Genomic DNA, 102,742 nt, shown 5'->3' with positions numbered 1-102,742 from the left:
TCTCAACCTTGTGCCGCTCCCGTCCTCCTAATCAGCATTTAATTCACTCAGCACAGCCCGACTCCAGTAACTTCAGAGCTGCCTTCAAGAAAGAAACAGAAAAAGAAATCAGCATTAGCATTTGACACCTACTGTAAGTCACTGTTATTTATGCACGTCCATCTGACACTGCGGTTGACGAGCATACTCTCTGGCTGACCAGATGCATGTCCAGGTGGCCTGATAAACAAAGCATATCAGAGACGCTAATCCAAACACGGTGTTTGGATAGTTGTGGGATGAGAGGCGTGCGCGAGCACTGACCGCCTCTCACTGGCCGACGGCAAGCCAATGACGGAGCTGCTTTGCCCTCGTGCTTTTTGGGGGAAAAAAAAAAGACCGGACCCCCTGACGGGGCCCCCAGAATGCTGCTGCTACAGTATTACATGCGGCTCTGATACCTTGCTGTGAAAGTGTCTCCTCCTGTTTGCTTTCTTATGGTTGGAACACTTTGTACTTAGTCCCGGGCCAAACATAAGCACGAATTGTGTCACTAAGTAATGATCACATGTCCTCTGTTGTTGTTGGATGTTAGTCAGTAGCACTACGACGTGCTCCTGGACGTTGACCAACAGGATGACAGAGTTACGATGTCAGTTGTGACCAATGGCAGCACAGAGACTCTGCATGTGCCAAAGTAACAAGTGTCTACAGAGAGCGAGAGAATAATTTACCTCAAGTTCTCTTTATGCAACCTCTCCTCAAGAACCAACGCAGAACGTATTATACACATAGCTTCGGATCTTTTGTTTACATCGTCTTTCTGGATGTCGTGCAGCCTCTGTCCGTCGATCTCGTGCGGCTGTATCCCACGCGGCGTAACATACAGACATACAGACATATTACCTGGAACGGCACCAGTACCTGCCTCTTTGACGTGTCGTCACCATGTCAAAGTTAAAAAACAAACATGTTTGGCGAGAAATAGTGGAGGCACTTTAGCAAGCCAGTGAGTAGTGATTGACAACTCCTTGCCCTGCCCCCCCCCGATGACACGTGAACGATGATCGGTTGGGGTCATACTTGGAAGTGTTGCCCATCCCCCAAATAAGACACGGCAAGAATCTGTGCCGTTGTGAAAGACGATAACATTGTGCAGTCTGATCCCGGCATTCCACCACCGTGTTTCTACAGCAGCCGGATTGGAACGGGCATTCCGTGTTTTTGAATCAGGAGCCTCCTGAACAAACATAAAGTGCCATGCGTCATAGTGAGCAACTTTCAAGGACGGACCTGGGCCGCCCCGCGACCTCTCCCGACAGAGAGTCTGGAATGTTTATTTTTCCTGTCCCCACAGTGGCTGTGTGACCATTTGGAATTCCATAGTTTTGGTTGTTTTCAGAATGAACCCAATAAATGCCCCGCCTACTAAGAACAGCCCTGCATCACCACTCGCAGAATCAAGAGAGAGCTGTGAATCTGTTTTTTCAAGGTGTCAGCTTTGCAACAATAGTCACCTTTAACCCAAAGACTTCGGTTTCCCAGACGCTACCTGGTGGGTCAAGGGAAGAACGTGAGATAGCGCGGTATCTGATCGTCTTAGGAAGCTCCAACTTATACTCTAGATCAATGAAATAATTTGGATATGGCCATCATCGTGTTGACCTGACGTGAGGGCGTGACCATAGGGAGAGTTTACATTATTTCTGTAGTTTCCTTGGGAAAGGGATGGAGGAATCCTCCATTTACTGCACTGTCTCCATTTAAATGTCACTAATTCTTACACACTAGACCTGTAAAGCAATTATTAACCCTGCGCTGTATAAGACTGTGGGAAACTGAGCGACCTTGGTGAAAGTTTGCACTCTCGCTGTGACTACTTTCTCAAGTTACTGATTCGTTAAACTAAAGAAGTATCAAAGGACAGGAAAATAAGGGAAGGGCATTTTTTTTTAAAAAGTGGAGTAGGTCGGGTTTTTATCCGTTTGATTTTCACTTTTTTGATTTTTGCCATCAAAGGTCTCCGTGTTCTCCGCCAGCGCACGACCAAATCTTCGAGCTGAGGGACAGTCACTCCTCTTCACACCACCACAATCCGGAGAGAACAAGAACATGCAACAAATTCACCGTGACTAATTCCCTCTGTGAGTAATCTAACATGCTGTCAATCATTACTCACACAGCCAGCACTGTCTCTGCTCTCATTGGTCCGACTGCTGCCGTGCTCTGCGCTTCTTCAAAGCAAGAATCCCGTGACTTCCATACTGAGGCAAAAAGGACACAACCGTTTTCAGTGTGTGTGTGTGTGTGTGTGTTCAGGAGAGGAAGAAAGGGCAGCATTTATTATGGAGTTGTCCTTGTCACCACGGGTCACAGCCAAAGACTGGGTCAACCTGCTTTCATGCGTCCATGTTCAGGGTCGATAAACAAACACAAGTGCGAGAACAAGGCTGCATCACACACACACGTGCGCGCGGTGTGTTTTTGAAGTTATGATTCCTGGACAGTGATGCAACAACAAGTTGCTGTGAGCCAGTCACAGGTGGAAACATCCACACAGCTCCCAACGTCCACCACGTGTTCAATTAAACGCTGATTGTCTCCCTTTTTTCAGTTAAAGTTCATTTTTTTCATGTTTTAAGATGCACAATCATGTCACCACTGTTTTAGCTTCGCCCTCACTGGCTCCTGTTTCGTTTTAGAGCTGATTTTAAGGTTTTATTCCTCACTTTTAGGGCTCTACATGGTCTCTGTCCAACATACAACCCTGTCTCTTTAATACCATATGCTCTGATGTGAACTTAAATGTCCTCAGGCAGAGCCTTTTGAGATGTTCCAGCTGCACAGCTGACAACTCAAGGAGCACTTTACCCAAGACTCTGGAAAGACCTCCCTGAGAAGATCAGGTCAGTGGATCCCTGAATTTAATTTTCTTACACTGTATTAGTTTTATTGACCAAATTCTTTGAAATTTGACTTGTAAAAGTGAAAACTTTATTTATTCTGCTGGTTAACCTGTTGATTAATGGTGAAGCACTAGTACTATTATTACATTTGTGGTCACATCAGCTGAGTTGGTACCAACCTCCAGATTATTACAACATTCGTGGAGATCAGTGGCACTTAATTTCTTTGGATTATATTTGTTGAGCCCTCTAGAGTTAGAAAGCTATAAAACTGCATCCGCACACCACATATTATGTCGTGTACAACGGTTTTGTGGTGAGTCATTGGATTAGTTTTGTCTCAATACTAATTATTTTTAGATAAATATCCTAAAGAAAGAGAGAACACACTGATACTGTTGTAGTGTGTGTGTGTGTGCGTGTGTAAGAAAGTCATGGTGGTTGCACAGAAACAGCCCCAGAGGCCTGAGAGGGGAAGGAGAAAGCCCCGGTTACTGAGTAACCCAGAGCAGCAGTCCCATGCTCACCTTTCCCCTAATAGCCCTTCACCTTCAGAACCACGTGAAGTGGGCCTGTATGCTGACTCCCCACAGTGTGCACTCGAACACACACTCAAACACACACACACACACACCAAGAAAGCTTAGCCGGTGAAGGAGAGTCACGGCACACACATACACACACAAGAGCGTTAAGTGGAATTTTCCCTTTGACAGCAGGAAAAAAAGCAAAGTAGCAGGAGGAATATGTGTGACTGGCCAGTCCTAAACACTTAAAGCTGTGGTCAGTGAGTCACTTTAGTTCAAATCTGTGTTAAATCGTGATCCCCGCTCGAGCCCAGAGTCTCTCAGACTCAGAGCTGTGACACTGAATCGGTCGGGAGGCAGGTGGTCCTCTCCGCTCGTGAGGTTTCACCAAACACACTCATGAGGTGACGAGAACTAAAGAGAAGGGAGGTACGCATGAAAAGACAGCTTTCACAGCCCACAGCACAGAACTTCTGTCACCCTTCCATTGTTTGGTCCATGAAATGTCAGAAAATGTCGATCTGTTGTTTCCAAACGTCAACATGATGATGTTCTCAGATGTCTTCTTTTCTTCATAAACAGAAATGAATCAGTTTAAGGATTTCTTTGTTATGTGGAGGAAAGAAACCAGAAAATATTCACAATTAAGAAGCTGAAAAATCAGAAATCATGTTTTTTTTTTTTGCTCCATACAACAAAGAAATCATTGCAACTGATTAATATCAATTTATGGACAAAAGGGTGAATGAAATCTCCATACTGTGGGCACCTGTAGCCTAAAATAAGAACCAGATTTTGATTTATCTAGCAGGCGTACAGTAGCGTCAGCGTCTTCACGTCCTCTGATTGGACTGTATCCGTAGCTCCTTGGACAAGAGAAAATAGTTTTTTTCTGAACATATTTATTGCGATGTGACATGGGTTTCCTCAACCCACAATCAAAAACTGAGACGCACAGCTCATCTTTACAATAGTGTGGTTGAGGAAAGAAAAGAGGATGGATTTTGGTGAGTAAAATGCGTTTTGTTATCATTTTATTAGGTTTATTGATGTTTTTTGATGTGTGTCACAGTGAGACTTGTTGAATTGTTGCTACGTGGGTTTGTTGCTTTAATAAACACTTTTATTCTCACTACACCTGCGATGCAACGATTTGTTATACTGCATTTCTGCATCATACTGATGGTTTCTGTAGCCATAACGATGCTATTAAGAGGCTCAGGCAGGACGCCACTGAAGGCAGAGATTAATTGATTAGATTAAGAGATGCAGCCCTAACTTATATTTACATATATATATATATATATATATATATATAGTGCTTTTTCTTGACTTTGTGACTGATTTTCTAACTGTGAAGATGTGACTTGTACTTACAGGCCTCAGTGAAGCCACTGAGGCAGAGTGAGTTTTCAGAGACTTATGACTTAAGTAGAACCTGACTGAACTTTATGGAGCATAAACTACAGTTTGGAATGAGAAGTGTGTGTGTGTGTGTGTGTGTCAGCACAAAGCCACTCCTTCCCATTGTAGCAGCTGAATGAGTGAGCTGTCAATGGAAAGTGTGAGTCACTGGATCTACAACTCACAACAATAATATTTAGCATGAGCAGGGAACTCGGAGCAGCCCGAGGAAGGTAGATGGGTGATTAGTGGCTTTATACGCAGACGGGGAGTGGCAGTGACAAAACTGCTCGCCTGACATCATTAATCCATCCCAGCCCACACACTCTCTCCATGACAGACTGGTGAGGGAGGAACGGGCTTAAAGCTTCAGTCCACGGTGACGAGCAGAACCGGAGCGATCCAGATCGGCCGCACTGAAACCTTTTCGCACGTTCCCTCATCACATGGGTGTGACGGCGAGCGTTAAACGCCCTGTCTCCAAAAAAAGAAAAAGGAAAAAAAGAAGTGTGCTTTCCCACACTGTAGAGTGCCTTCTTCTGCGTCACTACAAAAATATGTAAATATTTTGCACCAGTCAAGGGTTTTGTGTTTCATCAGTTTGGCCAGCAGCTCTGACAAAGGAGTTCTTCACTGTTTTTATGGAAAACTGGACGAAAACTGTCAAACAGTACGGTGAAAATGAGAAGCTTGAACCGCGAACTCCGTCACGTGACTCGGCTAAAAGAGCTTTGAGCAGCTGTCCGATTTTAACAAATTACAAAACATTTTCCACATCCATTATTTCTAAGGATTTGTTGAAAAGCCCAAACAGTCTGCGTTGGAAGGAGCAACAAAGTCTCAAGGACGACCGATGATTCAGACATGGGTGTCGCATTCGAGGAAACGTCCTGTTTCTGCCCAGAAACAGAACATTATTCATACACACTTGACATTTTGATTAGATTTGTATGTGTTCTGGTTTATTTTTCAGGGGAAAAACAAAGTAAACGTGAAGACAAAAGAACTTATAAATGTAGAATCAACGTATTAAAGCTTAGTTACACAAATAAACACATGATAAATTATAGTTTTTACATGTTTACATTTTGGCCAGAAATCAGTAAGTGTCTCTGTTATCTGAAACATTCTTTAACTGCCATTTGTTAATCCTCACCTCACTACTACAGACGTGCAAAAGTCCAGATATCAACAATTGTCTTCATAACAATTAGGTTCATATTCATACTGTGTTGTTTGTTCTTTTCTGGCAACAATACTGCAATTTATACTTATACTAAATTTGTCTCCTTCTACTTTCAGGTCAAAGAAACGGGGAGGAGCGCCAAGTCCAACTCCAGTCCGACTAAGCAGGAGTAATCGGACTATGAATCGCATTATCCAGGTATGTTAGTCCGGCTAAGACTAGCTGGATTTTAGTCGGACTAACGTGTTTACATGACATTACATTAAGAAAATCAAATTATTGTCTTAGTCCGACTGAAATCAGACTTTTAACATGCATGAGTGTAGTAATGTTGTCCATATTATACATGACGAGAGACTGTGACATATGTCGTTAAGTCATTTTTATAGTTGATGTACCATCAAAATGATCTTGTACTTGAAGGTCAAAGGTCTTTCACAGATTTTCAGGAAACGTTGTTGAAGAATTGGGATCCGAGCCAAGAACATTTGCTGCACGTCCAGGAATTGAAGTGTTGTGGTAGTTTGTAAATAGGTGTGTCATATTTACCCACAAACCCATGAACTAATTGGCAGTCTTCCAAATGTTGACCCCACGCTCCTTCCTTCCTTGAGAGTTCAAATACAGTAACAAGCATCAAGTCACTCAGACTGTCTGTAATTCCTCGTATTGGGGGTCTTTCTAGGCTTTTATGTCAGATAAACACTCGTAGTATTTAAGCCTGGTACACAGCGCATTCAGTTACTATTGAAATGTACTCATCGGCCCGTGAATCACGACTGTGTCCAAGCTGAAGCTCAAGTTCGTGATGTTGACTCAGAAAATGAATCATGGAACCTGCAGAGAGTCCAGATCATCTGAGCAGCTGTCCCAACAAGCCGGGGGCCGGGGCCAGATCGGGCCCTGTTTTTACTGAGGAGGGGGGGCAGAGAGAGAGAGAGAGAGAGAGAGAGATCTGAAAGCTTTCCACATAATCATGGAAGCAAATCTGTGCTGGGAAAACAAGCGTTTGGTATTTAACCTGAACACGGAGAAGCAAAGAAAGAGTGTTATTTTGGAATGACTGGCACGGCGGGTAAACTCTCCAGTCATTTCCTCCCATTCAAACGCTGAAAGGTCTTGACTTTCTCTTAAGTGATGTCTTGGCCGCGACGTATGAACTGATCAAGAGGTAGGAAACCGCGTTTGACCCGAAATAGGAAATCGTGGCAGGAAGTAAGATAAAAAATTTAAGAATGGGGGTGATCGGGCTCTCGGAGAACACTCTTCCACGTGTCAAACGTGCATGATTTATGTGGATTTTTTTTCAACATCTGTAAGAACATGCCAAATTATTGAAAGGATCCTTTCAAAGGCCCCATTTTTAAATCAGTGCTAATGTGAGAAAGGAACTCGGGCCCTTTTGTGATTTTTTTTTGCTGAAATGTTGCACAAAAAAATCCAGAAATTGACATTTGGAGCCCAGAAGCTGGTTTCTAATTAAAATTTCTTTTTGTGCAAGATGAAAGAAAAAAGTTGTTTGGAAGGTATGAATTATGGTTGTCGTGGAAACAGTGTGTGATTTTAGCTTGCCGCTCTCATACGTGGGTGGTCCAAACATGTGAGTCAGTGAAGCAGACCGCTCGGATTGCATCTGCTGTCACGATATGAGAGAGATCGTGAACTCCATCTTTGAGTCTTTTTTTTTATATTTTAATCCCTGACGAGCGGCCATATGGTCCATCCTCGTCTCCGCTTGGTGCAAACCCTCAAACTGTGCCGTCTCGTCCAGGTCAAAGATGGAGAGTCAACTGAATGGGGAGCAGGAAAATGCTGCGTTATGCAATCACAATAGGTAATAAATGGGACCATCGTCAGTGTGTATTTTGGAACTAAACTGCTCTTTAAAAGAAGAGGAGTTCTGCACAACGGCAGCGACGTCAGGAAAATCGCTTTCGTATTTGTTTCTTTGGTGATTTACTTCTTTTATTTTTGTTTTTTGGGATTCTCCCAACACGTGTGCTGTCAGCACAAGTGTCATTTTGTGATTCATTAGTGGGCGATGGTGGATGAGTGGTCGCACGAGTCGTCTTTCAATTAAGTGTTCGACTCTTGCTAGTCTACATTCTGATGTAGGAGACACTTAAAGACACTTAACCACAAGCGGTGTAAGCTCCTGACGGCTGTGTCGGCACTGTGTGAGTGATTATTTGGAAGATGTTTGATAGGAAAAGCGTAATGGCAGAGCCAGAGTGTTAAGTAGCTTTGATTGGTCATCAAGCCTCGAGAAGTGCTACATAAATGCAGACCTTTTACTGTAATTGTCTCATTTATTCAACAACTGATTATTTTTTTCTGTTGTTAAATTCTGACCCACTGGTCACCTTATTGGGTTAGGGTTAGGGTTAGACCTGATAAAGTGACACCTGGTGTTGTTCTTTTGTTGCCTCACAGCAAGAAGGCCCCATGTTCTCCTCATGTGTACGTGGTTCTCTCCAGGTTCCCCAGCTTCCTCCCACAGTCAAAAGACATGTAGATTGGCGATTAGGTGAACTGAACACTCTAAATTTACTGTCTGTGTCATTTCCCTGTGATGGTCTGGTGACACCCTATGTCAGCTGGGAGTCACTCCCACTCAATGCCCCCTGTGACCTTCATGTGGAGGAAAAAGATGTAGAAAATGGATGGAAAATGGTCTTAAAATGAGTGCTTCAGACCATTAACTGATTGGGAAAAGGTTCAAAAATCAAGTGAGAGGTTGAGGCTCATTTTCCCATAGACATCCAGTCAAATGCAGCTCTTTATTTGCAACCAGCAGATTTGCCACCTGGTGGCTATTCAGTATATTTTTACCTCCACATTGGGGTCATTGGAGGAACCAAAACTGAAGTGTCCAATCTTTTAGTACTATCTATCATTTAAAGCTAATTAAATGACCTTCTTCCTCATTCTGATACTCAGTTTGAACTTCAGCAGGTCGTCTTGACCATGTCTACATGTTTGAATGCACTGAGTTGCTGCTATGTGATTGGCTAATTAGATATTCGCAGTTGAACAGGTATACCTAAAAAAGCGACAGGTGAATCTGGTGCAGATCCTGTCCAACCTGTTGTTACATTTTCAATCTTCCAATGAAAGGGTTTACACGTACAGATTGAGTTTCAAATCTCCATCAAGAAAATCCCTTGGTTGAAAGAATGTGGTGATAATAAGAACCCGTTGGCAGGACTCCTACTCACCTTCCTTCTTCCCTGTAGACGGTGAAAAAGTCTGGGCCACTGATGAGCTCAGGGAGTCAAAGAGGCAGCGAGACCTTCCACCTGCTCCCTGGCTCAGGCTCCTATGGGAACCGGTCAGGATCTCACCTTGCATGCAGAGATTTGCCCCAGGAGATGCCAGCTACGGAAGACCGTGTCCAGACTTGCCAGCTTACATTCAGTCTGACTCCCACTGCTGTACAGGTCAGGCCTGTTTTCCTCCCGTCTAGCCCCGAGCCCTTGTATAAGATAATTAGCCAACTTTCAAGGATGAGTATAACATTGGATTAAGTGTAACCACCTGAGCCACCATCACCTCCCGCCTCGCCGTGTGTGACTTTGTGTGTGAAATGATCACGGCGGTGTGGAATCAGTCATAATCTGCTGCTTTTACAGTTTCCGTTTCTGCTTTTTTTCTCTCACATTTAACTCTCTAATCAATCTGTACGGTTTATTTAAAACGCATATAAATCAATGTATATATGATTTAGCTTTTACAAGAAATTCCCAGCTTTTAGGTCAAAACCTCACAACTCTTCAGAATATAACAAAAGTAGATGAACAATACTCAGGCTTACTGATATTTGAGCCCTTGATAAGGATAATTATAACCTTTTATTATTTACTTAGCTTAAGGGCTAAGTAAGTCAATAACTCTTTGTCACTTAAGCCCAAAAAAAATCCCCATAACATGGATTTATGACATTTTTCTCCCTTTAAAGGACCAGTGTGTAACATTTAGGAGACTTTATTGACAGAAATGGAAAACACTTCCTCATAAGTGTGTTTGTAAAAGTGTAGAATTGCGTCATCAGCTGATATACAACTCAATGACATGCTGTCTGATAATTATGTGAAGGCACCATAGTTTCCTGACACACTTCCTGAGAAAAGGGAGAGGTGAACCGAGGAGTCCACTGTTTACTGCAATCTGCAGTCTCACCATTAGATGTCGCTCATTCTTACACACAGGACCTATTCTCTTGTTACACATCTAAGTAACATTATTTGTTTTGTTTAATACAGGCTCTGTCAAGCACAACTATCAGACCTGACTGAGGGAGCATCTGTGTGTATACAGCAGCAGCGCACAGGTGGGTGGAGACAAGAAGCATCCATCCTGTCAAAACGAGTTGTAGAATTCACTTTGTTTCTTTGTGTTTTCAGTCAGACTTCAACGTATTTGCAATCGCACAATGTTTCTGTTGCTTCCGTCTGTTTTAACATGATACAAATCACTTCCTGTGTGCAGGACGCTAATGTTGCCGGCGCGAGACGAGAGCTAAACATCACTATTCTGAGAACTACAGAGAGAAGTGTTTGAAAGTGTTGAAAGTAACATTGACATGTGTTTATATTTAAAAGTTGCACACTACAGTTTTAACATTAAAAACAATCCATTTGTTACATAAAGCTGATGATTTTATTTGTAGTTGCCGGGGACAGATAAATGGATTTAAGATAGCACATCCATTTGCTGTCACCATTAGTACATAGAACACTCACTGAATAACCACTTAAGACCAACAAGCTATAAATCATCCTCCACATGCCTCTCTGGATTCTGTCTGTCATTGCATGCAATCACAAGCCTCCCACACTCTCACCTGATGCTGCATTAGTGTGCTGCAGGTCCCCCGGAGGCCTCGGGCCTCTGGGGGACTAATAATGTCTGTCATGCGTGCTGCAATGGCCCCGCAAATGCAAATGCAAAAAAAAAGGTTAGAAGCGTTATTAGCGAGCAGCTGTGACGGATCCCTGCAAGAGTGTGGCTGCGTTACACCAGGCCTGTGGGCATCAGCTGGGAAAACAAGCTGAGACTGATAACAGATCAGGCCCACATTCCATCCCGGGCTGTGCAGAGGGACAAAGCCGACCACCACTTCTCTCTCTCTCTGTCTCAAACACGCAGCAGCAGCAGCAGCGAGCGTGGGAGTGAAGGTGAGGTCTGAGGAGGTGCAAGGTTGGCGGTGTTTCACAGAACTCCTCTGGCTTTGACACGTATCTCGTGTCACGTCTAGGTTGCATGTGAATGCCTCCGTGAGAGGGGCAAAACACAAACATAAATCTCAGTGGCTTCGTTTTGGTATCACTTTTGGGCCTGTCTGTTTTTAATAATGTGAGGAATCGCCGGGGCGGTGTTAAGGCCCAGGTGCTGACAGGCGTCCCGCCGCGCCGAGCAGACTCTCCGCGTCCATGCTGCGCCGGCCTGGCTGGGCCCTGCTGGACGGCTGAGTGCAGGTTGCCCAGCAGGCTGTGTTGTCTCAGCCTTCAGCCAGGGATGATGGATAGAGCTGGAAATGCTCCCAGAGAGGGGGTGAGCACATGTGTGACAAGACGTGGCAGGTGGTGAGCGCTGACTTGACAGCAATTAAATGTACAAATCTTTGATTAAGCTCATGGGAAGGCAGTCATTAGCAACAGTGAATCGGTTCTCCCACAACACTTAACACACATGCACGGCCTCTCTGTCTCTCACAAACACACACACACACACACACACACACAGAATACAGTACAGTCAATGTTACGATGTTCAATTGCAGTGAAAATCTAAATTGACATGACTAAAGTAATGTCTTCAAAAGGGGAATTATTTTAACCGCAGGTTGTAAAACTGTACAAGGATCCAAGGGTCTCCATTAAGTCCCCTAAAAGGACTGAAATGAAAGCACCACGACTCAGCCATCACAGCACTTTGGGCAGAAATGGTACATAAATGGCAATACATGCACTCCACAATGCCTTTTAAAATGTTCTGTGTGTGGGGGTCTCTCACAGAACTGTAATTATGTCTCATTCCAAATCATTTCCATCATGGCATCAGCAGCCTGCTTTAGTAGAACACTGGTGAATTTAGAATAAAAGTAAATGCACAGCTTATTTTGCTCAAATCACTCGGCAACAGTCTGTGAACAGTGAGGGCCGTCGGCCTGTTTTATATGATGAAGAAACAAATACATAATGTTATACTCCTCTTTGGGTTTGTATCACATAGTATTTATAGTATAGTATAAGTACTGTAAAGAAGGGTAGTGTAATTTTGTATAGTATAGTAGAGTGAGTATAGTATACTATAGTATATACAGTGGAGTACATTATAGTATAGTGCGTTTTTGTATAGTATAGTAGAGTAGAATATAGTAGAATACAATATCACATATTGTAGTTTTGTGTAGTATAGAGTAGAGCAAAGTATAGTATAGAGTATTGTATTGTACTGTACTTTTGTAAAGTAGAGTACACTATAGAGTAGTGTAATGTAGTTTTGTAGATTACAGTATAGTAGAGTAGATTTTAGTATTGTACAGTAGAGTACAATACAGTAGAGTACAGTACATTAGAATACAGTAACGATAGTACAGTGCAATAGAGTAGTAAATTGCACTATAGTAAAGTAGATTGCAATACAGTAAAGTACTATACAGTACATTAGAGTATAATACTGTAGATTACAGTACATTAGAGTATATCCAGTATATCCAGTATATCCAGTATGTCAGTGTTTGAGATGAGGAAAAGCTTTCACAGTAACTTTATCCACCTCCTAATAAATTCCCCCTTGGATTTTGTTTCCTTGTGGGACTCGTTGCCTTCGTCTCCTCCGCTCGCTAATGAGGGCTCGGTCATTTCCTACATCCATATCCACACCATGTATCTCACTGTCTACATCCCATAATCCCATTGTCTAGGAAACAGAGGAATGCTTACAGCATTACACCTGACGAGCCTCCACTGACTTTGATCCGCTCTCCGTGGCGACGCAGCATCACTGCGCACACATTACAGCAGGAGTTAGAACTTCCCACCTCTGTTCATCTCAACTTTAATGGAAACAGAAGGTCATTTAGTTTTTTTTTCTGACCCAACATCACCTACAGCTGATTGATGTTGTATAAAGAAGTGGTTTAAACACCCGTATGTCTCACATTAGGACAAAGAAGCTCATCTTCTGTGTTGCTCTGCTGCTTTCATGGGAATCTGTCACCGTGGAGATGTGGAGGTGTTCCCTCCCTGCCACAGCCAAGAGAGACAGCACTATAAACCCCGCCCCCCCCCCCCCCCCCCCCCCCATTACACCAGTGAATCTATGTGAGGATGAGTTCATAATCACACTGTTTAATCTAAACACTGTTTTAGCACAAGACCTCCTCCTGATTTAAAATAGGAACTTGCAGAACTCTAAAGTAACACTAGGCAAGGCAAGTTTACTTGTGTCGCATGAGTCGTACACAAGGCAACTCAGAATGTTTTACAAAGCTACAGATCACGTAATAAAAGCAATACATTAAAATTACACGAAAAAACAACATTAAAATTAAAATAGACATTAAAATCAAAAGAGTTTGCCAGTAAAAGTGCACTCAAAAAACAGGAATGAACTGATAACTTAAAAAAAGCTGTTGTTTTCAGAGTCTACAATAATAATTTATATAATAATAATGTAAAATAATTAATAATTAAAAATAATTAATTAATAATTAAAAAATAATGTATTAATTGTTTAAAAGGTATTGAGAGTTTAAAAGGGTTAAAAATGTTCAAAGATGTAAAGTGAGGAAAATAAATAGATAAAGGTCATAAAATGGTTTAAAAAAGTAATGTGATAAATAAGAGTCAAATAGAAGTAATTTTAATATGTAAAAAAACCTAATCTAATCTTTCCTATAAGAAGCAGCAAATGTAAAATAAATGAATAAATAAACTTTGTTATGTTGTTATTTAAAACATATGCATAAATCTTAACTAAAAAAAAATTCTGCTGCCAATTAGTTTAGGTCCCCAAAAAATCTCTCACGGCCAATCTGAGGGTATCGGCCCAGTGTTTGGGAACCACAGCTCTACATGTTTTATTCAATTTTTTCCAGCGGCAGTGTTTTATCTAAAAACATGAGGTAAAAGAAGCCAGAGCCGAGCAGATATCATGACGTTGAGATGAAATGTGTTCCCGATTGTTTATTTTTCATGATCCATTTGGTTTAATGGAGTCAGGATGTTGCTCCGAGGCCGTGTCGCGCTATCATATTGAGACAGTTCATGTCATCAACAGCATTTCCTGGGTTTTTGTTTTATTTCCACCCATGTTTTCCTGCTCCTCCCCTCTTCTAAGAATACGCTGCCAGGCCTAATCACAGGAACCGACCCAGGCTGGAGGTGCATGCCTTTGCACATGGCAGCACAAATTAAAATGTCTCCCGCCGCCCGCCTCTCTAATTCCCTGGCACTGTGCCGTGGCCTGTCCCACGAATTACAACCAGGCCTCTCCATATGGTGCAGCCAGCGTGAGGCAGAGCGGCTTATTGACACCAGCTCCTCCCTGAACTCTCCGTGTCAATAACAGAGCAGCTCACAACACATTGTATGGCCGTGCAGCCACGGAGCACTAACTCTATTTCATGTTATTAGGAGCAAAGAGTAGAAAGGCTACTAAGGGGATTTTTTTTTTCTTGTCCCATTAAACTTAAAGAGTCAATACCACAAGCCACGTTTTGTATAGAGAAGAAAAAAAACCCAGAATTTATCCAATTCTGGCTCATTTAATCCACCAAGAGCTGCACAGTATGATTCTTGGGCAAAGGCTCTGCAGGTCATTTGCCAGTTTGGGCTGAAAACAAAGAGACTGGACTGTTTCCAGAGTGCACTTTGGCTTTTTAATCCCACATTTATTGTCCTGCTCACAGTTTCAAGGGGTGGCTACCTTTCAGGTTTTTTCGTAGTACTTTTGGAGTACTTTTCATACTGATAAAAGTGAAAAAAAATGGAAAATTGAGAATAGGCCAGTCTAAATTATGATAAATGAAATGATAGACATCGTGAAGACAGGCGATCGGACAATTCGCCGAGTCTGAGTTTACAGGAGAAAATGGATTTATTGGCCGTGTACATCTGACTCTGCCTCCGTAGGTGGCGCTATATCTCTCTACAGTGGGGAGGACATTTTGGTGCATGCGCTGAACACCAAGCCAAGTCTGACTAAGTGTGTACATGCAGGAGTAATCAGACTATGAATCACATTATCCAGATATGTTAGTCCGACTAAGGCTAGCTCGATTCAAGTTGGACTAACCTGTTTACAAGACATTAACCAAATCAAATTTTTGTCTTAGTCCGACTTTAACTGTGCATGTAAACGCATGAAAGAGTTGCCACCTTTCAGGTTTTTTGTAGTATTTTTCAAGTACTTTTCATACTGATAAAATACACACCATGCTCCCCCCCCCCCCCCCCCCCCCCCCCCCCACACACACACACACACAGAGACACATTCACACTCCTCAATTTGTACAACTACACCATAATAAGGTGACAATTAATCATACATGAGAGCAATTTATGAATTGAAACACTAGGTTATAGATAACAAAAAAACTGGATGCTCCGTTTTTTTGTTTTTTTATGCATGTTAACCCCCTCAAAAATGACCACAAAGCCACGTAATAATGATTGAATATTGAACATTGAAAATTAACAGATTGAATATGTCAATTAATTACAATAACAATTGAATGAAAATAAAGCATAAAATCAGGCTGAGAAACGATAGAAATCCAATTAAATGTCAGATTTAAATGGTATGTATTCCATCAACACTCACAGTATTGTTATCATCATTATTAATAATATTATTATTGTTATTATTATTATGACCTACTTCAGCCACTGGAAAATGACACATAAATGACACACAGCGTTATTTTTTATAGTTTCCCTTGTTATTCAAAACAGGAATTCCCCACTTTGATTAAGTTATTTGTTTTGAAGCTGGTTCGGCCAAATTGGGAGCATCCGTGGGGTGTTGCCATGGCGACGGTGCAGAGTTGGCGGCAACACTTGTTTTATAACTGCAGCAGAGGCAGGTACTGGACATAATGATGTTTAAGTGTCAGTGTAAAATAAACAGATAGAATCAACAGATGTGTTAAATAAGGAAGTAAAAAGATCACACGCCGTCTGATTACTACGACTCTGAGGAGCGTATATTAATAGATTTAGTTGTAAAACATTTCAGTTTGAGAGCATTTTTCAGTCACAAGGCATAAACACATTTCTTTATAGCCTCCTAATCCATATAAATCCTTCAGGAATAAAAGCTTAGACCATAAATTGCAGCATGAAAGAAGTGAGTGGAGGTTACATGGTGGGAGTTTAAGCTTTGATAATTGATAACTTGAAATAAAAGTGTTAACCACAACAAAGCAGAGGTTTAAAAAACTTCACAAAAATGGTTACTTACAGATGAAAATAGAATTTATGCTATAAATTTGAAAAAAAGGCGGGTTATGGTTAGCGTTTCCTTTGCTTTGTTCTCTTTGTTTATTTCCCCCCACTTCTCTTATGTTTGCAGATGATGGCGTTGGTGCTCAGAGTGCTATGGCTTCCTCTGTTTGCTGTTTGGAACACAGGTACGTTGGCATATTCTGCCTATTTTAAGCTTGCATTGATAAAAATCAAGTCAAATTCCTGAGTAAGAGTAGTGAGGAAGAATCCTGATGCCGAGCCAAGACCCGCAAAAACAAAACCAAAACCCTCTACAATCGGCGAGGCGATTATCAGACGGCAAATCTTTGATCTCAACAGAAATTGGACGACTCCCGCGGATGGAACTGCTTCCACATGCAGCTCAGTGCCAGACTCTTTTCCCAAACACACACACATGTTGCTTTGTTGGGATCCGTGTTTGTCTCACGGTACCGGGTTGTTGTTGAGGGTGTTGTTTTCAAATGTCCTGCTGGTACCTGGTTCTCGCCAACGCGTACCCTGGATGCAGATGATTTGGCCGAGCCTCAGGTAACCGATATGTTCCTGGATGACACGTAAACAAGCGTGAAACACCTCCCGACACACAGAGGCGACGACACAGGATCTAATACACTAATGAATAATTTCATCCCCCTGGTTGAATGACCTACAGCTGCAGCAGGATACCTTTCCCCTGCCATTGATGAGTAACACCTCAACACTCACGACTTACGGCAAGCTACAGCCAACCTGTAATGAATACTAACAAGTGTGTCAGTTTGCTGTGCACATACAACGGAAGTAAACTCTGAGTCAGAGTGATATTTTCATAGCAACAAACTAAAAAAAATTGCAGTTTAAAATCTATACCCTATGAAATGGAAAACCCCTTCACGGAGGCACTGTATCTCTCTATGTATCTCTGTTTCCTGTTGACCTTTACTTCACAGAAAATGGTCGTGAGATGGATCAGTACATACATGTTAATCGGAATTAAAAATTAGATGGAGCATGGCTCCTGTGGTTACTGTGTTGTCTGAAGAAAGACACAGCTGTAATTTGAACGTTGTCTCCTTCTTCTTCCAAGACTGGGGAGAACGCCCAGTCCGACTCCAGTCCGACTCCAGTCCGACTAAGCGTATACATGCAGGAGTAATCGGACTATGCATCACATTATCCAGGTATGTTAGTCTGACGAAGACTAACTTGATTTTAACGTGTTTTAAGTATGACGTGATGTTAAGAAAACCAAATCAAATTTTTGTCTTAGTCCGACTAAAATTGGACTTTTGACTGTGCATGTAAACACACTGAATAAAATGCAACAGCTACGCAGCTGTGACGTCATCACAATTAGTTAACGTAAGGGTGGTGATAAATAACAGCAGGTATTCTGTCATTAGGGGTAGGGTTACCAAGCTACACTATACCAAGAACATCCTCAGATTAGGAGGTGGTTCATTTTTTAGAAGGAGAAATGTGTTTTGACATAATTAAAAGCCTCAAATTAAAGGCAAATTCAATGTAAAACCATAGGTGCTATATAAAAATTGACATACACTTCTACTGGTTTTGAACGTGAAAGAAGTAGGACTAAAAAAGCAGTTAGCCACCAGGGGGCGTCTCCGCTGACTGCAAAAAAAAAACTAAAAAACAGCTTGAATGTAAATCTATGGGAAAATCATTAATCATTTTCCTGTGGAGTAAATTGTCTCAATCACTACTTTCAGGTCTTCATCATGATGTCCACTTTGAAAATAATGGTCCCGTCCATCCATCCATCTATCTACCGCTTAATCCCCAAGCCCAGCTGACATGGATTGATAGGTGGGTTACACCCTGGACAGGTTGTGAGTCCCTCACAGGGTCACACATAGAGACAAAAATTCATCCACTCTCACATTATGGTCAATTTAGAGTGTCCAATTTGCCTAATCCCCAAATGTGCATGTTTTTGGGCTGTGGGAGGAAACTGGAGAAGCACCACTCCACCAACAAAGGTCCCATTTAGAGTCAAATAAAAGCATGACTGCGCGGACACCCGTGTGATTGACAGTTGGTATCGTCCAATAGGAGCCGGGGTTGCTGGTGACATCGGTGAATTTCCAGGTCAAAAACTAAATCTTGTGACATTAGATCTGAAGTTCCTTTTGAAACCAGAAACTATTGTTATATACAGTTTAAAATACAGTGCACACACACACACACACACACATGCACCCAGTATAAGCCAGTGTGGCCCCGGTCTGATGCTCTGCAGCTAAATGAGCCGTTCAGCAAATGTTAACATGAACACCTCTCTTTCAACGGGAAGCCAGACAAACCACAACACCATAGTTGTCGGGTCTTAAAAATACCCCGGGGGCGGCAGCGCCCGTCCACAAAAGAGGGGCAGACGATCTGTGTGGGTGTATTATGGGGTATGAAGTTAAACATGCAAATGAACAGAGGCTACTCCAGAACAAGCCGCAGCAACGCACAGTACAGGAACTGCACTGTCTGTGTTTTTGTTTGAGTCTGTGACTCTGTGGCCGTGTGCGGCGGCAGGTTGCGAGTTCACCGCTGGATTGATGAACGCAAGAGAAGTTTTTCTTTTGTTTTCTCTTGTGAGACAAAACCACATTGAGAAATAGAGATTTTAAAAAGGCAATCGCTGCGTCTGTGAATCCCGACTATTCAAAGCTCTTTTTTGCCTTTGTGTCCGAAAGGTGCTACACAAATAAACCTGCCTCAGCTTACTTTTCTTTCAGCTGGCGTTCATGTTTTTTTCCCCCTCTCCCTCCATCTTTCCCTCTTTGTTCTCTTGTAATTTTACCATAGAGACTCCAGTGTTTACATCCTGTGTGCCTTTCAAGAAGACTTTGTTTATTCTTGAGAGTGCCGGTGTGTGACTCTCTTACTATCATTCTGGAGGAAATGCCATGAGTCGCGTGCCAGTCGCAGCTAACCACAAAGCCGAGCTGGGTGGAGAGGGGGCATTTTTCATGTAAATCATGGAATATGACTGTGGCTGAGCTTTTTTTTTTTTTTTTTCGCCCAGGCTGAGTGAGTGAACAGCCATAAATAGAGTCCCATCGCATGCCATGTAGTAACAGCTCAGAGCAACACAAAGGCAGACTGTAGTAACCATTGCCTGTGGTACAGCGCAGGGAAAAAGGGCTCCGATTGTTTCTGTGTGTTGCAGATTTCGGGTCACAAGACATGACCAGGCTGTCAGATCCAGCCCGTGAAGCATCAGCCTTTTCAGTCTGTTTCGAAATGCTTCACATTCCCTGAATTTTCACTTCAAGTGTGCGTAAAGTCAGAAAAAAAAAAGTGCTCTCTTCCGCAGGCGCGCGGGCGGGAATGTAATTCTGCCAAAGGGGTTTTGTTTTGTATACAGCCAAGGTTCTCAAAATGTGGTACGTGTCCCACCAGTGGTACGCCAGATTTCTGTGGTGGCACTTGGAGGAAAATCTTCCATTTTAATATATATTAATTAATAATAATTAGAGTCACCTTATCTCTTGTTCTATCTTAATCCAATTTCACCATTGAAGTGTGTGAAGTATATGTGAGGAAGAGGAGGATGATGAGAAGGCAAATGATCTTATTGCTCAGAAAACCAATCCAATTCAACTTTATTTATTTATAAAGCACTTTAAAAACAACAACAACAGCTGAAACAAAGTGACGTACATCAGCGATAAATAAAGCAAATAAAACATAAAAACGTAAAGCCCAACGGACCTAACAGTAAAATACGATACAATAATACAAAAACAAAAAACTGTTGAAAATAAACAACATACAATGAAACTATAAAAAAGATAAAACCAATGTCTCACACCATGGTTCTACAGGGTTGCCGGTTTGAATCCCGAAACAGCCACAGGGAGCCACAACATCCAGTGCACTTTTAGTGCCAGTCCAAGGCCTGGATAAATGGGCAGGGTTGCGTCAGGAAGGAGGCCATACGGAGTAAAAACTCTCTGCCAAATCAAATATGCAGACCACTGAAAAGCCCTATAAAGGGAGAGGCCGTGCTTTTACTCGACTCCTCCCTGCACTGGAGAGTTTTGACAGTAACTATGACAGAAAACTGCAGACATGAAAAGCCCACTTGAGATGTCAGGGAAGCAGCAGCGGCGGCATCTTTGACACACTTTGGTCTTCACAAAAAAAAAGACTCTGCTCTGTCTGGCTTCATTTCCCAAGAATGCTTACTTCACATGACATAAACGACGCTCCCAGGGATATATATATATATACAGTGTATATATATATATATATATATACATATATACATACAGTATATATATCAATGTTATACATCTGGTGCAGTGATAGATAGTAAAACAATGTCAAAGGTGGTTAACAAGGGGCGAGGAGAATGTGACAGTACAAAGGCTGCAGGGAGCAGAGAGTGATGTGGAATGTAACAAACCGAGAAGTTAAAGTCATACGATGCTAATCGGTTCCAGCGAAGAATAAATGACAGAAGGAGAATTGGTCAGCAGCATGGTCAGAGAGACACGGTCAAGATTAAACAGAGAGAGAGAGAGGGACGGAAAAAAAGAGAAACAATCACATCTGTGTGTGTGTGTGTGTGTTCTGCCTGTTGGGTGTCTTATCGGCGCAGCTACAGAGGTCAAGTCAGGACACAATTCACAACCCCAGGCTGGGCTCACTCCTCTCAACTTACTCAACAGTTGGGCTACATCTGTTTCTCTTTTACTCGCTCTATCTCTCAGCATCTCTCTCTCTCTCCTGAAATGTGGTGCTGCACACTGACGTCTGTTGGCCCCCAGTGTGAGGCTTCTTTGGAGGAGCCATGACGTGATGTGGATCAGTAGAACGTAAAAAAAAAAAGGGATCATCTGATCAGTGGCATCTGCAGGCTTTCATGGGACAGGAAGTGTGACGGGGGCCGACATATGTTTAGTTTTACGGTTTATTTATCCACAAGTTCACTTGACATTAAAACTAAGTCAACCGCAGGAGCACTCAGGGCCAACCAGAGGGTCACGGGGGGCTCGTCAGAGGAGCAACAAAAAGTGGCTTTAAACTACGGCGGGTTCTTGTGATGGTGGACCGGAGTGGTTTAAGGCCAACCAACGGGGGGATTTAGACCAACAACAAGGGGGGGTACTTCAACATAATAACAACCACAAGAACACATTGGTCAACCACAGGGACACTTGTCAAACCAAAGGGGTATTTGACCAAGTGGCCCAGTGAAGCAGCACATTTAAGTAGATGGAGAGCAGATGGAGCTGAAGCAGCAAATATTAATATTTGGGCTTACCAGAGCATTTTTAGACAACCAGAGATGAAGTTAATCTGGACCTACTTGGGCCCACCTGAGAACTACTTCAAAATGCCATCACTCCAGTTGTGGCGTCCAAAATAACACTTGGTCTCGGGCCTGAAACATCACCTGGTGGTTTTAGAACCTTAACAATGGAGAAGCATTGTTAAGGTTTAGCCACGCTTTAGTGTGGACGGGCAAAAATGGAGAACTTTGGAACACGATTTTGCAGTTACCCTCAGTTTCTGTTGTCAGTAGTTTTCCATAGTTTGTAAGTTGTAATAGTTTCTGAAACTATAACCGTGTTTTCACTGAGTGGAACAGTTCACTTCAGTTTGGTTTGGTACGCTACGTATTTTTTTGTGTTGCCTATAGGAATTGTCGCAAAATAACCAGTCCTAAATGTTCCATTTCCGGAAACCCTTCCCTTGGTGTACCAGAGTAAAATGGTACGGTGTGGGTGGAGCTCCACCGGCTCCACCCATGCAGTCAGCTGATTGGCCAACAGAAAAACGGAACTCCCTTGCAACCAGTATTTCTTCTACAAAACCTTGACGTCACGTTGAGACTATGTCCTCTATGGTTGTCTGTTGTGTCGTTGTTTGTTGTTGTTGTTTGTTGTTTTTATCTGAAAAAAAGAATGTATGTAATGTAACATACAGACAAACCAGTTTAAATCAGGCAATATCAACATGTGACATGACGGCAGGGTCAGCTGCGCCCGGTGTCCACCCATGGGTTCTGTCATCCACATCGGCACTTCACTAGTTACAAGCCCCAATGCTGGGTGTCTTTTGAGCCCAAAGTCTCTGTGAGACTTATTTGTGCTGCCAAGAGAGCGCTGGGGGACGTCTGACACACACACACACACACACACACACACACACACACATGTTGTCATAGATCACCTTTGGGGATCTAACTCCAACCTAACCTACCTTATCTTCCTTTCCTACAGACTACAGTACCTTAACCTCACCCTACGTTAAATCTCCGATTTTACCCAGTTAGAGAGACGGAGACCAACCTTTCTTTTTTTCTCCACTATTTCTCCAACCTGACCTGAACTGACTTTTTGTTATTGAGGCAGAAACACACACACACACACACACACACAGTCTTGCGTGTTAGCTGAACAGGATAAAGTGCAGTATATAAGTCTCAAAATGCAATTTAGGTTCAATTTAATCTTAAACTTTTGGGGGTTTTTTCATTGCAGTGTCAATTCAAGTCAATTTAAATCAACAATTCAAACCTCTATCTAGACAAACCCTTTGAAGTTACTTGTAAGGCAAGAGAGTAATGGTGTTATTCTGGGGGTTATTTCGGAGCACACTGATCCATTTTATAGTACAAGCCCACAATCCTGACTTTCCCCTCAGAATACTGACTTTAAAAATCCTGACTTTTTCTCAGATTTCTGACAAAAAAAACTTTTTTCTTCTTTTTTTTTGAGAAACTTTATACATATATATATATATATATATATATATATATTCATATATATATATTTGACTATATTCTCAGAATTCATTCCTTTTTTTTTCTTTCTTTCAGATTTTCTATTTACATGTGGCCCTAATACTCTTCTGTAGAGGAAGGTGCGACAGCGGCTCAGGAGGTAGAGATGGTTCGAGTCCTGTCTCTGAACACAATGAACGTGAGTTATAGAGTAAAACACTTTGAATGGTCTTTCACAACTGAGCGGGGTCGGGTCGTGGAGCCACCACGATTGTCCTTTTGGTCCCTAGAGCGAGGCCACCAGTACTTTGTTAGTGTCAGAGAATCACAAATGTAGACCACACCCAGAAAAGGCTTGCCGCCGGTGTCTGTCCAGGTGGAAGTCTGCTGTGTGGCTAGTGGGAACACAAAATGTGAAAATGTGTCTTCTTCCTCTTGTTATTGCGGACACGGCTCCACAGCTTGTGTTCGCTGGCTCCCTTCAAAACAAATGCACGTGGTCAGGAGAGGGGAAGGAAGGATTGGAGGGAGTGTCGAGTGTGAGCTGTGAGATTTAACGACAGTGAGTGGATGAATGTTAACGGTCCTGGTGTAACAATATGTACTCCAAAACTGCAGGGGGAGCTCTGTAGAGGAAGAAGTTCCCAAAGTTCCCGCTTACACAGACAAGCACATTGTACAGTAAATCAGGGGGGTTACCAAAGGCTGGGTCGGGACCCACAGATGGGTCACGGGAGATCTTGTTTGGGTCCCCAAAGTGATTTTGTCAGTTAAGATGGACCTGTGTATGTTTTAAATAACGTGCATAAAGGAAATGATTTGTTTACAAATTCTAAATGGCGTAAATGAGTCACTACATTATGCGTTATTTGTTGCTCTTGTCATGATTTATATTGTAATTTGGGTCTAGATAAAAAAAAGGTTTGGGAAACACTGCAGTACATGGACAAGCACCATGTGAGAGTCTTTGAAAAGACCTGTCCCACATCTTGAGAAGCCTCCCTTCTTTCTTTGTGTGCGTGTGTGATAATTTCACCCACTTCAGCAATATCCAGTTCAAACGAGGGGCACACAGACAGACACACACACAGACACACACACACACACAAACTCAGTGGATGGAAAGACGAGTTTGCAGCAAAGAATGTGAACTCCATGGCCCTGCTTCTCTGTCCTCACGCTGCATCTGTGTCCTGATACGGACCCAGCCGTCTAACCGCATTTTACCTCCTTTCACCCAGGGGAACATAAGGATCGCATATGCGTTTGGCAACAGTCCACACCCACATTCCTGTGCTGTGTGCTCACAAGCGCCCCCACCCCCTCCACCACCCTCCTCACCACCATCCAACCCCTCTCTCTCTCTCTCTCTATCCCACTTCGCTCTGACACCAAAACCTTGGCCTACATTGCTGAGCACTGTAAAGAAATGCAAACACTCGTTCTCTTCTCTCTGGACACTGAAGAGTGTATCAGCGCATGAAGTGAGACGTCGCTGTGACAAAGTGAATGTGACGGCGTTTACGTAGACATCCCCGACATTCGATTATCGGCGGTCACTGGAGGAGGAAGAGGCGGAACTTCCAGAGAAGCCTTTCTTAGAAAGAGTTTGTGTCGGTGGCTTTGTTTCTCGTGCGTGTAGATTATGCATGGACGTACGAGTCAGAGGCAAAGACAGGGAGGCGGTGCAGTATGCAGTTTGCAGTTTTGCAGTTTGCAGTCTGGGGTGACTGAGTTCAGTGGTAGGGGGTGTATGGTGCGGAATGTGGCTGTAAGGAAAAGCCAGGAGGAATCATTATAGGGAAGAAATGAGACGCCAGAAACTGGGAGTCTAAGCACACGAGCCGAGAACGTTCAACTTTTCTTCTTTTTTTTCTTTGTAATACAACAATACAAGCGTGTGCACATGGATTAAATCTCCTCTTCTGTGATCCTTTATCCTCACAGGTTTTAAGCACAGAGGCAGAATGCATGTGCTTGAATTTTGGAACAAATATAGTTTCTTTGACAAACGTAGGACACAAGATCGTAGACCTTGAATGTACAGGATTCAATACAGATTTAATGTTTTCACAGCACGTTTTACCTTCCGTGTATTTGTATTTGCATCCACGCCAGTGTCTCCCCAAACTATTAACGTCAACCAAATCATAAAATGAACTGTGATAAAGAGCTCATTTACAGCCACATCTGTAAGAAAACATATACTTGGTTTTATGCATAGTATTTCAAACATTTACACATACATACATTTTTATTTACTTTTGGGAAAAGTCCTGCAAAGTTGTCTTCAGGGACCTCAAAAAAATGCGAGGGGCCCCGACCCAGTCTTTGGGAATCACTGCTACTGGAACTGTCAGCTGTCTTATTAGCTGAGACAGAAATGGGTCAAAGACGGTGTGAGGACACAACTGCAGGGAGACACAATCAGATTAGAGCGGGATACATGTACATGGACAGAAATAATCGGACTATTCTGGAGTCAGGGTTGTTGTGGTCCAATGTCGCGGGGGTTCTATCTACTGACACCATGTTACCTCTGGTAATATGGAAGAAAGAAAGAGTTCTGTGTGTAGATTAGATGAAAGCATATGAATTGGAGTGACTGACGACAACTTGACGACACTTTGAGTGATTGTTACGACTAGAAAAGCAACTACAGCCCTTAATTCTTTAGCTACTTTATCTCGTCAGCACAGTTTTTCCTCCATATTTACATTTGAATCAAGTTGCCCACTCTGTGTTCATAAATACAGTCTAAGATCTCACTCCTTGTATCAACAGATTTAATCCTGAACTTCATACTTTAATCTCTTCCACAGAAACATGGTTACATTTATAAATTGTTTCTCTTTCGTTTGTCAAATACTTTTTTGATAAGATTGTCTTGACTATGTGTAGGTTCTACACATGTCTAGGTTTAATGTTTTAATGTAAGTTTCAATTCAATTCAAGATTTTTTCTTTTTTCTCAGAATTCTGAATTTAATCTCAGAATTTGGACTTTAATCTCAGGAATTGTTTAATGCAATTTTTTGGCCCTTATACTCCTCCGTACAGACCTTTACTCTTAAAAGATATTTCTTATTACCTTTGTTATAGTCTATATTTATATTATCTTATTGTATATTGACTTAAATCCTCCTCTGCCACTGGCTGTTTCGTTGAATTTAAATATGTAATGACATTTAAGGTTTCTGCTCCTACTTGAGCGACGCACCCTCGGTAAATTGCCACGGGAAAAATAAACAACTCCTTATATGGATGTCCTGGGGGCGTGTGTTTACAGGTCACATCTTCAGGCTTTAATGTGTTCATAAAAATGAGCCAAATTTCACAAATTCAATCTGATTTTAAAACATTTTGAGTACCTTTTGCTTGGGTGAGTTTATATCATTGGGGAAAAAAACAAAAATAATAAATTCATGAGATTGCCTATAGGTTGTGCTGAAAAAGCATGTAAGACGCTCTACATTGCAGATTTTTATAGCCTCTGTATATACGTTTACACATTTTTCTAGTTTATAAAAGTTATTTTCTGTTCTATATGCTTTATCTTAACCATAATATCCACTTCTTCACCCTCTGAAAGACAGACGTGACACAGCTGTAACACAGAAAGTACATTTATTCAGGTCTTAATACATTAATATTGAACAAGTTACATATTTGTATTGATTGCAAATCACACAGCATCATTCCAAATTATTCCTGCATAAGTTAAATGTAACAGATTTTGTATTTTAAAATATGTATTGTTGTTTTTTTTTTCTTCCCCGTGTTACGAGGAGCACTTTATTAAAAAAACGTAAGTAAAAGTGCAATATGTTTCCATTCATAAAATTACAAAAAAATTGGTCCAGAATCTGCTTTTTTTCTCCGAGCAGGAATTCCTCCGACAGACTAAATATGTATTTTTTTTTCATTTTAAAAATGCAATATATCTGATCTTTTTTTTTTTCCTTTTTCTTTCAATAATCGATGCTATTTTCTAGAAACGGTAGCTAAATACAAGAAGTACGACATCGTCAGTTTACAAAAGCTTAGCCTATCAATCACTGCATCATCTAGTTTCTAAATAAACTTCATTTATTTTCTTTTTATTTTCTTTTATTATTATTCCCCACCATAGAACTATTCTGGAACATAGAGTTTTGACAACGACGACAACACCATAATATCTCACAGCGCTATGTTACAATAAAATATCTCTGTCATAAGTTGAAAATGAAAAAAAAGACAAAATATAACAACAGCAACATAAAATTAAGGAATACAATGCATAGATTTTATTTATTTTTTTTTTTTTTTTAAATGTAGAGATATAATTTACTTAGTACAGCTCTTTTTTGTTTACTTTATCGCATGAACCCTGTGACACTGACTACATGGATCCATTACAGTTTATCCTGACTTAAGTGACCGGCACAAATATATATATATATATATATATATATTTATAATTCTTGAAAATATCACATGATAAAAATGCTAAATATATCACTTTTAACTTCAAAAGGCAAATTTTGGCTATAGTACATTACATTATGGCATGTTTGGGTAAGAAAAGAAGGCAACACCTGGCACCAGAGCCAAACAGCAGCGTCTTTATCGGCTTCTCTGCGGAGCCTTTTTTTTTTTCTCTTTTGTTGAAATGTTAAGAATTCCATGTTATTCTTCGTAAACCTGCCCGCTCCCAGGCTTTTTTTTCTTTCTTCTTCAAACCCTTTTGTCAGTGCAGTGACAGATCATGTGTTATTCCTGCTGCTGCTGCTGCTGCTGCTGTCGAGTATGCAAGGTTGTCTTTTCAGGCAAAAACACAAAAGGCGTGTGATAGAGCTTTTCTCCCCCGCGATTGGTTTGGAGGTGAATTCCACTGCACGCTCCCTCCCAGTTCTTGACGACACATGACCTGACACACACACACACACACACGTGGTTTCTGTACAAATCAATCCATAAAACGCAATAAAAGGCAGTCTTTAGTAAGTTTTCCTGCTCTAAGCCATTTGGTATTTTTCTTTTTTCAGCCACCGACACCCAAGTCGACTTCATGTTCACGTTGTACACCTGCGATGAGATGAGTCGCCGACTGGCTGACGACGTGTCGGGAGAAGCGAGTGAGGGGGAAATGCAAATGTACAAGCGAGATAAGATACTTAACACTTAGCGTAGCGCCTTTTTCCAGGGGAGGGAGAAACGTATGATAAAATAAAAAAGACGTTTGGAGCCTTTTACACGTGACCGTTACAAAGACAGGTAACAGAGGTAGAGTGAAAGTGGAGTCTTGGTGAGCGAGGTGAAGCCGGCGTCAGAAGGGAATCGTGCTGAACTCGTTAAAATCAGTTTTTTTTTGGCGACAAATGAGGAGGAAAATGAACCACGGTGGGACGACGACAACTCAAAGTGTCTTCAGCGAGATCTCCAAGTGAAAACAAAACAGTAGCACTGAGAATTCTCTCGCTCTACTTCTTTTTTTCTACGACCTGCCGTGACACGCAACATTCACAAAGCGTTGGGATGGGGGGCCGGGGGCCGGGGGGGGGCAGGGGGACCTAACAATAACACTCGACAGTCTTCTTGTGGAAAAAAAATAAAGAATTCACTGTGCTTCTCTTCAAGGATTTGAGTATCTTCTGGACCATAGTCATCAACAATATATATATATATACATATGTATATATATATATATATATTTAAAAAACAACAACACAACAACCTTCAAGCCTGCAGTCAATATCTAGTTAGGCACAATTAATAGGCCTCTGTGGTATTAAGGTTCAGAGTGACAGACGACTCTTCTTTAAGGTCCGAGTGCCAGTTTTAGCACCGGCGTAATAATAACAATAATCTATCGTCACCTCCAAATAATTTAGGCGTCAAAATAAAATCTAGTAGTAAAAACACCTACTGCATCGTTTTTAATATACATTCTTAATATATATGTATATATATATACATGTATATGTATATATATATATATTACATACAAGAGATCAGATTTTACAGCCTGATTGAGAAGGATTCGCCGAGTCTGACGGAATCTGCTCCAGTTTTTCTCTGCGTCTGTGAACTAGCTCGCTCCTGCTCCTGCTCCTGCTGCTGCCTCAAATTTTTGCTTCAATTCTGTAAACACTATTTACAGTCTTTAAAAAATACACTACCGACCTGATTTTACAAACTATACCATGACTTTGTATTTATATTTATATATATATATATGTATATATATATGTACATTCAGGCAATGACAAAGTGAGTTTTCTTTGTTTTGTTTTTTTTTTCCATGTAACATCGTCCGAGAATCCCTTGAAATCTGTCCATGAGCCACGTTACCTTCATAACTTGTCCGTAGTGGAGCTCAATTATCACGACAACGCACGTACAAAGAAAGGTTGATTGTGGGAACAGTAAACGGCGTGGTGTGAGTCTGTGCGACCTCCACAGATTGTGCTGCTGCTGCTGCTGCTGCTGCTGCTGCTGCTGCTGCTGCTGCTGCTGCTGCTGATGATGTTGGCAGTGTAATATTTCCAGCCTTGGTGAGTAAACCAGAGAGAGGTGTGTGCTTCCGTTTGGCTCTTAGGTTAAGGCAAAAATGTTTGGCACTTTTTTTTATTTGTTTTTAACTTAAAGGTCCAGTGTGAAACAGTTAGGAGGCAGAAATGTGATTTAAGAATGAGTTACTGCTTTAAAAATATGAGTACTTTTAGAAGTCCTGCAGGCAATGGGTCTTGCTTTACAGAGGCTGTTTCTACGGCAGCCTGAAAGGACATGTGAAGTGAAAGTTTACGACCATAGACCGTATATAAAAAGTGGGCGTAGTCTTTTCCAGTTGTAAAATGTGTTAAAAACTCGGTACGTACTGAACAATACGAGCTGTCAATCATGCGCTGAAAGTTTGCTGATGTTATGAATCAAGTTAGCAGTAGGCTATTAACCATGGTTATCGCCCCCTGGTGGCTACTCAGTAAATTGTGACTTCCCTGCAAACCAGAAGACTACTTGTTATAAACGGTCTGTGGTTGCTACGCAAATGAAGAACGGCCAACGTCAGCGTAAAAAACCAACAAAGAAGGAGGTGTTTACATTCTTTTGGGCTGTGAAGGCCACCGTAGTTCCCTGATTGCAATACATTTTGAACCATGTGTTGCGATCTGCCGCGTCGCCATTAGATGTCACTAATTCTTACACACTGGACCTTTTAAGGTTTGATATTTTCAAAATGAACTGATTGATGATGTCATTGTCTCCGTGTCTTCAGCTGGTCTCGGTCTACAGACGAGTCTCTTTTGAAGTGCAGATGATGATTAATCTGAGATGAAATTGAAATGTCACATTTTGTTTTTTGACCAAAACAGCAACAACAACCACAGTCCAGAAGTTCAGGTGAACTTTCGTTTTTCTGTCCACAGTTTGTCTACCCGGACACCCAGCTGTGTGTGGTGGTCTTTACCCCGTGAGGGAAACTTTGCTGGGTCACCATTGGCTCAAAGTTGAAGTCCAGCGAGTCCCCGTCCATCAGCGTGTCATGGAGGACCGTCTCCATGTCAAACTCAAACTTCTCGATGGACATGTCGTCCAGGTCGCTGGGCAGCTTCTCTGAGTGCGACAGCGGCGGCGGACCCGGTCGACCGTATCCGTTTGTGTTGAGGGGACAGTAGCCTCCGGGCATCCCTATCCCGCCCAGGTGTCCGGGGAGGCCGTACGGCATCTGCATGGGGCCTTTGGTGGCAGGCAAACGCGCTGAGCCCCCGCTGTGGTTTAAGGACATATGCAAACGGCCGTTCTTGGCCTGGCTGTGCATGCCGTGCGGATGAGAGTGAGGGAGCGAGTGCAGGTGACTGTTCCCTCCGGCCATGAGTTTGGCCGCATGCTGACTGCTGCTGTACGGTGGCAGCATGCAGCCGCCGCTGGACTGAGACACCACGGTGTCCACTGACGGCATCAGCTCGCTGTGCTGGTCAGAGTCTGATGTTAGCAGCTCCTTCAGGAGACCTGCGGGGCAGCTGTACTGACCCATGGGCACAAAGCTGGGCTTACTCTCTGGCAGAGTCTGCAGCGGCATGGACGACAGGCTGTTCATTCCCGCTTGGCCGTATGCACACTTGCGATACTCCTGCGGCGGCTGCGGGGCCATACTGGGGGAGCTGTAGGTGGGGTAGCCCGGGCTCGGCTGCATCATGGCAGACGGGGAGGACTGGGAGGAGCCGGGGGTCGTGGCCCCGCCGCCGACCTGAGAGTTATTAGGTGAGAGCAAGTTCAGGTTGTCCAGAAGGTTCTCCATAACGTTCTCAGTACTGTGTCCCAGAGAGCCAGTCATCTCCGTCAGGCTGGGCAGCGTGGCCGTCATTTTGCTCCCAGGAGCTCCCGGGTAGCCCATGTGCACGTCTGCCTCCCCGAGGTCGTCCTCCGGCATGAAGGGCGAGAGGCGGCCGCTCAGAGTGCTGGCGTTGGAGCTCGTCCGAGGCCTGAAGCTGTTCCACGCATCAAAGTCGTCATTGCTGTGGGAATTAGGGCTGCCGGGCCATTTGGAGTAAGAGCCCGGACTGTCGCCGCCTCCGTCAGGGCCGCCCTGCAGGGACAGCTGTGGGGAGACAGGGAGAGACACACATGCTTTAGACTTGGAATACAGCAGAGGGCTGCGTGATGCTTCAAACATCCACAACAAAATAATCATGGGAAATACCACAATATGATAATAGGAGTGGCTCTTCAGAAAACAAGATCGAAACAAATCCATATTATTTAGTTATTATCAAACACAGAGAATCACTGTTAATAGTTGAATTAACTGTTAATTGTAATGAATCTTTCAGGACCCCTCCTCCGCTTTGGCTTCATCTCTGTCTCTAATTAAAAGAGCCAACAACCGGTGGAAGAAGTGAAAGATACAAATACATGAAAACACTGAGCACTTTATTCATCTAAATGCAACATAAGCGATCAATCACCCGTCTTTTGATGTTTTGGATCCGTTAAATTAAGCTGCTGTGTTGTTAAATCCTCACAACATGTCACGTCATACACAGATTTAATATGCTTTTCATAATCTGCCTTTTTTTTTACTTTTGTAAAAATTGTTTGGCTGACGCACTTACGACATTATTAAAAGAGAAAATAGATTAATCTAAAATGCTGTTTTTTATGCTGTTATGGGCATTTGTCTGCTTTAAATTTATAATTTCATAAACATTATCAGGCAGGTCGTTTTAAAATTATTTTTATCATAATATGAAGAAAAGAAATTAGATTTTTTGGGTCTTTTATAAAATCGACCTATTTGAAGGTATTTTTTATCATAATATGAAAAAAATAAATTAGATTTTTTGGGTCTTTTATAAAATCGACCTATTTGAAGGTATTTTTTATCATAATATGAAAAAAAGAAATTGGATTTTTTTGGGTCTTTTATAAAATCGACCTATTAGAAGGTTCTTGAAAATGAATGTTATTTAGCAAAGAATTGTATTGTATTTTGTATGTAAAATATCTTGCCATAATCGTATCATAGCCCATGCATCTAGATACTGTAGGTAATGAATCATTCTCTACACACAAACACTGTCGTGTATATGCCGATATTTGTCTAACTGAAGCAAACAAAACGTCTGAGAAAAGTTCAAAATGTAGGATTTCTCTATTTATTCACATCATAGAGAACAAAGTGCATAAAGTCTATGTATTGAACGTGGATGGAGCCTCTCTTAACGTAGCTTTCGCTGTAAACTCCCTCTTCTTCAGCCAGGTAACTTCTGCCCAAGTTCCCCTCATTTATTGGAGCAGCGCCACCGTGTGGAGACATGAAGTAGTGACGGTGAGTAAAACTGGCAGAGACTGTTTACTTTAGAGCGCCTTCATTTGTTAATTAAAATATCAAATGATCGTATTGCAAGAGGAAAGAAGACGATATATGACCGTATCTATATTTTGACCCACATACAAAACTGTCTGTGGTGTTGATCGCGTTGCTTCCTTTGTTTACCTTTTTCTTCGCCGCTCGTCCTCTGCTCTTGGTGAACTTGCTGTTGTTGTCCATGGAGGCGGCTCTGCGGCGCGGGGACTTGCCGCTCTTCCCGCCCTCGGGGTTCAGCATCCACCACGAGCTCTTCCCCGTGCCCTCGTTCTGGACGCGGATGAAGCGGCTGTGCAGCGACAGGTTGTGTCTGATGGAGTTCTGGAGAGGAGGCAGAAAACAGACAGTGAAGTGTTAGAAACAAACAAACTGAGAGAGAGAGAGAGAGAGATTTGTGTTTGCCCTTTCCACCCCGACAAAAAAGAAAAAACTCCTCAGTTCTGCTTTATCATCCCAGTGTAAATCCCCCTGTACAGGTGCTCCTCTTTTTTTTTTTTGCTTGGCTCGACAGCTGACACGGAAGAGAAAGGGCGGATTTTAAGGTCTGTTTACAATCTAATGCCAGTCGTTATTTTAAGACACACAATAGGTGTCAATAAGTTTACTCCTTCCCGAACAGAACAGGGATTAAGCTGCAGATGCGCTTATCTCCAAACCTACTGTACAAGTGGGCCTTTATTTCCTTTTACAACAACAGTGGGGCCCTTTGTGAAACGCTGTTGTACCAACACACACATTCCACCTGGGTACGTGTCTCGTCGACAGCAGCAGCAGCAGCAGCAGCAGCAAAATCAAAGGGAGGAAACAGACTAATCTTTCCTTCTTACTGTCACATTAATTCTGCACTCGAGCGTTGCTTAGTGACACCCCCAGTGGAAAAACTAATTTTTTGTGCAGGAAGCTAGTGATGCGTTATTAAAACAGTGCAAACAAAAAGAGCTAGAATATTGTGCGAACGTCTGCAGAGCAAACCACAGAAAGTGACACACACAGAGAGAGAGAGAGAGAGTTTCTGTCCTGCTTTACTGGAACGGCAGCCGCGCCGGGACACAAGTGTGTGTTGTGTTGTTGTTGTTGTTGTTTTTTTTTAGCCCGTTTTAAACCGTCAAGACTCAACAAAGTGTCGTTTAAGTGACCGTTTACACTCTGACTCTCTGTTATGACCGGCCTTGTTTTGTGTCCAGGCCATAACATGAAGTAATGAGCCTTGGTCAGACATTATCGTGCATGCGTAGAGCTTGTTGTTTTGGAAGAAAGGCTGGAACTCCCGGCACACACACACACACACACTCGCAAAAACACACACACTCTCACAAAGACACACACACACACACACACAGACGCATGCAGAGCTTAGCGTGCATAGTGGCTCACGTCATCAAGCCTATTCCTGCCGTGAGTCACTGCTTCACATCTGGCGTGCAGCCTACCCACTGCTTCTCCTCATCTCCACCGTCTCTTCTTCTCCTTCTTCACTCTGAACTCTCATCACACTCTAGCCTACAACATTCATTACTACGGCGAAATCGCAGCAGGAGAGCTTGAACTTTAAACTGTGTCTAAAGTTGAGTTTAAAGACAAAATGCAGTTTGTTATCTGTGGTGTAATCAATAACAATATTTATCTATATTATTTTCTATATTATTAACAGCAATATAGCTTCTTTTTTTCTATTTTCTGTCAGTAAAAAATTGTTCAAACCCACAAATTGTTGCTTTCTACTTAAAGGGCCAGAAACTATACAGTTTTCTTTTACTAATTTTCAGAGATAAATGTGTTATTCGATCATCGCGTCTCATTCCCACAACAACAGGGGAAGATGGAATTGCAAAAACAAATAGAATTGAGTCAAAAACAAAAGCCCCACACTGGTCTTTACTGTATTTTATGAGTAAAAGATTTAAAAAAAAAAAAGAATAAATTGTCCAAGTGGAAAAAAATGTGAAACCGCCCTTTAAATCACTACAGATATTTACTGTTTATCCTCCAGCTCGTCTAATATGTACGAATAAAATTCAAATCATTTTCCAGTGCTAAACTTTTTTTTTTAACTTTAATTAATAGGTAATTCATTTTGTCTTGTGGTGTGGGCTTCCAGCTGGTGCTGCACTAGCTGTTACCTTGGTTACCAAGGTGATGGGCAAAAATGACTTGATCTGAGACTCTACTATGGGTCACTGGATGATTTCCCCCCCAAAACAACTTCAGTTTTGTCCTTTATTAAAACCCTTTCTACTGGTTAAATCATAAAACATTGTAACTTGGTTGTAACAAAGACTTTCTGCTGACACCTATTAGTATAATCAGTGCAGTGCCTTGTTAATCCATTAGTAAGGTTGCCAGTTTCTAACAATCGTCTGCTAATCTGATCCCTCAATCTGATTCTCTCTCTGCATTTGCGTCTCCTTTCCTTTCGTCCTCCTCTGTCGTCCCCTCGCTGCAGGACACGAGGACTGGCCCTTCAACAAATGAATGAAATTACCACCAAATCAAATGACCCGGCCGCCTCAGCCGACGGTCTCCGGGCTTGTTTGCGTGGTAACTACATCCCTCCTCCCCTCCCCTCCCCGCCCTGCACATCAGAAGTTATGACAAAAGGCGACGGAGTAAATTCTGGTCATATGCCTCTCTCTCCCATGACCACTAAGAGCGCTGGTAATTTCAGCTGTGCTGCAACAAGGAATGACTGCAATGTGAGCACAGAAATGTCCCGTTGCAGCCTCGTATCATCCTGAAGACAGGAGGGACGGACACGAAAACACCGTTTTTGGCTTATGTCGCATATGACGCGCTGGCTGAACGTCCAGCTCGTGCAATACCATTCCATTAGTGTCACTCAAACGTCATTCAGGAGCCATTACGCTCACTTTGTTCCACCTGTAAACTTCACAAATCAGTCTCATTCATGCTGCTCTTCAATCATGAGTCGGATGATAAAACAGGGCCTCAAGTGACTTTTACTCAGTGTTTCTTTTGTTATCTTTTTACATCTTTTCTGTTGCATAAAACTAACTGGAGCATGTAAATGCTATTTCACAACAACAAATCAATACACAAGGTAAAGGAAACTAGTAGTGATGGTAAGAATATGGGGATACTTCTACTAATGTAGTAATATTATGGTCATTCTATGTTATTTCTACAGGAATAGTACTCAAATAATCTGTGTTTGTGTTGTCGCGACTGCTTGACAACTCATTGTATGTAGCTAAGCTAGCAAGGCAGCAAGCTAACACTATGTCGAGCAGTGTACGTAGATGCTAGTTTTTTGTTGTTTTTTTACAATATTCTTGGTATTTCAATTTTTTAGCTATGAGCATGTTGGTTTGCCGGTTAGGAATAAGAAGTAGTTTGGTAAATAAGTATAGAAAAATAAAGAATTTTAACTTTATAGATGGTAGCATGAGCAGATAGTGACTGTGTGTGTAGTTTTGATGGAAGTAGTTTTCAGACTGAGTTTTGAGAGTTTTCTGGAAAAACGTAAAAGTCTTGATGTAAAGCGGGAGCATGAGTAAGGAGGTCATTAAAAAACTGCTCCGATACGAAATACTAGACGTCAGTGCTGTGTTATAATGTGTGTTTGTGTTGTCGCGACTGCTTGACAACTCATTGTATGTAGCTAAGCTAGCAAGGCAGCAAGCTAACACTATGTCGAGCAGTGTACGTAGATGCTAGTTTTTTTGTTTATTTACAATATTCTTGGTATTTCAAATGTTTTGCTATGAGCATCTTGGTTTGCAGGTTAGGAATACGTAGTAGTTTGGTAAATAACTATAGAAAAATAAAGAATTTTAACTTTATAGATGGTAACATGAGCAGATAGTGACTGTGTGTGTAGTTTTGAGTGGAGAGATTTTTGACAAAGTAGTTTTCAGACTGAGTTTTCAGAGTTTTCTGGAAAAAAGTCTTGATGTAAAGTGGGAGCATGAGTAAAGAGGTCATTAAAAAACTGCTCTGATACGAAATACCAGACGTCAGTGCTGTGTTATAATGTGGGAGTGAGACTGAGGGTGTCTGGTGGTGGAGCCAATGGAAAAGCCCTGTGTGTGAGTGTGTAACACACTTAAATTTAATCTGCTATTTTTCATTTTTAATCAAGACCTTCGTCTTCGCCTCTCGAGCCGTGCGTCTCTCTGTGTGATGTGACACAGATTTATCTCGGGCTGCCCTGCGCAGGAATCCTAACATTCCAGCTAATCACTGTGTGCAAAGTTCAATCGTAATCACACCCAACTTGTTCGTATCTCTTAGGAAACAGTAAAGGCCGGGATTCCCAGCCGACCAGCCAGCCATCACAATCAACATTCCTCAGCAAGGTTACAAAACCCGTGATTTCTCACAACTGAACTCTGATGATTGCTCGCCTGGAGGACGATCCTATCTTGTTTTGTGCTCAAAGGTATGACAATAACTTTGCCCCATTTTTGGAAAGAACGCAGTTTCCAGCCACTCCTGGCAAAGAAGCCTGCTCTCAGCTGAATGAGTGGTTCAACTTTTGTTTTTGCATGGACTGGAATTTAATCAGAATCATAATAAAAGGTAGTTGTCCACAGCCAGCGATAATAACAACAATAATAAAAACTCTTCTCTGCTCTGCCGGAGCTCACTGCGAGGAGCGGACCACGTCCATTCTCACGAGTCAACAGAACAGAACAGAACAGCCGCGGCAGGAAAAGAAAGGAGAAAAAAAAAGGAAAAGAAACACACCAGGAAGTGACACATGAAAGCGGACAGTGACAGGAAACGGCGCTGACTTCCTGCCTCGCAGGAAACACGGCGATCGTGAGGCAGAGAGAAAAAAAGGCATGGAATGTGGAGCCGCAGAAGTGGTGTGAGCCGAGTGGACGCTGCAAATTTAGCCTTCAGACCCCCCCTTCAACCCCCCCATCAACACACACACACACACACACACACACTGCCAGACAGTTTATGTTTAGTACCAGGCACAAATCCATGATGTCACACTATATCACGTCAATCACTTCTCTCACTAATGCAGAAAATGAATTACATCCCTGAATATGTCATGACTCAACAAGTGACTGCAGAGTGTGAGTACTTGTATTTGTTACCTCTTCAGGACCTTTTCTGGCATAAACACTGACCTTGTCAGGACCACTAGTCGTCATGGAGACCAAAACCTGGTCCTACTCAAAGATATTATAGTTAACGAAAACTAACAAAAACTAAAATTGAAAAAAACGTTTCCGTTGACTCATACAAAAAAGATAACTAACTGAAACTGAATTGTGCGTTTGCAAAACTAACAATAGTGAGAATGTGCTTAGTTTCCGCCTTTGTAAATGTGGGTTCATATGAGGTGTATGTATTCAATTTTGAATGGTTTTATCTGAGACACCCTTTTGCATCTTGCATCTGGCAAATACTCCATGTTACAAAAAAACTCAAACTAACACTAAAACTAATAAAAACTAAACTAAAACTAAGCATTTAGAATATTTTTTAAAAAGGAATAAAAACACTTACAAACCCACACTAAAGACAAATTAAAACTAACTAATTTTAAAAATTCAAAACTAATACAACTTTGGCAGAATTTTATTTCTGAGGAACAGGTTGAGTTTACGACTGAGATTTGAATTGTGCTTAAGTTAAGGTAAAGTTTAAGGTTATGGATTAACTGGTTATAGTTCAGTTTAAGGATACTGCTATTTATAGGCTGTCTAAATAAATGGAAGTCAATGCATTGTCCTCAGAAGAATACCTGTGCAAACCTGTGTGTGTGTGTGAGCATTAGAGTGTGTATGTGTTCTGAGTGACGGCTGAAATAGACAAAGTGTGTGTGTGTGTGTGTGTGTGTGTGTGTGTGTGTGTGAGTGAGTGTGACCAGTAAATAACACACTGTGCTGGTTTAAAGTCTCTCCCTGGACTGGCAGCACAGCTGAAAGGCCACAGTGTTCGCTGCATCACCCTCTCCCTCTCCTTCTTCTCCTCTCTCTTTATTCCTCCCTCCCTTTCCGGTCTCCTCCCTCTCTTGGTTTCCTCCCCTTCTTGCCTGCTCTGACCTCCTTTCACCCCCTTTTCCTATTCTTGTCCTCTCGTCTCCTCAGTCCCCTCCTCTGCCTCGTCCTCTGTCACCGCTCCTTCTCCTTTCACCTCCGTCCTTCACATTTTTTTCCTTCCTCTTCCTCATCTCATCTCCTCTCTTCTCTTTCTTCCTTATCTCCTCTTCCTCTGCGCGTTTTCCCTCCGTCTTCTCCTCTCCTTCTCTGCACTTGCCCTTTACTCTTAGACTTTTTCTTTACAGAAAGTGGCAAAAAAAAAACACTGGAGACAATTTTCTTTTTGCTTCATTAGATGAAAAGGACTGTTCCTGTCATCCTATCTCCTTTGTCCACTCCTTCTCACCTTCTCTCCTGACACCTCACAGTGGCCATGTCACTTCTTCTCCTTTCTCTCTCCTCCCCTCTCCTTATATTCTTCCTTAACCCCTCCTTCCTTCTCATCACCTTACCTCCTTGTCCCTTTTTCTCTCCTCTTCTCCTCTCTTTCTTACAGACTTCTGACAAACTATATACTTTAAATTAAAGGTTCAATTCAGTGTTTTTACAGCGTATTTAACATGTGATGGAGCGCTGCCACAAACTACTCAAAGATATGAATTTATTGTCATTTTCATTCTGATTTCTATGTGAAAACAATGAATTGTCCCCCCTCATTACAGACGGCAGCAAAGCAAAGGAAAATACAGGAGACCACCAGACTGCACCAGACTGGACCCAGTGACCGAGGTGCTGACGCTCGCAGAGAAGCTCAAATGTCAACTGATCTAATGAGAAAAAAAGAGAAGAAAGAAGAAGAAGAGGAGAAAAAAAGAGAAAAATCCCCAGCCGACTGCGACACCTCCCACACGCAGAGGCTGCTTTGAATCAAGCGAAGCCACAAGTGAAACCTCAGCTGCAAAGGCCACACAGCTCCAGGTATGAAGGGTGTGCAGCACAGCTCCCTCCACGCCGACATGAAAGCGTGCAGCAGGTACAAAAACCCACACATGATCAAGTTTTATAAGCAGTTTCACATGCTCTTATCAAAGATCTGGGTACTGATGAAATTGAGAAAAAAAAAAAAAAAACCCTGTGGTTTGCCTGCTCTATATTTCCGATGAACTCATTATAGAACGGTGCTGTCCTGACGCCGCCGCTTCACCTTTTCATTATCTACGTTTCTTTGGAGCCTTAACTGTAGGTTTGTTCTCACACTGAAAGCAGCTATTTTCTGTGTAACGTCTGCGGCCGCGATGAGAACCTATAGCGGCCGCTCCTGACCGCCGCAGTAAGTGGCCCGTAAAGCTGTAGCCTGATTACGTCTGGAGCTTTGTGCTGAGTCCGGCTGAGTTTGGAGCGGTGTGGTTAACACGATGGGGGGGGGGGGGGGAGAACCTGTTATTAGGCGAACACCAGCTCAGCAGGTCTGGCTGCGTCACACCAGCACCAGGCCTGATCACACAGCTCCAGGTGAGAGGGTGAGGAAAACTAGCAATCACCGCGGATTACAGATGTATTCCAGACGCCGTGTCCATGACATCACGACAGCGGGTTCACTAAAAGCAGTGCTTTGTGGTGAACGGGTGATAGAAAATGAGTGAAATAATGATACAGAGAGAAAAGGGAAGACAGACATGAGCAAGAGGGAAGAGGCTACGGTTATTGTTAGAGATTCAGGTGTTTTGGGCTTCAAATAATTTGAGCTGTCGCAACTTTTTTGGTGCAGAGAAAAAACCAACAACTATCATCCCATTAGGGTTGAGTACATAATCAATCAATTAAGCAATTAGTCAACTATTCTGTTTTCTAAAGTTTTCAGATCTTTCATCTTCTTAAATGTGAATATTTTAGGTTGTTTTGCTCCATATAACAAGAAATCATCAAGTTATGCAAATAATTATTAGTTATCAGCCCTGACGCAACTTCAAATAATTATTTGAGTGCAGAAAGAAAAATGTCCGTGGTGCACAGAACCAAACACTGAGTACAAAACTCTGTACTTTTAGTGCTACTTAATCAATTATTGAATCAAATAATCAACTAATTTGAACATCAATTAATCAGTTTACTGATTTTTCAGATTCTTCAATGTGAATACTTTAGTTTTTTTTGCTCTATATGACAAATAAATCATTAAAACTAAATAAGTTTGGTTTGTGGGCAAAACTCCATCATTTCAAGGTTTCAGATCAAACAACTGATAGATGAATCAGTTATGAAAATAATCTTTAGTTGTAGCCGAGCCGACCAAATAACATCAGTAAAATCACTTTGTGTCCAAGAAGCAACATCTAAAAGAAGACAGTGACAGGAACTTCCGCTCCAACAAAACAATATATTTTTAGATTCTTAAACGTAAACATTGGGTTCGTACGCACATCTGTGAGCACATGAACTACAACAAACATTTCAGACAGGACCAGAATACTCATGTCTCCATCTGCGATTATTCGTAAATTCACCACAATCAACTCTTTGCTACAAAAGAGAGTAAAAGTACTTTAAAAACCAGTACAAATCAAACAGCTGCTTTTTTTTCTGTCTGGGCCGTTTAATGAAAGGAGATCTGTGATTTACGCGACATCAAACGTCAGTAATGACAAGATCCAATTATTTGAATTGCAAACGTCTGCGCCTACATTTTTATTATTTTATTTTTCCTGGAGTTTCTGTATCATGTGATTTTTTTTTTAGTGACTTTAGTTGAGTTGAATAGACTCATGGTTTTTCTGTACCTCTCATCATCTTAATGTCGTGTTTCATGGTAAACTGAAGGGAAGTGACAGGGAAACTGCTGCAGTCTGTACATATACTGGATTTCACACATGCTTGGCGACACACAAGGAAACTCACACACACACACACACACACACACACACTGGTTTCCATGACTTCAGAGGGCATTGCATTGACTTAGAATAGAAAATATAAATAGACTAAAGACTTTATTGTCATTGCAAAACGTGCTCTTTAAGATGCTCAACAATAGTAAAACATAAATAAAATAAGAAAACATAACAATATAAAAAATATATATACAGTATAATGCCGCTTTTCCACTACATGGTCTCGGTGTGACTCGACTCGCCTCGGCACGGCACAACATGGTTATTTTGCTTTATCATTAGTGATTTTGGTACCTGCTCTGACAAGGTTCTAAATGTGACGTCAACAGACTGCCGGCCACTGATTGGTCAGAGAGTGTCGCCACTGGAAGAGTGGCGAGTGTGGCGTCCGACACAAGAATCAAAGCGAACAATGTTACACTGTAGATCAGTTACAAAGACTTAAAAAATCCTGAAAATTAATATCCAACATTTAGCTAAAGGAAATGTCTAAAAAAAAAGACGTATTTAGCGACAGCACTGCTTTTAATTCACTGATTCTAACTGCTTTACAAGTCACTAGTTTGTGTGTTTGTGTCGTGTATAAAACTCCGCCCATGTTTAGGAGGTACTATAGTATTTGAAAACCAACCAAACCGCGTAGAGTCGAGCCGTGCTGAGGCGTGCTGAGGCGTGGCAGGAAGTAAGACTAAGCTGTGCAATGTTAGCGGAAATTGTGCAAAGGTAAATATAAGTATATGTATAAAAATAAAATCCAATTTCCTGGAGACTTACACTAACCTTAACCATAATTACTACTGGCTTAATCCTAATCCTGACTTTAACCTAACTTTAAAATGTAGTCATTTACATTACAGGGACTTGATTTTTGACCCCAAAAAGGATAACAAGTTCCCATAAATTTGACTGTGTAAACAGATTTAGGTCCCCACAACATCAGGAATACCAGACACACACACACACACACACACACATTCAATCTGACTGTAACCTGTGGTGATGACTTCATGTGTTTGATAAGTTATCAACATCAGTGACCGGTGATAACCACAGACCTATTTACTTGAGTCAATAGAGCAATGATCATAAAAAGCTGTGGAAATAAAACGACAGGTACAGGAAATGTAGAGGAAAAAAAGGAAAAGGAAAAAAGAAATAATGATAATAATAATTCACACCACCACTTTCATTAAAACCGCCCCGAAAAAAAGGAAATGACTGTTGTGATTAATGTTGCACAGCACCTTCAGGGGAAGAAAACACAACCACGTTTGCTGTGACAAAAGACAGAAATCTGTGAAACCACAATTTCATTAAATTAAAAATAGAAACCGACCCCAGGATATGGTTTGGAGACGGAATCAGGTCCTCAACTTCCATCCCACCCTCATCCCCCCCCCTTCCCATTTCACTTGTTCCTCTGGGACATCACGCACGTACACTGCCGGCCACAGCTGATCGCACACTCGTGTTGCAGCGGAAAAAAAAGAAAAAGCCCAAAGAGAAAAAAAAAGCTCCCTTTCTCACCCGCTGACGCCAACGTCCAATAATTCAATTTGGCAGGGAGTGGAGGGAGAGAGAGGGAGGAGGAGGCCCAGGAGGCCTAGGACAGAGAGCGCTCAGTGTGGAGCTCCTCAAATTCACTTTGGAGTTCATATGATCTCGAGTCGCAGCCGATGACTTCCAGAAAGTACCTCATCAAAATGGTCATTATCAGATGCTTCAGGAGTTATATGACCATGGAGAAGCACACGTGGAGAAGAAAAAAAAAAAAAAAAAAACGTCATGCAGAAGCAAATCTGTCTGCAAATGTATTTAGTGATGACGTCGTCCTGGCAGGAGCTTCTTTTCTTTTTTTTTCACAAGCCTCTGCGAGGAAGGAAGGAGTGCAAATGCACACACACACACACACACACACACACACACACACAAGCAACCAACTGCTGCACATTAGACATTTATTTGTTATTTGCTGCCATAGAGTTTGGATTTAACTAACTTTAATTGTTTGCGTGACCTATTCCACATACAATATTTAATATTCATTATCACAAACTATCACAAAGTCCAATGTCAAACTAAAAAAACAAAACACATTTGAGCCATTTCAATGCCATACTTTTCCAACTTATAAAAGTGTTGTGAAGAAAAAAATATTCCTTCAGTCTGTAGACTATAATGTGTACAGATCAGGACAATAATATTTGATCTATCATGCTTTGATTTATGTTTCATGAATTTGTTCTAACCATCTGCTTTTAATGCTGTGTGTCTGTAATGCTTTTATTTTGTAAAGCACTTTGGTCAACGGTGGGTCGTTGTAAAGGGCTATAGAAATACAGGATATTACATTAAAATGGTAACTTTGACTCACATTTTGGCTTTAAGGATTATTGTGCATTCTGAAGTTTGAAAATTGCAGTAGGTTTTATTGCTTTTATTGATAAAAGTTCGATTAATGTTCAAGCCCTACATCGGCTCACCCCTATTTAATATTAAGTTTATACATTTGTAACTATTATTAACTGTTTTCTTTGATCAAATGGAGTAAAAATCACATTGGCTGCACTGATTTCTAAAGATTGGCATCAGCTACAGGAAATATCCACGTGGTGAACTCTGTGACTGTTTCACAGACGCTGCAGACGAACCGTCCTGCGAGTGGTTGTGGACACAGAGTCACTGACACTCCGTCTCTCATCGCCGCATGATAGTGTGAGATGCGTGACGGAGTGGACGGGATAATAGCAAACTTCCTGCCGCATTGTATCCGCACAGGAAGAGCTGGCGGGTCCTGATACTGATCCCGCCGATGCTTCTGGATTCTGTGCTGGACAAAAGCGAGGCCCTGCCTGGTCGCTTCCACGTAAGAGACCAGCTGAAGAAAACAGCAGGTTCAAGAGCCACCACTTCCTAATCAAAACTCTGCAGCCTGACGGGGCAAAACAAGAGGAAGTGCAGGTAGACTTTTCCAATAACAGATAAAGCTCTCACTGTACATCTTAGAAACAGTTCCCCACACTTAAGCTTTGCCCTTGTTATGGATCCAAATAAACAGAACCTGGTGAGGGAGCAATAAATCATCAGCCGCTTCCCCGTGGTTTGGTCGAGCCAGACGTTTGGACCAGTGGCTCCTGAAGGACAACTTATGACCGAGTGAGCGAGTGAGTGAGTAACCACAGCTGAATATCTCTCACTTCACTCTTCCCTTCCTCACGTGTGAGAGAACTTATCTCACGTTCAGTTATCGTTAAAAACTCGATGATGTTTATGCACATGTTAAAAGGTCATTCTGGGGTCATGAAATACAACATATGATACAATCAGGTGATCATTGCGACGGAATAAAGTCGTAATATTATGATTTTTTGTCTTGACGCAGTTTGCAGCTGATCATCTGAGATTTTGCTTGTATACAAATTTATTCTCATAATATTACAACTTTATTCTGATAATCTTACGACTTTATTCTCATAATATTACGACTTCATTCTCGAAAGATTACGACTCTATTCTTATAATCTTACCACTTTATTCTCATAATCTTACCACTTTATTCTCATAATCTTACCACTTTATTCTCATAACATTACAACTTCGTTCTTGAAAGATTAAAAACATTTCTTCTTCAGTTCGGCCCTAATACTCAAATCAAAAATAATTCACCTAACTCTTGCACTGGGACCTTTAAATCTTCAATGATACATAATTAATGAGTGAAATAGTAAGAGAGGTTGTTGTTTTACGAGAAGCAAGTCAAACTATTTGTGTGGGTTGCCTGTAAAACCTTATATATCCAATCTGGTTTACGCTCTTCGTTGTTTTCATTTCAACAGCCTTGCAGGAGACGGAACTAGAAACAGTGAGAGTATTTAAGACAAGTCAGTGGCAGTTAACATCTAATAGAATGATAAAATGAAGTCATTACCTAAAACTAATACATGTTCTCTCAGCTTAGTTTGGCCAAAACACCACAGAAATCAAATGTTGCATACAAGCTGTTTCCTTTCAGAAATGTGAATCATGCAACTGACTTTAGACCGAACTCTAAGTCAAAGTATTCTATGTATTCTATGTTTTTAAATATGAAATAAATCACAACAAAACAACTCAACTGAAGCAAAGAACCCACTTCTGTCTAAAAGAAGAAGGAAATGCACTTTCATACAATAAAACCACTGCTTTTCTTTCACTGCCATATAATCTAATCCGACATTGATGAAAAAATCACAAACTGCGTGATTCCCATTAGATTCAGCTGACTAACCATATGCTGTTGGTGATAACTGTTGCACCAGTCGTTTTTGGAAATAAGCAGCGTGTGTTATCAGCCGCAGCCTCGCTCGGGTGTTTTCTCCACGCTCGCTGATTTCCTGACTCAGACTTAAGCAGCACGTTGTTCATGTGTACAGACAGGGACCGGGTTGTGCTGGCGGAGCTCGCCGTGCTAAAATATGTGCATGTGTTTTCCGTGCGCGACACAATGCCGGTCTGTAAAATGCACAGAGCTGCGTCTGTGATATTTTTCCTGCCTCTGATCGGCGGAACGGCCGGGCTGGGCCCGCTGCCTGCTCGGCCGGGATAAAGCTGCAGTGTGGTGGCCTGCGTCCACAGGTCTGACCCGACATGGTGGGGAGGGGAGTGTGAGGAGAGAGTATGGGCTCTATATGTGTGTGCCTGTTGGCCCAGTTCGACCTGTATATCCAATATCGCCATTCAAACAAAAAATATCGCAATATCAGTTTTGGTCCGTATCGCCCAACAACCTATTATTATTCCACAAAGTATACGCGTAAATGTAGAAAACAGTGCACTTTTGCATTGGAGTCATTGTATGTGAGACTCTCCTGCAGTACTGCACGTTGATTGTCTGCATTCTGGATTAAAAATCATCCCAGAATGACTGAATCCGTATCGTGCAGCTCTACTGCACAGCATATCTGCTCATGTTTCATATCACACTTGACCAGTGTATAGTTTGTTGACATTACACCAGCACTGTTTGATTAAAAGCCTTGTGTTGTTATGTTAAATAAAAGTGTTTATTTTGCTGAAAAAAAAAAAAAAAAAGACCAGTGATTACAAAATAAGGTTAAAATAATGCTAAACGTTCACAATCTCCTCAGTGACCTCAACTAATCAGTCACAGTCTGACATTAAACCAGGGCACGGAGACCGGGACTTCCCAATCAGAGAGGCCATTATCAAGCTCGTCCACAGGCCCGGGACGTGCACATGAGTGGGCCTCCTTCTAGCATTTCTCCTGGCTCCATTTAACTGACGCCCATGCAGTATTTTTTAATCCGTTTATGAGCGAACCACAGGGTGATTACCACAGTATCTCAATATGAGCATTGTCATCATTAGAAATGATGATACCGATCACTGAAAACCAGTCAAACTGATTTGTTTCACAAATCTGAGTGGAACTAAAAGGGAAGAATGAGAGAGAGAGAGAGAGAGAGAGAGATGCAGGAAGAGGAAGAAGCCACTGAATCTGGTGTCACACACACACACACACACACACACACACACACACACACACACACACACACACACACACACTGCTGTGCATTTCTTCCTCTCGCTGGTGACATCACTGCCCTGTTGCTGCATAGTTTCAGCTGCTCACACAGCACTCACTTCCTGTCAGGCTGAAAACGGCCTCTCTGAGCATGCAGGGTCAGGAGAGGAGGAGGAGGAGGAGGAGGAGGAGGAGGAGAGTGACAGAGAGAAATCATTCATTCACTCACTGCACTTAACTGCAGCATGTGTGTTTGTGTGTGTGTGTGTGTGTGTGTGTGTGTGCTGACTCATAACCAGGCTCACAATCAGTCGTGTTTTAAGTACCTTAAGAGTGGTACTTTTTGATAATGTTACTTAAGTAAAAGTCTTAAAGTATATGACATTTACTGTACTTAAGTATTAGAAGTGAGAAGGTTGTGGGTTCAATTCCTGGCTCTGCTTGTCTATACACTATGTGTCCATGAGCAAGACACTAAACTATAGTGTAAAGCAGCTCATCAAGGCTAGAAAAGCTCTATATAAATACAGACCATAATACCAGCTCTTCTTCTTTCGATTTTATTTGGTAGTAACGAGTCACAAAGAGAGTTAGAGGAAATGTAGTGGAGTAAAAGTACAAGTTGCAAGAAATATCAATAACAAACTGTACTTTGTTCCATTACAACACTGCGAAATATAACAAATGGTGTTCATTCTGTGAGATAATACAGTGTCATCTATTATTTATTTGAACCTTTTATCTTATTTTATCACTGAGGCTGAAAATGAAGCATCAAGTGATTACAAAAGATAAAACATTGCTTAAACTAAATTGCTTTCTTGTCTACTTTTACATTCTTCATTTTATTGTAGATCTATTGTTATATTTTTATTGATTTTCTTCTTTTCTTCCCCTCCTGTTCAATTTCAGAATTTTACCTCTGGAGACTTTTCATTATTTGGGAGGTGATGAGTAATTGGTGAGTGAGAGACTTTATTTTCTATCTTGTGAAGCACTTTGAGATCCATCATTTGTATGAAAGTTGCTATAAAAATAAAGTTTGACTGATTATTTGATTAGTTTTAGGGGCCTTAAGCAAATCACGGCTGACGTTCAATCTGTCGATTACATTTGCGATTAATCGATTATTTCTTTGGTCCATATCATGACATAAAACAATGAAAAATTCTCAAAATTGGCCACGAACCAGGGAGATTCAGATTATGGTGATAAAGGAGCAAAACACCCAGAGATTATTCACATTTACGAAGCTGAAACCCACTCAAACCAAGAAATCGATTAACAAAATAGTTGACAATTAATGTAGTCGTCAATTACGCATTGAGTAATTGTTGCAGCCATCCCAACGCAAGACCGACACACAAAAGAAAACAACCATTCACACCTACTGTCTCCACTTAATCTAATCTGGACTGAGAAACTGCAGAACTTGAGGAGAATCAACGTAAAATTCCACAGAATAAAGGGTTGTCCTTCATTTTCGCATCCAGAACTGTGCCAATGCGCCGCCGACGGATCGTTGAGCCATAAAATGTTAAAAAATGTTGATCAGTGTTTGTCAAACCTGGAAATGATGATGTTCTCAATCTATTGTTTTTGTCAACAAACCAAAATGATTCACTTTTAATGATTTCTTTGTTATCTGGAGCAAAGAAACTAGAAAATATTCACATTTAAGAAGCTGAAACAACCAGAAATCTTGTTTTAATCATAAAAAAAGCTTCAAACCGATGAATCGATTATCAAAAATCTAAATAATAATCAATAATCCATTAATGGAGTAATTGTTTCAGCTCTAGTGTTTATACAAACCAAAATGGCACAAGTGAAAGAGCGGAAGATCAGGAAATAACAAACGAATTCCTTTCAGTTACGACTGAATTCCACTTGTTTCCGTGTTTTCCCACATTTTTAAATCATAATCAAGATAAATGAAGAAATGCAATGTGTTTACAACAGTGATTCTAGAGTGTTAACCACAAATATCTCCCGTGTTGTCACCAGCACAAGGTTTCCCTTTTCTCCTGTCACTCTCTCGTCAGCGGTGTCAAACCTGACGTCAGCGCGTGATTCATTCATAGAAAAAAGAAAAACCTATTCCACGTGAGGTTACGAGTGTAAATCTGCCCGACTGGCACTACTGCATTTTCTACAACGAGGTGCAGCCCTTGGACGCGTCCATGCCAAGTTCAGACTGTACTATTATCAAGCAGAGGCCCCAACACATACTACAGGAAAAGTAAATAATGTCACTTTTTTAATCAGTCTCAGCTATCAGCCAAGGTGAGAGAATATAAACATCACAAGCTTTATTTGGTAGTTGCTATCCGATATCTATTTTGAGCTTAAAACAAATCAGTTTTAGTCGCGTAGTGTGAGATAACAGCGGCTGAGTTTGACACAGAAACCCTTTTGATACTGGGAAAAGATAAGAGTAAGAAGGAGGTGGTCGCGCAAAATGATGTCAGCGCAAGGCCGAGTGGAAAAAGAACTTGAGTTGCCAGTTTGAATCCCTGGCAGGTCAAGGGCTGGGGTACCCCTGAGCAAATGGTCCACTTATCCAAGTGTGGATGAATGTGAGGGTTGTGTTAGGAAGGCCATCTAGTGAGAAAACACATCTCTGCCAATTCAAATATGCGGCTCATCCACTGTGGCAAAAAATCAAAAGAGAACATTCTGGACGCCAACTGCCGTAAATCACCGAAGAAGGAGAATAAGAAGAGTTTTCTGATTTTCACTTCCAGCGTTGGACCACAGGGATGTGGTTTCATTGATAAATATTCACCATTTTTAGACAATGAGGGTGAGTTTCTGGCACTATTAATATCCGTTATAGATCTCAGTTTTTTTTGTATCATAATATTCATTTTCAGTTTGTCTTTTAATAAACTGCATAAACATAAATGGACTTCAAGATGACTGTCTTTACGCACGTGTCATGGTTCAGGGCCAATTCTCAGCCTCATAGTGGCGTTTTCATTAGGGATGTCCCGATACCACGTTTTTGTGTCAGATACTGATACAAAGTATCTACCAATAAAGATAACATTCCTATACAGTCAGTTTAGACCATTTATAAACGTAGGAAGATTTGTGCCGAGTCATCTCACAGACATGATTCTCCAACTGTGGCAGTACAACAAATATTGTATTGCCAAAAAGGACAAACATGACTCAGCTAAAATGGTTTTGCTGACTTTTATTTACATTTATTATAGGATTTTTGGATTGTATCCGATTTTCCATTTTTACCTGTCCGATAGCCGATCCAGTACCAATTCCCAACCCTAGTTTTCATTTAGGCTTTATCGTTGCTACATCAAGATGCAAAGACTCAGGACATACAGAGACTCGACTGGCATTTCACTCTGTAAAGAACCATAGTTTAATTAGTGCAGTGTTAAAAATGGGAACATATTTTCTAAAATTGACATGTAATGTAATTTTAGAAATTTCTAAATGACATGTAATGTAATGTAAAATTGACACTGTGGAATTGAAAAAGAAGAAGAAAACTAGTGACCATTCAGCCGTCATGAAAGTGATAAGTAGGCCCATTTTCCAATGGACTTCCATTCAAGAGGACTTCTTTTTGCAAACCTAACCCTAAATCTAACCCTGGAGGACCGGAAGACTACGACGGTCTTCAGTGAAACCACACTGTGGTGAGTTGTAAACACTCTGTCAAGAGTCTTTCTCTGTCTATACAATGCATACAATAGTGTCACAATGCTGCAATCACAATGCAAAACTAAATTAAACACTATACTGAGGGCAGACTGGTTACACTGCTGTGCACTTTGACCTTGAAAACAAACTATTAGTAACTATGGCAACAGAAGCGGAGGGGTAGGTGTGGAGGAGGAAGGGGAGGGGCCACTGTCCACTATTCACTTAAGGCCGCATTTAAATCTCACCCCAGCTGCAGTGAGCGCTCGTGTATGTCACAGAGAGCACTGAGCGCTGCGGGCGTGCATGTGTGATTGTGTGATAATGCCAGTCCAGCCTGACAGGCACCGCGTATAATCGCTTCAGGGCAGGAGTTGCACAACAATGTGGATCTGGGCAATGCCTGTGGTTTTGGGGCCCTCGGTGGTGGGCGGTACTGTAAAAGTGTTGCTCTGCTCACTCCCTGTGAGACTTGTTTTTATATCATAGTGAGGACACATCATTAACATAATGCATTCCCCAGCCTCTTACCCTAACCTTAAAACCAGGTCTTAACCCTGAAAAAGCCAAAGCCAAATGTCCCCACACAGATTTTCTGGACCTCACATCAAATCACTTTTATTTGTTCAGCCCAAATTCCTCAGTGATCTTTACAATCTGTACATATCACAACGTTGTTTGTCCTTTGAACAAGGAAAACAATGAAGTTTGACTCTAAATTACATTTTTCATGTCCAATATTGACATCAGAATCTTGAGTATTTGTACGGAAAGTCACTTTTTTATCCGAAATTCAGCTATCCATTAATAACAAGGGTAGCAATCTTCATAATGCAACATTAAAATCCCAAATTGAGTTGAAAAGAAACAGCCTAGAAGTGCATCACACCATTTGAAGTAATTGCAGAGGGTGCAGTGAGCACAGCTTAACTTAAATCCATTTAATTCAAGGTATTTGTAAAATATACTCTATGTTTCTCACCAGCTTCTGAAAAAATAACACAGTATAATAATAAAAAAAGCTAAGACTAAAAAAATTGTTTTTAAACCACACGATTCATTCAAGATCATGCTGTTTTTTCTATTTCCAGTGACATTGATCAGCCAAAAAAAACACAGGAGGAGCCACAGAGAACAGACGCGTCTTCCAGGATGGACCATGGACGTCATGGTCAAAGTCATGGCAAACTGATGGGACACCGCATGTGTCATGTGTGAAGAAGAGTTGAAGGCTTTCACTTCTCACTCGTGTGGTGAAATGACTGAAAATTCCATAAAAAATAGTTCCTCTTCTCACAAAACAAAAACCCACTGAGGTCTTCCTGTTAACCCCACGGGAGATTTATTCAATCGTTGCGATGACAGGCGGAGCAACGGCATACGCTGTGAAACAAACTGTGCCATGCCACGGGCAAACCCTCTGCCAAAACAGGCGATCACATGCTCTCTCATCCCACTACAACCAAACCCACACTCAGAAAAACAAAACACAGTGACTCATCCTAAATGACTGTTTACCTGAGTGTGGAGTTGGGTGTAAAGCGGCGAGGCGAGTGAGCGAGTGAGCGAGCGAGCGCCCGCCCTGTGTGGCATCTTTCCTGAATGAGACCTGACACTTCGTCGGTTTGTATCACTTACACTCAGTGTGCACTTTACTACACCCACTGAATAACCTGTGCTCTGGTTTACAGCCAAAACAAAAAAAAAAGAAGGGGACTAACAAAACAAAAACTCCTGGCAGAGGAGCTGCAGGGTCGTGTGACGCCAGAGTCTGAGGTGGGTGGAAACACCTGCGTGCACGTTTGACACAATTTGTTTGAATTCACTAAATGAAAGGGGGCGACTTTTTACGGGGGTTTCCTGGGTCCTTTCCAGTGAGATAAAGGCTCTGTCAGTGTCAAGTCAGCACAGGTTGTTTACACCAGGTTGTAACCTATGATCTAACCATAAAAACAGTTTGAATGGACTGAGCTAGTATGTTTGACGTCATAATTATCAGTTTTAGAGAAACAATCTTATTAAGACATTTCTGTCTTAATAAGATTTTTAAAAGCAAAAATCATTCATGGGTTTTTAATGGTGTGGCCCCTCTGTATCTTTCTGAACTCCTGCGTCGCGACAACCAAACCAGAGCCTTAAGGTCTTCTGACCAACTGCTGCTGGAGGTTCCTAAAACCAGACTTAAGTCTAGACATGACAGGGCCTTTGTCGCGGCTCCCCGTCTATATTAGAACCTCCCAGACCCTAGAGACTTGGTGTTTCCTAAATGAGCACATGCAAATTTTATGCTTTCTTGTTTTTACTGATTGCTGTAATCTTATTGTTTTTATTCTCATCTATTTATGTATTTACATATTTTTGTCTGTAACCTGTGCCCCCTTCTGTGCAGCACTTAACCCCTCGTTGCTCCTGACGGCTGTGCCGGCAGCGTGTGAACGGGTATGAAAGATGAGTGATAGATGAAAGTGTGAGTGAATGGATGTGAGAGGGTGTGAATGGCAAAACTGTAGTGGAAAGCAGCCTTGAGTGGTCTTCAAGACTAGAAAAGTGCTATATAAATACAAACCATTTACCATTCACAATGTAACAAAGAAAAACGTGAGCTTTCATAAAATCTGGATTCATTCAATCAAAAGTATTCGTGAAAGGAATTCAAATGCAAATTCAATCAGTGGAGTGGAACAAAAGCCCTCATCTGTCTGCTGTGATGATAACAATAAGAATCCATCACAAAACATTTCACTGAATCATAAATCGTATTAAGAAAGAATCTCAAGGATGTTCCTCTTAGTTGTGGCTCAGATTGACGCAGCCACACAGTTATTAGTGAAGTGGAAAAACTGACAGACTCCACTGGGTAATGTTTCACAGAGCAGAGCACAAAGAAAGAGAGAAGCCACCCCCGCCCCATGCATTACTCAATTTTAATTACTGCCCATTATTTGCATGATGAAGAGGTTCTTCTGAGTGGACTTCATTGAAACTACTGGGCAATAAACCCTTTAAAATAATATCTCATTCTGTCTTGATCTATATGAGAAACATGGTGCGCATGTCACTTAGCAATTACTCTCTTTCAATACTCTGCACAAAGTGCATATTGGTTTTTACTCATGATTCATTCTAATGTAATATCATATTCATTTGGTTTGTTTATCTGGTTAGATTCATCTTTTAATTTCCTTCCTTGTACAGCTGTGGTGTCTGCCCTCACACTGAACACTTTATTATAATAATATTTTTATATTCTATTGTAACACGTTTACATTCTTGTACAGCTTTCTGCGTTTTATATGACATTTTATAATTTGTTTGCTTATTTTCTATCTATCTATCTATCTATCTATCTATCTATCTATCTATCTGATAGCAGCTAGCTAACTACAAAGCTAGCTAGATATAGCATTTATCTATCTATCTATCTATCTATCTGATAGCAGCTAGCTAACTACAAAGCTAGCTAGATATAGCATCTATCTATCTATCTATCTATCTGATAGCAGCTAGCTAACTAGAAAGCTAGCTAGATATAGCATCTATCTATCTATTAGCTAAAAGCTAGCTTAAAGTTAGCGAAAACTATTGTTATCCATCGATCTGATAGCAGCTAGCTAACTACAAAGCTAGCTAGATGTATCTATCTGTCTGTGTTTATTTGAGCTTATGAAAAGTGTCTTTTTAGAGGTTTTTGTGTCTTACGAGACAGTGAAAACACACTGTAAATACTGTAGCCCCTCCATAGAGTCAGCATGACGTACAGTAAACTTCATTAAATATCCAGGGTCTGTACCGATCCCTACGTGGTTAAATACGCGCACAACCTGCACGCACCGACCCCACATGCTCCCTGTAGTGCAACACTTTCCCATCCGGTTGTTGGCACTCTTTGTTTTGGTCAAAAGACCCAGTTAAGAAAATGGTACCCATGGGAACTTGCCCGATACAGGGTAAGACTGATGCGGACCCTGTTTTAAGTATAAAAGAAGCACAACACTGTAACTATGACCCAACTCTACCATGATCCGTGTGAAGTACTTAAAATTCTAGATGATATTTAATTTCTTTGGCTTTTTATTGTTTATTTACATGTGTAAAATACAATGACATTTTCTTACCTAAACTTTCTCACTTAAAATGAAAGAAGAGTTGTTTCATTTAATATTAATATGAGGTTATATGAGGGCATATACACTTTTACTGCAAAACCTGGTTTGACCGACGCAGGCAGCACCGGCACATGGAATCAATTTCCACGCGTCCCTTTAGCCTGAAGTGACGTGACTTCATAACTACACGCACATGTGCCACACACAGATAAAAACATTCAAACAGTGTGTGTGATGTCCCTGCTGTGCCACACTGACCTGTTTTCATGCCCCGCTTTCCTTGACTTCTGTGAGCTGAGGTTTGACTCAGTGATTAACTTCCTAAAATGCAAAGAGACAGACGGCAGCAGAGGATAATGATGATGCTGCTGCTGCTGAGGCCGAAGGGAAAACATATGTGGAGAGGACAACATGAGGGAAAACACAAGGTTGTGAAATAATCTGCAGGGCCACACGGCTGCGCAACCAAGTGAGCGCGCCAGCGGATGGTTACATAAGTCTGAAAATGATACTTTTTCACTCAATCTGTGTCACATTTTGTGAGTGAAGGAAAACCTGACCAAAACAAAACTTGTATAATCATTTAAATTTTTTTTACAAACCATATAAATCACAGGTTCATCTGAAATAAAAAACATTTGGATATTTTCTCTTGTTACAAATTAAGTAGTTTTTGAACTTTTAAGCTACGTCAGCTTTAGTTTTTGGCATTCAAACAAACGTCACATCACGCTGATTAGGCAAAAATTAGGACCCTCTCTGTGTTTGTGGAGTATGGTGGTGTTTAGAGCCGGCGTTGCCCGGTGACATTCCCACACTGCACCCAGGAAGTGATGTATTTTATGTCAAGACAAAGAGGGGCAAAAGAAGTGCCCACGAAAACTTTCAGAACCTGAATTCGACAGATCAAAACACCCAATTGTTCAGCAATTCTTGTCCCTGCCTGCCTCAAATGCTCTCTCGGTCAGGACTGATAGTTTTGCTTGTCAGAGGAAACAAATAAACAGGCAGACTAATAACATACAGAAAAAAAAATCCACCAAGCGTTAACCACTGCAGCTTTGAAGGAGAATTAAAACAACACGTTAACCTGGAAAAATTGAAAATAATCATTAATGCAGGCCTCCTTTCTTGAGGGCATGTGACACTTAGCAGAACAAAGACTAACAGGTTTTCTTCACTGATACTCACACATGCTTTTCTACAACCCCGGTGTGCGAGACGTGGTGATTCAGCACGTCGAAGCGTTAAGTGGTATGAGAAGCACGGGGTGAGGGGGGGGGGGTGAGGATTAAAATCATGTGGAGAGAAAAGGAACGGCAGAATTTTTGAGATATAAAAGCGAGTGCTGCTGGAATGCTCCATGTGTCGGCCTGTCTGCCTGCCATCGTGTCTGTGCATCTGCCAGCAGCAGGGCTTTAATTATGAGGCCCAGGTTATGTGAACACACACACACACAGGAGACTTAAATCCCACATATCTCTAACACAGTGCCTCACAGTTCCGCTGACTAACCAGTGGCACCAGACTTTGGCCTGCGGCTCCCTGATTCCAGTAAATGTCTTGTTATGCAACTCCAAACAAGTGTCACCCAGTCTGAACTTAGAGCATCCTCAGCCTCTGCTGCTCCCTCGCTTTCTCTTTATCTCTCATCGGGGGTTTCGGGGGTGCTGTGTTCTTGTAGCGCCGTGAAAACTTTTAAGTGTGCTCTGTGTTTTGTGGCAGAAAACCGGGACTGGAGAGGCGGGCAATGCTGGCAGGAAATAGGGGAGGAGGGTGAGGAGAGCTCCTTCCATCTCATTGCCTGAGAAACGCAGCTGCCCCTCATGTCTTGGGCCAACGCCAAGGTTGGACTCCGTGACGGCCTCAAGTGGGGAGGGAGGTGTGTATCCGTGTGTATGTGTGTGTGTGTGTCAGTTGAAACAGGAGCACTGCTGTTTCATCCAACTCCCCTGTCCTACCAACACACTTTCAGACCCAGAGAAACACGTGGTGTGTGAATGTTGATCAACTGAGACAAGGCGTGACACCTTTCTTCACTTAGGGATAGATACGGCTGTACAATTCATCATTTTTGTTCATTTAACCCTTAATAGTTCCTAGGGACATTTTATGCCATTCCGTTTTTAATGTTAAGCCATTTTGGCTGTGTTGAATGAATGAAGCTCAAATTTGGCAGAGGATATTCATTTCACAGCTAAGCTACGGACAAACTCACAAATTTGTTCCTCGTGGCAAAAAATGTCACCTCCCCAAAAACTGCTGTAAAAATAATATATATTAATATTTTTTTTCCACTTTAAATGAGTCAATCTTTCCAAACTTCACCGAAATATAAAATATACAGTATTTGTTTCTGTTTCTGCCAATCATTGACCCACCTCAGGGCCTAATGATAATTATAATCAACTTCTGGAAATTATTTTTTTGTGGAGTTGTGTAAACAAACTGGCTTTTAAAGGGTTAAAAGCTAAAAAAAAACAACAACTATTATTATTATTATTATTTGATATGTATATTACTTTTACAGCAGTTTTTGGGAAGGTGACATTTTTTGCCACTAGGAACAAATTAGTCAGTTGTTTTTTTTTTTTTTTTTTTAAATAAAGGAACTCTTTGAGTTCTTCTCATCCTTGCAGCTAGTGTACTTATTCATCTATAACGTGATTTATATCGCAAATCAAACTGAAATCTCGGCACATGTCAGAAAAATTACTATTACGTAAGTTTTTCGGCCTTACTCCATTCCTCTTTTTCCGTGTCTGATACCGATATCACAACCTTGAGTTATTTACTGATTCCGATATCAGTCAGATAAACGAAAACAAAACAGGCTGTGTCACATTTGTGCACACTCGTGCATTTATCAACAAGCCATAACCAGCCGTTTCAAAAACAGAGCGCTCCAAATAAAAGGAAAAACAGATAAAACAAAACTTGACTCGATTAAAATAAGTAAGTAAGTCTCAATCGCTGAAGTGAAGCAAATTTAAAGTTTACAGATCACTTTGGAGTTTACTTTTGTCTTTTTCCAATATCTAATCCAGTTCATTACATCAAATATATCACGTACACACACACACATCACTGCTTCATCCACTAACACGCAAAGAGCCTTAAAACAATCCTTAACTATCATTGAATTAATCCTTAAGCAGCTATAATTAACCATAATGTGATGACAAACAATGACAAATCCGAGTTAATTCCAGGGAATGACAGAACTGGGTTGACGGTTCACACAATCATAACTAAGTGTTGCATCTGACTTTTATGAGACACACTGACGCTTTTCTGCGTCATCGACAACAACAGATAACATCAAATTTGTGTGAAAAGTGAAGATATCACAGTAAAAGATTAGTGTGTGGCTATAGTGCACTGCAGTAAAAGTGTAGGTCGATGACATCCACGCTCACGGATGCTGATATGACATATGCGTGTGTCTAGTATGACAATCTGGATTGCTCATCACATTTCTGTGCGGACATAAAAAGAAAAATCAGATCTGAGTCACATCAATGGAAAAAAGAAATCAGTCAGAATCAGTGAGTCACTTCAGCCTCGTCACAAAAGTCACTGGGACGTAATCACGATACATGGGATCATATAAATAAACCATTCATCCATCGGTTACTACATCAGTTTAGAGTCTTGTGAATATTTGCTGGTTTTGTTTGTGCCATTTAACAAAGACAGAGACATTTTCAACATTTGGGAAACACGGATCAACTTTTTCTGACATTTTATGGACCAAAGATGATGAAATAATCATTAGTTGCAGCCCTATTCAGATACAATTATGAAATCCCTCTTGTTTGTCGACAGGAAAGTAGTGTATATCTTGGACACACACTCAAATAAAACTTGCACAAAGTGTAAGGCTGCTCCGTCCACACTGTCAATACACTCTCCTGTCTCCCAAAGTTAGCAATGGCTATTGAAAATCCTGAAAACGAATTCCGGTTATGACCAAAACCTTTTCATTTCCCAACCCTTGAGATTTCATTGAAATCCCACTGCTCACAGACAAATGCAGCAAACAACAAAACCTCCTTAGTGGGGGTAAAAATACTGTGAAGGCTGAAGTCCTCCTGAATGAAGCCGTCATGTCTCCAGGATCAGGACCCATGAGGCCCATCCTGTTTCCCAACACACGCTTTCCCCCGCTCATCCTGACCGAGTGCACAACCTGAGCCTCCGCTCTGGCCGATGCCTCTCTCCGTGTTTACTGTAAGCCCGAGTGGGCTCGGAGTCAGCGGGTGCACATGCATGTTAATGACCCCCGTGTCACTCGCCGTACACTCTGCTCGGACTTGCGTGTTTGTCTGATCCGGCACAGTTTGTTTTGGGACCCGTGGGAGTGTTTACCAGCGTAGGCCGTGGAATTCCAGGTCAAGAGAGCAGCATGTACAGAGAAAACCTATGACCGCATTGATCTCGATACTGACATCAAAGAGGGCCTGAGCCTTCAGCTGCGCTGACTGAAAACCAAATATTTATCCTGCGGTGACGTACGAATACTAGAGAAATACAAGAAAGCAAAACGATTTTGCCAGGTACGTCAGGACGACTGTGTTAATACATAAGTGTGTGTGTGGGCTGCAGTCATTTTTGACATTAAAGTGTGGTTGTTCAAGGTATATAACCACTTGTTTGGCCTGAAAACTGAAGCTTTTAAACTCTTCATTCTCCTGCACCAAAGCCCATAGGAAAAATCTATATTTTTAGCTCACAGAGACACAGCAGGCCGCTTTCACCTGTTGCTATATTTGTTAAGTTTGTGCCACTTAAATAAATCCAAACTAATGATTAAAAACACAGAAGTCACAAGATAACACATATGGAGTTGCTGATGGAGGCAGCAGTTGATTAGTAACTCATGTGTTCCGTGACGTAAAATCGCTGATTTTCTCTATGGGCTTTGGTGTGGCAGAGTGAGTGCCATACAAGCAGAAAAAGGCTGTCTAACGGTGAGGAAAACATCTTTCCAAAAGATCATAGACTTAAGTGGGGGATGATTTTATCAGGAAAAGCCTTTGTTAAGTGGCTAAAGTCTGTTTTTTCCTGGCAGCCATTTTTTGCCAGTGAGAGCAATTGTTTCGGCTTAAAGACGTGTGTCTTGAGAAACTATCGCTTTAGCGCGGTTTCGCAGAGGGAAACTGGGAAAAAATAGGAATAAGAAGCAAGCGTCTCTGCAGAAAGGCTTTGGTGATACATAATTTGTGCCATCTGCTGCTCTTCCTGTTGGAAAGCGTCTCTTGCCAGGGCCAGTGTCCAGTCCACTCAGAGAGCTTCTCCAAGCTGGTCCCACCTGGCACAACTGTCCTGAAAATTCACACTGTTGCAGACGGAGGGAGAAAGAGAGAGGAGTGCGGAGGCTGTCATGACTCAGTTTCAGAAACGGCCGAGGGTGGAGGATCAGCAGTGCAGTAAAAAAAAAAAAAAACATGCTTGGCCTTGAACAATTACAGAGTAGACAGCCTTAATAATGGATTAATGAAAACCTAATGTGCCTCAGCTACAGTTCCCTTCGGGAGAGACACATGTGCTCTGTGAGAGCAGTCACATGAAGACATGATCTGTGTCTTACACAGCAGACGCCACCCCAAAAACAACCAAAAAAAAGAAAATCAGTCTTTGTATGACTTACCGGACGACCAGAGAATTTCCACAAACCACAACGTATTCTTGTTTTGAGCATTGTTTTATTCTCTCCTCAAGGTTCACGAGGTTCACACTGTGTGTGTTTCCAGTGATATTTTCAATATTAACAAATCGGTCGAGCCACTTCTAACAAGGTCGTCGCAAGTAAACCCCCATAAAAACCCGGATTCACTCGTTAAAAAAGAAAGAAAGAATGACTCTCAAAATACAAATGGAGAGACATTTATAGCGAGTTCAACACAAATTGATTAATTGGACAATGTGAGAATAACCGCATACATCAAAGGGCCATTAATAAGGAAGAATCACCAGTTCATACTGTCATGTTCACAACAGAGGAGACATTCTGTCCTCGGCGTGCCCTGTCTCATAAGCGAGCTCATGCCGCAGAGACAATGTGCCGTAGCCCCCCTGTGAGGAACCGAGGGGAGCTCTATGAATAACTCCCCTTTGCAGCAGTGAATGGCACTTTTCTTTCCCACAGTATTACTCAGCCTACACCCCCAACATGGCAGGATAAGCAGCGAGCCCAGGCGGTGGCTGAGTGCCCCCTCTCCAAGACGCCAATCACACAGAGAACTGTTAGACAGACGGAATGGCGGCGGGGAGAGACTTGGACTCTCTATGCATGTGCATGGGCGCTACGTGAAAGTGTGACTCGTTTGTCGCATTGCTTTACAAAATGTAAATGATCTACTATTATAGTTAATAATGCAAGTTTCTTGGTCTTTAATACCAAAATAAATGATATGGTCTGCACAAAAAAAGGCACAAGGAGATTAATGGAACATTATTCTGCCTCAACTGAACTCAAATGCTAACTGTGAACATGCCTCTGTTTGGCTTTCATGGACAAAAACTATATAAAAAATGATTTGTAAGCTGCCTCCTTCATCTGCAAACAGGCTCTCTTTTACAATCAGACACTGATTATTTGAGCTTTTTTATCATCTACAGCAGCAGAACAGCGGCGGGCGGAGACAAAAAGCATCTAAACTGCTGAATGACTAGGTCTTTTGAGCAGTTGAGTTCACTTCTGAAACTTTTCGTGGGCGCTTTTTTCCAGTCGTCTCGATTTACTCGCTCAATGTTGTTCAGCTTTACTCGCTCAATGTTGCCTCTGTTTGGCTTTCATGGACAGAAACTTTATAAAAACTGATATGTAAGCTGCCTCCTTCATCTGAAAACAGGCCCCAACAGAGCATTGCGCCCATATACTTGTCACTACGGAAGCCCTCAGGACTTCCGCGGGAGTGTCCAACGTCCAATCACAGGCGAGATACAACCAGCGTGTCACACGTTTGCGACGTCAGATTCCTCTGATTACCGTTTTTCGGCTGAAAAACTGCCAGATATCGAAAGTGAAAGTTATCCTTTATGACAATTCTGCAGCCGTAAAATCCAAAATAAATCTTAAAAAAAACATTACCACGGTGGTCATAAGAGGGGTTAACGACAGTTAAATGAAAGGTGCCGGACTGAAAAGCCGCAGAGCAACAGCAGAGATGACCTTTAACCAATATGTGTGATGAATAATGAATGAATGAAGTCATGTTGCTTTTCTTTATGTAGCCAAACCTACGGAACAATGTCACCTCCCTGGTAACGGCACCTTTGTTTACACTGGATGGGGTTTTTCCACTGATAAACCACTAAATCCACTCTGGATTTACATTGACAGCTCGACGCACGATTGATGCTTTTTGTAAACACAGTTTAGGTAGCGTGGACAAATTGGATATAAATATTTTAAAGTTGTTGTTTTTTGTGTCATTTGCAAGGTATTTATGAGTAGTAAAATGGTTATTTTTAATACCTGTACTTTGTGAGTAAGAAAAGAAATTCTTGGTGACTGACATGACTCAGACACTGCAGTCTGGTCTGAGAGGGGGGGAAAACACTTCACAACTGCTTTTAATTTTATCAGCATCCCAGACAGCGTTTAACACAGGGAAGCCACCATAAATCTCTCACTGCGCGACTACAGGCTCAATATGATTTCCCCACTGGGAGAGTAGACTGTCATCAATTCATTGTCAGACACCAGTGAAACTGTTGCGTCTCCAAGAGGGCGGGTCCACGCCCTTCAATGGTGTTCAGTGGGAGGGCTCGTCACACACAACACCACATCACAAACGTCTAAGTCCCCTCTTGTGTAATATTCTGGAGCGTTTCCAGGACACGTGAGTGAAATGGCATCTCGTTACACCACAGACATCCCAACACTTTGATCACCCACACAAATATGGAAAAGCCTGAAAAAGTACCACTTCTTTTTTCTTTTTTCCTCCATGTCTTAATCAAACTAAGAACTTTTTTTTTTTTTTTTTTTTTTCTAAAGAAGCAGCAGCAGATTTCAGGATCCGTGTTGAGTCAGCAGACTCGTATAAATTACATACAGCAGGGGAGAAGTCAGATGACTGTCTCAGGTCACGGGAGCAATTGGTCAGCTTACATGTGGACGGATGACAATGAAGGGATAGTTTCACAAGACCTCAAAGGAGGAGGAGGAGGAGGAGGAGGAGGAGGGTGGGAAATGATTTACAGTCATTTAAGTCACCGTGTGTGTGTGTGTGTGCTCTAAAGTCAGTGTGAAGTAAGTGTGTGTGGATGAAAGACTTTAGTACTTATACTGTATCATCACAATAAAATGACTACTTCATGTAGCAGATGAGCCAGAAACGCCTCAAGGGACTTTAATATGAGACCAAAAAACAAACATATACTGTATTTTAACCAACAGTGCCCACTGGAAAACTGTCTCACTGCTTTATCAGACATTCATGCACTCATGTGAAGTCCCATCACTCACATTTGCCATCGCACTGCTCTTTTACTCACACTGCAAAACTGTCTCTTGCATTTCCCCGCTGTTTGCACAGCTCCAGTGATTGATCAGGCCATGGATTACAGAGGAAACCTGAAGCTGTTTTTTTAGGTTAATATCTCTGTTGGCTGCAAGAAAACAATTGTTTTTTATTGAATCGGAAGATTCTGAGGCCAAAATGTTACTTACAAGAATCATGGTTATGTGAATTTTTCTTAATCGTCATCTCGGCATGGAACGTGATTAGATATGAACCGGGATCAATAGTGGAACTGGCGTTTCAGCGTTGCAAAGTTTGGACTGATGTATTGATTACTACAGCTCTATACCACGTTTACATGTTCCTACATGTGGCGAGGTGTGTGCTAACAGTATATGAATATGGAGGACATTAGGATATGTATGAACTACTTTTGATCATTTCCTGTCACAATTATCTTCACCAGAATCATGGAAATGATTGTGATTACTGTAAACATACGCTCTAATATAGTTTTTCTCATTTCTAGACTGCATTGTCACGTGAAATATTAGCAACTTTCATCACGAAAATTCACCATAATCAACTTATTGTGAGAGCTATTCAAGCGTAAATCAATACATCGCGAAAATGTGGACCAGGCCCCCCTGGTGGACACAGAAGGCACTGCATATGGACCGTAAAGACAGGTCATAAAAAGAAAAACAAATGCAGAGCTGTTATTTATGTTCTTATCTTCTGTAAATGAAGCTATTACATGAACATCCATGGTGTACGATGCTTTGGAAAGTGTTATTACAAAGTGTATGGATTATTATGGACAACTATTATGGATTTCTTTTTTTAATGATGGATAAACTCACTTACATTAAGTTGACTCTTTTGCAACACAAAAAAGAGTTCAATTCAACTTTGTTTGTGTATTTTGGACACTGGAAGAATTACGTTAACTTAAAAGTGTGTGTTGATCAGAGTTTGTTTTTGAAGACAAATCAATTTCAAAAACACACTGGTACTCCCGACACAGACACAGACTTAAAACTTACCTTCCATCCTGCAGAGCTGTTGCTGTCTCCTTTATCCTTGAAATATGGCACACTCTTCACCATCCAGTCATAGATCTGTGACAGGGTGAGTCGGTTCTCGGGAGAACTTTCTATCGCTTTGGTTATGAGGTCTGCATATGACATATTCCCCCATGCGTTTCGCCGGGAGGAGCTGCTCTTCCTCTGGGCAGCGGCGGCGGCGGCTGCGGCCGCAGAGGACGACGATCCGACCGGGGAGGAGAGCAGAGGCACCTGCTGCTGCTGCTGATGCTGCTGCTGCTGATGCTGCTGCTGATGCGGGAGTTGCGGGTTCTGGTGCTGCTGGTGTTGTTGCTGCTGCTGTTGTTGCAGAGGTTGTTGCTGCTGTTGCTGCTGCTGGTGCACACAGTTCTCCTGACACTGGAAGTCATCGGCGCACAGGATGACAGGCTTCTGCTCCGGGAAGTCCTCGCTCTCCTCCAGCAGACTCAAGCTGCTGATGAAGTCGCCGTTGTTGCTGCCGCTGCCGCAGCCGCCCGCGGGCTCCTGCTTCACGGAGGGCACCGGCGACGACGTGTTGGAGTCGCCCGGGTTGAGGAACTCCGGCCGGGGCAGCGGCCAAGTGCAGGAGCGGGGCCGCGACAGGGGCTCGAAATCCGGGTCTATGTCCACCAGGTGTGGCTGCTGCTGAGCCGCTTCCGCCATGGTCGAGTGGTGACGGAGCCGAACGAGTTTGTTACAATGTCATGAAAATGTCGCCGCTTTATGTGTGTGTGTGTGTGTGTGTGTGCGCGTGTGTGTATAAAAAAAGTTACAACTTCGCCTTTGAAATGTGAGACAAAATGGAAACAAGGCAGAAAAAACACCAAACTCCTCAGTGGTTCTTACATCCCAAAAAACTCAAACAGTCAACAATGATTTGAAAACCAAAACTAGATTTTAAGTAAAAAAAAGAAAGAAAAAAAAAGACGTTCGTGAAGGAAAAAGTTGAGTAAAAGTGTCCGCAGTGAGTGTGTGTGTGTGTGTGTGTGTGAGTGTGTGTTGACGCGCCGGTTTGTTTTCGTAGTGATGTTGTTGTGTCCTCCTCTCTCTCCCGGTCTGTCTCTCTCTCTCCGTGTCTGTCTGTGTCTCTCTGTATTCTCCGTGTGTGTTGTTGAGCATGTGAGTGTGAGGACTTTACTGGAAGTATCATTTCTCAGTTGACACCGCCCACACGTTTGATTGACAGCGGAGCTGCGCCAATGAGAGGCGCCCAGAATCGTCGTTTTCAGTCTTTCACCCAGCAAACATCATGGGGACCAAAGAATTTACTTTTATTTATTTATTTTCTCTTGCCAGCTGTGTTTGTCAGCAACAGATGATAGAGAAACTATAGGGAAATCATTTTAAAAAGCCCAGTGTGTAATATTTAGAAGCTTTTATTGACATAAATTGAACATAATACCTATAATTATGCTTGTATGTGTGGATAATGTTTTGAAAATAGGAATAACTTGGCTCTCATGGCCCTAAAATAAGTCATGTTTTGTTATCAGATCAGAGTAAGATCACCAACAAAGAACAATTAATAAAATATTTATGTTTTTAAAGTTGGTATATAACAACAAAACCAGAAGAATTAGCCTTTTATATGTTCTTTCAGCAAGAGCCTTGCTTTCAAGAACAAACAACGTCCTTTCTGGTATGTGAAGGCCACCATAGTTCCCTGACACACTTAGGAAAGGGAAGAGTGAGGTGAAGTCTCACCTTTAGATGTCATTAATTCTTACACCCTGGACTAACATTTTAATATAAACAAACGCGGTTACAGTATGTGAGAATTAGTGACATCTAATGGTGAGAGTGCAGATTACAACAGTGGCTTCACGTACCAGAAAGGATGCTTTTCTTCATTCTCTGATACAAAACACACACATATGCCTAAAACACATATAAAAGGCAAATTATTTTTATATTTTAAAGTAGTTATACACTTAAATAAACACATTTATGAGATCTACTCAATTACTGCCAATAAAAACCTCCTTAATGTTACACACAAGCGTTCCCTTTTCCAAATGACAACACTGTGATCATTCACCATTTCCAGTGACACCTGTTACATGATAAGCCCACAGACTGACACCTAAGCAAATACTGTTATATTATATAATACTAAGTCATTGATCACAATTGATGAGTTTAATATTACAAATATTAATTACCAAATTCCCTAAACTGTCTCAAAAGTATATATTAGATCTTTAAAAATGACTAATTCTGACTTTAACTCAAAGACAAAGATTGTGAGAGTCAAACCGTGATAGTTTTTTGGAATATTATTATTTATCTGCACATTTCTGAGATGGATCTTTTCTCTCTCTGTCTTAAATCAATAAAGTGTTTTGTAGTTTGTCAAAGACAAAGAAGCTCCTCTGTGGTCATCTCATGAGACAAAGCTGCTCCTGTCCCCACTTCGCAGGTGGATAGTCATTTTTGGGGGGATGGTCTCAGTTTTGTCCCCGTGTAACTCTTGAACCATACTGACATCTTGTGGCCATTCGTAGACATTACAACCGGAGCGCCTCTCTTCCGCATTCAACTCAATCAAGACTATTACATCAGCATCGTGAATGTGTGACTTTCTCCTCAGGCTTCAGGTGAGAAAACGGAAGTACAACCTCTCACGAGTTTACTTCTGCGCGCGTGAGATGGGGTGTAAACGCATTGTGTGGTAGTGAATGTGGGGATATTTCATCAGGTCACGCTCGCTCGTGTTGCGCTGCCCGTGGGTCAACGACAAGAAGACTGTGAGGACGGCACAGGTGAGCGTCACATGACCTGTCCCACATAAAGCTTGTTTTGTGGGGTTTTATTTTTTGTCTTGAAACAATTGAACAACTTTGCATATATATGTGTGTGTGTGTGTGTGTGTGTGTGTGTATGTAGTACAGCCATCTGAAGTCACGTGAGTGTGTGTGAAGACAAAGTTGTTAAATATTTTTAAAATATATATAAAAGGCATTTTCTTGTTTCACAGTATCTGATGAAATCATGGCTCCACACCCTGCAGTCCAGGCTATCATTGACTTCACGGCTGGAGCAGCAGGTGCGTTTCATCTACACTCAGCAGATCAGACAAAAAACAACAACATTGTAAAAATATGTAGCTGTATATATTTTTAAACTTAGTTTTTTCATTTAAAAAAAAAGGGGAAAAAAGGCTTAATTTCTGATTAATTTCTTAAATAATTATCAGGTCAATCAAGTACAACACATTTAACTCAATTTTATTGATTACTATTATGTTAGCACTGAAAAATAGCATTTAAATAATAAAAAACTGCACTGAAAAATAGCATTTAAATAATAAAAAACTGTGTTTTTTTTATTTATGATATATTTGTTTTGGTTGATGGCCTTTAGTGCAATTCTTAATCAGTTTATCAGATTTTAAATGAGTATTATTAGGTTAGTAGTGTAAAACACCACCTATAGCTCATAAATATATGGTTTTTATTTATGCTATATTAGTTTTGGGGATGGCATTTAGAACAATTATTTATCAGTTTATGATATTGTAAACAAGCATTAGGGTTATATATTATATATTAGGCTGTATCTGCACACACTGGTGCCATTAGTAAGTCACCTGCCAGGTTTGAAGCCTGTCCAGTGACGGATAGTTAAACAGATGTCCCCTGAGTCACATTTAGGAATTTAAAAACTACACTTTGATGTTTTAAAAATGGTGAAATGGAGCAGCGGAGCGTCTGGGGCTGCAGCTGACTCAGCGACAGCGTCACGTTGCAGGGCACAGTGAGACATCAAAGCAACACTAACCGTTGCCATGACTTCAAAGAGTTACCGTGACATCAAAAAAGCGACTGGACACAGGTTGACAGACAGACTCACTCACACACACACACACACACACAGACAGACATCCCTTGAATTAATAAGAGAGAGATATGTTTACTGTGGGGACCAATCACAGTGACATTCACGGAATTATTAATTACCACAAGCATAGATTTCACCTCAGCCAGTTTCAGACAACACACTAAAATACTGATATTTATCTGTGATAGCCCAGTGCTGTATCTACCAGCCATGACTGCATATTAATTATGTTTTTATCAGTTGAATTTTGTATATAGAATATTCATTTTTGAAGCCAGACTCAATATTTGCTATAGTAATGTCATGTCTGTTTACACTCAGGCAAAGCAGCATAGTTGACAGGCTAAATGTTTTTTTCATAGGAATGGAGACGTGTTATTCAATCTCCACCCTCTGTCGTTACAGCGCTCTCACCCAAGACGCTAATTCATTCTTTGTAATTGACAAACCTGAGGACATCTCCGCTCTCAGACAAACACACAGACGCACAACTCCTTCTCCTTACCTCATTTTGTGTGAAGGAGGAGCATGGAGTGGTAGCAGCTGCTATCAGTGACAACATGTTAAACTACTTTGGATTTGAAGTTTTCCCCTTTAGTTTCAGTAATGATTGATACAAATAAACCATCTGTGGTCTTGCCCTGACTTCATTTAAAATCCTGAAACTGACACAAGATCTAGTGAGCCCTTCAAGAACTGGTCTTGAGATGTAGACCAGTCTTGAGTACTGCAACAAGAACATGAAAATCAAAAGTTATATGAAGATTGTGTGGGAAATCATGAATCCAGTTAGTGGCACAACTTCTGGTGAAATATAATCAAACTCCTTAACCTGTGGTCAGTTAAGGGCAAACTTGGACTTTATTAAGCTTACGTTAGCGATTCAAATTTCTGATATAGGTTGAACACGTTTACATTGTACCAAAAATGTGTCCTTCTGCTTCATCGCTAAATATTCTTGGTAACTTCTGCAGACAACGATTGTAGAACATCTTTGGCAGAGGAACCGATATGGTCATGCTGGCTTATTGACAACCAGGATAGACTGTGCATATCGTCAATTCCGCCTCTCCCAAAGGTCCGTTTTATAAGAATTAGTGACATGTAGTGGTGAGACTGCTCACGCCTCCCTTGCCAAAGAGCATCAGGGAACTACGGTGGCCTTTGCAGGACCAGAAAGAACTTCATTCTACTTAGTTTGCATAGTAAGGTTTTCTCTGGTTACTCTGGTTTCCTCTCACAATCCAAAATGTGCAGAGGTCCTTAAAAAAAGGATTTTTAATTTTGATTATACATTTGTATAAGTATTATGATCAATTTCTACCTACATGTTAAACAGTGGACCTGTGTCTTGTCCTGATTCCTCAGGCGGGACGGCCTGTGTGCTGAGTGGTCAGCCGTTTGACACGGCAAAGGTGAAGATGCAGACGTTCCCCTCCATGTACCGCAGCTTCGTCCACTGCTTCGCGTCCATCTACAGACAGGTGGGACTGCGCGGCCTCTACAAAGGCACCACACCGGCACTGATAGCCAACATCTCTGAGAACGCTGTGCTCTTCCTGAGCTATGGCCTCTGTCAGGACGCCGTCCGCCTCATGTCCCGGATGGACAAAGGAGCAGAACTCAGGTTTGCTTTTACTGATTATGTGTTTGTGATAGACCAGTGCTGCATATACTGTCGTAGAATGCATAATCTATTCAAACATAAACATTTTTTCCAAGAAATTTTTTGTAAAATAGAGTATATAGGCCATGGTTAGAGCTGGCTTTGCCTCTCTACACAGAAAACACACTGTTCATTAAATTCAAATTTGGCACAGTTGTGTATTTGATCCATTTTTCTGAATGAATGTGACAATTCTCCGCTTCCATTTCCTTCTTTAGAGCTCGACAGTTTAAATTATGCATTTTTCTTCTCAGAATTTAGTTTATACGGTTTTTTTTGTTTTTTTATTGAAAATGCTTTTATGCATTTAAACTGCTGACATGAAATTGGAGAGATCGGAAACACAGACTGTTCGTGCTGTTCAATAACTGGTTACTGAAGTTAATGCACTGTAACACTTGTTATCTTTTGAGAAAAAAGACTAAATGTCAAATATATGGCAACCTTTTATTGGTTAATTTCCTGAGCTCTTTTTTCCTTGTGTTTCTGTCTCATAATGTCATTTTCCCCTGTATGAAACTCCTTTCCCTTGCTCATCAGCGATATTCAGATGGCATCAGCGGGATCTTTAGCCTCCATCTTCTCTGCCATGGCGTTGTGTCCCACTGAGCTGGTGAAGTGTCGCATGCAGGCCATGCATGAAATGGAAGCGTCCGGCAAGGTCACGAGTGGACAGAGGAGGTCGGTGTGAGACGCTGAAATGATGAGCTGTGAATGAAGTGTTGAATTTTTGAGGGGCTGACTGACGCACACTTTGGCGACTGTGTTGTGCTTTGTGCTGTGTGACCTCAGCACCGTGTGGTCAGTAGTGAAAACGGTGCTGAGAACCAACGGCCCTCTGGGCTTTTACCAGGGACTGACGTCCACCGTCGTGAGGGAGATGCCGGGATACTTCTGCTTCTTTGGGGCCTACGAACTGTGTCGGTCCACGTTTGCAACGCACATGGGCACAGATAAAGACGGTATAGGTATGATGATGGTATTTTCTCCTTGGTATTTATAGGTCCAGTGTGTAAGAATTAGTGACATCATGCAGTGAGACTGCAGTTCCATTCCAGAAAGAATGTTTGCAATTTCAAACTTTTAGTCCAGCTGGTTTGTTTGGTTGGGCTGCTCTAAAAACACGGTATTACAACCGTACAGCCTTTATAAAGCAGGTCCCTAAACCGAAACTACATATAAGAAGCATATTCTAAGCAGAGTTTACACTAGAAAATATTTTTGCCGGCCCATGTGGCCGTTAATATTTCAAAAATTCAGACAAATTCTTAAATAGACGCACTTAACAAGAAACACGCAAGTTTTCATTGAATTCTGGAAAACAAACATCCCACTAACTGTAAAGTGAGCAGGCAAAAATCTAATTATTATAAACTAAATGAGAAATAAACAATGAATGCCCTGCTGATTTAACCACAAATACATTATGCAGAGTACGACTCTTTTCAATTAACTCCTAACTTCTTTACACGCTTATCTCTTGCGTAAATGTCGAAATAAATAATGAAAGTAAGACATTTTGGCCTTTGACAATATTTTTTTTGCATTTTTGCATTTATCAGCTCATGTAAAGGCTGATTCTAAGGCTATGAAAACAAAACAAGTTGTATTTTAAGGTTACACAATGGATCTTTAATCTTTAATCAGGTATTTTTTTCCAGTTATTTTATGGTTAGACATCTTTGATCTTTGCAGGTATTCTTCCGCTCATGTTCAGCGGCGGATTTGGGGGAGCTTGTCTTTGGCTGGTGATTTATCCCATAGACTCTGTAAAGTCCAGGATCCAGGTGCACTCCTTAGCCGGGAGGCAAGAGGGCTTCAGGAAAACCTTCCTGGGCATCGTACGCACCGAAGGTAAATATCACATCGTGAATTCGACACAACCTCACAGTTATCAAAAATGTTTATGTCACATGACCATTTAATCCTAGTGTGATGGACCACAACTGTATAATTTGGCTCTTTGTAAACAGATTCAGGAGAAAACTGCAGCCAACTCTAACGGACCGAATATTCTGTTAAATGCTGAATCAATGCAGCCATTATGTCTGTTTTTCCTTCTTTATAGTTGGACATTATTCACATTTACCTTTGTTTAATAGTTCAGAATTTGTTTTTTAATGATTTCATCCAAAAAAAAAGAAAAGTGAAGAAGAATCCCCAACCCTGATGTTATTTGCTGCTTGTTTTGTTGATTCAAATCAGGTAAACAGAGCAGTTATATTTTAATATTAGTAGGTACATAAGGGTTTCAGACCCACAGAGTCAGTCCTATGAAGTTTAACTCCTGAGCTATTAACAAAAACATTTGTGTTGACTTGTTTACCACCAGACATTACAAATAACAAATATTCTCATCCCATGAAGCTGGTTAGAATAGTGTTGTATTTTTATTTGTATAGTCTATAAAGTGTTTCTATGATATTTACGTTATATATTTTACGTTTTTCTTTGGATGAAATACTGATACTGATTGTCGTATGGATCGCACAGATCTGTGCCGTGGTAAATTACCATGGGAATAATACACAACTCCTTATATGGACATGCTGGGCGTGTGTGTTCATAGGTCACATATGCAGGCTTTTAAAACATGTGGGGGGTTTTGTCTTCTTATGTGTTGTTGAGTCAAAGTTATGATTCACTTTGCAATAATTGTGCAGACGTCACACATTTAGAGCGTTTTTCTTCATAAAAATTAGCCAAGTCAATTTTGAACTGTGACTGTTTTTCCAAATTTCACAAATTCAATCCAATTTAAACATTTTGGGTACTTTTAGCTCAGGGAAAATAAAAAAAATGTCTCATCACATTGTCTAGGTTGTGCTGAAATAAGGATACAAGACACTCTATATTTCACATTCTTAAAGCCTCTGTATAAACTGTATGTTTAAACATAGTAATGTAAAAAAGCAGTCAAGTTCTGAGGGTTAATAACAACAAATTTCAATAACTGACGGAGTTGACACTTCTCTTATTATGACAGAGTTTTTAGCTAAACATGGGAGTAGATAATAATAATATAAAATGCTCCACTCCTGACGAGTCGTGACGTGTTGATGCATCTTGTGACTGAGCCGAGGACTCGCCTGACTCGTCTCTGGGGAATGAGCTGTCTGTCTGTCTGTCTGTCTGTCTGTCTGTCTGACTGACTGTCGTCTCTTGTCCCGCAGGTTTCCCTGCTCTGTACTCTGGCCTCACTCCTACCATGATACGCACCTTCCCTGCCAACGGCGCCCTCTTCCTGGCTTATGAGTTCACTCGCAAGAGTCTGATGGAAGCAGCTGGCGCCTGATGTCACACGGCCGTGCCCTGCAGTAATGTTTAAAATGACACGACTACGAGGTTTAAAGTGTTCTAATTTTAAGTGACGTAAGCTAAAGTATAATACATTTCTATTGGTGCTGTTCGAGAATATGCCATGAACTGTGTGAGTATGTAATGTAAAATAAAATGTGTCAGTCACAAGTCAAGGCTTGATATTTAATGTGTAGTAAAAGAAACATGATCAGTAATGTCTTGGTTGGATTTCAGTGCGTGTTTCACAGTAACCACTTACAAGTGTTTTAAATATGGAATCAGAGGAAAGAGAACAAAAAACACACTAACAGCTACTTCAGAAATCAGTCAATGAATCAGTAAAAGTTGTCTCACAGAAGAAAAACACAAGATACAACGGATAAAACACTTAATCTTTACTTATATATACATTAATAATACTGTTCATTCAATTTTGGGAATACTTTTTTGTTTTGTTAAGTTAAAACATTTTATTTGTTTTTAAATACATACTTGTATTCTTTACATTTAAAATGATTTAACTTAAAATCCTGTGGAATCAGGGTCTGAAATTAGTTTAGTAATGATTTCTTTATTGAGATTCAATTCTGGTTGCACTGAAGCATGAAATTAAATAATTCAATTATACAAGAAAGTAATGCAGCTACAAATGTATCCAGAGCCTTATTTAATCATAATGAGACCAAGTGGAAATCAAAGGTTTGGGTCTTTAGTGGAGTCTGTGTTTGCTTCTTCAGCTAATGTTACTAGACATTTTGCTTCATTCTAAATCAAAAGGCAAAAATAAAACATTTCTCTAGCTCATGTTGTACAGGGAACTGGGTGTCATGTGACCAGACATCAGCATCCTCACAAGAAAGGATGCTAATGTGCTGCTCACATGTCAGTGAGTGTGACTGTGCAGCTTTACTGTCACTCCCAGTGGATCTGTGGCTCTGATTGCACTTTAAAAGCTCTTATGTTATGTAACGGAGATACAGAAACCTACATTATTAACTTGTAATTACACAATGTTAAAGCTATTTAACTTTTTGCCGTATTTCTCTTTCTTTTTGCACTTTGAAATAACTTGTTGTAGAGATGTGCTATAAAAATAGACTTGCATTGCCTTAATACAATACAATAAGTGTTCATTTTGGCCCACTGGTCCTTTATTAAGGTTCAATTTTCCCTGATCTAATCACGACACAGCACAACAGGTGAAAATGACTTTTAACTCATCTATTTTAAAAAAAAATTTTTTTTTCCTGATTGTATTTTTTAAAACATGTCACATATTTTGTATTTAATGCATCTCTATTATCATAATCAGGTTTATTGGCAGGTAAAAATGTACACAATATGAGGAATGTGTTCAGATTAGTGGTGGATTAAGGATAAAACGAGAGAGACATAATAATTCATATCATTTTTTAACCTAATCTTACATTTTTATTTATTTAAACTTCTTGTACACCTTTAAGACTTTAGAAAATGTGTGTATTTTTCAACCTTTTCATTCTCCTCTATTCTAATCTTTTAATTTCTCTCTAAAATCTGTTGAAATTTTCCATTCTGTGTCTCCGTGCCGTTTCTGTGCAACACCATGTGTTCCTGCAGCATGGAGCTCTCATGTTACGCGACATGGATGCCACCTATTATTTATTCATGAGCTGCACTCATCAGGTGTAAGACTCATGTAAGAGTATAATGGAAAAGCACAGGAGCCGAACTACGAGCTTCCCACCACAGGAACCACCACCTCCACAGCTCATGTTACATACAGTATGTACTGTACTGTAGTGGAGAGTTGGAGTGTGTGTGTGTGTGTGTGTGTGTGTGTGTGTGTTGCTCATGGAAAGACACTAGTGATGATGAGGGAAGAAGGCAGGCCACACCCAGCAGAGAGTAGAGACCAGTAAACAAGTGCACAGCTGCAGCTCAGATCGGCTCCATCACACACAGACACCAACACCGTCACTAATGATCTCCACCACATCCAGCACAGCAGAGATGGTCACGCAGGGGAAACTTCAGATCAACGCTGTGGACAACGTTGAAGGTAAATATTATCTTTTTTTTGACTGTGGTGAGTGAATATGATCTAACAAGCCTCAAGTAAGTTGTATTTAAGGTTCCCCATGAAGCTATTTGTCCTTGTAGTGAGTTCATGTTCATGATTACACTGCAAATCCTGAAATCTAATGAAGATGAATTATCTGAAATCAATGTTTTTTTGTCAGACAAGGTATTTCTTCTTCCCACTATTTGACTTGCTATACTATAAGTGGTTACTTGTTGGTAGTTTTTCCGTGGTTTTGGGAGACTGATTGCTTAAAACTGTATTTACTAGAGTTAAAAAGTTGTTGGAAAAGCATTAAATTGTTTTGTCAAGGTCGGATTTTCTTATTTTTAAAAGTAATATCCTTCACAAACCGATAAAGACTAAATGAAAATCATCGTTTTACTGTCAATCTGTGAAGATCAAAGCTTTGTCTTATTATTCGGAGAAATTCATCTTGCAGATTTTAAAAAAAGTAACACATACACTATGAGAAGTCAGGCTTTTCTACGCATTTCAAGTAACTCTCGAACTAAAAAACATGAGAAAACTGCAAAATTCCCCATTGGAAATGAATGGAGAGCGCAGGTCATAGCGACATGAAGTTCCAGATGATGACACAGACACTTTTCCTCAAACCTTATGGTTATTAAATTTGTATAATTAATTACAAACTCAACATGTTTTTTTCCCATCATATCTCGATGCGTTACAGTCGCTGATTTCGAGAGCGTTATCAGTCGTCGAGAAGTCAAAGCTAACGCTGTGTGACTCAGCTGAATGTGAAGTGGTGTGACTTCCCTCGGAGATGAATAATACATGCAGCGGCTTTAATACCACACCTCGCCGCCCGATTGCACAAATGTTTTGTGGTCACCTTCGTGAAAAGGCAGGACCTTAGTACTCTATAAGTGTGTGTGACGATGAAAATAAGTTCCAACAAAAATATGTGGCTGCTGTGAGTTATAGGGTTAAATGTGCAAAGTCACTGAGACATGATGTCTGTTCTCTCCACAGATAAAACAGCAGGCAAACTGGGATGTTGTGGCTGGCTGTTGGTCATCATATCCCTCCTCTTCATCATTCCTCTCTTCCCAATCACGCTTTTTATGTGTGTTAAGGTACGCTCGTTCTTATTGGTGGAAAACTACTCATTAAGATGAGATCAAGTTTCCCCTCATGAATCTTTTAAAGTCTTTAACCAGACGGTGCTGTCTGGCTGTTGAAAAGTCAATGACCTTTTGTCCATTTAAAGCAACATTTAGGTGGATTTATTGGCAGAAATTTGATGAAAATACTCAAGTTTGCCATTAGTTATGTAGACTTTTCAGTTAAGGATATATAGTAATATAATAAAGTCCAACACGTACAGCATATACAGCAGAAAAAGGTGTTAAGTGCCTTTATAACACACTTGATACTCAACTCCACATTCATTTATCATCTGTAGATATTAGGTACAAGTTACAGGTCAAAACAAATAGTAGGCCATTTTTCTTCCTCAATAGTTTTCATTGATAATAGACTCATCAAAGGTTCTATTTATTAATGTATTTGTTAATTCAAATAAGCATCCCTTTTATTTGAATGATCAATGTAGAAGCTAATTTGTTTATTTTGTTAAATAGAAGAAAAAAAACTGTCATAAAATGATGAAAACAGAACCTGCTATTGCCCGTAAATGAGTCAACTGATATCTAAAGAAAAACGCATTCCTTAAGAATGAATCATTTGTCTGCTGATGTCACACAGGCTACTTATACATTCAAAATGTGATTTCTTTGTCAGCATCCTAACAACATGGCTCTAACCTTTACAAGAATGTATTTGCCTGTAAAGTTCACTCACTCATGTATACATTAGTTTACACTAATTTAACGGAGGTGTTTTTCAATGTTCTTTGTTTGACTGTTTGCGTTTCTAACACCCAGATTGTGCAGGAATATGAGCGAGCCGTCATTTTCAGACTCGGCCGGATCATTGACAGGAAGCCTAAAGGACCAGGTTTGTTATTTAATATGTTAAATCACCATAGACATGTTGTATGGTTAGCACAAGGTTAAGGTTAGGTCAGTTGTTGTTATGGTTAAGGTTAGAGTAAATCTACGAGAAATTACTGTCAATGTAATGTCGAAACCCTGGAAGTCTCATTACTTCATCCTACTGTTTGTAGCCATATCTAAACTGAAGAACACCGTGAAAAACTAAACTAACTTAAACTAGCTCTACTTCTTCTCTGTAGAGTCCAGCTGCTTAATTTCCCACAAACTTGTGCAATACAGGATGCCCCAAAAAGATTAATAGAACAAAATATTTAAAAACAGAAATTGTGTTTCTTTCCAGGACTTTTCTTTGTGTTGCCCTGCACTGACACCTTTGTGAAAGTCGATCTGAGGACTGTGTCCTTTGACATCCCTCCACAAGAGGTAACCTCATTTCTTTAGCCTTGTTGTTTTATTATTAAAATACCAGTGTGTAACATTTAGTCCAATTTGAGGTCATCGTATAGTATGTCGTCCAAAATGTGACAAAAAAGACATTGTTTAGTATGTCGTCCAAAATGTGACGAAAAAGTCATAGTATAGTATGTCGTCCCAAATTTGACAAAAAAGCCATAGTATAGAATGTTGTCCAAAATTTGACAAATAAGTCATAGTTTAGTATGTCGTCCAAAATGTGACAAAAAAGTCATAGTATAGTATGTCGTCCAAAATGTGACAAAAAAGTCATAGTATAGCATGTCGTCCAAAATTTGACAAAAAAGTCATAGTATAGTATGTCGTCCAAAATGTGACAAAAAAGTCATAGTTTAGTATGTCGTCCAAAATGTGACAAAAAAGTCATAGTATAGTATGTCGTCCAAAATGTGACAAAAAAGTCATAGTTTAGTTTGTCGTCCAAAATGTGACTAAAAAGTCATAGTATAGTATGTCGTCCAAAATGTGACAAAAAAGTCATAGTTTAGTATTTTGTCCAAAATGTGACAAAAAAATCATAGTATAGCATGTCGTCCAAAATGTGACCAAAAAGTCATAGCTCAGTAGGTGGAAAACAGTCACAGTGCAGATTAGGTTTAGCTCACTTGGTAGAGCTGCTGCACCATGTTGAGATTACAATTATCCGGGCAGGGAGCGATGGTTCGAATCCAGCATTAGCCAGTAGTTCTGCATGTCATTCCCCCTCTCTGACTCCCCATTTCTCGTCTCTCTCTGCGCTGTACAATCAATTTAAGGCATTAAAAGCCCAAAAAAATATAGTTTAAAAAAAAGGCATAGTATAGTATGTCGTTCAAAATCACCAAAAAAGTCATAGTTTAGTATGTCGTCCAAAATGTGACAAAAAAGTCATAGTTTCGTATGTCGTCGAAAATGTGACAAAAAAGTCATAGTTTAGTATGTCTTCCAAAATGTGACAAAAAAGTCATAGTATAGTATGTCGTCCAAAATTTGACAAAAAAGTCATAGTTTAGTATGTTGTCTAAAATGTGACAAAAAAGTCATAGTATAGTATGTCGTCCAAAATTTGACAAAAAAGTCATAGTTTAGTATGTCGTCCAAAATGTGACAAAAAAGTCATAGTTTAGTATGTCGTCCAAAATGTGACAAAAAAGTCATAGTTTAGTATGTCGTCCAAAATGTGACAAAAAAGACATTGTTTAGTATGTCGTCCAAAATGTGACGAAAAAGTCATAGTATAGTATTTCGTCCCAAATTTGATAAAAAAGCCATAGTATAGAATGTCGTCCAAAATTTGACAAATAAGTCACAGTTTAGTATGTCGTCCAAAATGTGACAAAAAAGTCATAGTATAGTATGTCGTCCAAAATTTGACAAAAAAGTCATAGTATAGTATGTCGTCCAAAATTTGACAAAAAAGTCATAGTTTAGTATGTCGTCCAAAATGTGACAAAAAAGTCATAGTTTAGTATGTCGTCCAAAATGTGACGAAAAAGTCATAGTATAGTATGTCGTCCAAAATGTGACAAAAAAGTCATAGTTTAGTATGTCGTCCAAAATGTGACAAAAAAGTCATAGTATAGTATGTCGTCCAAAATGTGACAAAAAAGTCATAGTACAGTATGTCGTCCAAAATGTGACAAAAAAGTCATAGTTTAGTATGTCGTCCAAAATGTGACAAAAAAGTCATAGTTTAGTATGTCGTCCAAAATGTGACAAAAAAGTCATAGTTTAGTATGTCGTCCAAAATGTGACGAAAAAGTCATAGTATAGTATGTCGTCCAAAATGTGACAAAAAAGTCATAGTATAGTATGTCGTCCAAAATGTGACAAAAAAGTCATAGTTTAGTATGTCGTCCAAAATGTGAAAAAAAGGCATAGTATAGTATAGTATGTTGTCCAAAATGTGACAAAAAAGTCATAGTATAGTATGTCGTCCAAAATTTGACAAAAAAGTCATAGTTTAGTATGTCGTCCAAAATGTGACAAAAAAGACATTGTTTAGTATGTCGTCCAAAATGTGACGAAAAAGTCATAGTATAGTATGTCGTCCAAAATGTGACAAAAAAGTCATAGTTTAGTATGTCGTCCAAAATGTGACAAAAAAGTCATAGTATAGTATGTCGTCCAAAATTTGACAAAAAAGTCATAGTACAGTATGTCGTCCAAAATGTGACAAAAAAGTCATAGTTTAGTATGTCGTCCAAAATGTGACAAAAAAGTCATAGTATAGTATGTCGTCCAAAATGTGACGAAAAAGTCATAGTATAGTATGTCGTCCAAAATGTGACAAAAAAGTCATAGTTTAGTATGTCGTCCAAAATGTGAAAAAAAGGCATAGTATAGTATAGTATGTTGTCCAAAATGTGACAAAAAAGTCATTGTATAGTATGTCGTCCAAATGTGACAAAAAAGTCATAGTTTTTTATGTCGTCCAAAATGTGACGAAAAAGTCATAGTATAGTATGTCGTCCAAAATGTGACAAAAAAGTCATAGTATAGCATGTCGTCCAAAATGTGACCAAAAAGTCATAGCTCAGTAGGTGGAAAACAGTCACATTGCAGATTAGGTTTAGCTCACTTGGTAGAGCTGCTGCACCATGTTGAGATTACAATTATCACTGCAGGGTGCCATGGTTCAAATCCAGCATTGGGCAGTTGTTTAGCATGTCATTCCCCCTCTCTGCCTCCCCATTTCTCGTCTCTCTCTGCGCTGTACAATAAATTTAGGCATTAAAAGCCCAAAAAAATATAGTTTAAAAAAAAGGCATAGTATAGTATGTCGTTCAAAATCACCAAAAAAGTCATAGTTTAGTATGTCGTCCAAAATGTGACAAAAAAGTCATGGTTTCGTATGTCGTCCAAAATGTGACGAAAAAGTTATAGTATAGTATGTCGTCCAAAATGTGACAAAAAAGTCATAGCTTAGTATGTCGTCCAAAATGTGAAAAAAAGGCATAGTATAGTATGTCGTCCAAAATGTGACAAAAAAGTCATAGTATAGTATGTCGTCCCAAATTTGATAAAAAAGCCATAGTATAGAATGTCGTCCAAAATTCGACAAATAAGTCATAGTATAGTATGTCGTCCAAAATGTGACAAAAAAGTCATAGTATAGTATGTCGTCCAAAATGTGACAAAAAAGTCATAGTATAGTATGTCGTCCAAAATTTGACAAAAAAGTCATAGTTTAGTATGTCGTCCAAAATGTGACAAAAAAGTCATAGTTTAGTATGTCGTCCAAAATGTGACGAAAAAGTCATAGTATAGTATGTCGTCCAAAATGTGACAAAAAAGTCATAGTTTAGTATGTCGTCCAAAATGTGGAAAAAAAGGCATAGTATAGTATGTCGTCCAAAATGTGACAAAAAAGTCATAGTTTCGTATGTCGTCGAAAATGTGACAAAAAAGTCATAGTTTAGTATGTCTTCCAAAATGTGACAAAAAAGTCATAGTATAGTATGTCGTCCAAAATTTGACAAAAAAGTCATAGTTTAGTATGTTGTCTAAAATGTGACAAAAAAGTCATAGTTTAGTATGTCGTCCAAAATGTGACAAAAAAGTCATAGTTTAGTATGTCGTCCAAAATGTGACAAAAAAGTCATAGTTTAGTATGTCGTCCAAAATGTGACAAAAAAGACATTGTTTAGTATGTCGTCCAAAATGTGACGAAAAAGTCATAGTATAGTATTTCGTCCCAAATTTGATAAAAAAGCCATAGTATAGAATGTCGTCCAAAATTTGACAAATAAGTCACAGTTTAGTATGTCGTCCAAAATGTGACAAAAAAGTCATAGTATAGTATGTCGTCCAAAATTTGACAAAAAAGTCATAGTATAGTATGTCGTCCAAAATTTGACAAAAAAGTCATAGTTTAGTATGTCGTCCAAAATGTGACAAAAAAGTCATAGTTTAGTATGTCGTCCAAAATGTGACGAAAAAGTCATAGTATAGTATGTCGTCCAAAATGTGACAAAAAAGTCATAGTTTAGTATGTCGTCCAAAATGTGACAAAAAAGTCATAGTATAGTATGTCGTCCAAAATGTGACAAAAAAGTCATAGTACAGTATGTCGTCCAAAATGTGACAAAAAAGTCATAGTTTAGTATGTCGTCCAAAATGTGACGAAAAAGTCATAGTTTAGTATGTCGTCCAAAATGTGACGAAAAAGTCATAGTATAGTATGTCGTCCAAAATGTGACAAAAAAGTCATAGTATAGTATGTCGTCCAAAATGTGACAAAAAAGTCATAGTTTAGTATGTCGTCCAAAATGTGGAAAAAAAGGCATAGTATAGTATAGTATGTTGTCCAAAATGTGACAAAAAAGTCATAGTATAGTATGTCGTCCAAAATTTGACAAAAAAGTCATAGTTTAGTATGTCGTCCAAAATGTGACAAAAAAGACATTGTTTAGTATGTCGTCCAAAATGTGACGAAAAAGTCATAGTATAGTATGTCGTCCAAAATGTGACAAAAAAGTCATAGTTTAGTATGTCGTCCAAAATGTGACAAAAAAGTCATAGTATAGTATGTCGTCCAAAATTTGACAAAAAAGTCATAGTACAGTATGTCGTCCAAAATGTGACAAAAAAGTCATAGTTTAGTATGTCGTCCAAAATGTGACAAAAAAGTCATAGTTTAGTATGTCGTCCAAAATGTGACGAAAAAGTCATAGTATAGTATGTCGTCCAAAATGTGACAAAAAAGTCATAGTTTAGTATGTCGTCCAAAATGTGAAAAAAAGGCATAGTATAGTATAGTATGTTGTCCAAAATGTGACAAAAAAGTCATTGTATAGTATGTCGTCCAAATGTGACAAAAAAGTCATAGTTTTTTATGTCGTCCAAAATGTGACGAAAAAGTCATAGTATAGCATGTCGTCCAAAATGTGACCAAAAAGTCATAGTATAGTATGTCGTCCAAAATGTGACAAAAAAGTCATAGTTTAGTATGTCGTCCAAAATGTGACAAAAAAGTCATAGTTTAGTATGTCGTCCAAAATGTGACGAAAAAGTCATAGTATAGTATGTCGTCCAAAATGTGACGAAAAAGTCATAGTATAGTATGTCGTCCAAAATGTGACGAAAAAGTCATAGTTTAGTATGTCGTCCAAAATTTGACAAAAAAGCCATAGTATAGTATGTCGTCCAAAATGTGACAAATAAGTCATAGTTTAGTATGTCGTCCAAAATTTGACAAAAAAGCCATAGTATAGTATGTCGTCCAAAATGTGACAAATAAGTCATAGTTTAGTATGTCGTCCAAAATTTGACAAAAAAGCCATAGTATAGTATGTCGTCCAAAATGTGACAAAAAAGTCATAGTTCAGTATGTCGTCCAAAATGTGACAAAAAAGTCATAGTATAGTATGTCGTCCAAAATTTGACAAAAAAGTCATAGTATAGTATGTCGTCCAAAATGTGACAAAAAAGTCATAGTTTAGTATGTCGTCCAAAATGTGACAAAAAAGTCATAGTTTAGTATGTCGTCCAAAATGTGACGAAAAAGTCATAGTATAGTATGTCGTCCAAAATGTGACGAAAAAGTCATAGTATAGTATGTCGTCCAAAATGTGACAAAAAAGTCATAGTTTAGTATGTCGTCCAAAATGTGACAAAAAAGTCATAGTATAGTATGTCGTCCAAAATGTGACAAAAAAGTCATAGTTTAGTATGTCGTCCAAAATTTGACAAAAAAGCCATAGTATAGTATGTCGTCCAAAATGTGACAAATAAGTCATAGTTTAGTATGTCGTCCAAAATTTGACAAAAAAGCCATAGTATAGTATGTCGTCCAAAATGTGACGAAAAAGTCATAGTTTAGTATGTCGTCCAAAATTTGACAAAAAAGTCATAGTATAGTATGTCGTCCAAAATTTGACAAAAAAGTCATAGTTTAGTATGTCGTCCAAAATGTGACAAAAAAGTCATAGTTTAGTATGTCGCCCAAAATTTGACAAAAAAGCCATAGTATAGTATGTCGTCCAAAATGTGACAAAAAAGTCATAGTTTAGTATGTCGTCCAAAATTTGACAAAAAAGCCATAGTATAGTATGTCGTCCAAAATGTGACAAAAAAGTCATAGTTTAGTATGTCGTCCAAAATGTGACAAAAAAGTCATAGTATAGTATGTCGTCCAAATGTGACAAAAAAGTCATAGTTTAGTATGTCGTCCAAAATGTGACAAAAAAGTCATAGTATAGTATGTCGTCCAAAATGTGACAAAAAAGTCATAGTTTAGTATGTCGTCCAAAATGTGACAAAAAAGTCATAGTATAGTATGTCGTCCAAAATTTGACAAAAAAGTCATAGTATAGTATGTCGTCCAAAATGTGACAAAAAAGTCATAGTTTAGTATGTCGTCCAAAATGTGACAAAAAAGTCATAGTTTAGTATGTCGTCCAAAATGTGACGAAAAAGTCATAGTATAGTATGTCGTCCAAAATGTGACGAAAAAGTCATAGTATAGTATGTCGTCCAAAATGTGACAAAAAAGTCATAGTTTAGTATGTCGTCCAAAATGTGACAAAAAAGTCATAGTATAGTATGTCGTCCAAAATGTGACCAAAAAGTCATAGTTGAGTATGTCGTCCAAAATTTGACAAAAAAGTCATAGTATAGCATGTCGTCCAAAATGTGACCAAAAAGTCATAGTTCAGTAGGTGGAAAACAGTCACAGTGCAGGTTAGGTTTAGCTCACTTGTTAGAGCTGCTGCACCATGTTGAGATTACAAATATCACTGCAGGGTGCCATGGTTCGAATCCAGCATTGGGCAGTGGTTTTGCATGTCATTCCCCCTCTCTGCCTCCCCATTTCTCGTCTCTCTCTGTGCTGTACAATCAATTTAAGGCATTAAAAGCCCAAAAAAATATAGTTTAAAAAAAAGGCATAGTATAGTATGTCGTTCAAAATCACCAAAAAAGTCATAGTTTAGTATGTCGTCCAAAATGTGACAAAAAAGTCATAGTATAGTATGTCGTCCAAAATGTGACAAAAAAGTCATAGTATAGTATGTCGTCCAAATGTGACAAAAATGTCATAGTTTATTATGTCGTCCAAAATGTGACAAAAAAGTCATAGTATAGTATGTCGTCCAAAATGTGACAAAAAAGTCATAGTATAGTATGTCGTCCAAAATGTGACAAAAAAGTCATAGTATAGCATGTCGTCCAAAATGTGACCAAAAAGTCATAGCTCAGTAGGTGGAAAACAGTCACAGTGCAGGTTAGGTTTAGCTCACTTGGTAGAGCTGCTGCACCATGTTGAGATTACAAATATCACTGCAGGGTTCCATGGTTCGAATCCAGCATTGGGCAGTAGTTTTGCATGTCATTCCCCCTCTCTGCCTCCCCATTTCTCGTCTCTCTCTGTGCTGTACAATCAATTTAAGGCATTAAAAGCCCAAAAAAATATAGTTTAAAAAAAAGGCATAGTATAGTATGTCGTTCAAAATCACCAAAAAAGTCATAGTTTAGTATGTCGTCCAAAATGTGACAAAAAAGTCATAGTATAGTATGTCGTCCAAAATGTGACAAAAAAATCATAGTATAGTATGTCGTCCAAATTTGACAAAAAAGTCATAGTTTAGTATGTCGTCCTAAATGTGACAAAAAAGTCATAGTATAGTATGTCGTCCAAAATTTCATAAAAAAGTCATAGTATAGTATGTCGTCCAAAATTTCATAAAAAAGTCATAGTACAGTATGTCGTCTAAAATGTGACGAAAAAGTCATAGTATAGTATGTCGTCCAAAATTTGACAAAAAAGTCATAGTATAGTATGTCGTCTAAAATGTGACCAAAAAGTCATAGTATAGTATGTCGTCCAAAATTTCATAAAAAAGTCATAGTATAGTATGTCGTCTAAAATGTGACGAAAAAGTCATAGTATAGTATGTCGTCCAAAATTTGACAAAAAAGTCATAGTATAGTATGTCGTCCAAAATGTGACAAAAAAGTCATAGTATAGTATGTCGTCCAAAATGTGACAAAAAAGTCATAGTTTAGTATGTCGTCCAAAATTTGACAAAAAAGCCATAGTATAGTATGTCGTCCAAAATGTGACAAAAAAGTCATAGTTTAGTATGTCGTCCAAAATTTGACAAAAAAGCCATAGTATAGTATGTCGTCCAAAATGTGACAAAAAAGTCATAGTTTAGTATGTCGTCCAAAATGTGACAAAAAAGTCATAGTTTAGTATGTCGTCCAAATGTGACAAAAAAGTCATAGTATAGTATGTCGTCCAAAATTTCATAAAAAAGTCATAGTATAGTATGTCGTCCAAAATTTCATAAAAAAGTCATCGTATAGTATGTCGTCCAAAAAGTCATAGTTTAGTATGTCGTCCAAAATTTGACAAAAAAGCCATAGTATAGTATGTCGTCCAAAATGTGACAAAAAAGTCATAGTTTAGTATGTCGTCCAAAATTTGACAAAAAAGCCATAGTATAGTATGTCGTCCAAAATGTGACAAAAAAGTCATAGTTTAGTATGTCGTCCAAAATGTGACAAAAAAGTCATAGTATAGTATGTCGTCCAAATGTGACAAAAAAGTCATAGTTTATTATGTCGTCCAAAATGTGACAAAAAAGTCATAGTATAGTATGTCGTCCAAAATTTGACAAAAAAGTCATAGTATAGTATGTCGTCCAAAATGTGACAAAAAAGTCATAGTTTAGTATGTCGTCCAAAATGTGACGAAAAAGTCATAGTATAGTATGTCGTCCAAAATGTGACGAAAAAGTCATAGTATAGTATGTCGTCCAAAATGTGACAAAAAAGTCATAGTTTAGTATGTCGTCCAAAATGTGACAAAAAAGTCATAGTTTAGTATGTCGTCCAAAATTTGACAAAAAAGCCATAGTATAGTATGTCGTCCAAAATGTGACGAAAAAGTCATAGTTTAGTATGTCGTCCAAAATTTGACAAAAAAGTCATAGTATAGTATGTCGTCCAAAATGTGACGAAAAAGTCATAGTATAGTATGTCGTCCAAAATGTGACAAAAAAGTCATAGTTTAGTATGTCGTCCAAAATTTGACAAAAAAGCCATAGTATAGTATGTCGTCCAAAATGTGACGAAAAAGTCATAGTTTAGTATGTCGTCCAAAATTTGACAAAAAAGTCATAGTATAGTATGTCGTCCAAAATGTGACGAAAAAGTCATAGTATAGTATGTCGTCCAATATGTGACAAAAAAGTCATAGTTTAGTAGGTCGTCCAAAATGTGACAAAAAAGCCATAGTATAGTATGTCGTCCAAAATGTGACAAAAAAGTCATAGTTTAGTATGTCGTCCAAAATGTGACAAAAAAGTCATAGTATAGTATGTCGTCCAAATGTGACAAAAAAGTCATAGTTTATTATGTCGTCCAAAATGTGACAAAAAAGTCATAGTTTATTATGTCGTCCAAAATGTGACAAATAAGTCATAGTTTAGTATGTCGTCCAAAATGTGACAAAAAAGTCATAGTTTAGTATGTCGTCCAAAATGTGACAAACAAGTCATATTATAGAATGTCGTCCAAAATTTGACAAATAAGTCATAGTTTAGTATGTCGTCCAAAATGTGACAAAAAAGTCATAGTTTAGTATGTCGTCCAAAATGTGACAAAAAAGTCATAGTTTAGTATGTCGTCCAAAATGTGACAAGAAAGTCTTAGTAAAGTATGTCGTCTAAAATGTGACAAAAAAGTCATAGTATAGTATGTCGTCCAAAATGTGACAAAAAAGTCATAGTTTAGTATGTCGTCCAAAATTTGACAAAAAAGCCATAGTATAGTATGTCGTCCAAAATGTGACAAAAAAGTCATAGTTTAGTATGTCGTCCAAAATGTGACAAAAAAGCCATAGTATAGTATGTCGTCCAAAATGTGACAAAAAAGTCATAGTTTATTATGTCGTCCAAAATATGACAAAGACACACTAAGCTGCTACATTTTGGTACTTCTTGGACGAGATGAAACTTGAACTCAATCTCAACCTTGGAAGGGCAGTGACGTAACCATTACTCCAATGGGACTGATACTCTCTTTGACACATTTTTTTAAACTATGACTTTTTTTTGTCAAAATTTGAATGACATACTAAATATCACATTTTTGTCATATTTGTGTTCCAGCAAAAAAAAGCCAGTCATGTTGATAAAAACAGTCTCAGCATCATTTTTCCTCTTTGTGCAGATCCTGACCAAAGACTCAGTGACGGTCTCTGTGGACGGCGTGGTGTACTTCCGCATACACTGTCCAATTTCAGCGGTGGCCAATGTGAGTAACGCTCACTTATCAACGCGTCTGCTCGCTCAAACCACCCTGAGGAACGCACTCGGCACCAAAAACCTGTCAGAGCTGCTGTCTGACAGAGAGGGCATATCTCTCAGTATGCAGGTGAGAGACATGTGAGCTGTGGAAATATTCACTTTTGTCACCATTTGTTTGTTAGGAAAAAAGTTGAACATAAAATCATAAAAATAATTGTCCATGGTCACTCACTGTTAAACTCATTTCTGATTTTGTGAGGGCAACAAAACAAATTCAAATTAAAACACAATTTGTTAGTTCACTAATCAAATAGATTATTTACTCCTTATTTGCTTTTAAGATATGACTATATCATAGTTTAGTACGTCGTACAAAATCACACAGAAATGTCATAGTCATATCTGTCTGTCTATCTCTCTCTTCCACTCAAAAGAACAGCCTATGAACAACCTCATTCATAACCATAACCAATTAATGCCAAACCCTAACATTAACAACGCCGTAATTCACATCTCACCTCAACCAGAGATCACAAATGAGGTTCTGCCTCATTAGGGCCAGGTTTTAGTCCCCATGAGGACTAGCGGTCCTGACAAGGTCAGTGTTTATTCCAGAAAAGGTCCTACAAACACGAGTAAACACACATGAAAACACAGCATAATTGGCTCCACTGAAGGGATAAAACACTGTGTTCCCTGCAGGAATCCCTGGATGAAGCCACTGATCCGTGGGGTATTAAAGTGGAGCGCGTGGAGATCAAGGACGTGAAGTTACCTCAGCAGCTGCAGAGAGCCATGGCAGCTGAGGCGGAGGCCAGCCGTGAGGCCAGAGCCAAGGTCAACCACAGTTCATTCTTTCCAAATAACAACCACAAGAAGAATATTCACAAAGCTTAGTGAAGTATTGGTTGTACATGTTACATGTGGGTAAAAAGTAAACACGATTAAAAAACTTAATAACGTATGTACGTACATTTATGCTCTTTCAGATCATTGCTGCAGAAGGTGAGATGAAGGCGTCCCGCGCTCTGAAAGAAGCCGCTCTGGTGATCGCCGAGGCTCCTTCTGCTCTCCAGCTGCGATACCTGCAGACGCTCAACGCCATCGCGGCAGAGAAGAACTCCACCATCATCTTCCCTCTGCCCATGGATATGCTGCAGGGTTTCATGCCGAGCAAGTGACGAGGGAATCCTGTGAGAGCTGTTATTTTGCACTGATATTATATTATATTATAATGTTATTACAACAACCTGCCACTTTATTAGGTACACAGGACAGCTCACTGAAACACGTGGCACCTGTGTTCCGCTGCTGAGGCCGAGCTGCTTTGAAGGTTTGACATGTTGTGCGTTCAGGACCCTCCGTCGTTGTGAGTCTGACGTCTGGAATCAACGATGCACTTTTACAGAGAGGAGTGAGGCTCACTGATTATTCTATCTTTGGTTTGACGTCATTCTGAATTAGAGCTGAAACAATTGCTCGATTAATCGATTGCTAAATGAATCGTGAACAATTTTGATAGTCGATTAATCGGCGTGAAGCTTTTTTCATTATTAAAGCAACGATTGCTGATTGTTTCAGCTTCTTAAATGTGAATACTTTCTGGTTTCTTTGCTCCAGATAACAAAGAAATCCTTTAAACCGAATCCTTTTGGTTTGTGGACAAAACAAGACTTTTGAGAACCTCATTATTTCCAGGTTTGACATTTTATGGACCAATTACTCGATTAATCGAGAAAATAATCGACATATTAATCGATTATGAAAATACTAGTTAGTTGCCGCTGTACTCTGAATCAACGTACGACTAACTCCCGGATGTTTTTATTATTCTCACTTCAATATCTCTTCTCTATTTTTATGTGATGTTTCGATTGCTGTGTTTTTACGCTTTTTTTTTTTATTGCTTCCTTTTAACTTTATTAAAGCACTTTAAGGTTGTCTTTTTAAAATGAGCTATATAACTAAATTTGACTTTTGATCTTAACGTGTTTAAAAGCATTTGAACAAGAACAATACTGAAACCTTGTGTTCTCAGTTTGTCAGCACAGCGCCACCTTCAGTATCATTACACTTTTATAGTAATGGTACAGTCTTTAGAGTTTTTTAAGGGAGTGGGGATGTCCTTATTTTTAAACTTCACAACGAGTGAAATGAGTTAAATGACTATATAGACTATATATATATAAAAAAATCACAATTAGTCAAGACAAATATCTGTTAGATAGAGATTAAAAGTTAAGTGGTGAGAAATTATGTAACAAGTAAATGGAAGAGTAAAAGTCACTTAAATGACCTTTCTTTTTATCCCGATGCTGAGTTTAAATCACTGCCGTGTGATTGTCTGATTGGGTTTTTGCATTATTGAGCAGTTGAGTGGGGGTACCTAATAAAGTGGCTAGAGTGTGGATTCGTGGATTTTCTTCATCTATCTTTACTATGACAAAAAAGAAATCACGTGTATCACATTTATGTTTATATATGAATGCATATCCACTCTGAGTCTCCAGTTGTATGTTACTTTCATTCATGGTGATTTTAATACTTTTCAATACAAAGTGCAACGTTCGTCCAGCTAAAGCTACAGTTGCAGTTCTGGAGGAAATAAATAAATACATACATGTATGAAATGCAAAAGAAATGATACAAAAGATGTAAATTATAATAAATACAGTACGGAACCTTTTTAAAGACATGCTTTTCTTATAAACACATCCAGAGGGTGGATTTCTGAAATACTGAATACAATCTTGACAACATTGAATCTGGAGGTGAACTGTAAACAAAACCTCTTTTTTTTTTTGTTGTTGTCAGTTTGGAACACACACACAATCATTCAGTAAATGAACACGTCGTTGTCGTCGTGTCCACAGGACACAGAGGCAGATCAGTGCAGTCACATTGTCCCTGATGGAGAAATGAATGTCCACTTCTGGTTTTAACACAGTCAAAACTCCATAACCAGCAACTGACTTTACATTTGAGCAGATTTCTCTCCATATCTTTCCCCTTCAAACTAATATTCTACAGCGTATTTGTTAGCCGCACATTCTGTACATCCAAATAATGCAGGACAGACATCGTCTTGATGTAAACATGAGTAAAATTAAGTCTGAGTGATACTTTGGATGATCCGTAATCCTCTGAGCACGAACAAAAGCAAAGGCGTGATTGTTTTTTGTTCTTCAAACAATATTTGGCATCAAGGTCGATCTCAGACATGGTTCTGGTTCTGGTTCTGGAGTCTGAGAACCTTGGTGCTTTCTGACAAACCAGCCTGCGTTAACACCAGTTTAAGAGAAACCAAAGTGGAAGGACCTTACTCCGCGCAACACCAGCACTTTTTTTCCCCTCCATACTTCCTGCTTATCTATCTTAATATGACACGCCCACTGATGATGTCACAGTTCATGAGGAAGAACCAACTATTTTTGTTTGGTTCCAGGTGAGACCCGACTTCGGAGGTTCGTAACCGGAAAGTGCCGGTCGTTTTGAAATAAGAACGTACGAACGAACGTAGCCCTGCCAAAACCTCAATATCGGAAAAAAAACACCTACATTTGAAAAAAAACCTCTGAAATATCGCTAAAACATTCTTGCGCTTATTAAGTGTTTTTTAGACGTGTCGATATAAAATGTTTCTATGCAAAAGTGGACAAACGGAAACACTTTTTTTCTTCTGTGAAAACAATCATAGCAAGTAGCAGTAGCGGCAATCGAGATCAGAGTTCCGAAACCATGGAAACGCAAAAAAATGCTAATCCTGAAAGTGGAGTCACGCGGGACGAGATTTTTTTTTTTACGAGAAAAATGGGACGTCGCGAGACTAGAAATAGTCTATATTCATCTATTTCTATACTAGAAAATAGCAATTGTACTTTGTTGAAAATTTGCGAAATATCGCTTTATTTTGCGAGCAGCCGTAAGAGTAGGGGAGTCAAAAGTACCGGCCGTGGGCCAGAACCGGCCCACAGGATGAATTTGTTAAAAATGTGTATATTTAATAAACAGCATAGACGAGCATGGAATGGGTAGAATCTAATCATAGTGTGGGAAACTATATTTTTCAGTTCCAGATACCTGGGACTAAAGGTTTAATGCGTAAATTGTAACGCACACGTGTAAATGTTTAAAAACGTAGGCGTAATATTGTAGAAATTGCACTTGTTTTTTAAAGAAAATGTGAAGTTATTTTTGTTTATATGTTATTATGCTATTATTTTACTGGTCCTTACTACACTTCAGGGTTAGAGAGAGAGGATCATTTCTAAAAACAGAAAATGTGTGTCAAAATGTGCTAATGTGACATGATGAAGAGATGTTGCATTTGCATGTGCACAGGTTAAATACTTTTTTGCACCATTTATGGCTGATTTCGCAACACACATTTTATGATTTCATCTTTGGCGAGAGGGGGAATGAACTCACGGCATAAATGTGAGTTTCATCTAAAATGTGAAAAAGAATTTCCTGCTCCGTGTTATTACTGTAGAGGTAACTTCACTCTGTGTCGTCAAAACTTAAAGTCCAACATAACTGGAAGACAGAACAATACAAATTATAATCTAAAATATAAAGTGGATAGATGATACATTTCAGGTCAGAGTTGAAAACTGGCTGCAGACTGAGGTTTGATGAGTGGTTCAGTCCTTCATCGTGTCCTTCCTGCTGTTGCTGGTGGCAGAGATGGGACAGTGAAGGCGCTTCATGTGTTCATTGTTGCTACGTCACATTAATCCTGAGCGCTGGAGATGAAGGTGGAGGCGATAAACGTGGAAATGAGGCACTGTGACCTGCTCGTTTTGGATGGTTTTTGCTTCTTCGGAGTGGAATAGAAAAAGAGACGGTAGAAGGAACGGCCACTTTTTAGAAATAAGAGGCGTGGTCATCCTTACGGTAATTTCAGATTAAAATTGAGATTAAAAGTCCTGGGGTTTGTTTTTTGAAAAATAGTGTAAAACACTACATTATTAGAACCAAGAAACACATTCACCAAAGTTTTGTTGTCCTTTTTAAAACTGGATTGCTTCCAGATTAAAGAAAACAAGTGATAGCAGAGAGAGTTTCCTCACATTGATGAGTAGGAGTCATTGATGGTAGGAGTGTGGACGTGCAGGAGATCCTGATCCCGGTGGAGGTCGGTGGACGGGGGAGGAGCAGGGGGACGGACTGAGCTCGCCCGTCTGAAGACGCCACATCAGCTCCTCGTTGGTGCGACTCAGCCGCTTCTTCTCTTTGCTCTCCTTCTCCACGTTCACGTGCAGGTTTGCATTTTCCTCAGAGAGTTGCCTTTGGAAGAGGAGACGGGAGAAAAGGAAAACATGGACACCAGATACAGAGCACAGATTAACCTGGAGTTACAGTAACTCCTTAACCTAAACTTACATGTTTTATTGCATTCATGTTGCAGTGAACCAGAGTTAACGCCTTAACCTAAACTTAAATGTTTCACCTTGTTCATGTTTCAGAGAACTGAGGTTAACTCCTTAACCTAAACTTACATGTTTCACCTCATTCATGTTTCAGAGAACCAGAGTTAACCCCTTAACCTAAACTTACATGTTTCACCTCACTTATGTTTCAGAGAACTGGGGTTAACTCCTTAACCTAAACTTACATGTTTCACCTCACTCATGTTTCAGAGAACCAGAGTTAACCCCTTAACCTAAACTTACATGTTTCACCTCACTTATGTTTCAGAGAGCCAGAGTTAACTCCTTAACCTAAACTTACATGTTTCACCTCACTCATATTTCAGAGAACCGGGGTTAATTCCTTAACCTAAACTTACATGTTTCACCTCACTTATGTTTCAGAGAACCGGGGTTAATTCCTTAACCTAAACTTACATGTTTCATCTCACTCATATTTCAGAGAATCGGGGTTAACTCCTTAACCTAAACATACATTTGTTTCACCTCACTTATGTTTCAGAGAACCAGAGTTATTTCGTCAACCTAAAGTTCTGTTTCATCAATCGTTTCACCAGTGAGACCAGTGATCTTTAAAACTGACCTGGACACGGCGACGTTCTTGTAGATTTGTTCCTTAAGGTCCTCGTTCTGCTGCTGCAACACTTGCAGTCTCTCCTCCAGGTACACGTTCTTTTCAGCCTGCTCAAAGACACAGGGCAGAGGATGCACAACATTAAATTCTTCAAACGACCCAAATGGAAAGTGAACAGAGAAATACACCAAAAAAACAAACACTCATGGAATGCAAAAGAGCGCCACATTCCTCTATTCTCATCATTGTACATAAATGCCCTACTTTACTGAGTTATGCTGCTCATTATAATGTAGATTCACACATAGGAAACATGAGTTTTGTAATTGTATGCGCCATCATGAGTAAATTTAAATGCACAACAGCTCCAGATTCCTTTGTTGCTATGAAAGAAAGCAGAAATTTTAAACCTACTATTTTCTCCAATTCGGTAATCTTCAGATCCTGCTGATGAATCTGTTGGTTCTTCATCTCCAGAACTTCTTTGAGACTCTTCAGGTCCTCCTCGATGTGTTTATAAGGCGCCAAGGCGTCCTGGCAAAAGCAGATAATGATTATGCTTTTAATTCATTTTCTGTCACTAAAGCAGTGAGGACACTGTCCTGTGTGGCGTGTCACGTGGCTGTTACCAATATCTGCTCATCCGTGCTCCTGCGAAGAGCTTCCTCAAACCGCTTGGCTCGATCTCTGAGGCTACGGTTCTGGAACGTCAGCGTGTCCACCTGATCCTGTGGACCAGAGAGATGTTACTGTCACTAACCACAACATGTGCCATTCTATATGTATATAAAATGATATCATCATATTAGAGAAGTGTGAACCTGCAGTGACAGTCTGATCTTCTCAAAATCCACCTCCAGAGACCTCCTCTGCTGTTCGTGGGCCATCTTCAAATCTAACACATGAGATAACAAACTTATTTTTATTGCAGCATCTTTTAACCTGCAGCGGAGCGACTCCCTAAAGGGACAGTGACGTGTTCTTCTGTGTCGCTCTTACTCTTCACAGTCCTGGTGTGCTCCTCCTGCAGAGTAGCCAGCGTGTCGCTGTGAGTCGCCTCCATCTCCACCAGAGACGCCTCGTGGTTCTCAGTCATCTCCTCCATCTGAGGGGAAACAGTTTAATACATACAGACATTAAAGGATCAGGTTTGAATGGGGACACACAGAGATCTTTTAGTGGGAGTATGATTCTGGAAAGTGCAGATGTTCTTAGGTACATTATTCTCAAAGGTTATTGTAGAATTATTGATCAAAACATCACCTTTAAATGCTTTGAGGACCACACACACAGACACCCGATCAACATGTCCCACCTGCTCTTGCTGCTGGTCCTGCAGCTCCTCCATCTCGGCCCTCTGTTGGGTCTGAAGGTTCTCCATCTCGGCCGCGTGCTGCACCCTCAGCCGCTCCTCCAGCGCTCCCAGCTCCCTCTGCTGGCGAGCCCGCAGCCGCTGCAGCTCAGCCTCGAAATGCTGCTCCTGTTCCTCCTTCTCCCGCTGCAGTTGCTCCCAGTGTGCGACACTGAAAGCTGGGACACGGCGTGAAGACACAGACTGAGTTTTGAAATTTGGGTCACACACACACTAAAAATGAAGCAACTTAAAAAATGTTAATTTACCAATAACAATTTGTGTATTTAATTTATTTGACTTAAAGGTCCAGTATGTATATAATATAGGGGATTTTTTTTTTTTTACTTGTCAAAATATGACAGAATATAGACGTACGATTACCTGATTGTATGAATTGTTGTTTTTCTTTGGGTCAGAATGAGCCTTTTGTATTTATATCAGGAGCAGGGTCAGCTCTACAGAGGCTGCCATTTTGGACCCCCACGTGTTTACAATAGCCCACAAGGGACAAACTTAATATCTTTCGATCATTCGAACTGAAGGCTACACAGGTTCACAAACACAAGTGGAGGAAGAATGAGGTGAGGGACATCCAGCTGCAAAATGTTGTTCATATAAATGTATGATTTCTGAAAAATAAGCCTTATATAAAGTACTTTAGCTAAGAGCTTTGCTTTCCAGTGCTGTCCATCTTCACTTACCCACTTCATCCCTGATTCTGGCGAGCTCCAGGGACAGTTCCCTCTCTTTCACAATGGCACTCTCGCTCTGAAACAAAAACACACACACACACACAGAACAACCATGAACACTTTGGTGCAACTGTACAAAATGGCATTTCTTGCACATGACTACAGCGACAGTGAGTAAAAGGAGGGTCGTGGCAGTTGTGGCTCAAACTGAAGCTGCAGCGAAGAAGAAAAGGAACGGGATTTCAAAATGAACAGTATGATACAACAGTATGTTTTAATGTTTCACCAATGTAAATTAATAAAGAAGGTGTTAGGAAATGTTGCAGATTTATTAAAATGATAAATAATAACAATACTCAAACAAATATATTCCACATATAACCATATTTTTTTTAAATACTGTGTTATTCTTATTATTCATCACACCTGTTGCTCCTCCCATTTTAGAAATCTTATTGGCTAAGGTTTTGGCACCATCTTACTTCCATTTCTTCACGCTGCATCAAAAGCTCTGACGTCTATTAACAGACTGCTTTTAGATTTTAGTGCCAAAATTCCGACTAAAAACTTGGGGCGATCTGGCCCTTTGCTGTCGTTGCCCCCTAAACTTTGGAACAAATGGAAATGAAATCTGCCTCCACTATTGAACATTTTAAATCCCTTTTAAAGACCCACCTCTTCTCCTTGGCCTTCACTTCAGGATAAAAACAGTCAACCCGGACACTTCTATGTAGATTTGACTGATTTTTACTATTCTATTATGGCACTCTTTTAATCTTTCACTATTTGTATTGATTTTATGTCGCTGTGCTGTGTCAAACCTGACTTATTAGTGTATAGAAGCAGTAAAAGCACCGGTAAAAGAAATGTAATTAAAAGTAACGATTTAAAAAAAAAAATAGTCTTCATAAGAGAATGCATATATATGTAAAGTATATACAGCGAACAAAAAGCACCACTTTGTGTGTCAGACTATCTTCTACATCAGTGAATGTTAGATGTGTTTCCACCTGGGACTCCTCATGGTCTTACGACCTCTGCTTCACACGTCCATCAGTTAAATGACTATTGATCACACGTTTAAAACACGCAGCAACATGTAGCGGATTTATGCACAGTGCATATACTGGATGTGTAGATATATATATATATATATATATTTAATGGCTTGCAGATAAATCTCCGCATAACAATGCAGTGTCTACAGGAGACGCAGTGAATGCGGCACAGACAGACAGACGGAGAGCAGCGGGTGAAATATGTATGAGTCAGTCATGAGTTTGTCTCGCAGAGATGATGTCATCCTCTTCGAGAGGTTTTACTTGGAGCTCAGTCATCAGGGAGACATTGCAGTGACCTCATGGAGGAGGAGGAGAAGGATGGTCATTTCTTTTATGACTCTCCAGCTCCACCTCTGCTCTTCACTCTCCTTCTGCCCAAACAACAACCCCCCCCCCGGACTCCTCTGATCACCAGAGATTTATGTGTGACATGAATTCTAATTTTTTTTCTAACCCTCACCCACACACGCAGCATCAGTCATTTTACGGCTGCACCTGGCAGCTGATTCATCTTCATATTGGTTGTGCCGTTGATTGTCTTTCAGATTCATGAAAAGAAGAAGAGCAGCGTGTGTGGGTGAAAATCTGGAGGGTTAGGGTTATGATATGATACAGGAGTGACAATACAATAATCAAACAACCCTAACCCACCCCAAAATTTAATTCAACATAAAACTGCTGTCAAGAAAATGTCCATACTGATGCAGCATTTCAAAGAATCTATATAACATTCAGTCAAGAGATATCACAATATTTTAGTGTATCAATTAGAGCTGAAACAATTACTCGATCAAGATTTCTGTTTGGCTTAGCTTCTTAAATGTGAACATTTTCTTAATTTGTTTGCACCACATAACAAAGAAATCATTCAAAGTGAATCATTTGAACGTTTTCTGACATTTTATTGACCAATCAAGTACTCGATTAATCGATTATGAAAATAATCTTAGTCGGAGCTCTAGTAACTGAACTAGAAAATGATCATAGCATCCTTCTATTATTTATCTATCAGCATCCTTCCATCTCAATTTTGGTTTTATAATGACAATAAAGACCTTTCCTTTCCATCTATCAACCATAAAGAAGAAATAAACAGCATTACAGTTCGTACAAAGTGAAGTGGTGAATATAATATAAGATTACAAAAGATTTGTTTAAAAATACATCAGATTTTCCTTTTTTTTCCTTTTCCAACATCTGATCCGGTGACTTTAACTGATACCAATACTGAATATCATATTGTCTCATCCCTGCAGCTCATTATAGGACCAACATGACACAGATAAACATAATTAACAACATAATCAGCGAGGCTTGTGGCAGGAAATGTTCAGGCTGAACTATTATTGTTTTGTTTTTTTTAATCAAATTCAAAACAAGGCATTTAGCAAATCACAAAGGCTCCGATTCAATCCTAAAATGTTTAATTGCTCTGTGTTCTATGCCAATGTAGCACACACACAAAGTTAAAGGTTAAAAGCAAAGTTAAACTGCAAAACAAACAGAAATCTCTGTCAGAACTGGGTACAAACAGATATTTTACTCACATTATTCAGCTATACACAGATTTGACGAGAACATGCAAACTCCACCCAGTCAGATCAGGATTTGAACCGCACACTAGTGTTAACCACAACACCACCGTGGCCCCTGATTACTTAACAAACAAATACCACATTCAAGAGGCTGAAAAACAAACAATCTCTTTCTCTTAGTTATCATTTCCTCCTGGAAAAGGTGCTCAGGTTTGAGGAGCTCCTGTAACGACTTCATTAACATCTCTGAAGACTGAACACTACAAGTAATTAGTCCACTTTCAGAGGGACAATAAAGCTCATATGCGACTGCTTTTTTTAGATAAAGACACTCCAGTGGACGCACACAGGAAAACTGAACACGTGATTTCTCGAAAATTCAATTCGTCCATCCCATAAGTGAAAGTTCCCCAAATACAGTCGATGATGGAACACAGAGAATATAATGAGACAAATGCAGGGGAGATGCCAGAGCATCAGTGTCCATGTTCATGTCATTTCAGCTTTGACTCAGCACAATCCTGCACACACACACATTCACACCTCACATACAAGTGCACATGAAGAAAAACAAGCCTCTGCCGCCTGCGCAAGATTCAGTTTACTGCCTTTTTACCGTTTGCTCCAGACAGCGCAGTGGGAGGAGATGGAGGCTGCAGCAGCAATGGCCCATAGCAGGCTAACGGAGAGCAGCAGCCTCAGCAGCATCAGCATCACTGAGCCGGCCCGGGGAGGCAGCAGTGACACATGAAAGTGTCAGAAAAATACAGAGCAAGAGTGTGGGAAGGAAGGAGAAGGAGGGGAAGGAGGGAGGGAGGGAAAAGCAAAGCCTCACCTTCTTTCCTGCTCACATTTATCCTTGCTAGAACAAAGACGGCTGGTCCCAGCCCCAGCTCTGCTGCCCACTGATAAAACCCCCGCCCTGATTCTCTCTCCCTCTCCCTCTCTCTCTCTCTCTCTCTCCCACACACACACACATATATATGGACATGTGTGGTGCGTTGCATCAAAATAAAAAAGGACAGAGTGGAGCAGAGGAAGATGGGGGAGGGAGATTATCAATAAGAGTCCAATTATGTGCTCTGTTGCTCAGAAGAAAAGAATGGATTACAGCACATATCAATTTCACCTGTAATCTGGGAAAACCCCTCACTTACACCAAATACCAAAACTGCAACTACACACACACCACAAACGACACAAAGCACTTTACATCAACAGTTAACCTTTGGAACACTATGTTTAAATGTACAGTCTATACAGAGGCTTTACGGATGTGCAATATAGAGTGTTTTAAGTCCTTTTTTTCAGCACAACCTATAGGCAATCTTCATTTTCACCAACTATATAAACACACCTGAACAAAAAGTACTTAAAATTTGGGAAATTTGGGAAACACATCGCAGTTCACTTGGCTCGTTATTAGAAAAGAAAAATGGACTAATTTTGTGACTTCTGCACAAGTATTGCTCCTTTATATCATATTATGATATTACTTACTACTTATTTATATACAAATAAATATACAAAAACTAATAATAATTATGATATTAATCACTGAAACTGTACTTATTTACTGCAATTCATTCAACAGTGCTCGTTAAGTAAAGGAACATATCCCTGCATAGGTATTACTTTCAGGGATATGTGATATACGTTCGTGGATGTTCTGCCTGTAGCCGACAATCAATCTCACTAAAAAGCATCAACCAGACCAGAGCAGGCAGCTCTAATCAGATTAGTAATCTCGTACTCTGGAGACAAACCCGTGGGTGGAGCTGGAAAATGGATGAGATGGTAAGCAGACGAGCAGGAAAAAAGGCCACGATGAGAACTCTGGATCCTCAGAAACACGAGAACTCATCGTCACTATATGTTACACTGTATAAAACAAATGTATCAGATATCACTTTACTAAAAGTCACTGTAAATCCTCAAACACAAGCTGTGACGTTTCAGGTTTCACGTGAAAACAAAACACTACACTTTGTAGTTTGTACTCTGTAGTCGATGACATCTTTCCTCGTGTGTTTGCTTTTATCAAGTCTTTGTTTTAAGGAAGTCTGTCTTTTCATCTCATTGTCAAATAAAAAAAGCAGCACAAAGAGATAAAGGCCTCGCTTTTATAGGCCATCATTTTCCAAACCTTTTAAATTGGGACACACTTTTTTTTAAAGATAAACTCTCATGACCTCATTCACAATCTAAACTGTTAAAAGAGCAAATATGTTCAACATTTTCTGACTAGACAAACAAGTCATTTCCATGATATTTATTCTACTGTTTGCTGAACAAAGGACATCTTCAGTTTATGCACAAGTTATTGAAATTATATATAAAACTGCTGAGGGAAATATAATTTAAATGTGAATTGGAGTCAAACCATAGTCAAGTGAGTTCACACTTTGCTCTCTTTGATATGAAGACTGTTGGGTCAAAATTAACTGTTTTTTTAATTATGTTTTATTAATACTGAAGTGATTCTGCTGCCTTTATTTTGGACTGAGTCACTTACTTTATGAGTATGAGGGCCAAAAAAAAGGGAAAAATAATAATATTTTGAGAATAAAGTTGTTATATTACAAGGTCAATGTCGTAATATTATTCGTAATATTATGAGAATACATTTGTAATATTATGAGAATAAAGTCATAATATTTCAAGAATAATGTCGTAAAATTAGGAGAATAAAGTCATAATATTACGAGAATAAAGTTATAAAATTAGAAGAATAAAGTTGTAAAATTAGGAGAATAAAGTCATAATATTTTGAGATTAAAGTGGTAAGATTAGGAGATTAAAGTCGTAATATTACGAGAAAAAAGTCAGAATATTATGAGAAAATATGTCATATTCATAAACTTTCCCAGGATGCAACATAAAAATAACGTTACATCATTTCTGAAAAAAACCATCAACAACAAAAATCTACAAAAAGTAGAAATTGGAAATAATCAGCATTTTTGTTTCCTACCTACCAAATTGTGACTGTAACAGCCAATGATGAATTTGATATTAACTTTCACTAGATAAACTGTTTTTATGCACTAAAATATCAAATTCATGACAAACATGAGCTTCTCTAAATCACAAAAGAGCCTCCAAAAATCTTCTGCAGTCCATAAATCACTGGATCACCATTCACTGCTGCATTACATTCATGCACATTCAGTCAGACATTCATACAGTGAATCTACCACATGTGCAGCCGTTTTGCTCTCATTCTCATTCATAAAGTCGGGGATCAAACACACAACCTGAACCAGCTGAAAGACGACCCGCTCTGACTCCCCGTGGCTCTGTTGTGACGTACCTTGTGACAGAAGTGCTGTGTGGTGATGCTGAAAACATCCAGACACAGCGACGCCTTCTTCAGCTGAGCCTGGAGAGTCTGCAGCTGCAGTGTCTGATGCTCACAGCGTTCACGCAGCTGCAGGATCAGAGCCCGGTCCAACTCCTGCCCGGCACGGTCCACCCGAACAGAAGCGGACACTGCTGCCGTCCGTCCACGCACTGGTCAGGACACGGAAGAGAGTGGGAACGTGAATGAATGAATGAACATGTACTGTTTCTTAAAAGTGTTTTAAATCACGTAAAACTTTAACTTTAAATCTTAAAAGCATTTCTGTATTTGATGACATATTTGACACAAAATTCCAGTTCTTACACTTGCTTCCTGTCTGCCAAATAATTGATTTTAACTCTTCAACACCTAGCCCAATGTCCAAAATGCCCGTCCGGACAATTTTTTTTGCTTATTT

At 40.1% G+C, this 102,742-nt stretch overlaps 4 protein-coding genes and 1 long non-coding RNA gene across 6 annotated transcripts; 3 read left to right on the top strand and 2 right to left on the bottom strand.

Moving 5' to 3' along the window:
* The first annotated feature begins 9,149 nt into the window (after window positions 1–9,149).
* On the top strand, window positions 9,150–10,553 carry LOC131462352 (uncharacterized). Its single transcript, XR_009240870.1, has 3 exons — window positions 9,150–9,442; window positions 10,265–10,332; window positions 10,491–10,553. It is a non-coding gene; the product is annotated as an uncharacterized LOC131462352 (long non-coding RNA).
* A 16,284-nt stretch (window positions 10,554–26,837) lies between these two features.
* On the bottom strand, window positions 26,838–65,880 carry foxo1a (forkhead box O1 a). Its single transcript, XM_058633972.1, has 3 exons — window positions 64,754–65,880; window positions 33,210–33,401; window positions 26,838–31,811 (listed from the first exon to the last, which is right to left on the bottom strand). The coding sequence occupies exons 1-3, from the start codon at window positions 65,435–65,437 to the stop codon at window positions 30,645–30,647; spliced, it is 2,043 nt and encodes a 680-aa protein (XP_058489955.1). The 5' UTR covers window positions 65,438–65,880; the 3' UTR covers window positions 26,838–30,644.
* A 1,566-nt stretch (window positions 65,881–67,446) lies between these two features.
* Window positions 67,447–73,731, top strand: slc25a15a (solute carrier family 25 member 15a). Its single transcript, XM_058634299.1, has 7 exons — window positions 67,447–67,536; window positions 67,752–67,820; window positions 69,983–70,241; window positions 70,821–70,961; window positions 71,073–71,248; window positions 71,976–72,134; window positions 73,454–73,731. Exons 2-7 carry the CDS (start codon window positions 67,766–67,768, stop codon window positions 73,573–73,575), a joined length of 912 nt encoding a protein of 303 aa, XP_058490282.1. The 5' UTR covers window positions 67,447–67,536; window positions 67,752–67,765; the 3' UTR covers window positions 73,576–73,731.
* Window positions 73,732–75,425: 1,694 nt separating this feature from the next.
* stoml3a (stomatin (EPB72)-like 3a) lies at window positions 75,426–90,351 on the top strand. Its single transcript, XM_058634110.1, has 7 exons — window positions 75,426–75,621; window positions 76,639–76,742; window positions 77,553–77,625; window positions 77,965–78,047; window positions 88,257–88,460; window positions 89,036–89,170; window positions 89,323–90,351. The coding sequence occupies exons 1-7, from the start codon at window positions 75,543–75,545 to the stop codon at window positions 89,512–89,514; spliced, it is 870 nt and encodes a 289-aa protein (XP_058490093.1). The 5' UTR covers window positions 75,426–75,542; the 3' UTR covers window positions 89,515–90,351.
* Window positions 90,352–90,843: 492 nt separating this feature from the next.
* Window positions 90,844–99,788, bottom strand: mtus2b (microtubule associated tumor suppressor candidate 2b). Of its 2 annotated transcripts, none has more exons than XM_058634108.1 (9): window positions 99,598–99,788; window positions 96,395–96,461; window positions 95,655–95,869; window positions 95,339–95,444; window positions 95,161–95,234; window positions 94,969–95,067; window positions 94,754–94,873; window positions 94,349–94,449; window positions 90,844–93,622 (listed from the first exon to the last, which is right to left on the bottom strand). In XM_058634108.1, the coding sequence occupies exons 1-9, from the start codon at window positions 99,652–99,654 to the stop codon at window positions 93,421–93,423; spliced, it is 1,041 nt and encodes a 346-aa protein (XP_058490091.1). In that variant the 5' UTR covers window positions 99,655–99,788; the 3' UTR covers window positions 90,844–93,420. The 2 variants fall into 2 exon arrangements, with proteins under 2 accessions (XP_058490091.1, XP_058490092.1); XM_058634109.1 differs by having other exon boundaries at window positions 94,349–94,446; window positions 99,598–99,787.
* Between the last annotated feature and the right edge of the window lie 2,954 nt (window positions 99,789–102,742).

Source organism: Solea solea, chromosome 7, assembly GCF_958295425.1.
Source record: "Solea solea chromosome 7, fSolSol10.1, whole genome shotgun sequence".
NCBI classification, from domain to species: Eukaryota; Metazoa; Chordata; class Actinopteri; order Pleuronectiformes; family Soleidae; genus Solea; species Solea solea.
Note: the sequence above shows the minus strand (reverse complement) of the source record. Positions and strands in the feature narration are given on the sequence as shown.

Coding starts and splice junctions, on each gene's coding strand:
- stoml3a (XM_058634110.1), top strand. CDS start 75,543: ATGATCTCCACCACATCCAGCACAGCAGAGATGGTCACGCAGGGGAAA. Junction 75,622..76,638: donor CGCTGTGGACAACGTTGAAG/GTAAATATTATC, acceptor TTCTCTCCACAG/ATAAAACAGCAGGCAAACTG. Junction 76,743..77,552: donor CGCTTTTTATGTGTGTTAAG/GTACGCTCGTTC, acceptor TCTAACACCCAG/ATTGTGCAGGAATATGAGCG.
- slc25a15a (XM_058634299.1), top strand. CDS start 67,766: ATGGCTCCACACCCTGCAGTCCAGGCTATCATTGACTTCACGGCTGGA. Junction 70,242..70,820: donor GACAAAGGAGCAGAACTCAG/GTTTGCTTTTAC, acceptor CTTGCTCATCAG/CGATATTCAGATGGCATCAG. Junction 70,962..71,072: donor GTCACGAGTGGACAGAGGAG/GTCGGTGTGAGA, acceptor GTGTGACCTCAG/CACCGTGTGGTCAGTAGTGA.
- mtus2b (XM_058634108.1), bottom strand. CDS start 99,654: ATGGGCCATTGCTGCTGCAGCCTCCATCTCCTCCCACTGCGCTGTCTG. Junction 94,450..94,753: donor TTACCGAATTGGAGAAAATA/GTAGGTTTAAAA, acceptor TGTGTCTTTGAG/CAGGCTGAAAAGAACGTGTA. Junction 93,623..94,348: donor AAGAACGTCGCCGTGTCCAG/GTCAGTTTTAAA, acceptor CCTCTTCCAAAG/GCAACTCTCTGAGGAAAATG.
- foxo1a (XM_058633972.1), bottom strand. CDS start 65,437: ATGGCGGAAGCGGCTCAGCAGCAGCCACACCTGGTGGACATAGACCCG. Junction 33,402..64,753: donor ACAGCTCTGCAGGATGGAAG/GTAAGTTTTAAG, acceptor CCTCCTCTCCAG/AACTCCATCAGACACAACCT. Junction 31,812..33,209: donor GACGAGCGGCGAAGAAAAAG/GTAAACAAAGGA, acceptor GTCTCCCCACAG/CTGTCCCTGCAGGGCGGCCC.